The sequence below is a fragment of the Coregonus clupeaformis genome, chromosome 29, assembly GCF_020615455.1.
Source record: "Coregonus clupeaformis isolate EN_2021a chromosome 29, ASM2061545v1, whole genome shotgun sequence".
Classification (NCBI taxonomy): domain Eukaryota; kingdom Metazoa; phylum Chordata; class Actinopteri; order Salmoniformes; family Salmonidae; genus Coregonus; species Coregonus clupeaformis.
In genome coordinates this window covers 29112459-29256637 of record NC_059220.1, presented here as the reverse complement: position 1 = coordinate 29256637, position 144179 = coordinate 29112459, and the positions used below count along the sequence as shown (strand labels likewise).

The 144179-nt window shown below is 44.3% G+C and overlaps 1 protein-coding gene across 6 annotated transcripts; it reads right to left on the bottom strand.

Annotated features, from left to right (window-relative positions):
• Positions 1 to 41223: 41223 nt before the first annotated feature.
• On the bottom strand, positions 41224 to 103686 carry LOC121544911 (steroid hormone receptor ERR2). 6 transcript variants are annotated; one of them, XM_041855155.2, is made up of 8 exons: positions 103226 to 103686; positions 88558 to 88626; positions 77938 to 78347; positions 68828 to 68944; positions 60155 to 60265; positions 59505 to 59666; positions 46037 to 46306; positions 41224 to 42134 (listed from the first exon to the last, which is right to left on the bottom strand). In XM_041855155.2, the coding sequence occupies exons 3-8, from the start codon at positions 78332 to 78334 to the stop codon at positions 41890 to 41892; spliced, it is 1302 nt and encodes a 433-aa protein (XP_041711089.1). In that variant the 5' UTR covers positions 78335 to 78347; positions 88558 to 88626; positions 103226 to 103686; the 3' UTR covers positions 41224 to 41889. The 6 variants fall into 6 exon arrangements, with proteins under 6 accessions (XP_041711089.1, XP_041711090.1, XP_041711087.1 ...); XM_041855156.2 differs by having other exon boundaries at positions 103231 to 103686; XM_041855153.2 differs by lacking the exon at positions 103226 to 103686 and adding an exon at positions 93030 to 93315.
• Positions 103687 to 144179: the final 40493 nt, after the last annotated feature.

Sequence of the window (144179 nt, the reverse complement as noted above, 5' to 3'; positions counted from 1 at the left end):
TTTTCAACTGCTGTGTATCCCAATGTAAGAAGTGATGCTAACATTACTATCCAGCAGAGGGCACTATTGTCTTTCTGAAGCCACTCTCTCTCCCTTTTCTCCATCTCTTCTTTCTTCCCCTTCACCAGTAAATCACTTCCCATTATAGTTCATGGATATAGAAGCAGATCATGAGTGAGCTATCTACGGGCCGATAATTCAAGTGAAGATCCCCACACTGATTGTACTGAAAGGTTATTTATTTCAACAATAATGCAGGACACAAAGGGGGAATCTGGGCAAGATTCCTGGTGGGGGTATAGTGGAGCGTTCATCTCAAATGGAGCAGCGTGCAAATTGGGTTCACTTTCCCCCAGTTTATTTCTACTCTATGCACATGGAAGACTTTTGCTGTCCTCTCGGGGGTGGGTGAGAGAGGTGACTGTGTGTGTGTGTGGGGAGAGGGTGGGTTTAGTCCTTGAAAAATGCCCCATTCGTCCCCGGGTTGATTGTCTGTATAGTGGGGAGCACCCCAGGGCACAGTGGCTGGCTCAGCACAGATACTCCAGCTCTCTCACCATGCAGAAAAATGCATGATTAGGACCCAACTGACATGTCTGAACAGGGCTGGGGAGAGTGGAGGAGATAGCTCCATATGCCTTCCCATGTGGCCACAGCATCCCCCGAGTATGGCACTGTTGACTGGCTATGCATTACTTAAAGTGGACTGTAGACATAAGAGTTTCAAAATACACTACATTACCAAAAGTATGTGGACACCTCGCCGAACATCTCATTCCAAAATCATGGGCATTAATATGGAGTTGGTTTCCCCTTTGCTGCTATAACAGCCTCCACTCTTCTGGGAAGGCTTTCCACTAGATGTTGGAACATTGCTGCAGGGACTTGCTTCCATTCAGCCACAAGAGCATTAGTGAGGTCAGGCGCTGATGTTGGGCGATTAGGCGTTCCAATTCATCCCAAAGGTGTTCGATGGGGTTGAGGTCAGGGCTCTGTGCAGGCCAGTCAAGGGCTGAAAAACAGCCACAGACCATTATTCCCCCTCCACCAAACTTTACTTTACAGTTGGCACTATGCATTCGGGCAGGTAGTGTTCTCCTGGCATCCGCCAAACCCAGATTCGTCCGTTGGACTGCCAGATGGTGAAGCGTGATTCATCACTCCAGAGAACAGGTTTCCATTGCTCCAGAGTCCAATGGCAGCGAGCTTTACACCACTCCAGCGGACGCTTGGCATTTCGCATGGTGGTCTTAGGCTGCTCGTCCATGGAAACCCATTTCGTGAAGCTCCCGAATAACAGTTCTTGTGCTGACGTTGATTCCAGAGGCAGTTTGGAACTCGGTAGTGAGTGTTGCAACCGAGGACAGACGATTTTTACGTGCTACACGCTTCAGCACTCAGCGGTCCCGTTCTGTGAGCTTGTGTGGCCTATCACTTCGCGGCTGAGCCGTTGTTGCTCCTAGACGTTTCCACTTCACAATAACAGCACTTACCGGGGCAGCTCTAGCAGGGCAGAAATTTGATGAACTGACTTGTTGGAAAGGTGGCATCCTATGACGGTGCCACGTTGAAAGTCCCTGAGCTCTTCAGTAAGGCCATTCTACTGCCAATGTTTGTTATTGGCGATTGCATGGCTGTGTGCTCGATTTTATACACCTGTCAGCAACGGGTGTGGCTGAAATAGCCGAATCCACTAATTTGAAGGGGTGTCCACATGCCTTTGAATATATAGTGTATTATTGAACCGGTGAATAAAGGAATGACGGAAAATGGAAAGACATACAGTACCTGAACACGTATGTTACATGAAATGTATACTTGTACATCTAGATGTGTTGTGTAGCATGTTGCAGACTTTCAACAGGCCTGTTAACTTAAGCCTTAAATACAGAAAATAAGTATCAGACATGAATCCGCTGTGAGATATTTCTAATGGGTATTCTACTGTATGAGAGCCCATATGTTGTGTGATAAGCAGTGCGATTGAGAGATATTATGCATGTACAGTGAGGGAAAAAAGTATTTGATCCCCTGCTGATTTTGTAAGTTTGCCCAATGACAAAGAAATTATCAGTCTACCAATAGAATGTTATTTATATGGGGGATACAATCTTCCCAGCTCTGCAGATTTTGCTGTGAAGAGACAGAATCATTAGATCATTTGTTTTGGTTCTGTCCATTTGTAGCTTGTTTTTGGACACAGGTCCAGGAATGGCTAAAGGATTGCAATATTTACCTGGAGCTAACCTTGCAGATAGCATTACTGGGTGATCTGAAAAGTCATAGTCAATCGATCAATAATATAATAATACTTTTAGCAAAAATGTTTATTTTTAATTCACAATCTGTAGAAGCAATGAGAATAGAAAGGTTTAGAACTTTTGTAAAACATCACAGTACGGTTGAAATATATATGGCAAATAGAAATCCTATATGGATGGTGTTAAGAGATAGATGGGAGGTATTGAATAGAGTTGAAGGATGGGACAAATAACAAATAACAACAAATAATAACAAAGATAGCTAATAATGTAAGCATACTGTGTCCATAATAAGTATATAGGTTGTATGTTGGGAGCTTTTGGAAAAGAGCACAGTTAGAAAGATATGGCATATATTATTATTATTATATTATTATTATTATTATTTATTATTATTATTATTATTATTATAGAAGCAAACCGGATGGACATCATGAAAATGATCGGAGAGGTTGAGAGTAGAAGAAGTTCAGGAGCAAAACATTGTTTTATTATAATTAATAATAATTAATAATTTTAATTATTGTAAAATTAACTGTGTCCATAAGGTGTAGATAGTAAGTATAGGCCGGAAGTAGAGGCCTGGGCATTGTTGTTCACTAATTTACTCCAAGTAGGGAAAGGATGGCGGGGTTGAAAAGTTATAAAGGGGAGTATATATATATAAAAAACATGGGGGATTGGAAGTGATGCAGACAATTCCATTGATAGAAGACACAATCTATTTGCAATATTAAGCTGATCCATCCCCCAGAAAAAAGAAAAAGAAAAAAAGAAAAAAAAGAAATTATCAGTCTATAATTTTAATGGTAGGTTTATTTGAACAGTGAGAGACAGAATAACAACAAAAAAATCCAGAAAAACGCATGTCAAAAATGTTATAAATTGATTTGCATTTTAATGAGGGAAATAAGTATTTGACCCCCTCTCAATCAGAAAGATTTCTGGCTCCCAGGTGTCTTTTATACAGGTAACGAGCTGAGATTAGGAGCACACTCTTAAAGGGAGTGCTCCTAATCTCATCTTGTTACCTGTATAAAAGACACCTGTCCACAGAAGCAATCAATCAATCAGATTCCAAACTCTCCACCATGGCCAAGACCAAAGAGCTCTCCAAGGATGTCAGCGACAAGATTGTAGTCATACACAAGGCTGGAATGGGCTACAAGACCATCGGCAAGCAGCTTGGTGAGAAGGTGACAACAGTTGGTGCGATTATTCGCAAATCGATTATATGCGATTATTCGCAAATCTCCCTCGGCCTGGGGCTCCATGCAAGATCTCACCTCGTGGAGTTGCAATGATCATGAGAACGGTGAGGAATCAGCCCAGAACTACACGGGAGGATCTTGTCAATGATCTCAAGGCAGCTGGGACCATAGTCACCAAGAAAACAATTGGTAACACCTACGCCATGAAGGACTGAAATCCTGCAGCGCCCGCAAGGTCCCCCCTGCTCAAGAAGCACATATACAGGCCCGTCTGAAGTTTGCCAATGAACATCTGAATGATTCAGAGGAGAACTGGGTGAAAGTGTTGTGGTCAGATGAGACCAAAATCGAGCTCTTTGGCATCAACTCAACTCGCCGTGTTTGGAGTTGGATTAATGCTGCCTATGACCCCAAGAACACCATCCCCACCGTCAAATATGGAGGTGGAAACATTATGCTTTGGGGGTGTTTTTATGCTAAGGGAACAGTACAACTTCACCGCATCAAAGGGACGATGGACGGGGCCATATACCGTCAAATCTTGGGTGAGAACCTCCTTCCCTCAGCCAGGGCATTGAAAATGGTTAGTGGATGGGTATTCCAGCATGACAATGACCCAAAACACACGACCAAGGCAACAAAGGAGTGGCTCAAGAAGAAGCACATTAAGGTCCTGGAGTGGCCTAGCCAGTCTCCAGACCTTAATCCCATAGAAAATCTGTGGAGGGAGCTGAAGGTTCGAGTCCCAAACGTCAGCCTCGAAACCTTAATGACTTGGAGAAGATCTGCAAAGAGGAGTGGGACAAAATCCCTCCTGAGATGTGTGCAAACCTGGTGGCCAATTACAAGAAACGTCTGACCTCTGTGATTGCCAACAAGGGTTTTGCCACCAAGTACTAAGTAATGTTTTGCAGAGGGGTCAAATATGTATTTCCCTAATTAAAATGCAAATCCATTTATAACATTTTTGACATGCATTCTTTTCTGGATTTTTTTGTTGTTATTCTGTCTCTCACTGTTCAAATAAACCTACCATTAAAATTATAGACTGATCATTTCTTTGTCAGTGGGCAAACATACAGAATCAGCAGGGGATCAAATACTTTTTTCCCTCACTGTATGTATGCTAATGTTTTGCTAAATGACCATACTGATTCTACAGGGGTTGGGAGGTGTATTCCCTGCAGTGGAAACCACCTCCTCACCAAGAAGGACCAGAGTATGAGCCCAGGTACCATGGGAGTTCTCTTTGTGAACATGCTAGGGTAAGGAGGTGTAAGCTTGAGGAGCACAGTGGAACATCCTTCCTGGGGAACTCTGTCCAGGGACTCTTGGGACTCCTCTACAGAGGGGCCACCACCCCCAGATGGGCCTGCTGATCAGCCCCCTTCCCTGGGGTGGGAGAGACCTTTTTTGCCCTCTTCTCCAGATGGGTGGAACACAGGTCAGGCCATCCCAGACGCCTCACAGGGTACATCCTGGTCGCTGGTCCCAGGAGACAAGGGACCCGCCTGTGACTGGCAGCTGCACCCCTCCATCAGCTCCCTGGCCTACACACCCCAGGGTGTACCTGCTGCTTGGCTTGTGCCCCAGTGGCATTTGACAAATGGTGACATGTTTCTGCTCTCCTGCTTGGTTAGCTCAGAGGTCCTGATGGATATTGAAACAGCAGGCGACATTCAGATCCTTGTGTCTCAGATAGAAAGGAAGAGGAAGAGAGAGAGAGAGAGAGAGAGAGAGAGAGAGAGAGAGAGAGAGAGAGAGAGAGAGAGAGAGAGAGAGAGAGAGAGACAGCCAGACAGCCAGACAGACACACAGACAGACAGACAGACAGACAGACAGACAGACAGACAGACAGACAGACAGACAGACAGACATAGAGAGAGAGAGACAGAGAGAGAGCGAGAGAGCGAGAGAGAGAGAGAGAGAGAGAGAGAGAGCAGAGAGAGAGAGAGAGAGAGAGAGAGAGAGAGAGAGAGAGAGAGAGAGAGAGAGCGAGAGAGAGAGAGTGAGAGAGAGCAAGAGAGAGAGAGAGATAGTGAGAGTGAGAGATAGTGAGAGTGCGAGTGAGCGAGAGCGAGGGAGAGGGAGGGGGAGTGGAGAAAAGAGGGGGAAAAGTGCTGCCTAGAAATGTGGTGAAGATTGCTTGTTGTAAACCCAAGTTTGAACTACTTAATATAGACTTTCATAAATTGTGAGATGGCGAAGATGAGCATACACAGTACTTATTTTTGGCAAAGACACATTATTAAAATACAAATTCGACTTTCAAAAATGTTATGCACGCTGCTGTTTTAATATGACGATATGCAGGTTATATCTTTTCACCTCGCAAGAGATACCATATTTCATAGCAGAACGTAGATTCTTAGAATTCTGATAAAAAATTAAACAAGAACGAAAGCCACAAAGAGAAGCCTCTCCTTTGAAGATTCACCAGCCATTATTAAAAGTGTGACGTGATTGATAACATGTCAGTCATGGGAATAATCAGGACCAATCCCGTCCCATACAGCCGTCTCATCCTCCCGCCCTAATCCTTTATACCCCTATCACACTCAACACATCCACTAGCCATTGAAAACCTGTAATTGAATGAGGTTTTGTCATTATTTTGATTAATCATATTAATTTGTACTAATTAAGAGATGGTTTGAAGTGATGACAATTAGATTAATGAAATTAGTTTTAACTTTCTTTACCCCCACCTTAATAACCCCCCCAAAAAGGATTCCGACCAGGACTGTTATGAAACAGTTGGCAATCTGGATTTCGGGACTAATTGAATGTCTGATTTTATTAATGATGAAATTTATAAAAGTCCTTGGGGGGGGGGGGTTAACGCAGATTCAGCTGCTAAGAGTGGAAAATTAATTACAATTCCTGGAGATATTCCTCAAGTTAAAGGCACAGGCCCCTCGTTAACCCTGGGCATGGGAATGGCTGTACTGTACCGCCAGGCATTAGCTGCTGTGTGGAGAAATATGGGGGTTTAAGTGCTGACAAATAAAGGCTGTTGAGGATCCCTAGATTAATGGTGCTATCTCAAAGGGTTGAATAACTGTGATGATTGGCTGACCACTACACCAATCAGCAATTATCCCCCATTCTCTCAACTCATCCCTGGTCAACTGCTGTCCCAGACACTAGGAGGACTGCTGTCCCAGACACTAGGAGGACTGCTGTCCCAGACACTAGGAGGACTGCTGTCCCAGACACTGGGAGGACTGATGTCCCAGACACTAGGAGGACTGCTGTCCCAGACACTAGGAGGACTGATGTCCCAGACACTAGGAGGACTGCTGTCCCAGACACTAGGAGGACTGCTGTCCCAGACACTAGGAGGACTGCTGTCCCAGACACTAGGAGGACTGATGTCCCAGACACTAGGAGGACTGCTGTCCCAGACACTAGGATGACTGCTGTCCCAGACACTAGGAGGACTGCTGTCCCAGACACTAGGAGGACTGCTGTCCCAGACACTAGGAGGACTGCTGTCCCAGACACTAGGAGGACTGCTGTCCCTGACACTAGGAGGACTGCTGTCCCAGACACTAGGAGGACTGCTGTCCCAGACACTAGGAGGCCTGATGTCCCAGACACTAGGAGGACTGATATCCCAGACACTAGGAGGACTGATGTCCCAGACACTAGGAGGACTGATATCCCAGACACTAGGAGGACTGCTGTCCTAGACACTAGGAGGACTGATGTCCCAGACACTAGGAGGACTGATGTCCCAGACACTAGGAGGACTGCTGTCCTAGACACTAGGAGGACTGATATCCCAGACACGAGGAGGACTGCTGTCTGTCTTCACCATATCCATCTAGATCTGTCCTGATGAAAGAAAATCAAAGGTTGCCAGATAAAAATACCATTGTCTGTTTAGATCAGCTTTTTCCAAAAAGATGGACCAAGAGGAAATTAGAAAAGGTAATTTAAATGGTACCAAGAGTGTATTTTTCTGGGTCCAGTCCAAGCTGTCCCTGGTGGCTGGGCCAGGTCCGGTGATTGACACACAGGGCAGCCCCTGCCACTCCGGGTGCAGTGGGGGTCTGACACTTGTGTTCTGTGGGTTCTGCCCACTCCTTCAGCTCTGCATATTCACCAGCCTGTCTCCCTCTCCACAGGCCAATTCATAATTAACAGCTGTTGGCTTGTCAAGAGTGGCCCTGGCTGTGGCACACACACATACATTTAGATTCACTGAGAAGACCCCAGTGCCATGGATGGATTTCAGAGGCCATGAACCCATCCTCTCTCACTGAATGATGGACACTCACCTGAAAACTCAAACACAGACACTCTCAGCCCAGTCAAACTCCCCCTTCCTCCCTCCTCCCCTGTTCCTCCCTCTCTCCCTGGTCAGCTCCTTCTGCCACTGGCCCTGGAACTTTAAGTATAAACTCTACATTCTGTCTGGCCCACAGAGGCAGAAAGAAAATGAAGCCTTGCCGAGACCAGCCTCTGCTACGTGTGTTTGTCATGCCTGTTTAGCTGAAGTTGAAATGTAAATATAGACTGTGGGAGATCAGCGCTGCGATATGCTGCTTGAAATTCTAATAAACAAGAAGCTGTCCACTTGTAATAAATGATACCCATAAAAAGGGATGATTCCTTTAACTGATAAAGATGAAAAGTAATTGTTTGTGCTCACACTAAATTAATCAGATCAAAACAGGAGCAATCATTTTAAACAGACACCGGACCCATAAAAAAAGAAAAGAATATGATAAAGTATTGGCTATCAGGCATGAAGTCTGGAGGTTAGCATTACAATAATATGGAGGCCTGGTATTCAAGAGGCTAGAGATAGTGTTATTGCATATATTCAAAGAGGAGGAAATGTTTATGGTATATATGCAAGAGGAGACCGTCAAAGGCCCCTCAGAGCTACAAGGTCATGAACAATGCAGTCTCACTTTATGGAGACATGATTATCAGGGACGATTCTATGTGTTCAATAGTTAGTTCAATTGAACTTTATTTAACTGTCCATCCCAAAAACGGATCCCAAGTCCTTGCACGAACGTTAAAGCAAGAGATGGCTAAACTAAATGCAGTTTTTAGAGTCTGAATAAAAAAACAGCATCAGTTGAAGAGGGATTCTGTCTTAATTGTTTCTTTTTCTGGACTGTGGTCATTTGTGTTAGTAGCCCACACAGTCATGTTGCCAGGGGTGCTTCCTGCTCTCAGATGCCATAGTGATCAACACTAACAGAGTGTATACCGTCCAGCATCAGGCTCCAAATATGATAGAACACCTGGACAGACTGGATGCACAGCAAACACGTTTATTTTCACAGCTTCAAATGCTAAACCTACACACTCTGAAAGTAGGGCCAATTTCCACTGCTAGCCCAGTACAGGGCCAGGCAAACTAAACAGCTCAGGGTCCCTAACAGTCATACATGGGCCTGCCTGGCCATGGTCCTAACCAGCCTGTTTACCAGAGCATACGACAGACAATCTGATCCGGACAAACAAGGCATGGAGCTCACTGGCCAGTGACACACCTTGGAGGCCATCCATACTCCAGTAATGTTTCACAGTCTTATTTTAGAGAGTTGTGAAATTCTCATGTACAGTGAGGGAAAAAAGTATTTGATCCCCTGCTGATTTTGTACGTTTGCCCACTGACAAAGAAATGATCAGTCTATAATTTTAATGGTAGGTTTATTTGAACAGTGAGAGACAGAATAACAACAAATAAATCCAGAAAAACTTAAGTCAAAAATGTTAGAAATTGATTTGCATTTTAATGAGGGAAATAAGTATTTCACCCCCTCTCAATCAGAAAGATTTCTGGCTCCCAGGTGTCTTTTACACAGGTAATGAGCTGAGATTAGGAGCACACTCTTAAAGGGAGCGCTCCTAATCTCAGTTTGTTACCTGTATAAAAGACACCTGTCCACAGAAGCTCTCCACCATGGCCAAGACCAAAGAGCTCTCCAAGGATGTCAGGGACAAGATTGTAGACCTACACAAGGCTGGAATGGGCTACAAGACCATCGCCAAGCAGCTTGGTGAGAAGGTGACAACAGTTGGTGCGATTATTCGCAAATGGAAGAAACACAAAATAACTGTCAATCTACCTCGGCCTGGGGCTCCATGCAAGATCTCACCTCGTGGAGTTGCAATGATCATGAGAACGGTGAGGAATCAGCCCAGAACTACACGGGAGGATCTTGTCAATAATCTCAAGGCAGCTGGGACCATAGTCACCAAGAAAACAATTGGTAACACACTACGCCGTGAAGGACTGAAATCCTGCAGCGCCCGCAAGGTCCCCCTGCTCAAGAAAGCACATATACAGGCCCGTCTGAAGTTTGCCAATGAACATCTGAATGATTCAGAGGAGAACTGGGTGAAAGTGTTGTGGTCGGATGAGACCAAAATCGAGCTCTTGGGCATCAACTCAACTCGCCATGTTTGGAGGTGGAATACTGCCTATGACCCCAAGAACACCATCCCCACCGTCAAACATGGAGGTGGAAACATTATGCTTTGGGGGTGTTTTTCTGCTAAGGGGACAGGACAACTTCAACACATCAAAGGGACTATGGACGGGGCCATGTACCGTCAAATCTTGGGTGCGAACCTCCTTCCCTCAGCCAGGGCATTGAAAATGGTTAGTGGATGGGTATTCCAGCATGACAATGACCCAAAACACACGGCCAAGGCAACAAAGGAGTGGCCCAGACCTTAATCCCATAGAAAATCTGTGGAGGGAGCTGAAGGTTCGAGTTGCCAAACGTCAGCCTTGAAACCTTAATGACTTGGAGAAGATCTGCAAAGAGGAGTGGGACAAAATCCCTCCTGAGATGTGTGCAAACATGGTGGCCAATTACAAGAAACGTCTGACCTCTGTGATTGCCAACAAGGGTTTTGCCACTAAGTCATGTTTTGCAGAGGGGTCAAATACTTATTTCCCTCATTCAAATGCAAATCAATTTATAACATTTTTGACATGCGTTTTTCTGGATTTTTTTGGTGTTATTCTGTCTCTCACTGTTCAAATAAACCTACCATTAAAATTATAGACTGATCATGTCTTTGTCAGTGGGCAAACGTACAAAATCAGCAGGGGATCAAATACTTTTTTCCCTCACTGTATTTGCAATGTGGTGGAGAGTGGTGCTGAATGGACAGCTCCTTTTCTCCAGCTCCAGCCTAGGAGAACAGAGGCTGATGAGTTGAAGATGGGTAGAAATCTCTCCTGTGGCTATGATATACATGTATTTGTTTTACTTTTCTTTACGGAATGAATCACTCTGAAATATGTCTTGAAAAGACGTTTAGAACAAGCCTAAACTAAAGTCCAATGAACTCTAAAAGTGTCATGTGAAACAATCAACAAGTCAGTTCCATTTAGCATCTGTCCTAATTGACTGGATGATGGGCTGGGCCTTCTCTGGAGAGGACTGTGTGCTTTGGCAAGTGTCTCGTCTGGTTAAAAGGAAAAGATTGCATTCGAAAGGGAGGGAAAGCCACCAGCCAAAGGCACCACTTCTGTGAAACTCTCAAGGCAGACCAAATTCCCTGGTCTCTTTATTCCTGTCTTCCAGGTTGTAATGGAGTTAATTGTACAATAAAAGCTATTCTCTAAATCATTTCCTCTCTGTCCATACAAGATTGATCACGGAACCAATCCTTTCTACTGCTGTAATTTTCATATTTAATGAGCGTGACTCCAAAACTATTACACTAATTAGTCAAATCTCACATATCGTTAATGATGCTCGCAGTAATTAATATTGTATTTAATTAAAAAATGACCCATTTTAGTGGCTTGCAGGCAGGCGTCGCTGGCTGCTTTGCCTGGGGGTAGGAGGGAATGTTTGAGAGGAGGGGTATATGGAGAGAGGATGGGGTTGGGCAGTTGGACAACATGGTTGGGATGGATAGAAAGGGGGAGGATGTGGACAAAGGGGTGGGTAGGGTGTGTGTGTGAGACAGGTGTAGGTGCTGTGAGTGGCCCTTCTCTCACTGTGCCTGTGCAGATTCTGTTTTGCTGCAGCATATGTCTGTGTGGCTAGCATGTGCTCAGAACCCCCTCTCAGGAGGCAGCACATGACCAAGCGGCAGAGCTGGGTGATTTATGGAGGAGCCCTTGTTCCACAGTGCATACATTGGAAAATCTCCAGTTTACACAAGAATTGTCTGAAAAATTAGATTTGTGACTACATTCTTTTCATTAGTGGTTTATGCTAGTGTGGAGGCAGGGATGGAGGCTCTGAGCTCCTAATGATGTGAGCAGAGCGGAACGCAGGCCCACAGCCTCGGCAGGCAGCTGCTCTCCTCTCAGACTCCCTCATTACCACCAATATTCATGTCACAAACACTCATTTAATTTCGACAATAATTAAGGCGGAAAACAAAGTTGGTAAACTTGTCCTGCTTGAGGCAGGTTGGGTTTTGTGTAACACACAGTGGGTATGTAGGCCTGCACACACATACATGTGTATGCCCACAAATAAAATTAATGAAATAAAATCACATTACTAGGTGAATCCTTTCATTTGGTCTACATTTCTCAAATCTAACTCTAATTAATAAAAACAATGATAGATATGTTTTGCATGTGATCTGATTAGCTCCCTCCCGCACACACACACACACACACACACACACACACACACACACACACACACACACACGTTATTCAATCACATACAGAAAATAAAGCAAATTAACTCCAGTCACTACCCCCAGAATCACCCTGCCATCTGTAACAAACAATGACGCTTGAGTCCCGGGTGGGCAGCAGTTCAGTTCTCTTATCTAAATAAGATTTAGACTTAATTTAAACCGGGCCTCCTTCAGTTTGGAGAGATGGCAGAGGAATAGTCAGCAGGATGAGAGACACCTCATTTGATCTGTATTTATGTCTCTCCCTCTCTCTTCCCAGCAGCAGGACTGGGTGTGCACGTGCTGCTGCCGAGACGCAGTCAACAATGTAATTGGGGTGATGAAAAATTATCGTGATTGGGGGCATTGATTTCCCCCCCTACACCCCCAGTCACACTCCTCCCAACCCCCCCCCAGACCTGTAATAACCTATCCAGGCCCATCTGTCACCATCTAATGTGACAAAGTTTTTATCGCATGTATTAGGGTGGCCAGATTAAAAAGTAAATACGGCAATCTCACCAGGCCCCCGCGCTGGCAGGTGATGGCACATTTCACGGTGGCCTGAGCACCTCATCAGGGTTCCGCCGCCTGTGCCACTGGCAGGAAAACAAACAGGCCCCCGGGGAGCAGCGCCTAGGGGGGGGGGTGGAGTGGATGGCAGCGGGGTGGAGAGGGGTAGGGCTACTGGCTGGGGATTGAGGTTAAGCAGTAGTTAAAGGATACCATTAATGTCTTATTCCTTCAGAGGTAGACGGCAGGCAGCAGAACCTGTTTCTCTCCCTCCCTATCACCCCTTTGTTCTCTCCGTTTTCCTCCTATTTTCCTCCCCCTGGTCGGTGAGGGTGGGATAGAGCTGGGAGATTGTAGTGGTAGTGTGAGAGGAGAGCATGAGAGGGGCCAGGTGGTTTACCGGTGTATCTCTGTGGTGGACGTGTTACCACCATATGCTTACGCTACCAAGAATGGAGGTCCAAGTCATCCACAGCCAAGTGAATAAAATAAATACTGTTAGGGTTAGTGTTGAGCGAATCTGTTAAAAGCTTGACCTTACCTGGCCTTTCTCCAGTTGGTGTTGGCTGCTCTCTTTTGTATCATCTCACTGCCTCTCCACAGTCCTCTTCCCTCTCCATTCCATCTACCTATGGTCAGTGGATGAGTCCCTGTAGGGCTGTGCTGTGTTCAGGAGAAACCTAGCAAGTGGCACCTAGAGACAGGGCTGGCAGATGGGGTGGTGAATTGATTGTGCCTCTCAGATTAGCTTCTGTAATGGCTCATTTGGGCTCCTATGAGGAGATATTAGCACGTGTTCCATACGTCTGTGTTCAGGTCTATTACACTACCAGAAGAATCCTTCATATACAGATGTAGGATCTTAATTTGATCACCCAATTGCAGGATAACTTTCCAGCAATGCAGGACATTTTTAAACTTGTAGCGTATTAGAGTTTTAAAAAGGCTTCAGAAATGTGTAATTACCACTTTGAAATTTTGACCTGATTTTCCCTAACGACAAATGTATCAAACCCTACAAAAAAATCCATTAATTATAATCCACATAATAATTCACATTTCCTGTTGCTGCAGGATTATTTTCCTGCTGTAGCAAACTGGCTCAAATTAAGATCCTACATCTGTACTCCACACACACCTTCAGAGTCTTCTTAACCAGGGGAGGAAGTCAGTGGAACGGAGTGAGGTTGTTACCAGAATTTACACTGAGGTACAAGAATACTGAATAGATACACATCATTGATAACAAAGTTGAGACATAAAGCCCATTTGCTTTCAGTTCACAATTATTATTTTTCATTTGTAACGCACAAGGTTCCATGGTTCCTTGAGATGTGTATGAGCTGTGGTCTCCTCCGACCCCGGTCACTCCGTAGCCACACGATAGTCACTTCCGGGTTTGAGTGAAATAGGTAGCGGGTGTGTCAGGAAGTGCAGAAGCCATCTTTACGTTTTGATCAGAAGTGTTTGGTAATTAGGAAACTGTTTTAAAAGCGTAGCTTTCTCACTCCAAACAAGTGAGAACATTCTCAAAGGGATATATTATTGATCACCAACAGAAGTTTCCTTTGTGTGGACTATTGACTTCCAAGAACCAAAGTGTGAAAGGCTATTTCTAAGGCCTATAATACATTTGGAGGTTTTCTCTGTGGACTATTTGGATTAGTATTCAGACTAACAACTGAACTGGTCAAATCAATCCTTAGTTAATTTCTTGTGGCTGGGGGGATTCCTTGCTGGATTTCCTGAATCTATACATTAGTTGATTTTGGGGGAATTCTGGTTTGATTCTTGATTTGACTCTGCCAGCTGATTCAATTGTGAATACACATCATTCTTTACATGAACTTTCATGCCCTTCCTTATTTTCCTATTAGCAGCATTGGGTTTAGTTTGAACAATTAACGTCATGAAGTATATAGCCTATGTTGTTTATCTGTGTCCCATGTCTCTTTGGTGTGTTGATAATGAACTGGCCACAATGAGGCATTAGAATGAAGTGTTAATGAATCCTTGCAGATGGCTTGGCAGAGCAGGAGACAGAGCAAAGCAGGGTGGAGGTAGAGGGAGGGAGGGATTGTCACCGGTGCACCTGGGATAGGGCCCACTTGCTGGGACTGGGCTTTGTTGCTGCCTGACAGGCTGTCTGTTGACAGGTTTGTCACAGTGTCTGGACGGCCCACTATCTGTGGCCTCATCCAGAGGGAAAGGGGAGAACATGTGTAGCTGTCTCTCTGCCTGTCATTAGGGGCTGCTTACCGAGAGGGGCCTGGCCAGCGCAGTCTAATTAACTGTGCAGGATGCTGGGTGTGAGAGACAGTTGAGAGTGCAGGGTGGTGTCGGACCAATGGTGAGGACAGGGGCGGCCGCTGAGCTGCTCCTGACTGCAGCAGATGCCAGTTCAGATGCCCAGGACCCGGGTGGCACTGACCAGCCCTCTCTCTCACCACGCTCCAGAAATTAGAGAATTTTAAAAAGATAGAAAGTAAATGCCATTTAATTCCACAGAGTCAATAATTTTACAAATCACTGTGACAAATTGTCACAGAAATCTACAGTATTTGTACAGACTTTATAAGCATGTATAAGATCTTAAACATGTTACGGTCAAAAACAATGTTTCATGCAGTGAATTTCTGTATCTCCTTGTTGTGTGAAGCCTCTCTATAGTAAGCTACAGTTAATGCACTGTACTGTGTGGATCTCTAGCCCAGCAATGCTGTGTCTGTGTGAGATGTGCTGACAGGCTGTTGATGTCTGCCAGGCAGGCCACACTGCAGATGGAGGACAGCATGGTGCTGAAAAGGCCAGGGCCAAACACTTAGGAGTCAATTCCCCAGAAAGGAGCCCGCAAAGAAAGGTCAAGTGGACACATTACGGCATTCAGGGAGGAAGACATCGGCTTTATAGGGCGGAAGAAATCAATTCATAAACTCCTAACTGAAGGTTTTTGTTTTCGTGTGTACTGGTGTGTGTATGCTGTGTCTCTCTATTGACTGTGTGTGTGTGTTATCTTTTGTAGTGTCTTTCTAGGTGTGTGTGTGTGTGTGTGTGTGTGTGTGTGTTATGATGAAAGTATTACTGAATGACCTATCACGTGTTTATAGAATCTAGTTTACACACACAGGCACACGTTCTCAGTCATTGGGTTCACCTTACCTCTCCAACTCAGTCAGCCCTGACTGCTGAGTACTGTACATGGAATCGAAATGGTATAGATTTACACTCATGCTATGTTCATATAAAATATAACTTTCTGCACACTATTATACAGTAAGCAGAGGATATCAATCCAGTTTTTTAGCACCACCATAGTATTTCTGCTAATTGTCCATCCATTATTGATTAATGTAACCACTGTGACCAGGTATGTAAATGGCCTCTCATTAAGTCAAATGCAGAAGATGAATCAAGACCAAGGGCTTCTTCAGGAGTAGAGTGGGAGAGGTAGAGACATAATGACTGTAGGATGACTTGAGATGAGGAGGAGAGGGATGGAATGGGTTCTCTTCCTGAGGTAGTGGATAATATGAGAGTCTACTGTATGATTTCAACCTTCATGTCAGATGAGGACACAAACCTGTTGACATGGGGAGAAAACAACATCAGTTATTACCCTGGCCTATGTGAGAAAATCTCTTTGAACGAGGACTGACCCATCCAATCATCCACTATTTTCCTCTTCCTGTTCCTTATATTCTGCATCCTGTCTATCCTGCCTGTATTCTCCTGTCATCTCCTGTCTGGACTACTGCTGGCTGGGCTCCCTGCTTGTGCCATCAAACCCCTGCAACTCATCCAGAACGCTGCAGCCCACCTGGTGTTCAACCTTTCCAGGTTCTCCCACTAAATGACACATTTAAAATGTAAATGTAGAACCATTCTGTCTGACTGCTGACTGGTTCATATTTGGTCTCCTTCCTGTATCCTGTATTCCTCTGGTTGTGCGTAGCCCGTCACCTGAGATCCCTCTCATTCAGCGCTGCGTGACTATTGACGAGTGAGACAAGGTCAAGAGCCACTGGCCCTCCCACCTCTCCCGCCTCTCCTGCATGGCAATTAACGCAGAAGCAGTGGGAGGGAGAGAGCTGAGTCCAGTAGCCAGTCAAAGGGCCAATCAGCTGTGATTGGTTTGAGTCCCCCTGGTGTGGATGCTAGGGTGGTGGCTAGGTGAAGGGTAGCTAGTCTGTACACTGTGATGGGGTTAAAGGGAGAGGAGGGCGACTGGGCGGTTCGCATGGTTCTTATGTATACACAACTCCCTGCACTTGTGTTGTTCACATCTTTGTTTAGCAAAATGGTATTCCTGATTTAATTAACACTTCAATTAACCATAATCTGCTAATAAGTGGAGAAAGCCAGTTGTAAGCAGCCAAACATTTGAAGAAATTTTTCTCATTATGGCAATGAGAGCAATCTTGTTACACAAATGATAATTAAGTCGTCATTAGCAGCACACACAAACTGGGTTAATTAGAGAGCAGGCACACAAACACTTTAGGACTGATCAAAGTTCAGGTCTACCATCATTAAGGGTAATCCAACCTAACACAAACACATTGCTGTAATCAGTTCTATCAGCTACTGTACAGTAAATGTTACCAAAACATAATCTATTTATGAATACACAGAGAATCATCCATTATGGAATGCGTTTTTATCATGCTTTCAGGTTTCTTCTTATCATCTCAGATATTTTCCCCACGGCCCTCTTTATAAATGAAATATTCCTGTGGTAATCTGTAGGTGCTCAGAGCATCCCTGGCTGCTCCAGCAAGACGGCAGACTCACACCTGAACTTTGATACTTTTTAGAATAATTGCATATCAGCACACAGAACCACTGCGGCGCGCACCAAACAAGCTCTTATGTATGGCAAAAACCTCACTGTTTGCGTAAGCCCATTTATTATGAGCGATAGCGCTGCCTTCCCTGACATTTCGTAAACTGGAAGCGCCTAATCTTGTTTAGGTTTGATACTTATTAAAATACGAGAATAGTGAGGGAACAGACGCCCAAAGCAGCACTGCCCACGTCCTGTTAGGCGTTGTGTTTTTTGTCTAAAATAAATATATTTGTCTTGTGGCTGGCCGCGTCTCCGTCTGCCGGCCATTGTGTCTGAGATGAGATGGACACAGTGGCTGCATGCCTGCCTCAGTCATATGATTTATGATCCCAGTTGTACTGACGTGGCTGGATATGAAAGAGTTCACGTGGCAGGGCAGGGTGCTATTGCCTGGCTACCCAAACTCCTTGCTCTGGGCAAACGCTACGCCACGCCCACAGACGTCAGTTTCTTCTCCGCAATGAGGCTGGATCTGACTACATCCCCGACGATTTCTAGAATGGAAATTCTAGACCGTCTGATTGGTCCCAGAAACTGATGGGCTGGTCCAAAGCCATAACACATGTGGGTATAACGGTGTTTAGAAAATTCGTCATTGGCTTTGATACTCTAATTGGTCAGAGAAGATCAAATTGCTGATTACATTGTTTAGTGCAACACCTTTCATTTTGACATCACCACAAACGACTTCAATGATGGCAGTCTCAGACTGAAGTATGTAGCGAACAGTCGTCAGGCAGAGAGAAGGCTGTCTCCATACACACAACCACAGCAGTCTGACTGTTCTGGACCTGAGATGCTGTCAATATCACATGTGGGAGGTAGACGATAAAGAGAAGTGGAGGGGGGCTGGAGACAGGTGGGGGTAGTGTTGGCGAAATAATTGAATTTTACAATGGCTGGCAGATATCTGAATGTGACTTTGTGAGCTCCAATCCTTTATCCCTTCCCGGTCCAAGTATTGACAGCTAAAAACAACAGCCATTATCTGTTAATTACATTAACATTTTATCAGCGCTGGGTTGCTGGGGTGCGTGTCCCGCAGCTGGAAGATAGCTGTCAGTCAGCAGCGGTGAGGTAGGGAGAAGGGCGGGAGGAGCAGACCCTGGAGGCCCAGCCCTCCAGGATCAAGGGTCCTCTCAGTGAGCCGCCCTGCCCTGCTGGCCTGGCCCTCCTCCCCTGCCCCTGCCCCCTTAGGGGCTAACAAAGACAGGGGACAGGCCTGACAGGAGGGTGCATGCCACCACTTCAGCTGTCCTGTCCAAAGAGTAAAGGCTAAGATAAGTAATGACACCTGCCAAACTCTAGCACCCTGGGGTCAAGAACCACACTGAATCACAAAGCCACGCCTGGACAACGGACTTGAGACACATGCAGACATACACTGGACTGGCTGTAGGGTCAATGTCGCAGTGCAGCTCTCAGTGAGAACTAAAGGTGGAGCCATTGGATCTGTAGAGCCTGCAGCATTTTGGGTCTGTTTGCCCTGCAGTGGACCCTGAACCTGTCTGTGGCTGTGCCTGCAGCGCTCTGGCTGTGTTGGCCCGGCAGCTCTGTCCTCATTACGGTCCTCATATGTTTTATTTATGCTGTCTGTAGAGTATCCAGCTCTGCCAACAATAGCCTGGGCCTGGGCACGGCTGGCAATGCCAGGGAGAAGACAATAGGAACAGGTGCCAGCATGCTACAGAGAATTGGCCATGGACAGAGCGTGATGGCTCCAGTCAGTGAAGGGGGGCTCTGCCTGCAGGTCTTTGGGGGTGATCCACAGTCCTCAATCGCATTACCCCGGGCCACTGGAGCTGTTGCTGTGGGACCTGGCCTTGCCGCTCCTGGTCCCAGCCCTGTTTATTGATTGGAAGCTGCCTTATAACTTAATATTTCACCTGCTTATTTCCCCTGCCGAGGCTGCTTCCTGTCAGAGGGCCGACGGGGGGATCAATGGGAACCTTGTCTGAGTAGGGGAAGGTCCTGGCAGGGGTCGCCCAGTGACTGACAGGACCCCAGCCGCCAGCTGGCAGCAGGACAGGACAGCCCGCACGGTCAATGAGGGAAGCCATGTTGCTTAATTCTCATGTTGGACAGCTTCACAATTAACAGAATTACTGCTTTTAAAAATGGCATGGGGGAAAAGAGAATTAAACACATAGCAGCTTCCAGACAGAGAAGGGTTAAGAACCAGCCCTGAGCTGAGCACAGAGCTACTGAAACACATTGCCTCAATACACCAAAAATGCTAAGGACCACTGCTGACAAAGAAAGAGTAAGAAAGAAAGAGATATCAAGTGTAGTAATCAAAATGAAAAATGGGTCTCTGGCTACTTTAAACAAGAGCTAATTTATCACCAGAAAGTACGTATAAGTAGCCGAGTTGTTGCCGTTCAGTAAGTACCCATTCTGCACCAAATTATTCCACCCCAGCCTGCATGCAACTATAAATCATACACTTCCACACATCTTTTCCTATTAGCGGCTGTGCTAGGCATGGGAGCGTGCTCAGCTACCAAACACGGACTAATAGGCTACAACTTTTGATTTTGAGAATTGGCCCCTCCCCCAATCCTTAATTTTCTACCCCCAACACAATATTCACATATCACATAGGAGCATTACGCAATTATGTTTATCTCAAACCAGCATCCATTCAGTTCTGTGAAGAAGCGTTATTCCTACCCTGTTCTGCTCTGCTATAGTGTGGCTGGGCTACTGGGAGGCTACACACTACAGAGGGGATCTCACCCTCTGTACTGATAGAGCTGATCTCTTACCTCTGGACACTGAGGGGTCAGTCAGCTATCACAATGCTACCCCAGATGGACTGTCCACAAGTCAATTAAAATCATTGGATACACTTTATGTGACACGTATTCTTACAGCTCTTACTAAGGTAAAAAATTCAATAAAATAACATTATTGTAATAGAAAAATGTTGTGTAATAAAACTATTGATTATTGATGTCATGATCTTCAACTAAACATTTCAAGATAGTTCTACTATTTTTTGTCCCCACAATGAAATCGGGGATCTGTCTCAGTCTGTTAGTACATTAGTCACACGATATCTCAGACAGCACTGGCCCGATTTTGACTAAACTTGGGTGAATGATGCGTCTTCCCATAAAGATCCGGCATTTACAGAATTACACTGATTGGCCCAAGGCGGGAGCTATAGTAATTAACTGAAATTTGTTAGTCACATGAGACATGTCAATTGCCACAAGGGGGACGACGTTTACTGTTGCCTTGTTTGTTTGAGAACTCCTGGGTGAATGAGGAATAGATTGGCCAGAGCTAGTCTGAATATGAGGCAGGCAAAGCAGCCGTGTTCTGCATGATTTGTCTGAATTAGAGGAACTAATATGATCTCAGTACTGGAAGAGGGACTCTGAGTCCAGTCAGATTGATGAGAGCAGCTTAAACCATCACAACTAAATCTATCCAGATGTGTTTTGTTTCAGACCACAGCCAGCTGGACACATACAGTACATTACACCCTGCACTCCTCTCCCCCCCTGCCGTTCTTCAACCTCAATGGAATAACAACAACTGCAAAACAATGGCCACAAAAATAAATCAATCACAGAGGCTCTGGAGCTCTGGCTCTGGGAAATCCCAGGAAAGACAGACAAACAGTGTGGTGAGGAGAGGAGTGGAGAGGCAAGTCCAAGAAGTCAGATGTTGAGGACGTGCAGTGTGATGGATGGAGTCTTTGACTTCCAGTAGAAGTGGCATGATGGCCTGGCATCTCTCTGAAGTGCTCCGCTCGCATTGTGACCAAATCATGTTATGTCCCTGTTACATTGTGGTGACAGCATGAGGAATGCTTGGTTTTGTTCTCCCCACTGTTGCTATCCATCATCAGAGGAGAGCACAGTCGCGCTCTCTTTACTCCCCTCCTCCCTCTCCTCTCCATCCCATTCCTCTCTCTCTCTCTCTCTCTCTCTCTCTCTCTCTCTCTCTCTCTCTCTCTCTCTCTCTCTCTCTCTCTCTCTCTCTCTCTCTCTCTCTCTCTCTCTCTCTCTCTCTCTCTCTCTCTCTCTCTCTCTCTCTCTCTCTCTCTCTCTCTCTCTCTCTCTCTCTCTCTCTCTCTCTCTCTCTCACTCTCTCTCTCAGTCTCTCTCAGTCTCTCTCTAGCTCTCTCTCTCACTCTCTCTCTCAGTCTCTCTCAGTCTCTCTATCTCAGTCTCTCGCTCTCTCAATGTGTCCCCACTGTTGCTATCCATCATCAGAGGAGAGCACAGTCGCGCTCTCTTTAATCCCCTCCTCCCTCTCCTCTCCATCCCATTCCTCTCTCTCTCTCTCTCTCTCTCTCTCTCTCTCTCTCTCTCTCTCTCTCTCTCTCTCTCTCTCTCTCGCTCTTTCTCTCTCTTTCTCTCTCTCTCTCTCTATCTCAGTCTCTCTCTCTCTCTCAGTCTCTCTCTCTCTCTCTCTCTCTCTCTCTCTCTCTCTCTCTCTCTCTCTCTCTCTCTGTCTCTCTCTCTCAGTCTCTCTCTCTCTCTCTTGCTCTCTCAGTCTCTCTCTCTCTCTCTCTCTCTCTCTCTCTCCTCTCTCTCTCTCTCTGTCTCTCTCTCTCTCAGTCTCTCTCTCTCTCTCTCTCCCTCTCTCTCATCGCTCTCTATCTCAGTCTCTCGCTCTCTCTCTCTCTCTCTCTTTCTCTCTCTCTCTCTCTCTCTCTCTCGCTCTTTCTTTCTCTCTCTCTCTCTCTCTCTCTCTCTCTCTCTCTCTCTCTCTCTCTCTCTCTCTCTCTCTCTCTCTCTCTTGCTCTCGCAGTCTCTCTCTCTCTCTGTCTCTCTCTCTGTCTCTCTCTCTCTCAGTCTCTCTCTCTCTCTCGCTCTCTATCTCAGTCTCGCTCTCTCTCTCTCTCTCTCTCTCTCTCTCTCTCTCTCTCTCTCTCTCTCTCTCTCTCTCTCTCTCTCTCTCTCTCTCTCTCTCTCTCTCTCTCTCTCTCTCTCTCTCTCTCTCTCTCTCTCTCTCTCTCTCTCTCTCTCTCTCTCTCTCTCTCTCTCTCTCTCTCTCTCTCTATCTCTCTCTCTCTCAGCACCACTCTGTTTGAGAAATCTTGTGTTTGCCACTGTAGGCCCTCCTACTCGTCTGTAGCATGTGTGCTGTTAAATTAGCTGCACTGTTTTTCACATACTCCACACTCCATTCCAGTGGATCTGTCGTTATGGGGCATATGAGAGGACAGAGGGGAGCAATGTGTGGTGCTTTATTCAGAAACACTTAGGTAATAAAGACAGGCTTTTCTTTCGGATCAATCTTGCACCTAGAAGCGGATGTAATTTGATCCCAGTCAATGTGCTCAACGTTGAAAGCATCCTGTCTGGGTTTTCCTAACCGGGAAGCAAAAAAACGAATATGTCCAGTCATCTCATTAATGTCCAAGTCTCACTTGATCATATTCTGGGCGGTCAATGAGTGGGGGATTAATAGTTTAATTATCACCCCTAAAGTGGTCAAAGCTAATATTTAATTAGAGAATAAACAAAAATGGAGGCCCTCGTATCCAATCATGATCAATGAAGCAGAAAGAGGGGCTGCAGCATTATGAGGGGGGAAACTCCCAGCATATAATATCGCCACGTAAAAGATTTATAATTAGTCAAACGTAATTAGCGGAACATTACAGAATTACTGGGCTGCTCTGGAATGCCTTTCATGCTTCTATAAGGAGAAAGCAATTAATCAGTCTCATACAAGAGACACATTCATTCTATAATGCTTATAGTGTGGTGTTTAAAATGGATACATTCACATTTGCCATGCAAGATTTGTACATATACCATTTATGCAGTTTCAGACAATTAATTTTTTTTATGAATAATAAGAAAATGTATCTTGAAAATGGCATTGGTATAATCTTTTTATTTTATTCATACGTTGTTATTCAATTCCTCCTCCTTAACGGCGGACATAGACTCTGCCACTCTATTGCCTAATAAGCATCCCAGCGCCTTGTGAGCTGGTGCTGGGGTGGTGAGTGTGTGTGTCACTGTGTATGACGTTAGCTCAAGTGTCGAGATCTTATCTCATAAAGAGGCTTATAAATGTACAACTATCTCATGTCACATAAAGGCGCGGGCTGATTTATTCATATTGATCAGCTGCCGGAGGCGTGACAGCCTTGTAACGGAAATCAACACCCAGCCTCTCACAGTCACACAGGAGATGGAGTCTGAATGCATTGAGACTTATGAACAGGTGATGTCTGAGGAACTATACAGATTAAATAGAACATGATGCATGATGTATGATGCTTCGCTTGCAGGCAGCTCAGTGTTGAATGGGACTACTATAGACTGCTATAGGAGTTCAGCACACATGGACCTAACTAAAGGATATCTCTGCCTAAAAATACATAGCATCCCTTACTTTGTTCAGTCTTCATAATAATAATTTGAAAGTTTATTCAATGTTTCTTTTTATGACATCATAGATGTCCAGCTCTGGACAGTCAGTGACCCTCAACCTGTTTCAGTATGGTGCCCCAGAGGTGTCATAAAACCTGGGCAGGGAGCTTTACCTGGGATGACAGAGTGCCAGGCGCTCTCCCACCAGGGCCTAATTTCCCACTGTGAAAATGGATAGCACGTCCATGGCGTAGCTTAGTTTAAAATGCAAAATGTGGACATTATCTGGCACAGAGATTCAGCGGCATCCATCACGCTATGCTAATGCAGCCCAGTGGTTAAGATATTCTAATGTAAGCCACCCTGGAGATGTAGAGGAATTAACACAAACAGAGCAGGGCGGCGGGAACACAGAGGGGTCAGGAGATAGGAGGGGACAGGGGACCCACTCAGGAGACAGGAGCTGCCAAACACACACACACACACACAGGTACACAAACGTACGCATGCACGCACATACTGTACGTACGCACACACATGCGCTCGCACAGACACACACATATGCACGTACGCGTGTACGCACACACTTCCATAGGACTGATAGCACTTAAGTCCCTAAAGAACGTATGCCTTGCATACAATCACTACTCCAGAACTTCACCTACAGTGTATATCATGTATTTCACTAGCCGTACAACACACAGAGAGGACATACAGTATGATCACCCAAAACTCTAAAATACATTACCTCATGCACTCTTGAGTTTTAATTCCTGAATTCAATCATTCAGACTTCCAGCCATCCAACCAGTATTTCACTGATAGGTATTTTCAGAGACTAAAAACTGGCCCCATTTTCAGCTTTAAGGGGGATTGGTTTGGCCTCCTCTAACCCATAGTGAGATCTGGGTGGCATGGGTCACCTCTCCTCTGTTTAGCAGGGCAGCAGACTCAGTGGAAGCCCTGTCCCAGTCCCCAGTCCCCAGTCCCCCTGCTTGCCAGTGCTGCAAGGGAAGGTATTATTATCATTATATTAATGTGACATTAATTGCTTTTACTTTTTCACTCCATTAAGTGGGCTGTATCTCTTTGGGAGCCTGGCCAGATGGTTTATCACTCCCGTGCTGTTGGTAGCACCATTAATGGGCTAAGACACTGGGCTATAAAATAATTGTGCCGCAGTGTTGGAAATGTTCATCGTGCTAATTGAAAAGTAATTGCGGAGGTATAGTGCAACTGTCACGCCATAAAAGGCCTGTCATTGGAGAGGAGGAGGACTCTACTGTTAGACTGTATTGTTTGCAGGCCTACACCGTTGGAATAATCTGGTTAGAGAAAGGGAGAATCCGTCCTACAGCAGAATGTTAACAGAACCAATGAGCCGTTTAAAAGATCATTGTGTTTTTCTACTGTCTCATTCTTTTGTATACTGAATATATTATGGTTCTCCTATATCAAATACTGGACATATTTCCTCAATTATCCTTCGTGCAGCCATATTGGGAATCTTCCAATAAAACCATAGCAACCCCTATTTAGTAACAGCAGAGACAATGCCGTTTCTGTCCCCTAACACTAGAGGAAGCATGTAGCACTGGTGACTGTATGGTACTGTACCAAGAATGTTTGGCCAAGGAGGCAGCAATAGTAGTCTGCATGGTTTCAGCATGCACCGTGGGTCTCTTGTGGCCATATTGAAATACATTGAGATGTGATTGGTTGGTTGTGGGGACAAGGGACTGAGCAGACCAGACAAGCAGCAGAGTGAATCAATGCTGATTTCTGTTTGAACTGTGCCGTCTCTTGTGTACAGTATAGTCTGTGTGTGTGTGTGTGTGTGTGTGTGTGTGTGTGTGTGTGTGTGTGTGTGTGTGTGTGTGTCTGAGTGTGTGTGTGTCTGAGTGTGTGTGTGTGTGTCTGTCTGTCTGTGTGGACGTGTTTAACTATTCTCGTGTGGACCAGAAGAACAACCAAATGGGGACATTTTGTTAGTCCCCATGAGGTCAAATGCTATTTCTAGGGGGTTTAGGGTTAAGGTTAGAATTAGTGTTAGGGTTAGAATTATGTTAAGGGTTAGGGTTAGGAGCTAGGGTTAGTTTTAGGGTTAGGAGCTAGGGTTAGTTTTAGGGTTAGGGTTAGAAGCTAGGGTTAGGTTCAGGTTTAGGGTTAAGGTTAGGTTTTTGGGTTAGGGTTAGGGTTAGGGTTAGGGTTAGGGTTAAGGTTAAGGTTAGAGTTAGGGTTAGGGTTAGGGTTAGGGTTAGGGTTAGGGTTAGGGTTAGGGTTAGGGTTAGGGTTAGGGTAAGGGTTAGGGTTAAGGTTAGGGTTAGGGTTAAGGTTAGGTTTTTGGGTTATGGTTAGGGTTAGGGTTAGGGTTAAGGTTAAGGTTAGGGTTAGGGTTAGGGTTAAAGTTATGGTTAAGGTTAAGGTTAAGGTTAAGGTTAAGGTTAGGGTTAGGGTTAAGGTCAGGGTTAAGGTTAAGGTTAAGGTTAAGGTTAAGGTTAAGGTTAAGGTTAAGGTTAAGGTTAAGGTTAGGGTTAAGGTTAAGGTTAAGGTTAAGGTTAAGGTTAAGGTTAAGGTTAAGGTTAGGGTTAGGGTTAGGAAATATGATTTTGAATGGGACTGAATTGTGTGTCCCCACAAGGTTAGCTGTACAAGACTGTGTGTGTGTGTGTGTGTGTGCGCATGACTGTGTGTCCAAGATAAAGTCAAAGCAGCACTATTTTTTCCAAACTTGTTGTCTTATTGAGGAGTAGATCATAATTACAACAAATGTAATGACTGCTGCACCATCAGCAGTAAGATATTATAATTTCTAATGAACTTTGGATATTGCAGAACCAAGAGTATTAAATTGTGTTAATGTAACATTATAAAATATCATTAACCTAGCAATTAACCAGCACGAAAAAAATAAGATTAACTATTTTACAGCCCCAAATTCTATATATTTCTACCCTCTTAATTCCAGTGAGTGTTGCAGGATAAATCCCTGTAGATTATTCTGTAGTACTACTCCCATTTATGCTCAGCACCATTTTTAACAGAATCCTACAAGTATTCCTTTGAGAGGATGCTTCATGTCCCATAAGTATCATAAACTACAGAATAATAGAAGAACCTGCAAGCCATGCAGTATCTTATCCATCACCTCCATTGTATAGTCTTTAGAGTTGAAAAATTCAGTATTTTCCCAATACAGTGTGAATGCTCTGTGGACATGCAGAATGCCTGATCTAACACAGAGATCAGGGTTTATGTCGAGCAGCCCTTTATTGATGCTCCGTTGTGTTTGAGGTGTTGCTGCAGGTTAAAGGAAGGGGCAGGGGCGTTCGTTTAAGCCGTCATTACTAAAACAAAGCAGCCTCTCGCTTATCAGCACCTCATCGACTCCCCTTCCAGCCCCTGTCGCTGAGCCAATCCACAGTATTGACACCCATTGACTGGGGCCTGAGAGAGAACAGGATGGTGAACTTGTCTAACATGGATCGGGGTCAGGGTGAGGGACAGGGGGGAGGGGTGTATGTGAGAACCCCACATTCTGGGCCATGGATTCGATAGTGCTGTGTGTGGCCATGGCATGCTCCAATCAATGGCCATGGGCAGGAGATGAGGCCTGAAATTGGAGTGATTGATTCCAGCAGTTATGATACCATGTTCGTTGATGCCTTTTGATTTGTGTGACTTGCCTTTCGATTTCTCCTCTGACTTCCTGTGTGTGAGCAACGTGCGTGAGATGTGTGTGTGTGTAAGCTCAGGCTGGCCACATGCAGGCATGTTGTACTGTATGAGTGGGTGGCTTCTCTGTAGGTCAACTAACCTGTGCATATTCTCTACCTAGAGAGGCACCTCTATCCCGGCCCTCACCCAACCCCCTCTCCAATACTCGCCCCTTTCCAAGGTCAATATCCTCAACAATGAGTCTGAGGAGGAGGAAGGGAATTTTAAGCATGGTCGCACCCTTTCCAAATGCCCCCTCAAGGGCTTTGTGGGGCAGCGACGGTGTCAGAGCAAAGTGAAAAGTGTACCCATTCCCTCTTTATGTCTCCATTTGCCACCTTCATTAGGACCATTCAGGAGCACTTACCCTGCACCTACCCACATCAACCTCTTCGAGCCCGCTCTCTCCTTAAAGCACCTTCCCCAATCAAACAACTACCATTAAAAACCATGCAGGAGACAGAGAGTGATGGAGAGCGAGGCAGGGAGAGAGGGGGAGGGCAGAGAGGGAGAGAGGGGGAGGGCAGAGAGGGAGAGAGGGGGAGGGCAGAGAGGGAGAGAGGGGGAGGGCAGAGAGGGAGAGAGGGGGAGGGCAGAGAGGGAGAGAGGTAGTGGAATACATATAGCAGGATTTTACTATTGTACTATAATATTGATCACACCCAGACAGTCACCATGGCACCAGGACAAATAGCTAGGGCCCCTGGCCACTGGTCAGTCCTCTGGCATCCTGTAAGGAGGCTCTCTGCTCTCCACGGGGCCTCTCCGCTCCCTTCCTCCCCCACTGGCCTTTCACTCAACAATCCATACAGCCGTAGACAAAAAATGGTTAGGAATAATCACGACTGCTTCATCTTAAAAAGTGGCCACGTTCTCTTCTCTCTGTGTAGCACTGGGAGAGCACTGCACTGGGAGTCAAAGTCAGAGGACAAAATCTAAATGTATTCATAAACCCCTTCCCAAAGTGGCAGATTCACACTTGTAAATCTCCTGCTCATCCTCTCTCCCCCCTTCTCTCTCTCGCCACTGGCTTGTCTGGCCTCAGAGGAAAAAGAAAGGAAAACTAAAATGGAGAGAGAGGACTAGAGGAAGGAGTGTAAAATTACAGAGCAGTGAAGTGAGTGTTGATCTCATTCTCGGAGCAAGGTCCCCTGTGTGTTACAGTCCAGAGCAGTGCAGTATAATCACAAGGAAAACTCAAGACAAATAAAAACAGGGCTGAAAAAACTGTATCGGTTCAAGATTTGTTTCAGTTCTCACCACCATGCTCCAGCGTTACAGTAGTGTAGACATAAAGCTCCTCTCCTCTGCCTGTCCTGAGCCTACCACGGCCAACACAAAGAGCAAACAGTCACAGTGGAGAGGTGAGGTCATGAATTCCTTATGGCTGAGACAGGCACCAGTTTCTTCAGTCATTTGTAGCCGACCACAGCTGTCCCCTCTTCCCTCTATCTTCCTGTGAGGGCCTTTGCTGCCTCTAATTCGGGGGGTTAAGAGGAAATCGACAAAGTTAAAGCAAAGACTTAGTTTGACAAATGAGGTGGAGATATTTATGTGGGCTGCAATTAACTCCACCAGAGCAATAATATGTTGGAGCAGGAACACACAGTATACTTCCCATAGTTTAATGGCCAGCTCTCTGCTCTGCTCAGCTCACACCAGCCCTACAGCAATGGACTTGGGAAAACACAACAAATAATTATATGTTTGTATGAAGAGCAGCCCTGTTCACAGAATGGGGACTAGGCTATAATGACTAATTTCCTTCCCAAACAAAAGGGATGCCAGAAAACACTTCCACCACCACTTTTGTGGAGATAGGGAGAGAAGTCGGTGATTTGCATAGAAAAGTTCATAAGCTTGGGACATAAGAATATGGTCATAAAAAAGAGCAATAAAATGTTTAACTATGACAGAATATTAAAAGAGGCAGTAAATTTAAGGTAGGCTGCAGGAATGACCCCTGTAGAGTTTTGTGCAGTGCGGTGGACCGCGGTTCAGACTGCTAATCTCACCGTGTGAGGGGGTGCGCTCACTGTACACAGAGTTGAAACATATTCTGCCCACCCCTGACAGATATGGCTGTCTCTCACACAACGACTTTCACGTTGATGCGTTTTCCCTGCCGACATTGAATCCCGCCTTACTGGGGCTGCTACCTGTCAGACACTGGCAGTGAAAGAGTTGAATGTCTCGCACATACTCATTTCCCGATGTCAGGAAGAAATTGTTCGTAACATCGGCTCCTCACACTTGTCTCAATTCATTTACTTCAGCCAAGGTCTACGGATATAAATAAAAGGAAATGTTACTGGAGCATTTTAACTGGAAGCCAGCCTTGAGGCCAGTAATGTAACCACATATCAACAAAAGTGCTGAATCTCCCTTTGTCACCCGGCATGACATGCAATTCCTCCAAATATATTCATGTTTGTTCTGATTCACAGAAATAAACAATCATAACAGCTACTGTCTGACCTCCAACATTGTTCAAGCTGACTATCATTTATACTCAGAGAAACTGGACAGTAGGAATAGTGTACTGTACAAGCATTTAATTTTAGATATTGTTCAATTTAATTCCAAGCTGTAGAAACAGGCCATGATCCAGCTCGAACAGACAAATCCTCCCTTCAAGCTGCCCTCTATTATTCAATGCAGTTCAACAGGTGGTCCATAGATGGAGCTCTTCTCATTAGAATACATTACATTAGGTTAAAAGCCTGTCCTCATGTTACTGTGTCCTTCATCTCACATGGAGCGTCGGTCAGAGCCAGAGAGACGAGAAAGCTACCTTTACCTGTCCTTGAGCAGCACAAACTGGTTAAAAACATATGATACACACCTAACTGGCAGGCCTAAAATTATTTCTTCGTTAAATGGATATTGTGGCCATATTAATAGTTGTATTCCTTTTTCTTACTTAACAGACTGGACCCCTTGTGAGTGTCAAACCACAAACCACTGTGTTCCCTGGAGCAGTATGACTTAATTGAGCTATCCTGGGAAATCTAATTACAGTAATGATTAGACGATTGTGTAATATTTCCTCTGTTTTACCTCAACACCCATCCCCTCCCACACACACACACACACACACACACACACACACACGCACACACACACACACACACACACACACACACACACACACACACACACACACACACACACACACACACACACACACATACACACACAAACACACACACACACACACACACACACACACATACACACACACACACACACACACACACACACACACACACAACACACACACACACACACACATACACACACACACGAAGGAAACAGTAACAACTATAGAGAGTTTTATTGGAGGGTTTAAATCATGGTTTATGTAAAGTTTTAAAAAGCAGTCAGTTAGTCTCCATGTCTGGGGCCAAATGTCAGCATAACCAGCTCCATCATCATAGAGCATGGAGCTAGCTGAAGAAAAAAGAATCATATTACTGTCATTTCTATTTTTTTTAATTATTCATTTTAAATTAGATACACTTCTTATACATAGGGGCAATCCTCATTCACTAGCTCTCCAGTATGATGATACAGTGAGGGAAAAAAGTATTTGATCCCCTGCTGATTTTGTACGTTTGCCCACTGACAAAGAAATGATCAGTCTATAATTTTAAAAGTAGGTTTATTTGAACAGTGAGAGACAGAATAACAACAAAAAAATACAGGAAAACGCATGTCAAAAATGTTATAAATTGATCTGCATTTGAATGAGGGAAATAAGTATTTGAACTCCCTCTCAATCAGAAAGATTTCTGGCTCCCAGGTGTCTTTTATACAGGTAACGAGCTGAGATTAGGAGCACACTCTTAAAAGGAGTGCTCCTAATCTCAGCTTGTTACCTGTATAAAGGACACCTGTCCACAGAAGCAATCAATCAATCAGATTCCAAACTCTCCACCATGGCCAAGACCAAAGAGCTCTCCAAGGATGTCAGGGACAAGATTGTAGACCTACACAAGGCTGGAATGGGCTACAAGACCATCGCCAAGCAGCTTGGTGAGAAGGTGACAACAGTTGGTGTGATTATTTGCAAATGAAAGAAACACAAAATAACTGTCAATCTCCCTCGGCCTGGGGCTCCATGCAAGATCTCACCTCGTAGAGTTGCAATGATCATGAGAACAGTGAGGAATCAGCCCAGAACTACACGGGAGGATCTTGTCAATGATCTCAAGGCAGCTGGGACCATAGTCACCAAGAAAACAATTGGTAACACACTACGCTGTGAAGGACTGAAATCCTGCAGCGCCCGCAAGGTCCCCCTGCTCAAGAAAGCACATATACAGGCCCGTCTGAAGTTTGCCAATGAACGTCTGAATGATTCAGAGGAGAACTGGGTGAAAGTGTTGTGGTCAGATGAAACCAAAATGGAGCTCTTTGGCATCAACTCAACTCGCCGTGTTTGGAGGAGGAGGAATGCTGCCTATGACCCCAAGAACACCATCCCCACCGTCAAACATGGAGGTGGAAACATTATGCTTTTGGGGGTGTTTTTCTGCTAAGGGGACAGGACAACTTCACCGCAACAAAGGGACGATGGACGGGGCCATGTACCGTCAAATCTTGGGTGAGAACCTCCTTCCCTCAGCCAGGGCATTGAAAATGGGTCGTGGATGGGTATTCCAGCATGACAATGACCCAAAACACACGGCCAAGGCAACAAAGGTGTGGCTCAAGAAGAAGCACATTAAGGTCCTGGAGTGGCCTAGTCAGTCTCCAGACCTTAATCCCATAGAAAATCTGTGGAGGGAGCTGAAGGTTCGAGTTGCCAAACGTCAGGCTCGAAACCTTAATGACTTGGAGAAGATCTGCAAAGAGGAGTGGGACAAAATCCCTCCTGAGATGTGTGCAAACCTGGTGGCCAACTACAAGAAACGTCTGACCTCTGTGATTGCCAACAAGGGTTTTGCCACCAAGTGCGGCAGGTGCTTAGTGGTTAGAGTTGTGCCAGAGAAAGGTTCTAATCCCGAGCCTGGTGTTCTGTGCCCTTGAGCAAGGCACTTAACCCTAATTTCTTTGTCGGGAGCGTGCTAAATGACTAAATAATAAAAACTAAGTCATGTTTTGCAGAGGGGTCAAATACTTATTTCCCTCATTAAAATGCTAATCAATTTCTAACATTTTTGACATGCGTTTTTCTGGATTTTTTTGTTGTTATTCTGTCTCTCACTGTTCAAATAAACCTACCATTAAAATTATAGACTGATCATGTCTTTGTCAGTGGGAAAACGTACAAAATCAGCAGGGGATCAAATACTTTTTTCCCTGACTGTACATGTATCATGTAGCGCAACTGTGCAATCATTCTAGCCACATCACCACAGAACAGTTACTGAGTCAATCAGGGCTATCCAAACATGCCCATGCATGTTACATGTCGCAGCTGCAGACAGAGACTAAGGACAGGCTACATACACCTAGTAAATCTCTTATTGGGATTTCCTCAAGAATCTATTCACTGACCATTCTCATTAGCTGTGTAGTGATAGTGTTAATTCCAGTGAAAAGTCTCCCAAAATACCTGCCGATATATGAGCTTTAACTACACAAAGACAATAGTCCAGCCCTGCAGCTTTAGCATGATAGTTTTGATGGATGTCAGGAATTGACATAGGTATCTTTTGTGTATCACATGGTATATTCTAGATTGACAATGTAAAAGACACATTCTACAATGTCTTGTTAAAAATATATATCTCATAGAGCACTGTGACATATTTTTTCCTTTAACACTAAGAAAACATTGAGACAAAGAGAACGTCGTTTTTACTTCATGAACTAATGAATTTAGAACTCATATGCAATTATTTTTTTTGGGGGATCTTTTACATACAAACACAATGCATTGAACCCTTTCTTTAGAGTACTAGTTAAATATTAGTTATAGACAAATACTGTACCCTTTTTGATCAGAAAAGACTCATTATTGTGTGTAGGATTTGTCGACATGTAATTACACCAAGCCTTTAATAAGGTTTGAAAAGGCTTCCTAAATGTCTTTAGTTCCATAACACATCAATGGTAGCATCTGTGCATGTGTGTATGTGTGTGTATGTGTGTGCGGTGTTTGTGTGTGCATCTGTGCGTGCATGTGTGCATGTCTGTGTGTGTTTATTAGGTCTCTGTGCGATTGAGAGCAAGGTCAAAGGGACGTAGGGGAAACAGGGAGAGTGGTGAGCTAAGGCGGGGGGGTTGCTTCCGTACCATACCATGCCCAAGATCATACCCACACAGACGGACACCATATTGAAATTAGCAAATGGACTGCATAGTTTTGCTTGTGCCCCATTTGCCGTCCCCTTCTCTCTTTGTGATATACAGACATGCACTGTGAAGGGGGAGAGGGGGACGTCTAACCTCCCCCTGTTCTAAAATGAAATGAATCGACTCATTTATTTACAGCATGTTTTGCACTCATTCCATAACACTGTAAATTACCTGCATGGTCAAGGCTCCTTTCTCAGGCAAGGAGAGATGGGAGGAAAGGACATCAAACATGTCATCTATATGGTTTTTAATTCAGGAATCACATATGATCTGTCAATTTCCATATATCATGGTTTATGAGTCATATTTTAAATACAAAATCCTGTTTATGAATATAAATGTGTGAATTAGGAGCGGTCATATGTGTTCTAAGATGTACAACATGCCTATAGTCTCCAGACAAAGTACCATTCCAATATCTATACGATTTCTATGTCTCGTAAGAGGATAAGGAACGGGTGATTTCCTCTCTATGTTTTAGGCAGTTGATCATGATCGTCTATTTCACTATATCAAATGCATTCTTATCCTCTCCTTACATGTTTGACACTTAAACCTCCTCAAATACAAATGGTAGGAAATGTATGTAAATATATTCTAAGATACTGTACTTATGATATATATGTTTTGTCTTTGACCTGCAATATTTTCACCCTCCTTTTTGTATACAAAGGAAATCTGAGCAGCAACACACAGTACTTTTATTTGCTAGAAACGCCTTCAAATGTTTTGTTTGATATCAGAAACCAAAAGGCGTTGGGAAGAGGGGAGAGAGACCAGAGAGAATGAGACTGAGAGGCAAAGGGGAAGGTAAAGAGAGGATAGACAGTATGTATGTGGGTTTGCAGAAAGAATTCCACAGCAACCAGGGCTATTCTCCCGGGATTGGACCTGATCTCGACCTGTTCGCAGGAATAAGCAGGGGCCTCCTCCATTATGGCATACAAGTGCCTTTCCTTTAAGGCCAGTCGAGATTGCTAACCTTTGGTTGACATGCAGAAAAGGTCACGTTCATCCCTGGCTTCTCCCCGTGATTTACTCCTAACCATTTTACTCTCTGGCTGGGGAGCCTGAACTCTGCCTGCAAGTCCCCCTGAAACTGAAGAAAGTAAAATCCCCATCCTGCCACTGTCACTACTGCCACTGTCACTATCACTGAGAGAGTCACATGGTCACAACAAACACATGCATGAACTGGTGATATTCTGTATATCTCAAAATAAATATATGAGCACAATGCAAAGATCTTGCTGAGTAAGGATTGGTTCTAATTTACTTAATTGAAATGTGTTTATATATATAGGGTCTATACACAAAGCATGTAATTGACTATGATGTTTCATTTAAACAAACCCTTTGCAGATTTAAATTGAAAAAATATGAATACATGTTTAATTTGGGTTTTGGGTAATGGTGAATATATTTGAATTAATTCACATCTGAAAATACAATGTAAGAGACATCAAAATTGTAGATAAAAATACTGTATTACAAGGAAAACACAAATGACAAAACCAAGCAAAAGTATAGCAATACTATACTACAATCAGCACGTACTATGCTCAAGTGTGCTTGCACATATTTATCAAACTAATGTCTTTATCTAGCTGTAAGTGTACACATTAACAGTAGTGGTCTTTAATGCCAGGGTGATTGTGTTAAATTCCTGTGAAGTGAGCACACACTCTGTGTAACTGAGTTTTTCTCCGTTTGATGGACTCATTCATGTTTATCTGATCTCCTTATCTACCGTCATTATTTCCAAACCAGTGGCTAAATTGGAAAAGCCCATAAGAACGTGTGAATACATGGCAGAGGCAATAAAATAGAACAGAGGGAGAAGAAGTCCCACCACACAGCAGGGCTTTGCTTTGGCAATAGAAGATAGACTCCACAGATAGCAGGGATATTTCTGCTCCCCCACAGCACCATAGAACCACGCAAATAAAGATACAGCCAGCCATATAAATCTCAAAGGAAAGATCAAAACTTCAGGTGGGGTTATCTAGTGTTTGTGTTCGTGCCTCAATTGTTTTTGTCTTAGATATACTTCTAAGCAAAAAAGGTGCATTTTTATGCAGTGATTTTGTGCTGTGCACTTACGTTTTAGTGGGCTAGTAGAGTCCCTGTTATATGGACATACATGGCTGCCTGCTTCTCTCTTCTGAGGACTGATTTTCCCCGCTGTCTGGTCCCTCAGGACCACTGCTCAGGGGATTTTGTGGATCACTTCATTTCTATGGTGTTGATCAGCTCAAACGACAGGGCCATTCAGGCAGCTCTCTCCAATTGGTGTGAATGACCTCAGTGAGCGCTCTGTCCAGAAACCATATCACCTCACAGGATGCACTCGACTGGTGTGTCACTTTTGAAATACAGGCTCCAGAATGGGCTATGTTTTCAATTGAGTGTCGGCTGACTCTTCCCCAGTCCCTGTGTGTGTGTGACTGTGCATGTGTGCATGTGTGTGTTAATGTGTGTGTGCTTGTGTGTGACACCTGAGTGGATATTCAGGAGCACAGTCCTGGATGCTGGTTCAGTGAGGGCCATGAGGTATGCACAACAGCTTGACCCCCCTGCTTCCCATGCATTAAATGGAGAGCAGGGTAGACGTGTAACCTGATAAATGCACTTAAAACAGTGAAGATGGACAGGGAGTGGAGGAAATCTCAGACGGGCTGTAGCCCAGTCTGCCTACTAGGCAGTTAGAGGCTATTGATTAGCCACACAGAGTCCAAAGGAGGGTCAGAGGTGTTGGCTTCATGGATCGTCTTATGCTTGAGTAACAGGTAGGTATAATGTGGCAGCGATTCACCAAAATCTTCACAATTAGAAATGTATCAGTTTGAGCAAACGCTAACTTTTTTGGGTTAGATATTATTTTATGTAGTCCAATGCAGTAGATGAGATGAATCAGGTACAAGGTACACCTGAGGGACTCTGTACAGCATGTGTACAGCACAAAATATTGGGCTATCGATGGGTGATGGTAGAGCCAGTGTTTATTTGGGCACAGTGGATGGAGCCATGCCAGGCTAAAAGGACGGGGGGATCTATTGGTCCAAAGCTACACCTATCACTGGCCCCTGGCCCCTGGCCCCTACTTACATTCGCTAACACAGATCCTGAGTACTGGACACTACAATCTTTACGGTCAGCTTTTCCCCTGAAAAGAGGACCCTATATTTAACACAATACTACAGTATTTGACCCTACTTTTGGAGGTACATTTTGCAGTGACGTAACAGTTCTCTGTACATTGTGCAGTCAGAGACACTAATACCCTTAGGCTGTGAAATATGCCCCGCTCCTGTTATCACAAATGGAGCAATAAATAAACACAAAAAAATCAGTCTGACTGGAAGATCAACCGTATCGTACAGAGCAGCTGAGGACTCAAACGAAGAGAAAAGAGGAAGATTAGACAGGGTGAGGGGAGACTGAGAGAGAGAGAGAGAGAGAGAGAGAGAGAGAGAGAGAGAGAGGGGGAGAGAGAAAGAGAGAGAGCGGGAGGAGGGGCGAGGAAGAGAGTGAGAGAGAGCGAGAGATGGTGGCCCATGCTCTATATCTGTGCCACAAGTTCTCCTGGGTATTTGCGCGCTCCGTTTTCATCCTTAGTGTAATTTGAGCCTTTGGTTGATGGAAAGTGTGTGCAGCAGCTCTGTTCAAACCCTATCACTCACACTGAAGTGTAATCCTTTCCCTCCCCATCATCAGTGCTGCTCAGAGAATAATGAAACACACTTAAGCAATACACAGCTGTCATACAGCTGTGATGGAGATTGCATTCTGATGAGATGCGTGGTAGCCCTAATGAAAGGTGTTTTTACTCGTCAATGGCTGGCTGGATGTACAGCTGCCTGTTATCAGTTGAGAGGGTGCTGTACAGCTTGGGATAACTGGAGAGCCTGGAGGATCCTCATGTTGCATGAAAATACCATTACTCTTAATGTACCCATTACATCTCAGATATGTACACAGTATGTGTAGGAGCTACCAGAGAGAGAATACATCCCCCTTTTCTTTCCTTTCTTCCTTCAGTCAACCTGAATCCACCATCACCCCGGCACTGTCTGGTGTCCTTTAACACTGCAGTTTCAACATAGAGGATTATTACAATTAATTGGTTACCGAGACATTATTTCAAAAAAGGAAATTGCCTCTTATAATTATATAGAGCAGGGAATACTCAAGTCCCAGGAATCTCAGCTTCCTGAAATGATGGATCCATCTCCCCTCCACCACACCAACCCCACCCCTCCCATCCCAGTCCTCCCCCTTCCCCCGGTAGTGTTAGCGTGTCTGCCTGTTTTCTGTGACGGATGCATTTTCTATGGTTCACGTCCACAGCTCCTGGTCTGGCTCAGTGGAGGCTGGGGCTGTTAGCTCATCTGCCCGTCGCCGGTGGCCTGCTGCTCTCTGCTCTCACGCTCCTGAATTCACAGCATTAAGTCAGGCACAATCTGAGTGTCTGTAAACCCTGTGGACGAGCATGCTAGTGTCTCTGCAGATTGGGTAAATACACTGAGGGGAGGATGGAGTTGGGATTAAGGTTACTCTGCAAGCTGAATGAGTAAGTAGCCTAGCCTAGACATGAGAGAGTAAAACATGGATGAAGGCCAAATGTCATACAGGGTGCTACGTAGCTCAATTGGTAGAGCATGGCGCTTGTAACGCCAGGGTAGTGGGTTCGATCCCCGGGACCACCCATACGTAAAAATGTATGCACGCATGACTGTAAGTCGCTTTGGATAAAAGCGTCTGCTAAATGGCATATTATTATTATACAGCACGTGGTTAATACACAGAAATAGATGTATTCTGTCTGATCCACTTTCTGAGTCTAATGATATTAATAATAAAGATGATCCCTCATCTTTACAAATGTGACTTTATAAATGCACTATTTCTCAATACTAGTATGTGATGTGGTCAGGTTTGCTTGGGATCTTTTAACATAATCAACAGTGTAGTTGGATAAGAAATGAATCACAGACTTCTGGGAGTTATTTAATTATTTGTTCCTTTTAGGAAATCAAAACATAAAAGTTACACAGATATAGATGATTTAACAATCAGAGATATCAATGTACACTGTTTCCAAATGATATAATTCACACCATAAATATGTATATGTAGGAGCAGGAAATAATTTAAAGTACCTGTTCCTTACTGCAATTTTATCATCAAGGGACCAATTCTGACACACTGATGTTAATAAAAACATGTACCCGCTTCATAACCAAAATGGGTGTCACGCCCACTGATGGCCAACTCATGAGGTCAACTTTAAGCATGCTGTACCTTTACAAACAGACATATGGAGGGTAAGAGACAACTGGTGACTACAATTACAAATATCTTGGCAGGAGCATTTCTAGACAATAAATCTTTGATAGAAACGTGGACGGCTCAGGTATGTTTCAATACAGTCATGATGTTGAAGAGTAAGTCTTGAAATCAAAAGTATGGACAATAGTGATGAGGTAGTAGTCAGCAGGACGCTGCATACCGTACGTTATTTTTAACTGTTGTAACTCGGCAACCTACTGTACAGGCTACTGTCCAGTAACTATTGACATTGAGATATATACACATTATATAGAACCAGGGTTTGAATGTAAGATGTGAAGCATTGAGGGGAAGTGCCTGGAGTTTACGTTGCATCGTGTTGGGTGTGAATTTTGCATCATTACAAAAAGCTTGTTGTAAAGTATTTCTGCTAAACTGTTTGATGTGTTTAATCTGTACTTGTCCATTAAAACACTTGCATTTTACAGCCGAGCAAAGAAAATATAGTTGTGATATTTATTTTGATTAGAGTTATTTTGAGTAATATTGAAATGTTGATCAAATTGTCCCAAATCTTAGTAAATGCATGCTTTCAGCATGGTTTCAGTCAGAATCAGTCCTTGTATTGCACAACAGTAAAATAACTCAAGTTACATTGTCACCTTCTAAAGTGGAGCCTGTTAAGTGAACAGCGGCTAGTTCAAGTTGGGATGATTAGGTGCCGGGGTGTGTAGTCATCCTCGATTAAGTGGCCAATTGGGCTGCAGTAAAAGAGGGTACTGCCGGATTAACGCTGGCCAATGATATTACAAGCAGAGTGGCGACCATCCCATCTGCAATGTCAGGGATTCATTTGATCACAGTATCATATTGTGACAGTGCCACAATTTATCACTTCACATAAATCACGTCAGTAGTATAAGCATTCCCCTCCCACCACATTCTCTCCCTTTGAGAACAAGAGCAGCATGAGTCTACAGTACTGAACTACAGGTCCCAGCATGCACCATGGAGGTCGACCTGCTTACACACAGGGAGAATGGAGCCCCTCTACTCACTTTCCCACCAGAGATCACACGTTGTATAGACACACCGTAGGACTGGTGCTACCCTTTGAAACATGCTGACACTTTGTAGTCTGCATGGCTTCTCACAAGAGCACCTTGGGGGGTGAATTGCCATCTTTAAGAATGCCTGTCTGTCTCCTGGCCTGTTGGGAGGTGTTACACCACAGCTACTGTGTCAACATGGAGTCAAGCAGCGCTCCACGTGTCTACTGTACTCCTGGAGGGAGGCAGAGCAGCACAGTAGAGAGCAGGCAGACAGCTACGCCAATAACCTCCTTCTGGGTTAAAAATACCCCCAGTCAGCGCAAGGCGCTGGCTACCAACACATCACTGCACTGCACCTGCCATTCACCTCCGTTTGGATGGAGCTCCATAAAGGCAGCCCCAGCTATAAAAAGACCGGCAGCTTCTAAAATGGTGATAGCAGATGCTGGGTACCTTGCGCCCTGTGTGTGGGAGGACTCTGTCACGGTCTTAAAGGACCCAAAATAGAGCGTTTGACATATGGGCCTCTGATTGTTTGAACATGGAATCTCCTGGACTTCTGCCACTCAGAATAAATCCTTTGATACCTCCGCCCCAAACCCACTCATCAACTTTCAGCCTGCCCAAATCAGGTCATTCGCTCAGTTGCCAAGAGGCAATTTCCATCGGCTTGAACAATGACCAAATGTGGGGTTTGAGATAGAGTAACATCAACAACAACATCTACAGAGGAGAAACACTACAGTGCAACAGGCGAGTGGTGTGTCCAATGCCGGGACACATGGGTCTTATAGTGACAGACAGACAGACAGCAGCATTGTGAAGCAGAGGGTAGAGGAGGTTTAACATGGCTTGCCCATGGCACGGCTCCCTTTATTGCTGAGTTACTACAGAATAAGACGACTGACTACCTGCCTACGCTAGTTTGGTTAAACATGTCATGTGACCAGTTTGTCTTCTTCCTGTCTGAGACCGATCCATATCACACAGCTCACTGCTATGAAGAGGTATATTCAAGGGCATTTAGATCAATAGAGCTCACATTTAGGTAACCATTTTTATTCTTTCTTTCTTTCTTTCTTTTTTTTCCCCAAGAAGGAGAACGAGAGAAAATGGCTGTCGTGTTCACCAGACTTAACTGTACACTCAGTTTTCCATTATTAATACATATATACAGTACATGTCCTGGTCAAGTCCAGGAGGTGAAATAACTGTCTAACAAGTGAGTCTGTTCATAGTGGTTGACATGTGTGTTGTCATCAGAACACATTTGGAGATGTCCTGAGGTTCTGACTAGAAATCAAACCATCTTAATTAAGAGCCTGCAATTATTCCTTCTGAAGATATAGAGAGAGGGGAGATCCTTCACATACAGTATGACCACAGACCATAAACAAAACAAAATGATTACTGTACATAGTATTTCTTATATATTTTAAATTAATCTGCATCATTTTATATTTATACTTATAACCAAGTTTTGCATTTGTTCTTCTTTATTTTAAATTTTTTTAATGTCTGGGGGTCCGAGGGGGCGGAGAGCAAGAGAGGTCAGTCTGTCTCCTGTCTCAGTCAGCAGGGTGTCCCTCTCCTGTCCTGAGTCCCTTCTGTCCATGTCGCTCTGTCTGCATTGCCCCATCCACACCACCGTCCCCGTTCCTGTCCCTGTCCCAATCGCCTTCACAGGGGGCACCTGCTCCTCCATCAGACCTTGGCCTCCAGCATCTCCAGGAAGAGTTTGTGCATGGGCACCTTGCCCTGCACCTTGATGCTGTAAAAGTGCTGCACGGCCTTGGTGGCGGTCTGGCGCAGCAGGGGCAGGGTCATGAGCAGCTTGCCTGCCCGCCGGGGGTCCTCCTGATGTTGGCTGCTTTCGTAGTCCTGCAGGGCCTCGTGGAGCGCATCCTGGAGCTTCTGCACCGCCTCCACGTCCTCTATATGCATGGAGTCTGGAGAGGAGAGGGAGGGACAGGGTCAGTGAGAGAGGGCTCTTCAACATGAGTCTTATGTTAATATCTTCAGAGATACAATGACAACACAAACCATTTCTTGATATATTGAAATGTAAAATAGTTCTGTAAACAGTAACACATCCTCTCAATTGTATTTTTGCTAAAGTAAAACATGGCTGGGCCGGGACTACTGATCTATCAGTGCAGTCAGCTATGGGACACGTTATCAGCATAATTAACACTGCGACAAGATAAACAATAGAATGTAAAGAAAAACACAAAGCTTAATGTATTTTTTTTGCCTGGTGCCCTGGGTTTGATTTTCATATGGCCTTTGACCAATGAGACTGAAAATCAATGTAATCCTGCTGATTCCTGGAGCACACAATGGAATGAATAGCAGCCAATCCCCAGTGAATGATCACACATTAAACACCTCACTGTTCCAAAGGACAGCTCCGGAATAGATTGTTTTCTTATAAACACTCCATCTGGGAATCGGATGGTATAAACTAGCTTCAATAAGGAAATGATACTTCCTTCACATTGTCATTCATTTCCTCCCTCTTCTCTCACAGAAACATGTAGCTCAAATAATGGAATGAAAGTAAATACTATTGTACATTTGATTACATTATCATAGGACTGTTAGCGCTTTAGCTAGCTGGAAACCATATTTTGACAGATTGATTATCATATCAAATGAATGATATAAATTCTGATTTAACCAGTGTAACTACATGTATGTAGGCCTGTAACAGTGAAACTACATGTATGTAGGCCTGTAACAGTTAAACTACATCAACAACAACCACCATGTGTCTCATACTGACTCTTTAGCCCACATCCTCCCTGACCTTCTTTCAGTCTCAGAGGGTTTTCTCTCTGACTCATTGCAGTCACTCTCTCTCTCTCTCTGATGTGCCGCGGTGTACTGCATTGTTCACGGCTACTTTTACTGTATGTGCAGAATGTTGCAACACTCACTTTTAATTTATCTCTTTCTCCCTCTCTGCCTCTCTCTCTCTCTGCCTCCTCCCTCTCTCTCTCTCTCTCTCTCTCTCTCTCTCTCTCTCTCTCTCTCTCTAGACTGGGGTTGTGGTTATCTAAGTGGTTAACCAGTGTCTGGCACTCGTGAGATGGCGTGTCATTGGTCGCCTGACTCGTCTCACCTTGGCGGTGCATATTTCACCACGCGGGACAATAAAAGGCTAAACAGATTTCAGACTTCATCCTAAATTCATTGACTGGAACAACTGTATTCTCAAGACCTTGAGACATTTCTCACCCTGACGCTTTCCAATCCACAGCGGTAAAAGGAAGTAGGTCGTTTTGGAAAGTGAATGGGGTGGGTGGGGGGGATGAGCAGAATAGAAGAACAAAAGGGAAAATCACCAGGAAGTCAGAGAGCTAACTGACTACTGTTTCTCCTGTTTGTGTCAAACAGGATCAGTCAGTGATAAACAGGATATTAGGAAATCTAGACAAGTCAATGCACTGACAAATTATTAGCAATTAAATGCATTTTAATTACCGTGATAAATCATAGAACTAATAAATATATCAGAGACATTAGTGTGTGTGTGTGTGTTTGAAATTTTAGCCATTAAACTGATCTGATCCCAAGAGTAAGTGAGCAAGGGGACAAAGGTCTCAAGGTGAAGTGCAGGCAAGAAGGAAAGATAAAGAGAGCTAGAGACCAGATGAGAAGAAAAGAGAGCAATAGAAAGAGAGAGAGCGAGAGAGAGGGAGGGAGAGAGAGAGAGAGAGAGGTGTTGCCACAAGAAAAGGGCAACCAGTGAAGAACAAACACCATTGTAAATACAACCCATATTTATGTTTATTTATTTTCCCATTTGTACTTTAACTATTTGCACATTGTTTCAACACTGTATATATACATAATATGACATTATAATGTCTTTATACTTTTGGAACTTCTGAGTGTAATGTTTCCTGTTAATATGTATTGTTTATTTCACATTTGTTTACTATCTACTTCACTTGCTTTGGCAATGTTAACATACGTTTCCCATGCCAATAAAGCCCTTAAATTGAATTGAATTGAATTGAGAGAGAGAGAGAGAGGGAGGGAGAGAGAGAGAGAGAGAGAGAGAGAGAGAGAGAGAGAGAGAGAGAGAGAGAGAGAGAGAGAGAGAGAGAGAGAGAGAGAGAGAGAGGGGGAGAGTGAGAGAGAGAGAGAGAGAGAGAGAGAGAGAGAGAGAGAGAGAGAGAGAGAGAGAGAGAGAGAGAGGGAGAGAGAGAGGGGGAGAGAGAGGGAGGGAGGGAGAGAGAAAGAGAGGGGTAGAGAGAGAGAGAGAGAGAGAGAGAGAGAGAGAGAGGGGGGGAGGGAGAGAGAGAGAGAGAGAGAAAGAGAGGAGGAGGGAGAGGGAGAGAGAGAGAGAGAGAGAGAGGGAGAGAGAGAGAGAAGAGGGAGGGAGAGAGAGAGGGAGAGAGAGAGGGAGAGAGAGGGAGAGAGAGGGAGAGAGCAGCATGTAGGCTTTGGAGGAGGGGATGGGTTTAAAAAAACAACTTTGAAGAAACAATTTCCTTGCAATCCATCAGAGAGCCCACGTCGATCCCATTGATAAACTGCTAATTACAAAATCAATCGCTATGAATTTTCACAGCTGTCAGACAGAGGGGCTCCCGGGAGAGGAATCTCACAGAGACCTTGCTCAAACGTTCTGGACGCCCCCTCCCCACCCCGACACAAGGCCTCACTCCCTCCCCTGCCTTCCCCACCTCACCCGCCCCACCCCCCAACAAAGATCTGCCGTCTGAAAGCAAAGCAAAGCCCACCATCAGCATTTTCATTTGTCAGGCAGACAAAAAAAAGAAAGCACGCCTGTGGCCCAGCCAGGCATTGATCAGAGAGGGACAGGCCCTGCCTTCTCAAAAGCAGCCTGTCGATACGAGTGCGCCGTCTTCGCATTGGAACAAACGAGAACCATCACTCCCTGATACTCATTCCATTCGACTTAACACATTTTATTGACAGGCTTTGTGGTCCTAATGAAATGCTATATTTATCTCCCATGGCTGGCGTGCCCTGCAGCTTCTGTTATGGAGATAGAGAGGGATGGATGGAGAAATATCACAACATGGAAGGCTTTCAATTAAAAGCTCAGTCCTCCCCTCCTCCCCTCCTTCTCTATATCTCTCACTCCAAACTAAAGGGTAAAGTCAACAACTCTACTTTAAACCCTGACATGACATTTTGGTCATGAGATAGATATATAAATATATATATTTCATGTATATTAATGTAATGGAGATGATTAACAAATACAAATGATTTTTTTTTATTATTATGAGTAAGATAATATTCCAATATAAAATTAGAAGCAGCTTTCTGCATTTGTGCAATGTAAATGTAATTTTTGTTTTTACATTTAAAAGAACCCCATAAGGAACACAAATCATTTTTGATGTGTTGGCTAAATTAATGTGTTTTAAAATTTCAGAACAAATTTAATAGTAATAGCTTGTTCATTTGAAACTAACACTTGCTCTAGCTTTGATGTATGATAGTCTTTGAGATGAATGAAATGTGTCCTAAAATGTATAAACACTAGATTCATTCATAAAATGACTACAAAAAGTTAAAAAGTCCCAATTATAATTACTTCCTACATGTGTATATTGCTTGTGATTGCCCATTTTACAATATAATATTGTCCATAAAATACTGAAAAATCATACTGTGATTTGTTTGTTGCAAAAATACAATATTACCTTAAATTAGAAATGGTATAGTTTTTTTTTACATTAATTGTTCTTGTCATATTGCATCAATTACAAATACTTGTAAAGAATGGAATATCCAGATATTCACCTATCATCCCTGTTTGCCATCTTATTTACGCTCTATACTGAGGTGGTGTATATTGTCCTACCTGAGTTGGCGAGAGCGATGGCCTTGAGGGTGACAAACTCCTCCTTCTCCACCTTGAGCTTCTTGTACTTGCGAACGAGTTGCAGGATGGACACGTAGAGGTCGAGCAGGCCCGTGAGCCGTGAGTGTTCCTCGTCCATGATGTAGTCCTCTGCATACACCAGCTCGTCCTCGTAGGGCAGCGAGCGGAACACGATGCTCAGGATCAGGATCTCCATCCAGGCACTCTGCAGTAGACTCATCTGGTCTGCCAGGGACAGCGTGGAGAAGCCTGGGGAGACAGAAGAGAACACTCTGAGAATCTATCTCACCTGCAGTTACCTGCACTACAATGCACTGGCACTTATATCATTTTGTGTGTGTGTGTGTGTGTTTGTATGTGTGTGTGTGTGTGTGTGTGTGTGTGTGTGTGTGTGTGTGTGTGTGTGTGTGTGTGTGAGTGTGTGAAAGAGTGTGTTTCCAGCTCCTGCTTTGCCCTCAAGATGAAATAGAAAACAGTGAAAATAATTGAATGGGCTCTATATATTCACACGTTGTCGATAGATCAATGCCATTATCTCAAATAAAGGGTGAACTATTAAATGAACATCAGCAGGTTAACAACGGCACTCAGATTATTTTAATCAAAACACTGTGAAGCCGAAGATGTACCGTCCACTTTCAAGGTCTTTTCTCATGGACAGATCTGATCAGTAACCAAAACATGAGTTGTTGGTTCCACCCCAGCTGACTACAGTACATGCCACGGCACATGTTAGCAGGAGAGGTGTTTCATTTTAAATGCACTCTGGAAGGTCCTCTCTGAAATGGGTGTCACAGCACTCCAGTGGGCTTTACTGTAAGTAAAGGCAGTAAATCGGTGCAAAGGTCTGAGAGACACAAAGCCGTCTGGTCAGCCCTTGTTTCCTGTCACACTGCTATTGGTGTGAGTGGGATTAGCACTGAGACAGATCCTCATTGGAGGGGTCGAGGACATGACACACACTCAGGGCCGCGCTGGGTGAAGGGGGAGGTAATGAAAACACACAAACACAAAACACACACATGCACGCTCGCACGCACGCGTGCACACACACACACACAGCGAAGGGTCACCCTGCCCTAAAGGCCTGCTTAAAAAAAATTAAAAAATGATTAGGTTTTATTGTCACATACACTGGATAGGTGCAGAAATCCTGTCCCCATTCCTGACAAACAGCAGCTGGATGAGATGAAATTGTCTGGATCACTGTAATTTCCCCCTTCTAAAATAACCGGTGGAAATAGGGGTGCTGAGGGTGCTGCAGCACCCACTGAAAAATCATATATATCTTTTTTTGAAAAAAATATTTTTTCACAAAAGTAATACACTGGGCCTTTAATAGTCCTGTATTTACGGACTGATATAGCCAAAACATACAGGCTGCTACTGCTACAGTACCTCTACATATGGACATAAAAACAACCATCCACACAGATCCTCTGAAGATGAGGAGAGAGAATTCAGAAGAGAGGAACAGATAGCCATCTCCCCCTTACTACCCTTCAGTGGTCAATAAACTGGGCACATCCCCTCCTTCCCCACGCTCCCTCCTTCCCCACACTCCCTCCTTCCCCACGCCAACTCCTTCCCCACGCTCCCTCCTTCCCCACGCTCCCTCCTGTCCTGGCCTAGTGTGCCCACGGCGCCCCATTCTGACAACATATTAGCCCTCTCCGACGTCGCCTGATTAAAATAATTGCTTTTACAAGTTTACTGTTGCAATACTATCTTCTCCCAGGTGATTAAGAGGCGATAGATGACTTTATTGACCAGGCCACTCACCACACCTCCTCCTGATGTTTACTCTTAAATATAAATTATCTCATTGGGGCAGAGTCACAGGGTGATATTTATCTCCCCAGCCCTGACACTGTGGTGGACACACACACACACACACACACACACACACACACACACACACACACACACACACACACACACACACACACACACACACACACACACACACACACACACACACACACACACACACACACACACAGGTGAGAAAGAGGGAGGGAGGGAGGGAGGATGGGAGGGAGGGAGAGGGGGAGGGAGAGAGAGATAGAGAGAGGGGGAGAGAAAGATAGAGGGAGGGAGGGAGGGAGGGGGAGAGAAACAGAAGGGGGGAGAAACAGATAGAAAAAAGTAAAGAGGGAGAGAGAGAGGAAAGGGGCTACCTGAGAGTTCAATTTCCCTTATCATAGTGATGACCACAGGAGGGGGAGAGCTGGAGGATACATTCATTAACAGATTGCGATCGTAATGTGAGGGCCTTCACAATGTGAAGGGAAATCAATACTCAGTAGAATGGAGGCTGATCAAACAGAGACAGAGACAGGTGCAGGGCCCAGGGCAGGGCAGGGCAACCCGGGTGGCCAGGGGTCTGTGAACCACAGACAGGACCAGCAAAATACAGACACTTTACCAAACCTGCTAGGAGCACATATTAATATAATTGTAGGCGGAAGCCATAAGTCCAGGTTAGTGCAGGTTCCTGTGCAACCACACCTCAAAATGCATTATAAATCCTTTGCTGTGAAATTTCCCTGTCTGCACTGGAGTAGGCTTACCTTGCCATTAGTGAGACAGAATCTGGACTGACCGCAAGGAAATTGTCACGCAAGTGTAGACAAGGTGCAGCCTGATTGCTGCGTAAGGTTGGCATTGCAATCACAGCCCAGGCTTTGTGCACACTTTTAATGCCAAGGAGGACTCAAGCAGAACAAACACCTTGGCCTCAATGTGACAGCACAAAGAAAGCATTTGTTCTAGATTTGTACGAGAGAATGCAGAATTCTTCTGATATACCAGACACCTCTCAGCAATATGCACACACTGAACACAGCAGCCTGCAATTACGTTTGACGTTAAAAGTCCTTGAATTTAATCCGGTGTTGTGAGATGGAGAGGTGGTGTTTTCCCCCTGCTCTGTCTCTCTCTTCAGGGCCTAAATTATGGCTCCAAATGGAATCTCGTGTCGTTGCCTTGCCGTTTTCCGCTCAATTTAATCGAGTAATGAAGTGACTTGCCGACTCCGCAGGTCACATGGCACTCTGGCCGCCGCGTTCCAAAGGCAGCCCGGTTAAGTGCCGTCGGAGTGGGTGATTTCCTCTAATGAAATATCAATATTTACATCTTCATTTCCACACCACTGCCTTGGTGGGGTTTGACCAAACATGACACAATATTGACCAAATCTGAGAGACCTGTCTGTGTGGTTGAAGGCCCTTTTCCACTCGACTGCTGAGTCCATTGGGTGAGTAAGCTAGCAGAGGGCAAGAAATGCATTTCTGAGATCACTTTTTTTTTCCATTTTGAATAAGGAAGCTTTCATATAGGGAATTGTGAAGTTAGGAGAGAATCGTCCTTAAATATTATAACGTTTTTACATTACATGATAGTATTTTTTTTCTCCAGTAAACACAAGAGAACTTCAACATACAGTTGGTTATAGTGAATCATCTATACTGTATCACATTTTCACCACAATGTACCTTCTCCTTACATGTGGACAAGAAGTCCCGAGGAGAAATGTCTCTATCCCTGGGATTACAAAGGGTGACAGACAGACATGTGGTGGCTGTGGAAAGGGAACATGGTCTCTTCTCGCCTCTTGTCCAGACACTGAAGACCATGAACGATTTCAACAGTAGACTAATTCACTTCATGCCCAAGCTGCTTTCTTACAAGGAGCCCTGTCCTTGGCTTGGCACAGTATAAAATCCCACCAGTTTATTGCTTGCGTTTATGGAGCTCAATAAACATGGCCACTTGAAACGGGTTCAACAACATTGACAAGCTTGGCCGGTCTTTCTGGCTGATAAAGGCAAATCTGGAATAGGGTTTCACTGCCTTATTTTGTATAAATCACATATGAGAGTCATAACACAAGAATAAATCTGTTTTCTTTGACAGATCATTTCCCTCAGCTTGTCCTGATCTGCTCCCTCACCGTTGGCCTGACTTATCTATTTTGAATTTGCATGCTCAAACAATATCCCTGTCAAAACAGCCCTGCTACAGTCTCATTCCTCTGTCCTCTAAGCTCTCATCTGAGAATCCTATAAAGACGTACAGATGTAGAAATATGTTTTGGTTTATCTAATGATTCTTAGTTTGTTATTGTGGATACAACTGTAAAAAGCCAATTGGGGGAGCCAAAATCCCCATCCTCCTTATCTCTGACAGACCGCTTCTAATCTGAGTGGGGTGAGAGGGGGGCAGACCAGGCAGGCAACCCCGCGCCGGCTGCCTCTGGGTCCACCCCTCGTCAGATTGATCAGGGTGGCATTTCATCTGCCAGAGCAGAGGATCGCCCAAAATGAAATGCTGGAGATTTCTGTTGAGCGGGAGTTCATATTCTATTAATTTATTATTGTTTCCCTCACCCTGAGGGCCATTAGCACGGGTCATAAAAATAGATGTAATTACCAGGCATGGTGGCCCCCTCCAGCTGCAGCCCCCTCGTATTTCACCCTCAATCAGACTACTGAACAGACAGAGAGAGAGAGAGAGGCATGGAGAGAGAGGGGGATGGAGGGAGAGAGATGGAGAGAGGGAGGTAGGGAGAAGGAGAGAGAGTGAGAGAGAGAGGGGCGGAGGGAAAGGAAGAGAGATGGGGGAGAGAGCAATAGGGAGGAGATAAAGAGGAAGAGAGAGATAGAGGAATAGAGAGAGAGAGTAATTCTCGCTGGACAGGGGCTGATCTATCATGGCTAGCTATCAGAAGGACAAGCCAGCCCTGAAGACTTTTGCCCAACGGCAATCTCACCTCAGCCAAGTCAAGTGCTCTCCAGTCTCCAGTTTGAGCAATACTGGCCCTAAAAAACACAGAGGTCCAGCTAGCTCAAAGCTTTTATTTCAGAAACAGCCTCATTTAAAACATCCCCAAATCTACTACTTTTATTTCAGAGACAGATACATTCTTATTTAAAGAATCTCAAAATGTATAGCTTATTGCAAGAAGCTGTACTGTTTCAAATATGTCCTTCTGATCAGTTATACGTTGGTCTTAAGGTTGATACAACTACATTTATTTGATACCAAACAGACAGGAGCCGTGTGGTCATTTTGGTTCGTGGTGTGTGTATGTGAGTATTTGCATGTGTGTGTGGCCATGTTAGTGGCCAGTGTGTATTGGTGTGCTTGTGTGTGTGTGTAAGCTGCAGATGACGGCAATGATTCTTCCTGAATTTACATGACAGCTTCAGGGGGACCCAATCAATAGCTGCTTGGTAATAAATTGCTGTGCTTGACATAAATAATTTACCCTGAACCTCGGCCACACGTTCAACACACAGCTCAAGTCAGCCCGCTGCAAGCCTTCACTGGATACATATTGCCCCACACATCACACAAACTACCCTGTCATATACAGTGTTACAAATACAATTCAGTACATTTTGAATTTCAGCAGTGGAAATTGGTTTGAAAAGTCACATATAGCTGGATGATAGATAATTAATTAATTCAATTCGGTTTTGCAGGTTAAAACTATGACTAAACGGTTCAGTGCTCTCACTTTTCAGAAGCGCCAGCTATCTCTACTTTTAAGACGATAACCAGACCATTATCTCATTGTAAGTAGCTGGGAATGGGTGATTTGACCAGCGGCCTGTGAACGTTATGAGGTTGGATAACATTAAATACAGTAATCCCCTTGTCTTAATCTGCACCCCCTGACCCTGTGACCCCGGCTCGGGAGTATTTAGCCATCCCAAGGGTCCCACAGCCCTCGTTTGGCGTTATATATCTCTGTTTAGCCCAAAGACCAGGAGGAATCTGACTTTAATCATTCACATAATTACACATCATTTATCTCTGCTGCCAACCAGCAACACAGCTTAATGAGGGATGGACAGCTAGCGCCTAGCTGACAATGTCTAAAGGCACATCATCAGCTCTCTGAAGGACTTCCTCACTGCAAATTACTAATACTATTTATACCCTGCTGACGTTAACAACGCACGTTGAGCCTTTTCTACGTCATCTTACATCAAAATGTAAAATGCATTCACACAGATTTGATGCTCGGCTTGCTGGTAACTACTCATATAAACTGGTGACATTTTGTAGCATGGTAACAAAACAAAGGAATCCCCCTTCGCTGTTCCTGGCAGATGTCCCTTTCCTACCCTTAAATACCCTGCCTGCCTCCCTGCCTCACTCCCTGCCTGCCTCCCTGCCTCTCTTCCTGCCTGCCTCCCTGCCTCTCTCCCTGCCTGCCTCCCTGCCTCACTCCCTGCCTGCCTCCCTGCCTCTCTCCCTGCCTGCCTCCCGGCCTCTCTCCCTGCCTGCCTCCCTGCCTCTCTCCCTGCCTGCCTCCCTGCCTCTCTCCCTGCCTGCCTCCCTGCCTCTCTCCCTGCCTGCCTCCCTGTCTCTCTCCCTGCCTCACTCCCTGCTTCTCTCCCTGCCTCTCTCCCTGCCTGCCTCCCTGCCTCACTCCCTGCTTCTCTCCCTGCCTCACTCCCCGCTTCTCTCCCTGCCTCTCTCCCTGCCTGCCTCCCTGCCTCTCTCCCTGCCTGCCTCCCTGCCTCTCTCCCTGCCTGCCTCCCTGCCTCTCTCCCTGCCTGCCTCCCTGCCTCTCTCCCTGCCTGCCTCCCTGCCTCTCTCCCTGCCTGCCTCCCTGCTTCTCTCCCTGCCTCTCTCCTTGCCTCTCTCCTTCCTCTCTTCCTGTCTCTCTTCCTGTCTCTCTCCCTGTCTCCCTCCCTGTCTCTCTCCCTGCCTGCCTCCTTGCCTCTCTCCTTCCTCTCTCCCTGTCTCTCTCCCTGCCTGCCTCCTTGCCTCTCTCCTTCCTCTCTCCCTGTCTCTCTTCCTGTCTCTCTCCCTGTCTCCCTCCCTGCCTCTCTCCCTGCCTGCCTTCTTGCCTCTCTCCTTCCTCTCTCCCTGTCTCCCTCCCTGTCTCTCTCCCTCCTCTCTCCTTCCTCTCTCCCTGTCTCCCTCCCTGCCTGGACTTCTGATACGCCCCCATCTCAATCTCCCAGCCCCCTCTGCATGGTGCTCCCTCGCCTGCCTGTCTGCCTGGGTTCAGGCCTCAGCATCCACCTGATTGCTCAATCTATCTTTATCTGGTGTGTTGAAGCCTACGTCAGAGGGTAAATTGAATATACTAAGAGCTGTCTGTTGGTGTCTATATTTAATAAAGTACACTGATGCGGTGCTGATGTATTGCCCGGCAGTATTCACACTCTATTACAAGGAGATTACGCAGCTTGAGTAGGATCAGCCTGGCAACACAGTAAGTAGATTTCACAATTTAATGGCAAAGCGAAAACAGAAACCCGGAGGGGGCTGTGGGGAAGGAGGGGTGTGGGGGGAGGAGGGGGTGGGGGTGGGAGTGTGTAGGGAGCTGACACATACCAGAGGCGTGATCTCTCCTAAACATCACTGCCTTGTTCCCCGCTAACAACTAAACATAAGCTACATGACCAATGGAGTCTGTATACTGAGCTAACAGGCTGGAATTAAATCAAGTAGATTTGATTGATAATCCCCAAAGACCATCAATAAATAAGAACGAGAACCAGGCCAATTCATTAGGCTGTTTGGGTGTAACTGCAAAGCTAAAATCTACAAGTCCATTGATAAAAGACAATTGCCATTCTGGGTTTTGTCTTAGACTGAAAATATAATTATTCCATGAAATGTCTTACAAAATGTATAATACTATGATATGGAGTGTGTTCTACATTCCTATTGAAACATGCAATAAGACAATGAACCAAACCAGGTTTAGGTCTGTGAACTAGACACAAACAGCAAGAGGAGACCATCCAGCACTCAGTGAACCCACAGAATCACGCCACCGAATTCCCGTCAGAAAACATTCCAACCCTGGAAACGGAATGGGAGGTCTGGCAGCAGGTGACAAATGCCTGCCTCTAACAATGAAACCCTCTTGCACAAGTGGCATGCATGGCAGATTCCACATGAGGGCACATGACGTTCACACTGTTCCTGGATTAGGGGCTGGGGGTAGTTTTGGAGGGGTTGGGGGTTCAGCAGTGCACCCCCCCACCCCGCAGCCATCACCACTCTAAAGGAGGGAAGCATGTGTTGAGGAGACACAGAGGTCATAGCCATGTGGAGACTAGGCTGTGTTTAGACAGGCAGCCCAATTCTGATCTTTTTGTCACTGATCAGATCAGCTCTGAAAAAAATATGATGTGAAAAGATCTGATGTGATTGGTCAAAAAAATCTGAATTGGGCTGCCTAAATTCCACCTAAACCACTTGGACATACTGAAATGCAGCTTAGGGGTGGGGTGGGGGGGGGCACTTTAGGAGCAAGTCATCGGCCATTGTCCCCCTAACACTGGCCTTAATGACCGTGATCCAGCCCCAGTCCCCATCAGCCCACGGCCATATTAGCCTCCTCCCTCCCTCCACTGTTGCTGGCTCTATCTGGAGCAGAGACGCTGGCATCCAAAGCTTCATAATGATCACTAATTAATCAGCAACAGATTTAAAGTAAAGGCTGTCATTAGAGGACCGGGTCCTCAGAGCTGATAACAGCAAACTGTGCCAGGCATCTGCAACACCAACTTCCTTCCTGATAGGTCAACTCAGTCTACTGACAGTACACTGACTACAGTGTGAGGACTATTGACTAACAATTATTCAGTCTATGTACGCATTGTGTTAGTCAAATCCTGTGGTTGAGATCCTCAGTATGGCTACAGTATAACTGTACAATTACATTGTAGTATGTTAATTGAAGTGTATTTCTAGAACATACATTAGAGAGATAACACACCAAATTGATATGGGATCTTGTGAAAGAATGCTACTGTTTACGGAAGCTAATAGTACCGCTTTGCTGTTCCTCAATCACCCTCCAATTAGACTAGGTTAGCTCTACTCCACGGCCAATTACAGCACTTTTAAAACACTTTTTCAAATGTTAGCCGAGAAAAGGGGTAATGAAAAATCAATTGGGAGAACTTAAGTGCCAATCTTCTTGACGTGTAAATGGTTACCTTTGGACGTTGGTCATTGCCCATCTGTCAATGTCCTAATCAATGTGGCCCACTTCATAATGAACTGTTAATCTTTTTAATTCCATTGCCAAAGGCCAAAAAATCTATCAAAATGCAATCAGCAGTTTTCTCCCTCTCTTTTCCTCCCAGAGAGAGTGGATGGGGAGAGAAATATGGTTCTCTGTGCTCTGTGTCAGTGCTAGACTGCCCTGGGGTGCCATTGGTGCATGCAGTATTAGTGCATGGAGTCTGGGTCAGCCATTGAACCATCTCTGATCAGGTTCAGCCATGTACAACTCAATTATGCAGCCATTTCATGGCTGGTGTAGAGGGTATGACCTAATACAGAGCTCACCATGGGGAGAACAGGGGAGCTTTGGAGTTACAGTTTCATTCTCCCTTTTCATTCTAATTTGATGATTTTATCTCAAATTTTGGGGTAGTCAAACAATCATAAAGGTTGTAAATTACATTATAGTACAGACACTGTGTTTTGTTTAAAAAGTGTTTAAAAAAATGCATTTAGACTCTGTAATTGAAATGTGTAACAATAGGTTCAGTGGCTTGTGAAAGTATTCACCCCCCTTGGCATTTTTCCTATTTTGTTGCCTTACAACCTGGAATTTAAATGGATTTTTGGGGGATTTGTTTCATTTGATTTACACAACATGCCTACCACTTTGAAGAAACAAGAAATAAGACATTGAAAACTTGAGTGTGCATAACTATTCACCCTCCCAAAGTCAATACTTTGTAGAGCCACCTTTTGCAGCAATTACAGCTGCACGTCTATTGGGGTATGTCTCTATAAGCTTGGCACATCTTGCCACTGGGATTTATGCCCATTCTTCAAGGCAAAACTGCTCCAGCTCCTTCAAATTGGATGGGTTCCGCTGGAGTACAGCAATCTTTAAGTCATACCACAGATTCTCAATTGGATTGAGGTCTGGGCTTTGACTAGGCCATTCCAAGACATTTAAACATTTCCCCTTAAACCACTCGAGTGTTGTTTTAGCAGTATGCTTAGGTTCATTGTCCTGCTGGAAGGTGAACCTCCGTCCCAGTCTCAAATCTCTGGAAGACTGAAACAGGTTTCCCTCAAGAATTTCCCTGTATTTAGCGCCATCCATCATTCCTTCAATTCTGATCAGTTTCCCAGTCCCTGCCGATGAAATGGATGGTGTTCTCGGGGTGATGAGAGGTGTTGGGTTTGCGCCAGACATAGCGTTTTCCTTGATGGCCAAAAAGCTCAATTTTAGTCTAATCTGACCAGAGTACCTTCTTCCATATGTTTGGGGAGTCTCCCACATGCTTTTTGGCGAACACCAAACGTGTTTGCTTATTTTTTTCTTTAAGCAATGGCTTTTTTCTGGCCACTCTTCCGTAAAGCCCAGCTCTGTGGAGTGTATGGCTTAAAGTGGTCCTATGGACAGATACTCCAATCTCCGCTGTGGAGCTTTGCAGCTTCTTCAGGGTTATCTTTGGTCTCTTTGTTGCCTCTTTGATTAATGCCCTCCTTGCCTGGTCCGTGGGTTTTGGTGGGCGGCCCTCTCTTGGCAGGTTTGTTGTGGTGCCATATTCTTTCAATTTTTTTATAATGGTTTTAATGGTGCTCTGTGGGATGTTCAAAGTTTCTGATCTTTTTTTATAATCCAACCCTGATCTGTACTTCTCCACAACTTTGTCCCTGACCTGTTTGGAGAGCTCCTTGGTCTTCATGGTGCCGCTTGCTTGGTGGTGTTGCAGACTCTGGGGCCTTTCAGAACAGGTGTATATATACTGAGATCATGTGACAGATCATGTGACACTTAGATTGAACACAGGTGGACTTTATTTAACTAATTATGTGACTTCTGAAGGTAATTGGTTGCACCAGATCTTATTTAGGGGCTTCATAGCAAAGTGGGTGAATACATATGCACGCACCACTTTTCCGTTATTAATTTTTTTGAACTATTTTGCGTATGTCCATTACATGAAATCCAAATAAAAATCAATTTAAATTACAGGTTGTAATGCAACAAAATAGGAAAAACGCCAAGGGGGATGAATACTTTTGCAAGGCACTGTAAGAGATAAAAGTGTGTGTGTGTGTATGTGTGTGCGTGGGTGCGTGTGTACACAGGCAGATCAGAATAATCTACTTAGGTTTAATCATCTCGCTGCAGCTTGTGCAGTACTCCAGTAGTACTAAGCAAAGCCAAGCATTTCCACACATTTAGAAATGTCAGACAGTCTGGCTTCCAGTTGGGTTTTGGGTTAAACGATCATTATGGAGTCATTCAGAATGATGGGCTTGTTGTCAGACCTGGCATGGCAAATCCAATTAAGATTAGTCAACTATCCACTATCCAATGCAGGTTATGATAATCGTATTAACGCAGCATTTAAAAGCTTTGACATACAAAGCACAGTAGTTAGCACGCTATATTTACTGTCAAGTATGTCAACACAGAGAGGCAAGGGCCCTGACAACATTACAGTTCACAATAGAGTGTAGCCTACCGGTAATCAAACTGATTCAACTCATCCTCATGTACTTTATAGTTATTCAATAATTTGAACAGAATTCTATAATATTCTCTGTAAAAATACTACACCCCTGCACATTGCCAGAGGTGAACAGTGGTGTTTTCTCTGTAAATTCTAGCCAGAGGTAGTGTACCTGGCTGGCTTGTTTGGGCCAGGTAGATGGAAGGGACTGTGTTATTGGGTCAGTGTGATCCAGTCCTGGGTAAGCTCCTTGGCTAAACTCTCCCCCTGCTGACAATGCACTGCTGACAATGGGCTGCACCGAACCGTTTGGATGAGAAAGGGCTAATCTCCTTAATAGATCTGTAGCTGACTACTACACCTCTTCTCTTCTGATAAATACTGGAACACCTGTCTGTCCAGGTACAGTACAGTTCTCACACCTACATGTCCTGCACGCAAGGTGAGAACCAGGAGAGGCCCAGCTTAAACTACAGCAGGGCATCTACAGCTGCTGTCAGCTCAGATACATGTCTGTTATGCTGATGAGAAGACGAGAGCACGGAGAGGCTATGCAACAGAGGCTACACTGAGGGACACAGTCATTTAGTGTGTTACCTCTCTATGCCTAGTGTGCTATGATGTTATAGAGTTATGAGGGTCAACCTCAAGATCAGCCAGAATCTGCTCTGGTTGCAAAAAGAGTCACTAAGCAATGTGTTGACTGTCAGAAACAGGAGAAAACTCTAGAAGGGAGCAGAATCTCTGCTGACATAGAATGTGGTATCCTTAATTCAACAGCATCTCATAACCTAACACCTTGTCTATCACAATGTCTATGGAGTAGAGAAACATGATTATGCCTATCAATAATTCAATTGAAGTGTGTGTGTGTGTGTGTGTGTGTGTGAGTGAGCTGTCTTGTTTCAGAGGGAGGGTCCTGTGCTTTGCTAGAATTCTCCCCTGTGATTATGGTATATATTGACACCAGGGCTGCAGTCCCTCCCCATTCAAAGTTGGGATTTTAGCTGCACTCTATTGATTTGATTATTTTAAAGCTGTCTCCATTTTGCCCCTAGGTCCATGCTAGCTTCTGACATTAATTATCTGTATTTGTATGCGTGTGTGTGTGTGTGTGTGTGCGTGCATACGTGTGTGTGTGTGCACCCACCAGGAACAAAGGGGGGGAAATGGATTATAAAGGATAGTGGGTTCCTTAGGGTGACTATGTGTTTTACTACTCTGAATGGAACTAACCAGGACTAATCATGATGTCAGATTGTACCGGTCAAAATGAATGGCTGGTCATGTATCTAAACTGCTATCATGTGTTGTTTTTAAAACTACACAGTATGTTATAGGTGGTCATGAGTGAATGGTGTTATGCACTGAGTGTACAAAATATTAAGGACACCTGCTCTTTCCATGACATAGACTGACCAGGTGAATCCAGGTGAAAGCTATGATCCCTTATTGATGTCATCTGTTAAATCCACTGCAATCAGTGTAGATGAAGGGGAGGAGACAGGTTAAATACAGATTTGTAAGCCTTGAGACAATTGAGACAATTGAGACCTGGATTGTGTATGTGTGCCATTCAGAGGGTGAATGGGCAAGACAAAAGATTGAAGTGCCTTTGAACGGGGTATGGTAGTAGGTGCCAGGCGCACCGGTTTGTGTCAAGAACTGCAATGCTGCTGGGTTTTTCATGCTCAACAGTTTCCTGTGTGTATCAATAATGGTCCACCACCCAAAGGACATCCAGCCAACTTGACACAACTGTGGGAAGCATTGGAGTCAACATGGGCCAGCATCCCTGTGGAATGCTTTCAACACCTTGTAGAGTCCATGTCCCGACGAATTGAGGCTGTTCTGATGGCAAAAGGGGGAGGTGCAACTCAATATTAGGAAGGTGTTCTTAATGTTTTGTACACTCAGTGTATATTGTTCTATGGTGTTCAGCTAGTGCAGTGGCTGTAGATGGGTGGGCGTACCTGGGATATGCTTGGCCCAGCCAATGATGACCACCAGCTCCCGGTCAGCCAGGTCACACAGCGTGGTCAGGGCCTTGATGTCACTCTCAGGCATGGTGGGGTCAGGCATGGCGTAGATCTTCTCTGGCTCGGCCACCAGCAGGTGGGACACTATCTTTGTGACTGAGGAGGAAACAGAGGTGGTCAAAACATTAGTCAAAGGTCACATTACTGTGATGCACAAACAGGTACTCTCAGATACACACATTACTTACATGGAAGAACACACAAGTACAATTGTGATGTATTCTACATTCTCTCTTTCTCCCGCTAACACGTAAACTAATCAATGGATTAATATGGTTGGTAGTGAATATTGATTCTCCTCACATTACTCAACATTATGTGAGAGGTTGTTACTGGGACTGCTATCTCTAAGAACCCAGTCACTGTTTAATATCGGTCATCCACTATGAGACCTGTCATAACTCAGCTGTGTCTAGAACAATGCCTGTCTGGCCTATATTCTCTATTACTGCTCTCCCATGGAAATACACCTATCCAGACAACAGGAGAGTCTGGTCTGAATAAAATTCATGCTTTAACTGAACCTGGACTGGGAGAAGGCTGTGGGGAGGGGGTGGGTAGTGAGGTGACAGGGAACTACTCACGGGGTTTTTTGGCAGGAGGGGGGAGGGTGAGGCCCAGGTACGCTGTGCTTTCTGCATCCATCCTCCTCTTGTACTTCTGTCTTCCCCCTCGCACACGGTCCAGACGCACACCTGACACATGACAAGAAGCAAGGAAACCTTTGAGCAGGAAATACAATTTCACCATTCTGACAAATAAAATGATTCAATCAATTCTACAACATAATGTTTATAATGAAAAAACAACAATTATGAAACCATTTAACACAGAGTAAAGTAGTCCCACAATTAGTAAATTGTTATTAGTAGAGAGTAACACTATAATGACAAACAAATATTCACGTCTAATTCCCTGTCACACACTTAGATACCCTCTTCTCCGATTTTTTTTTACATGATCAGAATCAAAAGTACTCCTCTTGTTATAACGAGGAAGCATGAAAACTAGAAACTTGACCGAGTTGAGTTGTGAGTGTCTGCCCAGAGGAAGGGCTCTGTTCTGTTGTCTGCATGGTGAGAGTACAGTACAGGGAGTGTCAGAGAGACTGCCGGCTGGCGCTGCGTTCCCATATGTGGTCCATGCCTGGCTGGTCTACTGTGACACTGCCGAGCCTGAAGGAGCTCTAAACATAAGAATATTTAACGCAGGGTCAATGATCTCACAGACTGGCCCTCTAATTATTTAGCTTTTTGTGTGAGGCAGACGGAATACTAATGAGCAACCAGGCTGGTACCTGTGCGCTCAGCTGTCAAGGGGCCTCTGCATCTAGCCATGTAGCTACTGTAGGAGGAGTGAATCCAAGGTGTGGAGTCGAGTCACAAATTTGATGACTTGAGACTCGACTTGATAGAAAATAAAATAACTTGACACTTGACTTGGTGCCTCAAGACTCGGGACTCGACTTTGACTTGAGATGGATGACTTAATTATATGGCCAGGTTTTGTAACGTTTTGTCACTCATTTTGTGGCACAGAGTCTTCATGGCCAAAAATGATCCAGACAGTATTGCACTTGGAAACAAAACACTAGTGAAACGCACACTCAGCCCTCTGATTGGACCAGCAAACTGTCAATCAACACAGGTTGGGTGAGCTAGCACAGTGAGGTTTTGGGAGGTTGCGAGTGTGTAACTGAATGGGAAAAATATGATTGTTTATACATATTTGAATAGGCTACATATAGCCTACCATTTGTATTTCATATTTATACCTTTGCTTATTCAATCTGGTCACTAACATAGGCCTACAGTATTGCACCCAATTCTTGTTTCAAAAACATATAATCTGTGTTTAAGAACCCAAAAGTTTCAGTCTTGACTGTTGACCAATGACCAGTCATCAACATTGGCACACAAAGGCAGGCGCACATATCCAGATTAGTGACCAGAAAGCACTTGTTTCAGTTTCTCCGGTTTTGCCTGGCAATATTATATTTTCCAAAACAATAGGCTACCTGGTGATTTCATTGATCATTTCATATTTCAGATAGGCCTAGTTTGGGTGGGTATAATTATATACCTCAGTGGTACTGCACATGTCTAAAGATAGCTGTAACATCGCACGACCTTCAATACTTATGGGATGAAATTGTAACATATTCTGGCGAATTAATCACAATATTTGTGAGGAAGAAAAAGGCTACAGACAGATCATGCTTTCCATCCGATCCTGCAACCTCCGCTGCACACAGGTAGGCCGTATGATCCTGCTTGCTCTGGACTCCAGAGAAGTGACATGATATCCGTAGTTGATATTGATTGCTAACATGAATGACTTTCAGCTCAAAATGCAGGTGTTTAACGCAGTTTATTTCAGTATCTTGCATTTTGAAAATGCATCACCGTTCATGGCTGTAATGACAGGCAACATGTGCACAGCGATTGTGCGCTCATGTTCGCCCTGTGCACGCGTGCATGTGCGTGCGCGCGGGGGGGGGGGTCGCAAGCTTTGAACCACGCCTTTTTGGGGGTCGCGGCGCAAAATGTTTGAAAATCACTGAGCTAGCTAACAGATTGCTGATTTGCTGAACAGCTATAGGATTGGGTGCAGCGCAAACGTCAAATTGTAGGGAGAGAGGATTGCCATAAATGAGTATGCAGCTCCAAAAATTGTTTGGTGTTCAAGAATATGAACCGTTTACTTTGCAAGCTCACCAGCAATGAGGCATCAGCAACAATTACTAGCATAGGTCTCTTGGTATGTCAAAATGGCTTGAAATGGATAATTTACTTATGAAGCTTGCATTTGAAATGTGTTGTTAAAATTACATAATCTAAATGTGTTATAGACAAAATAATGAAAAGGGCTGTCTGGTTCCTCAATAAACAGACAAAGATTTGTAGTTGAACAAGTCATTGCCTTGTGACTGGACTCGACTTGACTTGCTCTTAGAATGCACGACTTGGACTTGACTCTAGAATCGATCCATTCTACTTGGGGCTCGACTTGAGACTTGGACCTTGTGACTTGAGACTTGCTTGTGACTCGAATAATAGTGACTTGGTCCAACCTCTGGAGTGAATCCACAACCCCATACATACACTGTCTGGCTGTGTACAGGAACAGTGCTATACACCATGTGTTATGACACCGATAGATAGATAGAGGGTAGCTTTCCAATAAAACCTCCTTATTTTACCCCTCTTTCATGGGACAGGAGTGAGGCCTTATCCCTCTCTGCCACTCATAGGGGACCAGGTCCTGCACTGATACTGTAAATGTCACCAACCTCATCATAACATAAGTTATTATCTCATTATTTGATAAGAATGTTTCCATTTGGATTGTCCTTTCTATTCTATTATTTTTCAACATACACTACCGGTCAAAAGTTTTAGAACAGCTACTCGTTCAAGGGTTTTTCTTTATTTTTACTATTTTCTACATTGTAGAATAATAGTGAAGACATCAAAATTATGAAATAACACATATGGAATCATAAAATATATTTTGATTTATTTAACACTTTTTTTGTTACTACATGAGTCTATATGTGTTATTTCATAGTATTGATGTCTTCACTATTATTCTACAATGTAGAAAATAGTAAAAATAAAGAAAAACCCTTGAATGAGTAGCTGTTCTAAAACTTTTGACCGGTAGTGTAGTTAAAATATTTAATCTGCAGTGTTCCATTTATTTGATACAGCACAGTGTTTGGTGATTTAATTTAATCGTATGCAAAACATTGATGTATATTGCACATCACCCTATGCAGCCCCACAGGGACACTGTCCTTCACACAGCTGAGTGTGCCTGATGTATCTTAACCCTGTATAGCAAATACCTATCCATTTATCCATTACGTATAACCTAAACCCTCTAAACAAATGGATGCTAAACTAGATTTGAGAGCACCTCTGATCAGAGGTATTATCCAGTATGTCTAGCTGGTGGAGGAGAAGACGGAGGAGAGGGAGGGGGAGGGGTTCATTTGTCAGCGCACCAAGTCCCCTCTGCTAAAATCACTTGCAGGGAGAGCACTTGCTTGATGATTTCATCACTTTATAACTGTAAAGATGGTGTCAGAGCTGGGCATTGTGTGGCCACTGCAAATGAGGCTAACACAATTTCCCCCTCAGCCTGTACTCTCGTGGAGGATGGGTTTGGATGCCCCTATGTTCGGTGATTAGAGGTCGCTGCAGGAACAGACAGTGGGGGTGGATGGGGAGAAAAAAAGGAGATGATGTAGTATGTAAAGAATAGCCTTCATTCCATAGAAAGAGCTGAAACAATGGATTATGAAAACAGTAATTTTCCATTTCACCCCTTCCACTGACAGAGCCATACCCCCTTCTCCCCAAGCTAGACTGTATGCATCGGTGGCTACAGCAAATCGTATTATCTTGTAGGAGTAGAATAAGGAGATTTTATTCTACTTATATAAATTATTTGATTCCCTAGAAACACAAATCTGATTAGGATTGTCTTTCAATTTCCTGACTGACAACCCACTAACCTAATTACCCACAATTCCCAGCAGAGACCCATCATTCGCAGCAAACACTGGGGGATCATCTGATGGCTGCCACATTACAGTCACAATCACCACTTCCTCATTTCACAATTTACTTCCTTCACATGTAGCATGTAAAGAAAGTGTCAAGAAATATTTGACCAGTAAATCTATTCAGGGACGAGGCCTTGAGTATGAACTCATGACAAAATGGACTCCGATATCACCAAGTCAGTGCTTGCTAGGTTTAAGTGCTTAGGAGCGTTCCGATTCAGTTTCTGCTTGTGGTACTGTAGGAGTGGAAAATTCCTACCGCTGATAACTGTGATGTCACCAAATTCTACGGTTTCTTTGGGCTCTCCTGAGGAGCTCAGATACAGCCAGGTGGTATGGATGTACCCCATGAGCTGTCCCGTGGTGTTGGGCTGGGCTGGGATGGGCTGGGCTGGCTGGCTGGGCTGGGCTGGCTGGACTGGTCTGTTAAGTCATGTGGCTGTGTATGTCAGCCAGCATAAAGCCATGGTGACGAGGAGTCCGAGGTACATGGGTGCCTCTTTTAATTAGAACAGTCCCGGCCATAATTAACAGATGCTGACAGGAATCAAAGCTTGGCACTAACCTGTCTCATTTTACAGTCAAACAGGGCCATACACGGAGGAAGGGAGGACGGGTGGAGACAGTGAGACAGAGAGCAAGGGAGTGTGTTGGAGAGAGAGAGAAGTAGAGTAGTTCATTCCATGTGTCTGACTCCTCTTGGAGAAAAAGAGACCGTTGCCAAGCCCACTTCGGTGAGCCATGGACCAAGCTTTGGATTGTTTGTTTGTGGCCAGTGCGTCTGTATTGTATGAGTGTGTGTGTGAATGTGAACGTGTCTGCGTGCTTGTGAACGTGTGTGTAAAAAGGGGTGAGTCCGGCCTCATCACCAGACACCACTGTGTTTTACGGCCGGCACCATCACCCGGTGGGTGGGTAAAGGGAGGGCGGTAGTGGGCGGTGAGCTCGGGTGTCAGCTCTTCAAAGCAGGGTTCAGGGGTAGAGGGCTTCTGGCCAAGGTGGCTGGCATTTGCACACGGATTAGCGGCGGGCTAGGGGCGGGGACTGGGGTCAGCTGACCCAGGGCTCCTCTTTCTCTCCAAAAACAATAATAATCCCCCTCAGAGCACACGCCTACAAAAGGGCCTGTCTTCACTCACTTTGTGTGGCCGGCCGAGGCAGGAGCCCTTATTTTGAGCCCCTCACCTGTTCTGGGTGTCTCTCCCTGGGGAAAGTGTCAGGATGTCTGGGATGGTTGGCAGTGCCAAGGGGGGCTTAGGCGGACCCTATTTTAGCTGGGAAAATCAGAAGGCCACATGGCAAGGCATGGTGAACTGAACTCTGCCTTTCAAGGCAGCCGCCCCGCTAAACCACCGTCAGCACTATTTTAAAGGGCTCCTGTTGCCAGCTTTGCATGCTTGTAACGTGTTGCAGCATTTTTTACCGCGAGTGGTGATGAGCGAGGGCAGCGGAAAAATGGTCACACATTGTCCATCCCTATCTGCTGATTGGCCCCCCAGTCTGCTGACCCCGAGGCCTACGTACGCTCTCACCACATGCTCCATCCACCTGCCCGTAGCGCAGTGGAGCTACCATACCATACTGCAGTAACATCATGCTTGGTTCACTCCCCACTCAAGACGCAGGCTCCATTTGAAGGCCAAGCTACACTATGTGGAAAAACATTAGTCTGTTCATTCTTTTACTAGGTTCTAATGGAACCAAACAATTGATTCCCCATCTCCTGAAGCACACACTCATTGGCAGTCAGTGTGTTACTAATGTGTTGGCTTGAATCGACATGTGACTCTATACTGTATGTCTGGTATTGTTATGTTTATGTATGGCTTGTGTGTATGTACAAAATATTATTGTGAGGATAACAGGAGTGCTATAATGGGATGTGGTTGTTCTACCGTGCATCTGTCTTATAATAAGAGTGATATACAGGGAGGTACATTGTGTATCAGCACCATCCCCCTTCCTTTAAAACATATGTTCATCTCTGTTGTAATGCTCTCACCTGTCAGCCCAGGGAACATAACATGATCGTAGCCTTTTACAGAGAGGTAGCAGATTGCATACTGTAGTGTGTGTAGTGTGTGTGTGTGTGTGTGCGACGTGCGTGTGTGTGTGTGTGATAGGGCAGAGGGCATCTGCCACTGAATTATGTCAATGTAATCTCTCAATAGTATCTGTTCCTCTTTCTCTTCCTCAGCTCTGATCCCCCTCCATTGATCAGAGGAAAAACCTGTAGCCTGTGACATTTGATTCTTCTATTGATCACTTCCTCTTTTATACAGTCGGGGGAAAGTAGAGCGATTCAACTCAAGTCTCTGGCAGATCCCCTTTAAGCGGACTGCTGATCTTTGAAGATCACTTCCCTTACACTTCCCTTAAGACGTCTACAGAGATAAACTGGAGCCTTTTCCAATGGACCAAATACATGCACTAATTCCTTACCATGTACTCGCTTAATCAGTAGCGGAGGTAAAACCTTGAAATGCCTTGCGTTTCAACGGTATCAACTAATAACTTTAACATGGGCACTGAGGGAAAATTCCATTGCACTTCCAAGATCTCCCTGAATGTCTAGAAATTCAGTCATATCATAGAGAGGTTAGGTGTGTTGTGGTGCATTCAAACGTTCTGTAGTTTCGTAGAGCGCCTGACGGTAGGAAACTGCATTGCACCTTTGCTAGAGCTGAGCTGTAAAGTTATAATTAGGTGTTTTTTCCATTGACTGGATGACCTTTCTGCAGTAATGAACTCCAGAGTGGTAGCTTCAGTCACATGAGCGCTGACCATCTCCAGCCTCTGAACATGGCGTTGAGCCGATGTCTTCATAGAGCTTAGACTAGTCTCCTCCTGTCCCCATAACCAGACTCATTGGTTTCACACACACACGCTAAGATGCATTTCACATCTTTCTGTTCATTTGGGAAATGTATTTACTTCTTTTGATTGTGTTTAAAAAAACGTTTCTGGAGGTGGGAGAGAGGAGGGTGATAGGGGGACCGGGTTCCCGCAGGTCTTCATATAGCCAGAAATAATCTCTACCTCCTTTGTAATATGTGGCGAAACCCACTCTGTAAAAACGAGGGTCGTTTTCAATCTGTGGATATGCTGAATATACAGAAGTATGCATTAGAACGCTGGGATAAGTCTCTCTCTGCAAATTTGAGCTATACACTCTCTTTATACAATCTCCTACTTTGACCCGAAACTGGCCATGCATTTATGGCCATCACTACCTATTTTGTAGTCTCTTATTCCTCCAGATGAAATATTGGCATACATTTTTCATCAGATAGTAATGCGACTAGTCTGTCTTTCTGGCCAAGTCTCTTTATCTCACTGCATGCAGTAAGGAGATTCTGTTACGAAGCAGAGATCTATATAGGCTACTCTGTGGCTGGAGTTGGAGACTTGAAATCACTACATCACTACATCCTAATGGGACAGGATCTACAATATATGTTCCAGTCTCTGGTGAATTAAGGGAGACGGGTGGGGTAAAAGCTGGGTATACTGCATGTCATGTTGACGGGTAGGGATTAACAAAACAACATGAACAATTATTAACATTTAATCAACAACATATTTTAAGGTATGATAATTAGGCTCCTGCTATGGAGTATTTCGTGAGAGTATAAAATAACTAATCTTGTTGTGTTTTTCTGCCACCGTAATAGAGAACATCTCCTCCTGAGTATATCCTGTAGTACAGTGGGAGTGGAGGGACAATCATGCTTAGTCAAACATAAGCACCACTTCACCTATTTTCAGCAGCGCTCGCTCAAAAGCAAGACATAAAAAGTACAGTATGTTTCCTTAAAGAGCTCTTCCCAGCGGGCAGCTAAATAAATATGACACCTCCTCTCCATTCCCCAGCTACACTGCTCTCATTATTCATGTGTTGGGGCTGTTTGGAGAGACCAACAAGTGAGGAGGAGAGGGGAATAAAGCAGCAGTAATGCATGGGGTTGGGGCCAGGTAGGTAAGGGGCTAGGGGGCTATGGTCCGCCCCCCCCGGAAGGAGCAGCCCAGCCTGGGGTCTCAGGGGGCCTGGCAGGGGGGAAGAAACCGAGCCAGAGAACTCCATCGGCAGCATGTTTAATTGTCACTGAATTCCCAGTTGGCGTGACTTTAAAAAACCATCCACAGGAAGAGAGCTGAGATGTTCGGAAAACATTTAGCGGATCAATATGCCAGGGAGAGCTGAGACTGGCCGGAGTGTGTGCTCAGGGACCTAGCAGAAGCCTTTCCAGTCGGAATACTGTTACATTTCTATTACTCAGACAGTAGGATCGACCTATTCAGCATATTTCTGTCCCCAGCTCAACTGCACATGATTTACTGCTGTGTTGGTAGGGGGAGGACAGAACAGGCCAGGCCAGGAGGCTCAGATCAGTTGTCTGGCTGTGGCTGCAGGCACAGCAGGCTGCAGCCAACATCCCTCACACTGGTCTGGACTGGCATGGGCCCACTCACTGCTGTTAGATCAGCCGGGAGCTTTGAGGAGACCACTTCCTCTCAGAAGTCCTTGTTTGATGTTTCCAGTCTTTACATCCTTCTTCTATGAATGGTGTCGTTCCATGGAGAATGTTGAGATCATTTAAATAATGCTGACATAATATAAAGAGAGTGATACCAAGACAAATGGACAGACAGACACTTTCACAAGAAAAGGAGATCTCCTTACCTTCCTTGAGCATCCCCACTTTGAGACACTTCATAAAGCGGCAGGCTTGACATGACTTGCGTCTCCGTTTTGTGATCTCGCACTCGTTTGTGGCGGGACAGCTGTATTCTATGTTGCCTGAAGAGAACAAGAGATGTGGTTAGCCTTAACCTGATCACTCTTCATAAGGCAGTGTATCTTCCTATTGAGTCATAGGCAAAGGAAAAGCAAAAGGTTAAAGGTTTTGACCTTTTTTCTCTCCTTTTTACAAAAAAAGGGGGCACACATGAAGAATAAAAGTAAGCATAAAAGTATGGATACAATACACATTTTAGGGCATTGTCATTGTGTCACTGTGTAGATTTAAAACCAATAGTTACTATATATCACACAGTATTCTAGAGTCTATAATCAGTTTGTGCAGACCAGACATTGGGTATCAGCATTTGTTCATCATCTCCTGTGCAACAATCCATTACAGTAGTGTGTCTGAGGTGAGGTGAGCCGGAGGGAGGGAGGGAGAGAAGGAGACCTCCAGTCCTCCTCATGGACCCCTTCACAGACACCACCCTGGCCCCCACGCTAAATTGGCCTCATTAATTCTGAGCGTGTCCCCTCCAGGCCCCTGGAGCAGCCAGCCATCCAGCCTGCATACCCCTTCCCTTCCCTGTGTCCCTCTGCCGCCCGCTGCCTCAATAACAGGAGAGAGAGCCAGACACACGCCCCCCCCCGGCCACTTTACATAATACTCTGGCAGCCACAAACCTGTTGTTACCACTGTTGCCATTGTTGACTACATAGTGTACAGACAAGAGGCCTTATGCATTATTCAAGTCCAGCAATACAGCGTCTGATTCCGGTACAACACAATGAAAAAGGGTTTCATTGCTACATAATAAAATAGATGTTTCTGCCTGTACTGTAGCATTAGCAATAGAAAGGAAGGGCAGGATATACGATGCCATTCTCCTTGTGTCCCTACATTTTACTGAAGTCAAGTTTTCAATAAAGGGTTTCAAAATAATAGCTAGCTGCTCAAGGTCCTGAATTAGACTCATTCATTGTCCATCATTAATGGAAAAACAGAGAAACACATTCTGAGGCACAATGGAGACACAATACTATTTTATAATTCTTAAACTTGGATTATGTTCGTTAATATCTACCACAAAGCCATGTTATCTATTCAACTGTTATCTATTCAACGCTGTGTACACTTCTACATTTAGAAAAATGAACCTAAATGACTTCAATATAGACTAACATCCAGTATTATCCTGTCTAACTGCATACAGACACAGTGGTCCAGCAGCTCTCCTGCCTATAGATGAACAGCCATACCCAGACACATTGGGATTCCATCCCAACACAGCCAGCTTCTCTCTCTACTCTGACTCTCATTCAGTGTGAGAGCTGTATAATATTCCAGTAGCGTTCCCCCTCCAACCCCCTTTAACAACTTATGCAATTATGTTAACATTATTGGACATATCAAGTGGAGGGTCCCGAGATGTATTAAATAATTAGAAATGTCTCCTTTATATCTGTCTTAGAAATCATCATGCCAATTCGTCTCATCTCTTTGGAATTGGGGTAAATAAAGGTGTGAGGGAAAGGGAGTGATGAGGTATGATAGTCTCTGTTCCTGTTGTCTCTGTTGTCATAGCACAACCAGACCATAATAATAAGCCAATATATTTCCCATCTGTTCACAGGAGGCAATCAGAGTAGCCGTCTCTGGTATCTATAGGCTGTTACTCTGCTATGGTTGGTTCTGTATGATACTGTATCAACTGCAATACTTTGGCACCTTTCTACAAACCCCTTATGTCTCAAGAACCTTCCTTTAAAATTCATTTTATCCAATGCATTTTTTGCTTGTCATTCTCCTAGAATCTGGGCTGTAGATTTATCATATTGATTAAACCTCACGATATTGAACATGATATAATTACTTAAAAACCTAGTATGATTGCGTTGTTGGCAGATGTATATGGTATGCTGCCTGCCTGCCAGACAAACACTGCAGAGCTGACCCTGGTCCCTGGCTAACCCACAGGATGCTCATGTTGACGGGGGAGACTTCTCCCTCCACTACACCCCCCTCCACTTCCCTTCCCTCCACACCGGGGGCGGGGTGAGACACATGCACAAGGCACACCTGAAAGCTAACAAACCGAGACCATGCTCTAACAACACACACTCATACTCTCTCATTATACACTCACATTACAGCAGCACAGGCCAACTCATGTGCTGCCTCAAAATATATATATATATATATAACAAATACTGGACTGGTTAACCTGTAGTGACGTTTATACAGTGAGGGAAAAAAGTATTTGATCCCCTGCTGATTTTGTACGTTTGCCCACTGACAAAGAAATGATCAGTCTATCATTTGAATGGTAGGTTTATTTGAACAGTGAGAGACAGAATAACAACAAAATAATCCAGAAAAACGCATGTCAAAACTGTTATACAGTTATTTGCATTTTAATGAGGGAAATAAGTATTTGACCCCCTCTCAATCAGAAAGATTTCTGGCTCCCAGGTGTCTTTTATACAGGTGACGAGCTGAGATTAGAGCACACTCTTAAAGGGAGTGCTCCTAATCTCAGTTTGTTACCTGTATAAAAGACACCTGTCCACAGAAGCAATCAATCAATCAGATTCCAAACTCTCCACCATGGCCAAGACCAAAGAGCTCTCCAAGGATGTCAGGGACAAGATTGTAGACCTACACAAGGCTGGAATGGGCTACAAGACCATCGCCAAGCAGCTTGGTGAGAAGGGGACAAGAGTTGGTGCGATTATTCACAAATGGAAGAAACACAAAAAAACTGTCAATCTCCCTCGGCCTGGGGCTCCATGCAAGATCTCACCTCGTGGAGTTGCAATGATCATGAGAACGGTGAGGAATCAGCCCAGAACTACACGGGAGGATCTTGTCAATGATCTCAAGGCAGCTGGGACCATAGTCACCAAGAAAACAATTGGTAACACACTATGCCGTGAAGGACTGAAATCCTGCAGCGCCCGCAAGGTCCCCCTGCTCAAGAAAGCACATATACAGGCCCATCTGAAGTTTGCCAATGAACATCTGAATGATTCAGAGGAGAACTGGGTGAAAGTGTTGTGGTCAGATGAGACCAAAATGGAGCTCTCTTGGCATCAACTCAACTCGCCATGTTTGGAGGAGGAGGAATGCTGCCTATGACCCCAAGAACACCATCCCCACCGTCAAACATGGAGGTGGAACCATTATGCTTTGTGGGTGTTTTTCTGCTAAGGGGACAGGACAACTTCACCGCATCAAAGGGACGATGGACGGAGCCATGTACCGTCAAATCTTGGGTGAGAACCTCCTTCCCTCAGCCAGGGCATTGAAAATGGGTCGTGGATGGGTATTCCAGCATGACAATGATCCAAAACACACGGCCAAGGCAACAAAGGAGTGGCTCAAGAAGAAGCACATTAAGGTCCTGGAGTAGCCTAGCCAGTCTCCAGACCTTAATCCCATAGAAAATCTGTGGAGGGAGCTGAAGGTTCGAGTTCCAAACGTCAGCCTCGAAACCTTAATGACTTGGAGAAGATCTGCAAAGAGGAGTGGGACAAAATCCCTCCTGAGATGTGTGCAAACCTGGTGGCCAACTACAAGAAACATCTGACCTCTGTGATTGCCAACAAGGGTTTTGCCACCAAGTACTAAGTTATGTTTTGCAGAGGGGTCAAATACTTATTTACCTCATTAAAATGCAAATCAATTTATAACATTTTTGACATGCGTTTTTCTGGATTTTTGTTGTTGTTATTCTGTCTCTCACTGTTCAAATAAACCTACCATTAAAATTATAGACTGATCATGTCTTTGTCAGTGGGCAAACGTACAAAATCAGCAGGGGATCAAATACTTTTTTCCCTCACTGTAGCTCAAGGGTTGATCCTCAGTGACAAATGTCTATTCATGTCTATTCATACAATCAGTCAGTCAAGCATTTGAGGGTTTTATATATACCCCGAACCAGAACGCTGGGTTCATATTTGGTTTCAAAGGTTACAGTATTAAACAAATAACATCAAAAATATTTTCTTCTCTCAATATTTATCTGTCTCAATTTATTTTATGGCTTTTCAGGACCTGTGCCAGGGCAGTGAGGGGAAAGTCAGGTCCTGTAAGTAAATTACAGTAAAATGGCAGGTATTTCTCATCAAAATCGAAACTGACTTTTACAGGCTTACTGTCAAGGTCTATTACTTCATATAAAAAAGAGGGCCACTGAGTTCAGTTGGTTTTCAAGCAATTTTACACTTGGGTTCAAAATGAGAGAAAAAGAAGGTTCAATAACAGATTGATGTTTTTGATTGGCAGGGCACGCGAGGTGCGGGACGGGTCTGTGATTAGGGAGCTATGAGAACAGGAGTATTTCCGGGATGGATGCTGATCTAGGTTGACGTTCATTTGGGCCTGGGCTTGACTAATGGATCTATCTCCATGTAAGAGTTCAGGGGGCTTTTCATTGGATGAATATGTGACAGAAGATGGATTTGCCATTCCCTCCTGTCTAAAAGGTAGGGGCATCAGGTCTCTTTTACAGAAGTAGAACGTAAGGAAGTAGAGGAGAGAAGAGAAATGAAGCGTAGGCAACGCTAAATGAAGCTAGGAACCCCAGGTTAAAAAACAGACATTTCTGGAAAATATTCCGTGCAGACAAAGTCAACTGTGTGGTCACTATTCTCAAATTGTTCTCAGATTAAATGCATTTCATTGTGTGCTAAAGATCTCAAGGGAAAAAAGTCCATTAGCTTTAGTGTTATTGCTTAAAAACAATGTGATGAATGAGTGTAAAATCCACGTCTTCTGTGTTGTTCTCATTAAGGGATGTCGTCTCACACCCTCCACCCTGGATAGACAGCCTCATTATTTCTTTAAAGAATCAGGTCTCATCTACTGCAACCTCTTCTTCATCCAAGGGCTTTATGTCCCACTGTTTACTGCTCCCTCTTCCTCCTCCAGTCATCCTGTGTGGTTTTCATTATTTCAGAGGCTTTCACCCTCTCCTCCTCCCCCTCCCAAAAAGTCGCATGGTCCTCCTCCCTGTCCTGTTCTGCCTGGACTGGGACCCCTGTCTGATTATTATGCCATTAAGCCTCTCCTCCTCTGAAAGAGCGCTCGGGTCCCTCTCCAATCTAAAGAAGTCCTAGGTTTTTTTTCTCCCTCCTTTCCGTGAAATTACCCAGCGTGCGACGCGTGCCTGAGTTTCTAATTGGCCCTGCTCTCCCTGGAGACAGCCCCCTCCCTTCCTCCTAATGAAAAGCCTCGGCCTTAATTACACTTTCCAAACGCTGATTGTTATTGACAAAACTCCTGTGGCTCGGACAAACGACGGCAGATTAGCTCCATTACAGGCAGCCCTCCAAGAGGAGAAAGCGAGGGATTTCAAATCGACAATGCAAAGTGAGGGAGGAAAAAAAAGAGACCTTTCAATTTTTCTTTTCATGTACCTCTCTCTTAATCGTTTGGGCCATTGCTCCACTTAAGACGTCTCTTTCTTCCCAGATTGATATTTTCTGTTCTATTGTGTGTCGCCATCAATGTTTTGTAGCGAGGGGACAAAAGCACATTTATGTTACTTGAGAGAAAATGTTCATCTTATGTCAATAGACAGGATAGCTGATGGCAGCATGGGTAAACAGCAGGATTTGGCCTAATACTTCTGTTTGCCTGCAAAGGTACATAGACTGTTTAAAGCTGATAGGATTTGGGATGTCCAAAATCAACACCTAGGCCTACTAGACAGCCTGCACTCCATAACCTGGGAGCAATAATGGCATTTTAAGGGGGGTCATTTTTCAAGAAGCTAAGGACCTAAATTGAGATGTACAGACCATTATTTCTACAGAACATATTTGAGGCATGTACAATGACAAAAGTTCAAAAAATAGAATAAATACATTTGCCTCCTTTGCAAGATAAATACAGTGCACTCAGTGACAATTGTGTTGTTGTTTTGGCTCTGTACTCCAGCACTTTGGATTTGAAATAATACAATGACTATGAGGTTAAAGTGCACACTGTCAGCTTTCATTTGAGGGCATTTTCATTCATATCGGGTGAGCTGTTTAGAAATTACAGCACTTTTTGTACATAGTCCCCCCATTTTAGGGGACCAAAGGTATCGGGACAAATTCACTTATATATGTATTAAAGTAGTACAAAGTTAAGTATTTGGTTCCATATTCATAGCACGCAATGACTTCATCAAGCTTGAGATTCTACACATTTCTTGGATGCATTTGCTGTGTTGGTTGTGTTTCAGATTATTTGGTGGCCAATAGAAATGAATGGTAAATAATGTATTGGGTCATTTTGGAGTCACCTTTATTGTAAAAAAGAATATAATATGTTTCTAAACACTTCTACATTAATGTGGATGCTACCAAGATTAAGGATAATCCTGAATTAATCGTGAATAATGATGAGTGAGAAAGTTAGAGGGATAAATATCATATCCCCCAAAATGACCCCTTATTTATTCTTATTTTTTGCACTCACTCTCTTGCACAGGCACTGGACTCTAACCACACACTCACAGATACTACACTGACACTCCAACACACACACATACAAAACACACACATACACACAGTACCATTCACATTATTCAGACACTCTCTATTTATTATCTATGCATAGTCACTTTACCCCTACCTACATGTACATATTACCTCAATTACCTCAACTACCCCGTACCCCTGCACATTGACTCAGTACCGGTACCCCTTGTATATAGCCTTGTTATTGTTTTAGTTACTATTTTCCCTTTAGTTTATTTAGCACATTTTTCATACTCACTTTTTTGGCATTGTTGGTTAAGGGCTCGTAAGTAAGCATTTCACGGTAAGGTCTACACCTGTTGTATTAGGCGCATGTGACACAACATTTGATTTGATTGGAAAATGCTAACCTCCCATTATTGTATTGGTGAGAGGTTAGCATGATATTTGTGTGTCTGTAACTTTCTCACTCGTCATTATTCACGATTCATTCAGGACTAGAAGAAGTGGCGCCGGAGAAGATGGCTGCCGTTTTACAGCCCTCTAACCAATTGTACTATTATGTGTGTTTTTTTGCGTTATTTGTAATTTATTCTGCACATAATGTTTCCCCGGAGCGCCAAGTCTAGGTCCAAAAGGCTTCTTAACAGCTTCTACCCCCAAGCCATAAGACTCCTGAACAGCTAATCATGGCTACCCAGACTATTTGCACTGCCCCCCCACCCCCCTCTTTTATGCTGCTGCTACTCTGTTTATTATTTATGCATAGTCACTTTAACTCTACCCACATGTACATATTACCTAAATTAAGTCGACTAGCCGGTGCCCCCGCACATTGACTCTGCACCGGTACCCCCCTGTATATACCCTCCCTACTGTTATTTTATTTTACTGCTTCTCTTTAGTTATTTGCTTTTATTTTTTTTACTTAACACTTGTAAGTAAGCCTTTCACTGTAATGTCTACACCTGTTGTATTCGGCGCATGTGGCAAATACAATTTGATTTGATTTGATTTGACTATCCGTAATCATTGTAGCATCCACATTAATGTAGAAGTGTTTAGAAACATATTTACAATAAAAGTGACTCCAAAATGATACAATACATTATTTACTATTCATTTCTAAATGGGCACAAAATAATACAGCCTCATTGTTTTTATTGTGTTACTATTTCCTTTTTATTTAGCAAATATTTGTCTTCCTTTTTTAGCTCTGCATTGTTCACTCTAGTCTTCACCTGTTGTATTCGGCACTTGTGACCAATGCAATTGTATTTCATTTTAATCTGAAAAACAACCAAAACAAACCATATAGCTTCATGTAATCATTGTGTGCTAGGAATATGGGACCAACTACTACACTTTTGAGTACTTTAACACACATATACAGTAAGTGAATTTGTCCCAATACTTTTGGTCCCCTAAAATGGGGGGACTATGTACAAAAAGTGCTGTAATTTCTAAACGGTTCACCCAATATGGATGAAAATACCCTCAAATTAAAGCTGACAGTCTTTAACCTCATAGTCATTATATCACTTCAAATCCAAAGTGCTGGAGTACAGAGCTAAAAATGTCACTGTCCCAATCCTTTTGGAGCTCACTGTATGTTTCCCTTCCTGCATGACATTACTATAGCTAAATATTTCAATATTTCATTTGCCTCCTGTAGTTTTCATTTTAATTTCTCCAATTCTTAAGCAGACTGTCTGAGCTTAGGCAGGGGCAGCTGTGCATGTTGAGCAGTGATTTTCCCTGGCTCAATAATATCTCCCTCCATACCGTAGGTCCCACTGATTAATGTAGGACAGAGCACACAGAGAGACACACAGTGGGGGGCCTGTCATTGTCTCTCTAATGGGAACCTGTGATACAGCATGCCATGCAGATCTGCACTCGCACCCTATTCCACACACACACACACACACACACACACACACACACACACACACACACACACACACAAACACAAACACACAAACACACACAGGACAGGAATAATCAAGCACCTGCTTTGGACCCCACCCCCACAGTCTTCTAGTCAAACAGCACAACCACTCCCACCAAACCTGCCCCCTGATGATGATGTCACGACCACTGCCCCTACCTACCCAGCAGATGATGTCATCGCGAGCGACGGGCTAGTGGCCTGTCCTGTGTGTGGCTGTCCATTGTGTATGTAGCCCCTGTGGACATCTGTTGTCTCATACTGTGCTGCACTGCATGTGATTCCCCTCACTATTAATGAAGGTCCCCTGGGTGTCATAGCAATGTAGGCCATTGATAGCAGCACAAATGGAGGCACCAGCCTTTCAAACATATACCTTTTCCCAGGGAGATAAAGGGAAATTATGTAAATGAACACAGCTACATTATGAGATAGTAGTTTAGGGCAGTAGGTGATTGTGTTCGGAGCACCACAGGGAGATACAGTACATCTTCTAGTGTGTGTTTTATGCTGGAGGAGGAGAGGTAAAACCCTGTATGGAGTGTATTGTTCTGTCTGCAAGTGGGGCAGATCCCTTGTACTGAGTGTGTTTGTGCGTCTGTGGGGGGCGTGAGGGAAATACCTTGTATTGTCCTTTTAAAGAAGGCTTTGCAGGCCTCACAGGAGGCCACGCCGTAGTGATACCCAGAGGCTATATCTCCACAGACCAGGCACAGCCTCTTGGGGATGGAGTTCAACATGTATTCGCACTTAATGGGCGAGTCCTCCATGATGGTGCTAGAGCAGTCGTCATATCGCTTGCGGCAGGCACCGGGGCCCAGCCCGCCGGGCGTGAACATCGGCGGAGAGTCCAGGCCGTTGGAGTGGCTGTTCATGGCGCTGACATAGCCGCCGCTGGCGTCCGAGTTGCCGCTGGGGCTGTGGTGGCTGACCGTGTCGATGACTGAGGAGGGGCTGGACGGCTCCGTCTTGATGTATGACCCACAGCTGGAGGGCAGGTGCCGATCATCAGCAGCCATTCTATTCAGCAGCCTGGAGAAGGGGAGAGAAGGAAAGGAGAGGAGAGGGTCATTTGCACGGTTTGTCAGACTACAGACATGAACAGTTTCAGATCGACTGGCGCTACCCACAAAACAAAATCTATACATATTGTCTAATGATACAATGACAGCTACAGAGAGAAAACACATCTTTGCACAATTTGACTGTGGGAAACCCCCCCCACCCCCCGTGTTTTCCTAACCATCACCATGAACCAGCCAACCAGGTGGGTGGATCCTAAGCGCCTCATTAACCCCACACTCCACCAGCCGTGAGAGACAGAACACACAGGTGCAATAAACACGCTCAGCACTGACCACACTCATTCTGCTTTAACACAGGAACACAGCCACAGCTAACACAGGATGGCTCCATGACTGGGACCCACATTTAAGACTGGGGTAAAGAAAGCCAGAGGACAGAGAACATACCTGGAGTAGGCTCCTTGAGTCAGCAGTCAAGCAAAAAGAAACATGATGGCAAAAGGATATTGACTTTGTTCACTGTCTGGTTAATAACATAATTTTGGAGTACATCTCATCTGATGTTGTGCCTGCCTTGAGTAAAATAAAGTGCAGCCTCTGGCTGTGTTAATACAATGCAGCTTCAAAACCCCAAAACAGCTCGTTGTCCATACGATTTTATTTATGTCTCCTTCCACCACATTTAAAGTGGACTGGGAGAACAGTTGATAAAAAACAACATTGCTCTCTTCTAGCCTGGTCTTTTCCTGGGCAAACAGAGTGAATTGAGGAGATAGAGTGCTATGAGAGAGGGATAACCTCTACGTTTTCTAAAGGTTGTGTGGACACAGTGACGTCAGTGTCGTGGCAGGGTCACACACACACCTCTGCACTAGGCACCACTCACAAGGTGAAAGGTCGTCTGCACTCGCCCACCTTCATGAAATTGAGCCTTGCGTGACTTATGCAAATGCTAACAGCAGGGTTCCTGGTTGAGTGGCAGCTAGACAGTCCAGGTTCTGCCTTAACACATTAGTTCCATTAATATATTGCCAACTAACGGTAATGTTTACATAGTTTACATGTCAGTTTCCCATCAGCAGCGCAGAGAGAGGGTAGACACTCTCTACCAGTACACCTAAAGTCTCTATCAGGATTTATCCATGGCCGGATGTCTCAGAGTGCTACAGAGCCCAGAGAGGGAGAGACAGAGGCCTTTTCCATATCCCCATCGGCCAGCCGGAGAAGGGCCGGGCCAGCGGGGATAGCTGTCTCTCTCTCTGGCTGATTTAATTGTAAGGGTGGGTGACGGTAGGGTTGAAGCCCAGGGGTCAGCAGGTCAACCTTATTTTCTCACCCTGGCTTCCTGGGCCCGTGGAGATGGGGGTCAGTGTGTCAAATTAAATCTCATTCCCGGGTTTTCCCATGTATATTCATCGGAGCTCCAGGTGCCCACCACCTCTGAAAATTCACAAAAAGGTTAAATGCTAAAATAAATATTAAAAAATGCCCCCTGTTAAAACCGCTGACCTTGTGGAATAAGCCCTTTGGCTGAACACTCCTGGAACTTTTTTCAATATAGAACGTACACAATATAAAACCCATAACCACCCTTTTTACTAGGGATCATGGCACTCAATTTATAGTATTTCTCACAGTAACTTTAAAAACAAGTTGGACAATACCTATAAAAAAAACATTGAAAAGGTCAAAGTAAAGCCAAGGAAGTTTCAAGTTTTTTTTCTCTCTTCGTGTTTTAAGGAATATTTAGTATTTCAAACAGATTACTCTATGTACTCTTAAAAAGTGAGAGCAAAATAAGAAAATAACAAGATAATGAAATACAAAGCTCCATCTCCTTGATGCTTTTTAACATACATGTAATGTCTTCGTTTAAATAACTCATGTGGGTTCCATCCACATAAATGAATGAAAGGAGTCTATTCATCTGCTTTATGTTTCAGACAGCTCTGTGCACCTGTGTGATAGGACACCTGCACTCGGCTTATTAAAGGCTCTATATTAAAACGGCAGCACGCCGTTAGATGGCTCTATTTAGCTTTTATTTCACAAATTCAGAGTAAGCTTAACCCCAGTTCAAAGGTCAACTCCAGGGTGACACTTAGCATAATTGCATAAGTGTCTAAACTGTTTCCCCTCCAGCTCTATGTGGTCATTTATAATAAATGTTCTGGCTACAATTCCCTTAACTCATTCCGCAATGACACATTATGCTAGTGCTCTGCGTATGTTTTTAACAAGGCTGGTTATATTGATTAATGACATTGAAAGAATACTAACCATTTGAACCTAGTGTTCATTCTTAAAATATTTCCTTACATTTCTATAAATATTATTCTTCTCAAATGGGACAGGTTCTTTTAAAATCTATAAATACTATTAATAATATGGCAAATAAAATATGAACATAAATAATTTGACAGCAGGAATTGTGTTAATATAAATACAACATATGGACCAGGTGCTAATTAGGATGTATCCCAGACGGGGCATAAAATGAAGAGGTCCACTGAACTGATCAAGACCCAGGTATGTTGTGAAAATCCATAGTTCTGTCTTCCTCTCAAGTACAATAAGTGTCCTTCTCATTCTGCTGCACACTGGAGGCCTGCATGTCAAATATCTCTCCCTCCCTCCCTCCTTTCTTTCTCTTTGTACCAATCAAAATTCATGCTGAGTGGTGGGTTATGGGCCCACAAAAGCACACTGCGCAGTTTGGTTTTAATCAGATTCCACCTGGTCCTCCTAACAGCATTTCAGATCCCTAATATTGTTCCACTGCTGCTGCCGTGACCAGGATTAGCTGCCCTAATGATCTCCGAGCCCAGCTCCTCTATCGCTCTCTGCTCCTCTTCTTCAGGAGGAGAAGGAACTAAGGAGCACTCGTCCTCATGTCTCAGCCCTTCCCTTCTCTGCCTGTGCCTCCAGCTGCATTCTGAACACGGCCTGAACGTTCTGAACACTGTCACAGGAACACGACAGAGCCTGGAGAAACTAATTGGGCCAATTTGTAGGTATTCCTGCTGTGAGCTCTATGCTGACTTCTGTAGCGTGCTAATGTCTGAACTGTACTGAAGTGTTCAACACATACACGGACAGACACTCAGACATTCTGTCTCTCTTACTCACTTTAGCATTCCCTTTTTATATGAGCACATTACACAACTCGAGTGCTTGTATTAAAAGCTCAACTCAAAATCGGACAAAATGTAAAATGTGTACTCAAACGATTCGTCCTGCGACAGACTTTTACAATGGCATGAGGAGATCATTTTAGAATGTACTTTTCACTCTCTGAGCTGTGGGCTGTGGCATGCCAAAAACCTGGTTTGATAGCGTTGGCTAACCTCATCCCAGCCCCCAACCCCTCACCCTAAGCAGATGGGGGATATGGGGGGGGGTGATGGTGATATCAGATGCCCCAGTAGGGGCAGATCTGCCTGGAGGCCCTTGGGCGATGTCCCTGATAAGCTACTGGCCCCAGAGTCAGTGCAGGAGGAGGAACTCAATTAGCTCCTGACAGACCGTCTCAGCCTCGCTCAGCCTCCCGCCAACACCAGAGCCCACTGGCAGCTGCCATGGTGACCTCTCCTCCAGTGGCCACCGCCACCTCTTACTGCTCAGCTGACCGCACGGCTGCATGGAGGACGACTCATTTAGGGAGATGGGAGGGAGGCCTGACTGACTGAAACCAGAACCACAGGCTGACTGGCTACAATCATTGGAATACAGACGTGTCTCTAAACATCATCTATAGGATGGGACGTTTCTGAAGGGTTTCTGTATTCACATGGGGCCATGTAAATGAAATGGGATAGGGGGGTCAGAGCTTGGGGGGAGGGGGGTGTATGGGGAACCACGTGAAATATGGAGAATGCCTTTCTATATAACTGGGTCCAGGTTAATGACCCTCGGAGGAATGGGGACAAAAGACGCCTGGGACAATTTTGAGTGTGTGTGTGTGTGTGTGTGTGTGTGTGTGTGAAAGTGGGGAGGGGGAGATGCATCTGAGTAACTGTAAAAGGAGGCAGTGGTTAGTATACTGGCTAGAGGCACTCCTTGCACCCCATAGGGACACATTTAATCTGGGAGAAACTCCACATTTGGGATTTTCTCATTCATTAGTCATGCTCTAAACAGATAGAGGAAGGGCAGGGTGGGTGTAGAGGAGGTGGGAGGGGGGAGGCCTCTTTGTTAACGGACACGTCGCCTGACAGAGATGTATGATGTGCTGTTCTATAGAAGAACACTATAGAGGAATAAGAGAGGAGACAGACAAACAGAAAGCGAAAAAGAGGGTGAGGCACAGCTACAGAGAGAGAGCGAGAGAGAGAGAGAGAGAGAGAGAGAGAGAGAGAGAGAGAGAGAGAGAGAGAGAGAGAGAGAGAGAGAGAGAGAGAGAGAGAGAGGGGAAGGGATGTTTATGCGTGCTTATGGAGAGCGGCACGGGCCCCAGATCAATAGTCCGTAGACCAGGGGATGGGGCTACATGGAGCTGGGTGGTGCAGGGTTACCACTGGGGGGACCATACAGCTCCGTTGCCCGGCCAATTAACTTCTTCAGCCTCCAGCAGAGGATTAAATTTAGCTGCTCCACAGCGATGTCACTGTAGTCTTTATAAAGCCATGAGCTCACTCACTACGACAACATGAGCCCCACGCTCCAACAGGCCAGCCACGAGATAGTGCTGGCTGACCAAGAAGACGCAGATCACATCTATTGATCTCTCCCCCACTTTCCTTCCTGTTGGAAAGATGCTGGCAGGAAAAACAGGACGTCTTATGATACAGGCACTGCTGTTTGTCTGACGTAAACTGTCTGAGTGATACTGGAGAGATCCTATTCTGAAAAGGGCTAAGGATCCTCAGAAAACAAATGGCGGTAGGAAAGATCGGATGAAGATGCCAAAACGCTGTTATGGAGTGGGTTACCAGTTGAAACATTCTTCTACGGCAGTAGAAGAGTTAACACACTAATCTGCATACCCAGCAGAGAACCTCCCTGTAGAGTAGAACAGCTCTGGCTTGGCACACATTAGGATCCTATAGCGCATCATTTCATCTCACTGTAGGAACAAAGTCTAATGGTGCTCGTTCAGAAAAAGAATTAGCGACCATCAAATGTGTCATCAAGAGCATTAATCGTTGGCATTGAATGCCTAATGCCTAATCATAAAGAGTTGTGTAAGACATATCCCACACACATTACCATGTCTAACTGAGCCTTAACAGGCTTTCCATTTCCTGGCTTAAACCTGGCTCCAGCTGTCCCACCACACAACACTGTTCTGGAACCAGCACAGACGCACAACCCTGTCTAACAGGCCAAAGGACAACTATAACCAGCAAGGGAACAATATGTGTAATATCAAACTGGTCCACACATACATTTCTAGAAATATGGCTAATGCACAGAGCATGTGTATAGGGTGTAAAACATGTAAATGTAAATACCGGTAGAGTAAAAGGCATTGCATTGACTCTGCAGTATGTGTGTGTATAGAATACAAACAGAGGGAAATATTATTTTAAAGGGTTAAGGCTATTTAAGGCAGACCAATGTAAATCACAGGTTTAGACACAGTGAGAGTACAGGGGGACAGAGGCAAGGAGCCATGCATGAAATTACTTCATTAATCTTCCTCTGATAGACTGTCTTGTTTAGGGGGGAACTCTACCTGCTTCAAACAAAGAGCCCGTCCTGCCACTACCATAAATTATCCTCTTCGTCAGAGGAAGGGCCAAACACACACACAGACAAATATACGAGGTTAAAATAACCGGGGCAAAATGTGCGGTTTTATCAGTTGTCCAGAACAATTAATTGTGTAAATATTTATACAGGCTCACACATAAACAGCACATATGCACATGGCTGAGATCCAAATATGTTGTTAAATATGTAACACTGAAATAATGTGAAATGATGAAAATACATAGTTTGCTGAAAATCGATATTGTTAAAAAATGTGAAAGTACAAAATACATTTAATATTGTTCATTTCACTAAATGGGTTGTTTGTTTGTGGCATCTTTGAGGCAAACACAAGTACATTTTTGTCTCTCATTTAACGATCAACAATCAACAATGTAATGTATGGAGCCACCAGTTGCTGGTCTTTCTTCCAGGGCTACTGTATGTGGTGGTGTGTTAAAGGGTCCTTTAGACCACTCTAGAGTCCCTCAGGGCCCCTCTCTCAGGTCTCTACCTGGTCTCTCCCTGGTCCCCACCTCTTTACAGGCTCATCTCCCAGACCCTCCTCTCATTCCCCATAAATAGTGCTGATAATAAAAAGGCTGGTGTATTGACTGAGTTATACACTGGCGTCCAACACTACGCCATTCAGGAATAATTCAACTTTGAGGATAATTTCTGAATTAATTTGTCTTCTTTAGGGGCCGATCTAAACATACATTTCAGCAGCCAGCCGCCACCATCTAGTGTCAGAGCATTGGAGGGAGGAAACCTAACAGGCAGGTTACACTACTCAGCTCAACTAAGCCAATGTATTTCACTGTATTTTGTGTGCATTTTTGGGCACTGGGCACTGGGCACTGGGCACTGGGCACTGGATACACAGATATAAAAATATAAGAGGGCAAACACACACACATACTGTATACACCAACAGAAACACACACACACATACTGTATACACCAACAGAAACACACACACACATACTGTATACACCAACAGAAACACACACACACATACTGTATACACAAACAGAAACACACACACACATACTGTATACACCAACAGAAACACACACACACATACTGTATACACCAACAGAAACACACACACACACACACACACATACTGTATACACCACCAGAAACACACACACACACATACTGTATACACCAACAGAAACACACACACACATACTGTATACACCAACAGAAACACACACACACATACTGTATACACCAACAGAAACATATACACATACTGTATACACCAACAGAAACACACACACACATACTGTATACACCAACAGAAACACACACACACACATACTGTATACACCAACAGAAACACACACACACATACTGTATACACCAACAGAAACACACACACACATACTGTATACACAAACAGAAACACACACACACATACTGTATACACCAACAGAAACACACACACACATACTGTATACACCAACAGAAACACACACACACACACACACATACTGTATACACCAACAGAAACACACACACACACATACTGTATACACCAACAGAAACACACACACACATACTGTATACACTAACAGAAACACACACACACATACTGTATACACCAACAGAAACACACACACACATACTGTATACACCAACAGAAACACACACACACATACTGTATACACCAACAGAAACACACACACACACATATGCATGGACGCACAACCACTCAAAATACATTTACAATTGAAAAACGGTCAGATACTGTATTATGCCGTAAGCATATAAAAACACAACATGAAGTATGACTAGCTTACACCTTCCATAGCATATGCAGTAGTCCCTGCCAAGCCATCCATCCTCCCTCTACGTACCCTCTACAGCATCATGTACGTCCATACCCCTGCTATGACATTCCAGAAATGAAAGCAGAGAGGCTTCTCTCAGGCAGAGAGCGTGATGAATAAAGATTTACATTATAATTCACTCTGGTTTACTAAGACACTCACGGGTCAGCACAGCACTGAGAGAGGGACAAAATGCCTGTATAATGGACTTTGATTTACGTAGAGAAAATAGCACCTTGACATTGAATTAAAACAAAGAAATGAAATGGGACGTGGTAACCTTCCTAAAAGACAGAATCCAGAAAAAGATCACAGTGTGAAAGTCACAGGTGAAAAACTAGACACGACCCAGAAATCTGTCATTACCCAATGTTTTAGCACTAATAAAACTCAAAATTGTCAATTTACTGAAAACCAAACAACAATATTCCCATCCATTTTGTAAAGCGACTGCAAAACATATTGACATGGACCCTAGGAAATAAACACATCAATAAATATTCCCAGTCACCACAGTGAAACTAGGCCTGCATACTGAGGCATAGAGTGGCCAGCAGTCAGCCTGCATGCTAGGATGTTAATGGTTGGTGATCGGTCAGTCAGAAGTATTGGCCCCAGGGCAGGCAAACCGAACCAGGAGAATGTGTTCGTGTTCTCTCTCTCTGGGAGAACACAGCAGGGGTCTGACCAGTATGTATGTACGCACACTACAATATCACACCCTTTATGTTAACTCATGAACTTGTAACTTTAGTGTCGATCCTCATCCAAGCTCATTTATGCTCTTGTTCAGACAGACCTACAACATGTCACCAGAACCTCCTACAATGCTCCATGCCATCAGTCTGCCTGGGTGGGAAGGACAGAACAGGGCAGAGTAGAGCAGAGTAGGGCAGAACGATGAGGCAAATGGCTTAGTCTAACAGCTGTTATGGCTGCGATGCCTGGGAGGCCTGGGAGTGCTGGGAGTGCTGGGCTGCAGAGGCCGTGTACAGTCAGTCCGTCCGTACTTGGTTAAGCTGTCAGTAAGAATCAGAGCTGCTATTGTGACGGACGGTTTCAATATTGATTTCATAAATAAACAGAGCTAACCATCGATCCTAATGTTATTTTGCATTTCAATTACTGCTCAGAAACATAACCTTCAAAGGACTGGCCGCTCAATACCAATAACATTCACTGATAAACGCCCGCATTGCCACCCACTCCATGTCACGCTTTTAACCAAGTGTAAATTAGCGGACTTAGCATTTTCCCTCCATTACATTTAAGACAGAGCGTATCGAAAAGCTGCAGAATTATTGTTCAGTCTCACGTCCATTGGGCGGCAAAACAGACGCAAATACAGACAGAGAGAGGAATTAATGAAAACAGACAGATGACAAGATAAGTAACACACCAAACCAAAGAAAGATCTTCAATGATTAAACTATAAATGGTTCATCACAATCTCACCACATATTTCATTGTAATAAACCTGTAGTTACAGCTGTTTGCCACATTGTGTTAGAAAGAAAAACAATTGGTATACCGATGCTCTGAAATCATATATAATCATGAGAACTAGTAAAGTGTGTATTATAACACTCATAATAATAATAATGCAGGTATTATGTTTTTACACTTTTTTCACAGCGTCTCTGACAGTGCTCCATCTGAGCCTCCTTGTGTGTGTGTGTGTGTGTGTGTGTGTGTGTGTGTGTGTGTGTAAATCAAGAGGTGCCTTTCAGTGTTGGAGCAACAGGAAGAAGTGCTGACGCACCGTGTCAGTGATAGCACTTCGCTGCCACAAGGGCGTGAGGGTAACCCACGTAGCCAGGTTAGCATCCTACACTAATGGAGCTGGTTATTTTTAAACAGATTCTCACACTGCGGTGAAGGTGTCCAAGGTTACCGTGGCCAAAATTAGGAGGGACTTGTGGTGACGTTCAGTGGTTTCAGTGTGGGTGGATGTCATGAAACGGTCAAAGTGACACGTAGCTCATCACAGAAAAGACTAGAAAGGCCAAACACTACATGAGCTCGTATGAGTCATGGTATCAAAAATAAAGCTGTAATTTTATTGCGCTAACAATGGGTGCTAAATACTGATGGAACAATTATCTAGGTGTTCTGAGAGGAACTATATCAGTACACACACTTCACCCAAACAAATCAAAATTGACAAAGAAACATCACAGAAACAGAAATTGTCCACCTACTTCAGAAAAAAAGAATGCTCTATACCATATGTCTATGAATTTTTATCATCTTCGTTATGTATTTTACAAGCAATAAGTAAGCATCTCCAAAAATGAAGTTGCCAGGATACTGCATATCAGATAAGGTGTAGTAGATGTGCGCAGTTCATTCTGTTTGAGTCTTAATACTCTGCGTCCTAATATTATATCCCGCCTAGTTAGCTGGGGAATAAGGATGCATGAAGGACAAGAACGGGGAAGAGTGACTCTGCATGTTAATGTGTAAGTGAAGGGGTGTGAAGAGCTTCCCTTAAAAAGCAGGTGCAAGTAGCCAACAATTACAAACACACAGAAAAACAGAATGGAGAGACGGGAGGGTAAATACACTCTGCATCCCTAAACGCCCTGGGGGCTGGGGGCAGTACCCCCCACTCTCCCTGAACAGCTAGATCTGAGTGACAGGTTTACAGTGAAAGAAATGATACTCATATGCAGGGCTTACCAGAAATGAGAGGGCTCCAGTGTGGCCAGTGGACTGAGTAATCGCCCTAATGAATTGGACAACGAAGCCCTGTTGGTACAAGGAGATGCATTTAGAATTGTGTGACAAATGTAATTTAAAACATTAGGTTTTTCTTAAAAGACATGTTTCCCCGACACCTCCCCTTAAGTGCAGAGGGAAAGAGGCAGGAGGAGGGTTGGAGTGGGCCGGGGGAACAGCGATGGTCACCGGGGCAGGCTGAGGCTGGCTGGCTGCAGTGGCCACAGCGACCACAGGCTCCTGGCTCTTAGCGGGGTGGCAGTTCTCGGCCAGGAGCCTCTTCTGGTAATGTATTCTGAAACCAAATTACCGTAAGCTGATCCCATCTGGATAGTGTCTGTGCAGGGCTGCTTTGGTTACCCGCCACTGCCTCTACCCCGCGATAGCATCTCCATGAAGACAGCAAAAATCTGATTAACCCAATAACACTGAAACACTTGGTCAAAGACCAAAGAGCTTTTAACTTAAGATACACTAATGTAATTCCCTCGCCTTGTTCTCTGAAACCTAATCAGAATAAAGAGAGAAGGGACAAGAAGGAATGTTAGAGTATTTTACTGAGCCTAATGTAGCAACCTGAAATCTAATTCATCGCTGTGTGTTAACTTTTGCTTTTGTGAAAATGCATCCGAAAGCTCTCATTCCCTAAATGGAAAATGGACATATAGAATATGTCTGGGAGGAGCAGTGAGGGTGTTGATGGAACATTAAGGGATAGAGAGGGGTCCTGTCTCAATCAGCTGCCTGCCGCTCAGAGTGTGTTTGCTAGCGAGCCCAGATGAACTCAAACTGACAATCCTCAGCATTGGCTGATTTCTGAGTGGCGCTGAAACAGCCAGAGCAATAGGAGAGCAACAATAAGCCTGCCTGACTCCCATATGTTACCTCCTGCTGTCTGAGCCAAGAGACACTTCAACTTAAACGAATCAAATGCTGTGAATTACGGCTTACTACCCCCACCAATCTTGCTATACGTAGCTTACTATGCATCCCAATCGAGAAGGGACAATAAATATAGAGTAAGCTTGAAGCTGTGGAGAGAGGTATCTAAAAAGGACATGCCACGTCATATCTACTATTTCTCTTTTTGAGGGAAAATGTATTTGGGTGACAATTTCAAACAAGCAGTAATACTAGGCTATACATACCTCTCCATGTTGTCTGAAATAAAAACCTGTCACTGTTTCAATCCGATTCCTACAGCAGTAGGCAGTCACTCAGGCACCCAGGTCAATCTATAGAGTAGCATAATACTACACTGCTTCCACATCACTGCTCTCGTTCTGCTAATTACATGGTGCACATACGTCCCAGTAATCCCAGCAAGCACCGGAGACACACACCACGCCACACCAGGGGCTGGAAATACTGCTGTCCACAGACCAAGCAGACAGACGACTAGTGAACAGATAACAACACACTGGAAGCTCAATGCAAATATGTTGTATAATGAATAACACTGCATTAGTTAGTATGAAAAGCAAAGTCAAAATGTGTGGCATTAGCAATAATTTTATAGACGTTGACCAAAGTTATTTTCATTAGAAAGTCTTGAATCTTTTGCATGATGCTTTTACTTTACTTTAGGATGAACTGCTATGAAAAGATAATTCCCCAAAAAATATTTGGAGATTTTATTTCAAATCAAATCAATCAAATACAACTTAAGTGGATGATAAATAGTGTTAGATAAATATCTAAATGAATTCAATGTGATTTATGAAAAAGATAACAGCTTACTGATTTATGCATTCAAATCTTAAACTGATTTATGTTTGAGATATTGCCAACCATTGCATGTCAAAACATCTACTGTATGTAATTACCTCTACACATGACTAAAGCTGTAATAAGTGTTTTGTTTCCTAATGTCATTTTTACATGCACATATGTCTGATACCTATATCATAGAAAACAATAATCATGTCAAACCTATAATTAAATATGGCGTTATATATTACATTTACAGAAGAGAAGGGAACACAAGCTGTCTCTACTTCATATGTGATATAAAATAAAACAGTCAGTATTTTGAATGCCAACAACCCTTTGTAGTTATATTTTCTGTGTACATTTCTAATAATAATTGATTGTCTTATAAATGTTACATGAATGGAAGAGTGTTAAAACAACATTGAGAGAAAATAATATTTGTATCTAGGAATCCTATTCCACTTAATGATATGTTATATGTATACTGTGTGTATATGTTATATTACATGCAATAAATACATTATTCTGCATCAACTACTTGTATTATGAAAGCAAACAAAGTAAAGCTTTGCCTAATTTAACCACTAACGCTACTTTACCATTAAACATTGTGCCCACATTTCCAATAAAATCCTAAATCATTATATTGCAAGTTTCTGTTGAAATTACACTCTTGCCACAATTATCTTAAATTCAACTTTCCCTATAGGAAATATAATGTCAGTCAATTGTAAATGAAAACCAGTTTTATAGACTGCATTTAATCATTTCATTTATGCACCTCATATTGGCTACAGTGCTTATAGTGAATCACCAACAAAGTATGTTAGATTGCCAGTTGTTACCATTGTACCAAACAACATGATTTGGAAGAAAATCATAAAAATGAATACATGACAGTTACATTTTGAGGTGGAAGCTGGAATTTTAAAGGACTTTGAGTGTTAAAAATGCAGTCTTCTGACTATGCAAACGTCAGTACAATTCAATTGATCTTAAATATGTCTCAGTAGTTATTATATAGTTATTGTATATTATGATGAGCATGTTTATGTCACTTTGACCCTTTTCCACTGAGGTGGATCTAAAAGGCAGAGTTGTATACAACCTCTGTAAAACAGATTAGGAAAAAACAAAGGAGATTATAACAGTGTGTCTAAGGAGTTAATGAGTTTACTAGGGAAATGTGGCTTTTCTCTCTCTGAGCAGCCAATGGTTAATACTCAAACTAGAGTTCCTGAAAACAAGTGAGTGAATCCTTAGGCTGTCAGAACAATTCAACCATTTTCCTCTTTTGCATTACATCCCATTAGTAATGTCTGTGTTTGTATTGCTTTGAAATTCTATGCATGAAAATCTACACTGCTCAACTACTTGAATGTATTCATCTCTACCATATCAATCTTTCAGCAGACATGCATGGTGCCTTTTTTAAATCATAATCCAGCTACAACAACAGACACATTTGGCTGATTAGATTTGTATGTGGAAAGGGTTGGGTTGAAATAATGACTGTCTTGAATACTACATGAGGGTTTCACAGCAAGTATACATCATTTCATCAACAGCACATGATAATGCTTACAGACCATACAAATTAAAATATTGTCACTGCTGAATTAAATATTGTGCATTAAATGTATATGCGCAAAATAAAATATTACAACTTCAAATAACTATAAATTGATGTTAAAACATACATGTATAGATATCTAGTTGTTGTATTTTTACAACACTTTCTAAAGTAGATAAATAAAAGAGGATTGGATATACTTTCCTACTTTTTTTCAAGTAATCATACCAGTAAGCTCCTCAAATGTACTAAACAGTACATGCTATAAAATAAAACAATCTCCTACAAGATATGAATGTATAAAAGCAGAACTGCATTTAGATATAACAGGTTACTTAGAGTAAACCCACAGCTAGCGAGGGCTCCTCAGACAGGCATCCTGGCATCCTACTGCCTGGGATGGAGCTGCCTGATCACTGGGGTTACAGGGTCCTTTCACGTTTTTACACCGGACGTACAAATATTGCAGCGTGTAATTCATCCTCCCCAATACCATGAATTCACTTTTATCTAATCTCCTTAAATGTATTCTGCCAGGGTAGCTGTCCGGCCAGGACAGGGACAGAGAACAAAGCCATCCCAGAACAAGCTCCTAACCCAACAGGACACGTTCCCTCCATTCTTTAGGAAAAACATACGCACGTTGCAATGAGCCACTCTTAATTGATCGGCCATGCTCTTAATGAAATGTGCACAGAGTGACACACGGCTAACAATATGCTAAAACGGCTAAGTGTCCTCCCTCCCTATTAAACACAACCACAGACACCTGCCCTGTTGCTTTAGGATATCACTGGCAGGAGATAGTCCTGTACGAATTAACAGCCCTTCAAAACATATATATATAGAGAAAGAGTCAGTGCATATTAGTGTGTATGTGTGTGTGTGAGTGTGTGAGTGTGTATGTGTGTGTGTGAGCAAGAGCCAGGAAAAAGCATAGTGCATCTTTACTATAGCAGTAAAAAGTTCAGATCAGCAGGTCCTTTGTAAAGGAAACAAACGCAGGTACTTCTACAAGAAAACACAAAGAGAAAGAAGGAGAAGAGGAAAAATAAAGAAAGAATGCAAGAGGGGAAAAATGCTATTTAACAAAAGAAGGGTATGTTAAAAGGAAGGTTGAAAAAAAGAAAGAAAGAAATGCACCTACTGGTTATGATAGCTGAGAGGGTCTGGCATACAAAGTTCTGAAATGTCCATCAGTCCAGTTTTAGCATTCCAGGAATGAGAAGAGGAAGAGGAAATAGGAAACAATTGAGACCCGCTTCTCCTCCAAAATGACAGCACAGCACCCTCAGAGAGAACGGTGAAAAGCCCCTCAAGCACTACTCCCCCCAGCCTGCACAGGTATGCTCAGTTCTGATTGTGTGTGTGAGTTTGTGTGTAAGAGAGTGTGTGTCTCTGTGTGTATGTGTGTGTGGTTGTGTGTGTCTGTGTGCATATGAGAGAGAGAGGAGTGGGAGAGAGAGAGGGAGAGAGGTAAAGGGGGGTGAGAGAGAGAGCGAGAGAAGCGCAGGCAGCGGCAGATGAGCGCTAAGATGGAGAGAGTGTGAGAGAGCGAGTGAGAGGAATGACTCTTTCCATGGTCAGGATAGGGCTCTTTAAGACTCAAGGGCTTGATGAATATGGAACAGCTGCTGTTGGCTGGCTCCGAGGGGCAGGACTTAAAGCGACAGAGGGACCAGCAGAGCACGGGGGAGGAGGGAACCAAACGCTCAATGCCTCGCTCGCTCAATCATGCACTCCGCTACACAGAAATACTCACACATATACACACACACATACACAAAGCCACTATCATTCAAACAGGCAGATAAATACACTTTACATTACAACATACATATGCAAATAAAAGAGCTCACACTACACACTAAAACAAGTTGAAAAATACACCAAGAAAAATATGACAGCTAAAATCTCACATGCAGCCATCCACACTGTTCACTGTGTGATCATTTAAAATAAATAATAAATAAATGAGTGTCTGGACATGTGTGCCCTACTGATGTTGAAATAAAGCACATATCCATACAAAGTCAAGAATATGATTTCCCCGTTGAGCCCACTGAATCTCAGTTAGTTAGGAAAACAGCAAGATATACTGTATATTGTAAAACAACCGGAATTATTATTGATTTGATTAAATTCAACCTGTACTTTTCATCTTCACTAAAAGCTTTTATAAACATTTGAATTCTAACAATTGTTCTTTTTTTTGCAAAAAGGTGGTATCATTTACATTTTTACATTTTAGTCATTTAGCAGACGCTCTTATCCAGAGCGACTTACAGTTAGTGAGTGCATACATTTTTCATACTGTTATGCATATTCTTTCGAATATGCTGAAATGTCACAGGGACTATTTATGACCGTACAGTATATATATATTTTAAACTCAACATTTTTGCACAACAATGACAAGAGTCCTTTTTTTTTTTTTTTTTACAGACAACCACAATAAAGCAATGCAGCAACACAATGCTGCACAATGCAGCAACACAAATTACTCATTAAACAAGCTTATTAAAAAACAACTAACAGCAGTAGTGGCTTTTCAGTATCCCAGAGACATTTCTGCAGAAGTATCACCAAATCAGATGTGTTATGATTCAGAACAAATCAAAAAGCGCACTAACAGAAAACTGAAACAACAGCACAGACACAACCTTGAAAATGATGTATATCTTCACTTGCAATAGAAAACAACTTTGGAACCATTGCGGAAAGTAAATCCATGCATTGAGTTGTGCGTGGCCATTTGCACTCGGTGTTACATGTGAAGGACTATTGTGGACCTTTCACCACCTGTAAGAGATGATCTCAAGCCATAACTCAAACTATGGGAGCCCATCAGCTTCTAAAGCGGCGGAAAATTCAGCCCTGTCTTCTCTGACCTCCGTTTTAAACCGCCTGTATTTCACTGTTGGTCAAGCCCAAGAAGAATGTGGAGAATGCAGATAGCATTTCACAGTCAAGGAGGGTCTTCATGTTACTGAATCCCCATATTATAAGAGCACAGCTTACCATGGCATCTTAAAGGAGAAAAGACAATGGCTAACACTGCTGGGATAAGTAAACTAGAAACAGTAGACCTCACTCCTATTTAATAAGCTCTTCTTGAATAAAGCAAGTTCAACGATGGTGGCCAGTGGCTTAGTTTTCATAGTTGCTTTAATGATTTGATAATTGAAGAGTCGACAACTTGGGGAACTGAGCACAACGTCTACCAATAGGGTACAGAACGAGAAGAGGTGGGCAACTTATCTCTCCCTACTGTGGTACAGTAACAGTATGTCTCTGATAAAATAGGACTGCCCCATAACTACATGTTGGTATTCCAGCTTGAAAGATAATTCAGTTCTATTCATCGGCTCTTTTCCGTAATCGATGCAAAAACATCACGCAATCGCTATTGATCAACACAGGCCTTGATCAACACTAGCATATTTCACGCATCCAAATTAATGTCCAAATCATCCGAAAGTATCTAGAATTGACTGTGAAGCATAACAAAGTAACTTATCAATGATTTGAACATGATGCACAACAAATGCTAATATCGGTCCCATGACTTGAATGGGATTTGTGCCACAAATGCTAAAATGTTAGCATTTGGAAACAGTACCAGGGAAACTAAACCAAAGCATGGATTGCTGTCACACCTTGTCCAGATACTGCTTACAGGGTAAGGAAACCAATATGTATTTGTGTAATTTAGGTGAACCATCCCTTTAAAGCAGCACACATAAAAACATATAGTCTTTCTTAAAGACATAAAATGACTAAAAGTACCCCAAATAACTCTATTTCCACATCTAAGCCAATGATTTACATGGCTGCTACTATAAGACACAACATACAATCCAAAATTGAACTAGTGTGAATCAATGATAAAACCTTAAACTTTTGTTGAAGTTGCGACAACCCTGACTGAATATGCCAATGGAATAATGACTGAATATCCAGACAAAATCAATGACAAATCAAGACTACATGTTTTCTTCAAAACAAAGTGCAACCCAATTTCCTTGACCCAGATACAACCCTACAGAAGTGTGGTGCAGATTACAGACAATGCTGACAAGGGATTTCATGAATCAGCATATGGAAAAAAAATACTATATATTATCAAACAGCTGTAAACTACTGTAAACTACAACTGTTAGCTGCTAGCTACTACAACAACATGCTTTGGCATGTGCTAAATGCATCAACATTGAGCATTTTACTAAATGAAACAGACTGTAATATAATTGCAAAACATTGGATTAAAGTTAATTTATCCTCACTTTTTATCAGTCTGATTTGGTTATGGGCATGGGAGCAATCCCTTTGGAATGCATATGAAAAAGGCTGGGTCAGTGCTGGAATGCTACAATGAAAAAAATTACACACACACACACACACACACAGGGGTTTTAGTGACTGGGATCATTTACAGCGTAACATATTCATGTTCATAATTGGATATGATGTCTCTTTCAGCAAATATGCCAAGATCATCCTTATTCTTTGCGAGCCTAACACAGTTGATACTACCCAACATTTACAGGCTGCATGCATATCAGAGAATGAGATGACTGTGATGAGTGTGATGGAAGGACTCAGGCGCAGGAGGGTAATCACCGAATACAGAGTTTATTCCTTCGTTACACAAAATACGCTGGAATAGCGACAAACGAAACAGGCACAGGGGAAACTATCTACCCTGGCAATACACTGTAACGGTATCTCCATACAATACATAGGCACAGGGGAAATATCTACCCTGGCAACAAAAATGGTACGAGTAGCTCCACCGAGCTACACTACTCTCACATACAAACAATCACCCACAAGGACAAGGGGGCAGAGGGAACCCTTATACACGGACTAATGAGGGGATTAGAACCAGGTGTGTGTGATTGACAAGACAATATGTGATGATGATAATTGGGGCGGCAGTGGTTAGTAAGCCGGTGACGACGAACGCCGAAGCCTGGCCGAAGCCTGCCCGAACAGGGGAGGCAGCCTCGGCGGAAGTCGTGACAGTACCGGAGGGGCAGATTCCGGGTCGAGAGCCAGACCCGATCCCCCGGTACGAAGACCGGGGCCTCACTGCGGTGACGGTCAGCGTTGGCCTTCTGACGACGTACGGCGCGCTGGAGGTGAACGTGGGCAGCGTCCCACGTCTCCTCTGCGCGCCGAAACCAGTCATCCACCGCAGGAGCCTCGATCTGGCTCTGGTGCCACGGTGCCAGAACCGGTTGGTAACCTAAAACACATTGGAATGGTGTTAGGTTAGTAGAGGAGTGGCAGAGAGAGTTCTGGGCGTATTCTGCCCATGGCAAGAATACCGACCACTCCCCCGGCCGGTCCTGGCAGTAGGACCGCAGGAACCTACCCACATCCTGATTTACCCGTTCCACCTGCCCATTTGATTCGGGGTGGAACCCAGAGGTCAGGCTGACCGAGACCCCCAGACGTTCCATGAATGCCTTCCAAACCTTGGACGTGAACTGGGGACCTTGGTCGGACACTATATCCTCTGGCACCCCGTAGTGCTGGAAGACGTGAGTAAACAGGCCCTCCGCAGTCTGCAGGGCCGTGGGGAGACCGGGCAGAGGAAGGAGGCGGCAGGACTTGGAAAAGCGGTCCACAACGACCAGGATGGTGGTGTTACCTTGGGAGAGGGGAAGATCAGTCAAAAAATCAATACTGAGGTGAGACCATGGTCGTTGTGGAACCGGTAAAGGTTGTAACTTACCCGCTGGGAGGTGCCTAGGTGCCTTACTCTGGGCGCACACCGAGCAGGAGGAGACGTACACCCTCACGTCCTTAGCCAAGGTAGGCCACCAGTACTTTTCGATCAAGCAGCGCACTGTACAACCGATACCTGGGTGACCAGAGGAGGGTGACGTGTGTGCCCAGAAGATCAGACGATCACGGATAAGAGCAGCTGGACACTGAGGTGGAGATGGATCTGTGCGTAATGCCTGCTCTATATCCACGTCCATCGCCCATACTACCGGCGCCACAATGCAGGAGGCCGGGAGTATGGGGGTGTTGTCTCTGGGCCTCTCCTTTGTGTCATACAGCTGGGACAGTGCATCTGCCTTCACGTTCTTCGTACCCGGAATGTATGACAGTGTAAAATCAAACCGGGTGAAGAATAGGGTCCACCTGGCCTGGCGAGGATTCAGCCTCCTTGCTGCCCAGATGTACTCCAGGTTACGGTGGTCCGTCCAGACGAGGAAAGGGTGTTTCGCACCTTCGACCCAATGCCTCCACACGGTCAAAGCTCGGACAATCGCCAACAGCTCCCGATCACCACCGTCGTAGTTCTGCTCCGCCGGGCTGAGCTTCTTAGAGATGAAGGCACAGGGGCGGAGCTTGGGTAGCATGCCCGAGCGTTGGGACAGGACAGCGCCTATCCCTACCTCGGACGCATCCACCTCCACTACGAACGGTAGTGATGGATCGGGGTAGGCCAGTACCGGGGCTGAGGTGAACAGACCCCACAGTCTCCTGAAGGCCAGGTCAGCCTCAGCAGACCAGCGGAGCCGGGACAGCCCACCCTTCAACAGGGATGTAATGGGAGCTGCGACCTTGCCAAAGCCCCGGATAAACCTCTGATAGTAGTTGGCAAAGCCAAGGAAGCGCTGCACCTCCTTAACCGTGGTTGGAGTCGGCCAATTACACACGGCTGAAATGCGATCTCCCTCCATCTCCACATCTGAGGTGGTAATGCGGTATCCGAGGAAGGAGACGGACTGCTGGAAAAACATACACTTCTCTGCCTTGGCATAAAGGTCATTTTCCAACAGTCGGGCCAGCACTTTGCGAACCAGGGACACATGCTCGGCGCGCGTAGCGGAAAACACCAGGATGTCATCGATGTAGACCACCACACCGCGACCAAGCATGTCCCGAAACACCTTGTTCACAAAGGGCTGGAAGACAAGTGGAGCATTCATCAAACCGTAGAGCATCACCAGGTATTTATAATGCCCCGTGGTTGTGCTGAATGCTGTCTTCCACTCATCCCACTCCCGAACACGCACCAGGTTGTATGCACTCCTGAGATCTAGCTTAGTGAAGAAGTGCGCCCCATGCATTGACTCAATCACTGAAGGAATGAGGGGGAGAGGATAACTAAATCTAATCGTCTCCTTGTTCAGTGATCGATAATCAATGCACAGGCGCAGACCGCCGTCTTTCTTCTTCACAAAGAAGAAACTCGAGGAGGCGGGTGTAGTGGAGGGACGTATATACCCCTGGCCCAGGGACTCGGTGACGTATGTTTCCATAGCCTCCGTTTCAGCCTGCGACAGAGGGTATACATGACTCCTGGGAGGTACAGCGTCTACCCGAAAGTTTATCGCACAATCCCCCGCCCGATGAGGTGGTAATATAGTCGCACGCGTCTTGGAAAAGGCGTGCGGCAAATCAAGGTATTCGGGGGGAATGCGCACGGTGGAGGTACCGTCTGGACTTTCCACCGTGGTTGCACCAACGGAAACACCTAGACACCTACCCTGACACTCTTGCGACCACCCCGTGAGAGCCCTCTGCGGCCATGAGAAGGTGGGGTTGTGGAGTGCTAGCCAAGGGATACCTAATACCACAGGGAAAGCAGGAGACTCAATAATCAAAAAAATTACCTGCTCACATTGTGTCTCCTGGGTGATCATGGTGACTGGTATAGTGACTTCCGTAACAAACCCGGACCCTAATGGTCGACTATCAAGTGCTCGGATGGGGAGTGCAATGGATAGGGGAACCAATGAAATGCCTTGACGGCGTTCGAATGCCCTGTCCATAAAGTTCCCAGCTGCGTCTCAATTCGACTAGCACCTTACACTGGGGAACTAACCTATGATCGGGAAAGTGGATAGGTAGGGTACAGTGCGCAGCAGAGGGCTCTGAACAAGTGTGGGTGTTCGATACCTGGGGTGATGCGAGAGGCCCAAAAGAACGTTGACTACGACGTGTGGTGTACTGTCCCTTCGTGCCACCAGAGTGGCTGTGTCGCTGTCTTCCTCCGCTCTCTCGGACAGCGGCTCCACCCAGCTCCATCAGCTCGGGATCCGAGTCGTCCGGGGTGGAAACGGGCAGACCCCTACCAGGACGTCCTCTGGCTGCCAGCAGGTTGTCCAAACGAATTGCCATGTCCACCAGTTTCATAAAGGACAACATGGTGTCCCGGCAGGCTAGCTCCCGTCGGACGTCCTCCCGCAGATGGCACCGGAAATGGTCGATCAGGGCCCACTCGTTCCACCCGGACCCTGCTGCCAGAGTCCGAAACTCCAACCCGAAGTTCTGCGCGGTCCTCGTCCCCTGCCTCAGGTGGACCAGCCGCTCGCCCGCCTCTCGACCCTCGGGCGGGTGATCGAAGACCACCTGAAAAAGGCGAGCAAACTCCTCGTAGTCCTCCAACGCGGCTCCTCCTTCGTTCCACACCGCGTTGGCCCACTCCAGGGCTTTCCCACAGAGGCAGGAAATGAGGACGGACACCTTCTCCCGCTCCGATGGCGCCGGCCTGATGAGGGAGAAGTAAAGCTCCAGTTGGAGGAGGAATCCTTGGCAGAGCGCCGCCGTCCCATCGAACGCCCGTGGTCGGAATATCTGGATCCCTCCGGGTGCTGGGGTGTAGGTGGCTGGATCTGGTTGGCCAGCTGGTCTCGACAGATCGGGTCCTCTCCTCTCCAGGCATTGGACTACCTGAAGAACCCGATCCATCGCTTCCACCAAGCTGGCCAGCATCGTGGAATGCTCCTGGACTCGTGCCACGACTCCAGGCATGCGCTCTTCTCCCGCTGACTCCATAGCGGGTGGGTGATTCTGTGATGAGTGTGATGGAAGGAGTCAGGCGCAGGACGGTAATCACTGAATACAAAGTTTATTCCTTCGTTACACAAAATACGCTGGAATAGCGACAAACGAAACAGGCACAGGGGAAACTATCTACCCTGGCAATACACTGTAACGGTATCTCCATACAAATGAGAACCTGTTCTCAACTGGCTTACCTGGTTAAATAAAGGTGAAATAAAATAAAATAAAAAATAGGCACAGGGGAAATATCTACCCTGGCAACAAAAATGGTACGAGTAGCTCCACCGAGCTACACTACTCTCACATACAAACAATCACCCACAAGGACAAGGGGGCAGAGGGAACCCTTATACACGGACTAATGAGGGGATTAGAACCAGGTGTGTGTGATTGACAAGACATGACAAATGTGATGATGATAATTGGGGCGGTAGTGGTTAGTAAGCCGGTGACGACGAACGCCGAAGCCTGCCCGAACAAGGAGAGGAGGCAGCCTCGGCGGAAGTAGTGACAATGACGTAATATCATTGAGAAATATTACACTTCCCTTCCAGTGCTTACTGGATGACATTGGCCAGACTGTTGTAGTGTAAGCTCAGTTATAAAAGTTATGTTGTTCATAATGCCCTCTTATCAGGTGTGTTATGAAACCTTCCCTTACCACAATAGTGGCAGCTGATTTGACAGGGAAAATCGGATACATAAAGAGAAGAGACCTGCTCGATGCATTGCACACACTTGATCACTCTTAGGAGAGCAAATGTGGAAGCAGAGTTATGACAGAAAATAATAGAGGACGCATAATTCATGTCATACAAGACTTTGGGCTAGTGTTACATTCACAGAGCTCCCTTATATCATAGCAAAGTGGAATTGGTCCTCTGCAAATCTGATATAGAGGCTTCAATTTCAACATTACATACATATTCGATAAGAATTGCAAAATGTTAAAGCAGTGTGTGAGTGTGTGTCACCACACAATTATGAAGTACTAAAATATGCATCATTGTGTCCATTACATCTAACGTGACCTGTTTTTGACCCAACAAGTAGCCTAGGCGAGGCTTTCAAAGTGGCTAGAATTTGAGTTTCTCAACGATTTCACCTGTCTCAAAATGATGGATAAAAAATGCTTGTCATGTACTTACAGGGGCTGTTTTACGAATTAAAGAATAGGTCAAATTGCATAGGCCCAAATGTTTGGAATTTCAAATAGGCAATGAATAGCAATAGTACACTAACCTCGTCCCCAGGCTAACCTCGTACCCAGGCTAACCTTGTCCCCAGGCTAAACATTGGCCGAAGTGTTTGGTGAAATTCTACCATAGTAGCCTAGACAACATTCAGTAAAGTATTATGGTACTATTATTATATCAATATGGGTCTTACACACCTGTGACATTCAAGATGGTAAGAAGAGAGCAGTGCAGTAAACGTGGGAGCAAAGGAGAAAGCCTTGCTTCCCGAGATTCACAGGGGCAAGAATGGCACTCCCACAGAGTTAATTTGGATAATGAATTAAGATTAGGATCACTTTATTGGTCCATTGCACACAAGGTCCAACCGAAATTTGACTTCCACCTTTAACCCAATCACTCTGAAAGACACACATACAGAATTTGGAGAGATGTGGCGGTTGCCACTCTGGGTGCCCGGGGAGCTGTTGTTGTGGTGGTGGTGGGGGTTAAGTGCCTGCTCAAGGGCACAATGGCAGGCAATGGTATCTAGGATTGCCAGCTCACTTCCCACCAGATTTTTCCCGGGACCCGGGATTCGAAATGACAACCCTCCAGCTCGCCTCTCTACCCGCAAGTTGCGGTAGTTACAACTTAACTCACTCAAAACTGGACAGAGTGATGTTGTGAAGGTAAGGTTACCGATGAATACGACATGAGGCAGCAATTGTGTTGACCGTTTGGCTTTAGGGGATGCCCTCCTCTCTCTCTCTCTCTCTCTCACATCATGTTCCTGTTTTTCATTATGCCTATGAGGCGCGTGCGACGCACTTCAAGTTGATTTACATTTCAGCTCCATTGATTAACAGTCCTTCATTAAAAACAGGCAGCCCTCATCATGGCTCTCTGATTCAGAGACACAATCAATACAAAAAGATTATCATTAAGAAACAAAAGAGTGCATGTTGAACTTGTCCATAGTTATGAAACATTGAATATTGCTGGGTTATTATTAAAAAGTTGCATTGGGTTTGAGGCTACTATTTTGCAAGTTGGCAGGCTACATGCATAAGAGTTGCCAACAGGGACAGTCTAATCAATAATAACAGCAGTTCACATCAATAAAATAGTGAAATATGCACTAAAAAGTTGCATGAAATAACACACACACAGAGACTAACTTCCATCAAAATACAAAACTTAATTTGTGACCATCTTTCATTCAAAATATTTTAATCAACCTTTAATTCATAGGCTAATAACAAAGTTTTACAAGCTGCCAACTTGTAAATAGCTACAGAAAATTGGGCCCATGATAATAAATGGAAGAGAAAAGTGGTTGAGAATACTCTACCTTACACAGACAGGTCATTTCAAATCCCTCAGGTGCTACTGCGTAGGAGTGGTGTCTTCAGAGTGTAATAGCGGCTCTTTCCCTATGATTGTGAATGTGCCGTTTTAGTCATGTTGGCAGCTATCAACTCCTCCTCCAGCCTTCGACCTCTCAGTCCATCCCCTGCGGCGACACAAAATAACCGTAGCAGAGACCTAGGTAGGTGCCTGTGCAGCTGTTTGAAGCCATTACTGACCTTTACTGCTACAGTTACGGAGAAAAAGTCGGGGATAATTTGGATAACTGCCACTGAATATTTGCTCCCTCTCCCCCTCCCCCTCGGGGTCTATAACAGCAACGTGTGCCCCTGGGTTAGTGTAAATCTTCACCAATAAAACAGCGGTGACAGTTGACACTCGGTGCAAATCTTGAATACCACAGTAGTTCTGGAAAAGGTCGGTTGGATTCCACTGTTGATGAATAAATAACAAGACAATAGTAGCGTCGCGTCTGCAGCAGAGTGAGATCAGGGCGTCGCAACAGTATCGCATAGCTGCTAACTTGTGACATACCCTCAGGAAGTTTGAGACGGTTCGTGTGTGGGGGCCAGATGTGTATGCAAATTGCAGGAACCCCCTTCTTCACAATGACCTCAGTTCAGTTATTCTATGAAAACTTGTAGCCTAATTAGTTTTGCCTCTTGGAAATATGCATTTGCATCGAGTTGCTGCAATTAGTGCTATGGACTGTAGGCCACTGTTGGTGTCAGTATTGAATTAACAATAGCAGAAAAGTAATGTGCAATGTTTAATTTGCTTGTTATCAAATCCATTGTTTCATAGGTTTCGTGGGCAATTATGTCAAATAGAAAAAAATATATACAAAACATCTAATGAGTTGTCTATCATCAAGTAGAATACCTTTAAAGACAACAGTATGGAATAATCATTCAAAAACTCTTCCATTTAACGCTGACCCTAAACTGAGATGACCCCTCATTCCTGAATACACTTGCTTTTAAGGCTTGTGTAGTTAGTGTAGGGTCTACCAAGCGCGCCAATTCCATCATCTCCGCTAGAGGGAGTGATATTTCACCAGACCACCGAGGACAGGGGATGCATTTTTATTCTACAATAACACATTGCAATTCATGAACTGAACTAACGGCAGGAACCTGCCAGCAACAATATGCACGATGTTTGTATAACTATCCCACTGTACATCAATAAAAACATTATGGAAATTATGAAGTAATCATCATGTTAAATTAATTCAATTCATAGGCTAAATATACAAGTTTAGGGTCCATGTTGATAGGCTATTGATAAAGACATTTGAAAGAGAACATTAAGCTACATTAGAATTATAATATAGTCAGTCACATTAAAAATATCAATATATCTGAATGCAATTAAGTGCATGTGAAAATGTATTCCAATTGAGGTGCACCAGGGGTTTGAGAAGATCACTTGTGTTTCATGGTATAAATATAAATTAAGAGATCAGATTATCCCTTCAAAGGGAAAATCTATAAATGCAATTTGTTAAAGGCACAGAATCCATCAGGTCTGAGGAATTACAACAGTGGCCCAGTTTAGTTCCCAATGAAAAGACTCTTCCTCAGATGGTTAAATTTCAAGGTGATTATTGCCTCACTTAGTAAGCAGGTCAATGAAACCAGTGTGTTTCCATGCATGCATGTAGTTATTATCTGTGCCTTGGTGGGATGAATGTAATTTTTTCTCCTCTTTCTATAGATGTGAGGAGAGAGCTGGATAGAGACTGTAAGGTAAGCTCCGTGGATGGTTGTTTTCCTACTGCTCTACACTGTTCCACTAACCCAATCATGATGATGTTGTAAACCCAGTGAAGTAACTCCCATGTCAAACAGGCAGAGAGATGAGCTAAGAAACATCAACCATCAGACAGAACCACCATTAGTGATGTCCCGGGATCAAACAAACCAGGCATTCATCTCAACTCCCTCTCAAAAATGTTGCATAATTCAAAGAAAGACAAGCATTTTTCTTTCCATGGTTCAAACCAAATCAGAGGGCAGCTTCTCTCCCTCCCCTCTATCCCCCCATCCTCCAAATTTAATTTGGAAGACATCTCTCTCCCTTTTCCCCTTGTCTACCTCACTATCTCTCCCCTCTCTTCCCCTCTCTCTGAATTCAGTGCACCTCACCCCTTAGATTTACTTGCTTAACAAATATGGGCAGGAGACCTAAGTGGTTTTTGAAATCTTTGAACAGACTTTGGAGTGCCTGTGCTGAGCTGTGCTGTGCTGAGCGGTGCTGGGTGGCTGCAGGGCTGTTCTTTCTGCTCCCCTGGACTCCCTGGCTGGGAGATGGCAGTGCTGGGTGGAGAGGCAGTCTGGAAATGAGATAAGGATGTCTGATTCATAGGATCTGACAGGAAATCTATACTCTGCAATGTTTATAATCCAGCCATTACTACACGGCCAAATGAAATAACAATAATCCAATCATTTACTCCATATTTACCTGAGGCAGATTCTCGGCTTTAACGGTGAAGTGCTCAGTGTGGCGGTGGGGGCTGTAAAACAGCTGATGGAGAGTAGACAGACATACTCCAGAGTTGCAGAGAGTAGCAGAGCATGGACCTCCATGCTCCCAAGGATGCAGGGGGAGTGGGCTGGGAGGCAGCATTCTGAGCATCAGGGTTCACGGTGCCTGATGGTCTACCTGTATGGTCCTCAGGGTCAGAGGTCAGGGGTCGGTCATCACTGGTCATTAAGATACCATATATGCAGGTGGAACTGACAGCTGAACTATGGAAAACACCTGAAATACTGTACCAACACTGGCAAGACTGGCAACACTTGGACATAGTGTTAGGAGATATTAATGGGCGGTACTGTCCAATTACTGGTCCTAATTCAGGTTCCTGTTTTTTTCTGGCTACATGAGATGAAATGTCTTCAGCTCCATAGATAACTTGACATAGACTACCATAGAATACTTTGGGGAATGCCTACCTCCATAAGCATACATTGATTTCCAAGTAGAGAGTTACTCATCATAAAGTATTTCATAGACAGTAGGAGCAGTTCCTCTTTGTGTAAGCGGTGGGGGAGGTGTATCTTATTTGGGAAAGTGAAGGGGGCCTTATCTGTCAATAAACAGTAATTAGATGTTGTGGCCGATAGCGTTGATTGGTTTCTAATCTAGCTGTCGTCCTGGACGTGTGTAATTAAAATCTTGATTGATAAAGGAGCAAAAGCCCGCCCACGCCACCACTTACCTGACCCTACCCCCGACCCCGCCGCAGCACATACAGGAGGTAGAGATATGAAGGAAGGCCTGGGGAGAAAACTGCACTTCTTATTGATCAGCCCTATCTACCTTCCTATCAATGCCCTTTTTTCACAATAGAGTGGCCAGTACAATGGTTTCATTCGCACATGTCATACGTGGAACTTCATAGCTTATCTTAAACTAAGAGATTTATCTTACAAAATATAGCTATTCTATAAGATGTAAATCTAATCATAACCCTCTTCATCTTCCATGTCTATTGCGACTTAAATCTAAGACAAAATATGGGCATGTGTAGCCTACAAAACTAACCTACAATAATTGTGTGTGTGTGTGTGTGTGTGTGTGTGTGTGTGTGTGTGTGTGTGTGTGTGTGCGTGCCGGCGTGTGTGGCCTCAGATCAGCCATGTGAAATAAGGAGTTAAAACATGGTTGCCACTAATGAGGGGAAGGTTGCTGTGAATGTAATGCAATCAACGGAAGACACCCCTGAGGCCGTGGAGAGGATGAAAAAAGAGCCATACACCTTCATCTAGTCCACTAACAGGCCTGTGAACCTGTGAAAAGCGCCTGGACACACACACACACACACACACACACACACACACACACACACAGATACACTTATGCACCCACACATTCCCTCTCACACCTACACATGCACATTCTCAAAGGCTGAACGTCTGGTGCATAACACATTAGATAAATAACAGTGTTACCTTAAACTCAGTGGAATCCTACTGAGAATAGCCGACAGAGAGAGGGTTCAAAAACACAGCCTCCAGACTTCACTGTCATCAGACAGTGAAGTCTGGAACATAAAGGATTTGTACCGAATAATTACTGGAGGGCGAGAGAGAAAAGGGGAAAGAGAGAGAGAAAACACATCAAGCTAAAAGGTGTCCAGCATACTGAAGCATACAGAAGCATACAGTACTGAAGCATACTGAAGCATACAGAAGCATACAGTACTGAAGCATACTGACGCATACTGTACTGAAGCATACTGATGCATACTGAAGCCTGTACGTCCAGTTATTGCTTCTCTTGCCTTTAACCTGGCAACATGCTCTGGAGTGCAGTATTTGGATGGTCTAAATTTCAGTATGTCTTGTGAGGATATGAGATGTGCACAACTCTTTTCTATTGAGTCAAACAAAAATATTGTTTTGGTGAGGTCTGTGTCTCTATGGTTTTCTACATCAGTAAACGGGTATAGAGCACATACTGCAGGCCTGTGACCTTTCCTGTCTGACACTGGTCACCTGCTGTCACGTGCTGCAAGGGCTGGCCCACAGGAATGAATGATGGCTGCCCTCTCTCCCTCACCCCCCTCTGTGACACACAATTGTACTCGCGCGCACACGAACACACACACACACACGTGCATAGACATGCACAAATACACATACCATTGTGCAGTGGAACAACCACCTCTCACTCAACAGCATGCCAATCCGCGCTACCTCCACGAGGAAATAATAAATCACAAATTGAAAGCGTGTGTGTGTGCATGCATGCGTACGTGGGTGCGTGCGTGTGTTTGTGGGTGCACATCGTGGTGGAGATGGTGCTGGTGGGGGTGGGGGGAGTAGTTAAAAGCGACTCTCAGAAAGCAGTGGTCCAGCACTTAATTTCATTCTTAATGGAAGGCAAAATTTCCAAAGGAAAACTTCCATTGAGCACAAAATGACTTTCCTTAGTTTTCAATTTAGGAGGCTGTGAGTGGGATTGAGATTGATCAATGCTGGCAGAAGCAGCCCTGCATGCTCTTCCTCATTTAGCTGATCAATGTAATTTCCACACTAAACAATGTGATTTATATGTTATCATCTAAACAAATTAAACATAGATTGTGTAATAAACTATCATGGTCCAAACACACCAAAACAGTCATGAAGAGGGCACGACAAAGCCTATTCCCCCTCAGGAGACTGAAAAGATTTGGCATGGGTCCTCAGATCCTCAAAAGGTTCTACAGCTGCACCATCGAGAGCATCCTGACTGGTTGCATCACTGCCTGGTATGGCAACTACTCGGCCTCCAACCACAAGGCACTACAGAGGGTAGTGCGTACGTCCCAGTACATCACTGGGGCCATGCTTCCTGCCATCCAGAACCTCTATACCAGGCGGTGTCAGAGGAAGGCCATAAAAATTGTCAAAGACCCCAGCCACCTTAGTCATAGACTGTTCTCTCTGCTACTGCACGGCAAGTGGTACCGGAGCGCCAAGTTTAGGTCCAAAAGGCTTCTCAACAGCTTCTACCCCCAAGCCATAAGACTCCTGAACAGCTAATCAAATGACTATTTGCATTGTCCCCCCCCCCACCACCCATTTATGATCTATGCATAGTCACTTTAACTCTACCTACATGTACATATTACCTCAATTACTTCAACTAACCTGTGCCCCCGCACATTGACTCTGTACCGTTACCCCCTGTATATAGCCTCGCTACTGTTATTTTACTGCTGCTCTTTAATTATCAATTTTTTACTTAACACTTATTTTTCTTAAAACTGCATTGTTGGTTAAGGGCTTGTAAGTAAGCATTTCACTGTAAGGTCTACACCTGTTGTATTCGGCACATGTGACAAATAACAGTTGATTTGATTTGATTTGAAATATCACTAGAAAATATTTCACTCATTGACCATGAACCAAATTTCATATCATGACTTGATTACTTTGTAGAAATGCGTTGGAATTTAGTTCCATTTCATCCCCTGTTTAAAGGCAAAGCAGTGATTCTCTCTTACATTGTGGTTGAGAATTTCTCCTCTCCCCATCTTCCTAGCTCCACCAGTGGTGTTACAACAGCAGCTGTGTGACCTGGTGACCAGGGTGCCATGTGGCGCTATGGGAGACCCAGTGGTAGACCCAGGGAGGGGTGATCAGGGCATCTCCCTGCCCGCCTGCTGCCCGCTGTGCCCCCATCACAGCCCCCTGCAGCACCAAGGAGGACCAGGGCTCTGGAGAATATGACTCCAATTAAGAAGGAGGGCCCAGGTCCATGCACCGCTGCCTGAGCCCAGCAGTCTTACTGTACATGTACAGTCGTGGTCTAAAGTTTATAGTAGTATTGGTCTTCACAAAGTTCGCTGCTTCAGTGTTATTTTTGTCAGATGTTACTATGGTATACTGAAGTATAATTACAAGCATTCCATAAGGCGTCAAAGGCTTTTATTGACAATTACATTAAGTTTATGCAAAGAGTCAATATTTGCAGTGTTGACCCTTCTTTTTCAAGACCTCTGCAATCCACCCTGGCATGCTGTCAATTAACTTCTGGACCACATCCTGACTGATGGCAGGACTGACTTCTTGCAAAATCAATGCTTGGAGTTTGTCAGAATTTGTGTGTTTTTGTTTGTCCACCCGCCTCTTGAGGATCGACCACAAATTCTCAATGGGATAAAGGTCTGGGGAGTTTCCTGGCCATGGACCCAAAAAGTCGATGTTTTGTTCCCCAAGCCACTTAGTTATCACTTTTGCCTTATGGCAAGGTGCTCCGTCATGCTGGAAAAGGCATTGGTCGTCACCAAACTGTTCTTGGATGGTTGGGAGAAGTTGCTCTCGGAGGATGTGTTGGTACCATTCTTTATTCATGGCTGTGTTCTTAGGCAAAATTGTGTGTGAGCCCGCTCCCTTGGCTGAGAAGCAACCCCACACATGAATGGTCTCAGGATGCTTTACTGTTGGCATGACACAGGACTGATGGTAGCGCTCACCTTGTCTTCTCCGGACAAGGTGTTTTCCGGATGCCCCAAACAATCTGAAAGGGGATTCATCAGAGAAAATGACTTTACCCCAGTCTTCAGCAGTTCAATCCCTGTACCTTTTGCAGAATATCAGTCTGTCCCTGATGTTTTTCCTGGAGAGAAGTGGCTTCTTTGCTGCCCTTCTTGACACCAGGCCATCCTCCAAAAGTCTTCGCCTCACTGTGCGTGCAGATGCACTCACACCTGCCCTGCTGCCATTCCTGAGCAAGCTCTGCACTGGTGGTGCCCCGATCCCGCAGCTGAATCAACTTTAGGAGACGGTCCTGGTGCTTGCTGGACTTTCTTGGGCGCCCTGACAACTTCTACACAACAATTGAACCTCTCTCCTTGAAGTTCTTGATGATCTGAAAAATGGTTGATTTAGGTGCAATCTTACTAGCAGCAATATCCTTGCCTGTGAAGCCCTTTTTGTGCAAAGCAATGATGACGGCACGTGTTTCCTTGCAGGTAACCATGGTTAACAGAGGAATAACAATGATTTCAAGCACCACCCTCCTTTTAAAGCTTCCAGTCTGTTATTCTAACTCAATCAGCATGACAGAGTGATCTCCAGCCTTGTTCTCGTCAACACTCTCACCTGTGTTAACGAGAGAATCACTGACATGATGGCAGCTGGTCCTTTTGTGGCAGGGCTGAAATGCAGTGGAAATGTTTTTTGGGGATTAAGTTCATTTTCATGGCAAAGAGGGACTTTGCAATTCATTGCAATTCATCTGATCACTCTTCATGACATTCTGGAGTATATGCAAATTGCCATCATAAAAACTGAGGCAGCAGACTTTGTGAAAATTAATATTTGTGTCATTCTAAAAACTTTTGACCACGACTGTAGAGTAGAGTGTGCCCAGGGAGCTGATGGAGCTAGGAGACAGGAGATAGCCATACAGAGAGGGAAGGAGATAATGGCTCAGTAACAGGTCTTCCTCATGGACCTAAATGGAATGTACATTTGGGATAAATTGGTAACCTGGGCTGGCTATGCCTGCAGAAATTAATATTTGAATAGTGTGATATTGTAAGATCAGTACAATAACACTAAAATTCCACTATTTTGTCCTTATCATATTGATATCTTTATAAAAATGTGCACAGAAAGTGTTTATTAGTTTTGACTGTTATGAGAGTTCTGGAGTATTTATGGAGTGGTAAGCACACAGTAATAGATGAGTGTGATGACAGGCCCTCGTTTTCCCCCTGTGATTAAAAATGTATGTTGCTACATGCAGGCTCTGGTGTGGAACTCCCTGGCAAAGGAGCTCGTTAATATTCAGGCCCATGTCTGGCTAATGTCTTAAAGTGATAAATAGGAGGGGGGAGCTGCTGTTTGATTGTTCTTCACAGGCGGTCAGGGAGATGGCTGCGCAGCATGGGGGGATATAAGGTGGAGGAATCCTTTCAAAGCTCCTCATTCATTCCCTCAGAAATGCTGGGCCATTAATTGGCCCTGGCTACATGACTTCAGTGTTCTGAAGGCTCGTGGCAGCCAGCTTCTGCACTGGATGTGGATATTTAAAAGAGTTCTGGCCCGTATAAAAGCCATTCAAATTACATGAAATTACATTCATGTCAAGCCTGGGAGGCACATATACACCGCAACAGAACGTCTTTATTCATGCACTGCCTATCTGCATGACTGTATAATCTTTCACTTGGGAAAAAAATCATGACACAAAAGGGTAAAGATTTACAAACACTGTTTAAAGCTGTTTGTTTCTAGATAAGATGTTTATTTCTAGATAAACATATGGATTGGACAAAAGCGAGTAGCAAAATATATGTTGAGGAAATTCATGATTTACTTCATTGTTTTGAAGAGACAGTAATCTCTCCTAATATAATTCAGTAGTGTAATACACCCAGGAGTAACTTTGACGATTATAGTGGATAATTAATATATCCAAGCAGTCATATTTTGCTCCATGTAGCAGAGGATGTAATAACCCTTAGACAAATGTAGGAATGATCCATAGGGAGTCATATCAGTATTATTACACCAAATAAAGAGTGAATAAACCAGGGGACTGCATGAGTTAGCGCCATACAGTTGGTAACATATAAAAGACCAGTAGCAGAGACATATGCATACCTTCAACATACCAGTTGCTCAAATGCCAGTTAGTGCATTTATTTTGAACAAATACAGCAAGCAATTTCATAGAGAAACACTTAAAGGAATACCGTGTGTTAGCCATTCATTTTGGCATAGTCTTAGGTTTTGACAAACCATTGCTATACTGTATAAGTATAGCTACACAGGACAAGGTGAGTTCAGTCTTCAAAACTTTCTGATTCCTACCGATGTGGAGTTGGAAGGTGAAAGCAGAAGGTGGCCAGATTTGGTTCATGGTGTCAAGCATGTGACACTTTAGTATTTATAACCATTAAGAGGTGGATATATGTCATAAAGTACAGCAGGACTCTTTTTCAGGATTGCCTTTGCCCTACTTCACTTGTCACCTTTCCTTGCCCGACTTTCTTTATAAGCCAGAACTGATGGCCCACTCACCTTCAGGAGAGAAGATAGATTTAACCCTTAGTGGACTTAGAAAGAAGAGGGTCTGAGCGTATTTACACTGTATAGCCAGCCAATTGTTAGTAACTGAGTATAAGGCCTGGAATAAAAGTAATCCGTTCGTGACGTCGAAATGTAAGGGAGTAGGAAAGGCCTTATACACTCCGTAAACATCGCAGTCCGGGTGCCAGTGTTATTGTCAGACTCAGACTGCTCAATCACAGTGCCAGAGTTGTTGACAGTATAAAGCATATCTAACACACTGTGGAGAGCAGGGTTGAGCTGTTAGAGGATGGCTATGACGATCAGTCAGGCCACACAAGCACAAACACGCTCCCCCACAGCTCTGGCGTGCAGAGAGCACAGCCCTGGGCTCTGGCTGGGATTGGCTTCTCTCTGTTTGTTTCCACAGGGGCCTCTCACACAGAGCTTACAATCAGGGCCACCAGGACTGTCTGCTCTCTCTCACTCACTGTCACTCTCTTTTCTTGTCTGCTGTCTTTCTTTATGTTCTCTCCTAACCCCCGCCCCCTTTCTTTATGTTCTCTCCTAACCCCCTCCCCCTTTCTTTATGTTCTCTCCTAACCCCCTCCCCCTTTCTTTATGTTCTCTCCTAACCCCCTCCCCCCTTCTTTATGTTCTCTCCTAACCCCCTCCCCCTTTCTTTATTTCCCTCTTTCTTTTTGTATATCTAATTTCCTCCCCTGCTCTACTCTTTCCTCTCACTCTCTTCATTTCTCTCATTCTCTCCCTCTTTCCCTAATTCTGTATCCCTCCATTTCTCTCTCTCTTTCTCCCTCTCTCTTCTGGTAGTGGCAGTAGTGTTGTGGCTGTGGGTAGGCTACCCGCAGCGGGAGAGATCCTAATTAACAGCCTATTCATTTGTGTGGAGCGGAGGGCTCCTACTTTCTGAGCACTTGTTTTATCGTGGCGCAGGGGAGCCCTGTCCGGGGATTTGGAGAGGGATAATTGCCTTTGCCGCAGGCTGCAGTAATCTGGTCGGCTAATTCATTATTTTAATAAGTTAGCTTCTCCTCGGGGGTGCACTAGCTGCGCCGTGTCTCAAACCTTGGTGGTGCACCTCGTTATTGTGGCACTCTTTTACGCCGCCGCCGCCCGCGCGGGGTTAATAACTGTTATTAGCCTCTCTCCTCAGCCTGTAATTTCTCATTTAACTGGGGCGATTCCAACTAAACCTTTGCGAGCGACTAATAATCAACCTCTCCCGAACCAGGGGTAATCCCTGTGAAGGGGTTTATATAGTGGAGAGGGGTAATGAATGCAATCGCCTTAGTGCCTCTGCCTCTGCTCCATTTCATTATGGGCCCTGATGTTGTTTTTGTTGATGCTGTTGTTTTTATTTAATGTGTCCAAATTCATTTGAGGAGAGAAATATTTGCCTAAAGCAGGGAAATGGATCAGATTTATATACACAAATAGGATGATCATTAGGTTTGCGTAACTAATGACTTCATTTAGAACATAATCTTCCATCTCTCTAATAGGCTGTGCAGACAGTGTGTGAGTGTGTGTGGGTGGTGGGGTGGGGGTTTAATGACTGCAGTTCAGTCAGACATTTTGCGCATTGGCTGATTAAAAAGCATGTCATTTAAACAGGATGGGGATATAGAGAGGGCTCAGCGAATAAAAGTATTGGAAAAATCCAATATTGGAGATTGGTGACAGCTGGGTGTACGATTGGATCTGCAGTTAAAATCCAATTATGAATACAACTCGAAGTGGTTAAATGGTTTTCAAGGCGCCCCTTAGATACATTATTTCACTTTGTGGGAGACAGAGATACTCTAATTCACTTTTGAAGGATATCAAATGGAAATACAATGTAGCAATTGGCTATCCTATAATGTCTGTCTAGATATTCTTGCTTAGCATCTGACAATGACCCTCACAGCCAGTCCCTGTGTCTGTGACTGTGAGATCCTAAATGGAATTGAAATAGAATTAACTTAAGCATTTATCAAACAAACAAAAAGTTCTGGATGGTGTCCACCCACAGCTGTACCCTGTCTGTATGATAATTATATTCCCTGTATCAAGAGCAGTTTCACGTTTTTCCTCCTACATAGATATAACGTGTCTTAGCTTATCACAAGACAGCATACTGTACACAATGAAGCCACACAATGTAGCCAATGCAGCAGGTATAGTAGTTGCCTCTCCATTGAACTCCATCGAGTTGAGAACGTAAGAGCCAGGCGTCCTCAGGCTGAGCAGGCACATGTGTGGGGTCATGCTCTCCCCTGTAGGCTGGCTTGTCTAGCTGTCATCGTGCCGCTCTCTGCCAGCCATTGTGGAGAGAGAGCTGGTGGATATTAAAGGGCTATCTCTCCATCTGAGTTCAGCCCTGACTGACACATCACATGGCTATGGTACCGCACGGCAGGGGGCTGGCCGTGATTAAAGAACTCTATTAAGGATGGCCAGAACCAAGATTACATTCAAAGTCTCAGGTCCAGAGTGTGTACAGTACAGAAAATAACAAGTATCACTAAATTACTGGTGAACTGAGTGAACTCATGTTCAGCACTCAGTCATATGACCAACATAAATGTTTTTATGCTAAAATACTTTTCTACTGAGAATTTCATCAATCATAGCCACAACCATTAAGCACCTACTGCATTGCACAATGTTTGTCCAAGTCTGTTAGAGTCTGTAATGGGTTTTCTTAATGTATTATTGGCAGTGATCATGTGCAGTGTAAAAGTTAAACCTGCGGATGCCGGCCACAGCCCCTTGTGTACACAGGCAGGCTGGTGGATGTGGCCCATAAAGTTACATATGTGATACTAATGACCTGGTTCACTATTAACTACTATTACCCACTTAATGTCCTTCCTGACTGGCCACATGTGGAGAGGAGGCTCAGTGCTGGCCCCTGGGGCTGCCTGGGGCTCGTTCAGGGCGATCGCTTTTCAGACCCCACCATGCCATCTGTTAGTGCAGCCGCTCCCCTTCACAGGACAGCCATTGGTGGGGCCGCGACGGCCTGCCCCACACCAAGGTGTTTTCTTAGGCTTCACGCATATGAAGTGTTCTAGTCCATATGTGTGAGCTGAGTGCACACGTCTCATCAAATGTGCAGACAAGTGGACAGAAAGTTATAGTTATCACTAAAGAGGAACTACTGTAAGTCATGTAATTATAAGGTATAGTCGCTCCATCTATAATCTTGGTGCAAAGATCTCTGATATGTGAGGTCTGATATGTGAGGAGCTTTCTTGATTGATTTGGCCTTTTTAAAGCATCAGATGGCTTCCAAAGAGTGCCACATATAGAGCAGCTTTCATCTCTGAAATGACCAGTGGGATTGAAACAAAGTGGTTGATCTTTCCCTAAGAATGCGGGCCCGGCCCAGTTGAGCCCAGCTCAGTTTAGCCTGACTGGATGCTAATGAGTGGTCCCGCCTCTCATCACATACTCCCCAGTCCCGCGTGCATTCATCAATTCTCATTAGGGAAAATCATTATGTGTAATACAAACTTTTGGCCAAATATTCATCACTGTCAGCCCTGATCCACGCAGGCCCAATGACAGATGCAGGCGTTGTGAGTGCCTGAGCACTGACTTAGCTCTTTTATTCCCTAATCTCTCCTCTTAAAGTGGAACCCAAGCAATGCACTGCACCGCACACACTCCCTGACAGCAATTACTTTATGCAAAAAGAGTGGAGGAGAGTTCAGAGAGTGGCGTGAGTGAGAATAAGCTGGGTGGAAACATTGGCTGTTGGCGCTGCTCTGGTCACAGCATGCCAATAATCACCTCCCATGAGTTACACAGGGCAGAGGGGGATGTTTCCCCAAAACACTGACATCATGCCCGTTGTGTGAGTGCCAACATGCCATTTGCTTATGTGTTCGGCCAATGGTTTGTTGTCTGGTTCATGTAACACAGAGAACTTGGGCCGTTACATATTTGGAGGCTCATCAGGGATCAAAGGCTACTATAAGGGTGCGCAGGTGGACATCATCAGCAACCACTAGAGCCCATGTGGACCTATGTGGACTCGGCATAGTGGGGAGTCCACTTGCACCTATTAAATCCTGGCGGAGGATCCACCATAAATCATGCCCTGTGAATATGATGTAGACACAGCTTGGCAATGTCAATGAAAGGGATTTCACAGAGGATATTCCTCCCCTTTTTATTTAACCATGACTCCTAATGTTGCTGAAGTAAAATAGTCATCAACACACTGGCTCTCTGTCCAGTAATGATATCTTCACCAGAACCAGTCAGCAATGGAGCCACTGGTATCACTGTTACCTAGTGTGCATTAGTTACAATGTGTGATGGATGCTCCATATAGCCTTTATGACATGGGTTTATGTATCCTTTAATAAAGTTGATATATTCTGTAGCTACTCCTCATAGACATGTCCCAACCACTTTTTGAAGAGCTTATCTACGTCACAGCCATAATGCTTTCGCCAGCATTGTGTTCCCCCCTATACAGAAATAGCTTGTGCGTGTCATTCTCATAAAGGCTGTAGGATCAATACCTTCATTCCCATTTCAGCTCATCTGCCCCCTTCTGCCCACCCACGCCCAATAATAGACCAGCTTGCAAAAGGGAGCAGCAATGTCAGCTAATCACAGCCCTATTGCTTCAGTCATTCAGTCCCAGGCCACATGGGCTGCCAACCACGGAGAGATTTACCCAGAGGTCAATGGATGGCTGCACCGCCTCCCTCCTGCCAACCTGATCACAGGCAGGGTACCAGCTCACCTCTCTGCAGAGAAAATGAGATCACAAGAGAACCATGGGAGGGCTGTCTTTGGAGGACCTTCATTCCAGGCTGGAGGATAATAGTGAAAAACCATTTGCATCAAGCAGGGGAACATTAGAATAAATCAGACGCAGTCATAAATTATCTTAATGCTTACCACTAACAGGACGTTAACACCTGACTTTCAACTATTGTTGTTCAACCCTCGCTACAGAGCTGTGTGAGAAAGAGTACTTTTGCCTCTAACTGACTTCAATGATGTAGATGCAGGGAGGTTATCAAGTGGTGTGTTTTCTTTCAAGAGAGACCTATTCAGATAAAATGCATGTGGCTGTTGAAGAGCTAACATAAGGGTCCTGCATTCCAAGTAGATTTGTATTAGTTTTTGGAGGCCGTAAAACAAAACCTTTCCACATATTTGAATTCACTGACTTATCACAATGTGGCCCAACTCCACATTAGTGTTTTACCGTGCTGCTGTATTTTCCCTTTCTATACCTTCACATGCAAGCATGTGCTGTCTTTGTTCTATCATATACTATATCTATAGTCAGTTAAGAAATACAGCAACTGCCATACAATGAACTGTACTGACAATCCATCCAGTCTTATCCCCTCTGGCAGATATCGTTTAACTGTGGCTGTCTTGTGATTGTGAATCATCCGTGGTATACACATATATGTAGTCTCCTGCATCTACTGAGGAGAGGCTGAGTAATGACACATCAGGGCTTAGATATAAAGCCAGGGAGAATGAGGTGTATGATCCCTGAGCAGCACTCTTCCACACAGCAGGGAGCCTCATCACTGTTGTGACACACACATGCACACACACACACACACACACACACACACACACACACACACACACACACACACACACACACCGCACAAGCCCCATTGGATGCAGACTGGAGAGGAAAGGGAGCCTTGGCGTGTAACATATGATGGCCTGAGGCTGTGGCTGTGTGGTAGAGGCTTCACTCAGTCCGCTGAAGGCTGCCACTGAAAAACATAAACAAACTGAATTCCCACTCTGGGAGGATGGGAGTGCAAAGGTGAAAACTACTGCTATAGACTATGTATGCATGGCGTTGGTTAAGCGTGATTTACCTCCTACCGTATGTTAAAAATGCGTATGTCAGTCAGATACATTTTTTAGGTGACGTGGTGAAATTCAAACCAGTTTGATAGGGGAGGCCGACAGGCAGTTTACATTTATAGATCCCTGAAATATTTATGAGTGGCCAGGAATGAGAAATGGGTACAGCATGATCCTGAACTCACATTCCTAAACAGAGTGAGGTAGTGTCGAGCGGTTTCTAGTGATGAGGAACCAAGAACACCCCAGCCTCCCAGTCCTCCTCAACCCTAAACCTTCAGCCCAGGTGGCCTTGCAGGAACTTAGTGAGGCAACCATAAAGCGATGGGGGAATAAATCCCAAAACCCAGGATGGTGGGAGCTCAGCAGGGTCTCTTTCTCTCTCTTATTCACTCTCTCTCCTCTCTCGCTCTCTCTGCGTGGATGTCTGCAGCGGTGGCTGTCATAACATAGCCTGTAAATCAGAGACACGCTCTCACACATAGCACATTTCCTTTGTCTCCCAGTGATATAGAGCACCTGAACTTTTTCTCTGGCTGATTCATGGATCGCAGGAAGTCCCCTCAGGGCCCGGTGATTAAACAGGAAGTAGAGTATGTCAGTCCAGAGCGCCAGTGATACAATGACCCTCCCCCTTCCTCAACCCACTCACTGATCTGCTGGGATAGAGAGCAGATGAGAGAAAGAGAGAGGTGGAGAGGAAAGAAGAGAGGGAGACATAGATTATCAATTGAGTCAATATGGAGTTGAATTCCATCTAACCTCTAACCTAAGCATGGTATCTAAGTCTGATTACTCATATCTCACATTACCCAATGATGCAGCAAGTGCCGCTATTAGAGAGGAGCTTTGTAATTCATCTGTATTCAACAGCTGGATGTTTTGATTTTATCTGTGTCCTTATCAGAAACATGGATTAAATAATGTTATGATTAAAAGTGTTTAAATTCATTAACTGCCTCTAAGGCATATGGATGGTAGAATCATAATTTACAAGCTTGTGAAATCTAGAATAATTGTAATAAAGAATACAATTGCTTTAGAATTACTTAATTAATTACAATATTCTCATACATATAATTATAATTCAATAAATCATTGTCTCTTTGATTTAAAGTTTGAAATCGTAACACTACTAGAACATGTAGCAGAAACGCAAATTTGCTTTTTATCAAAGGACTGTGTTTCTTTCTTTTAGCAAAATGATGATTCAAGTCACTCAGTACTTTTCAATATATACTGCTATCAGATACATACAGTACCATTTCAAAACTGGAACCCCTCTGTCTGTCTCTGAATTGGCACTTTAATTCATCTCAAGCGTTCCACGTTTAATTTTTAGCCTGGCTTGCCCACAGGGACTTTAACTCTTTCTGCTGTCTAATTTTAATCGGATGCTTTTTGTTAAATGTTTAACTTAAATTGGGACCCTCATAAATATTCAAAATCACTCGCTCTGTGTTTGAAGAGGAAATGAGACTCCTACCCGCTGGGGTTCCCCAGGCTACACAGGGAAAGAATCCCTACAACGTAACTCTTAGAGCTAGACCTGTGCGGCTCCCTAACAGCCTACATTAGTGTGCAGCAAATAGTTTTTTGTGCAGCCAGCGATAATGATGATATCTCATTTCTGTAGGGGTAATCATTACTATCGTTTGTTCTGTCATCACCAGCTAACAGCGTCTTTAGTGTTGTAAAGAGATGACAGCTTGCACCAAATATGAACCTAAAATCAAACAATATGATAACATAGCACATACATTACCATTCAAACGTTTGGGGTCACTTAGAAATGTCCTTGTTTTCGAAAGAAAAGCATTTTTTTTGTCCATTAAAATAACATCAACATCACGAGTCTCAACGTCAACAGTGAAGAGGCGACTCCGGGATGCTGACCTTCCAAACAGAGTTGCAAAGAAAAAGCCATATCTCAGACTGCCCATCTTAATCTTTTCTTTTTATTGACCAGTCTGAGATAATGCTTTTTCTTTGCAACTCTGCCTAGAAGGTCGGCATCCCGGAGTCGCCTCTTCACTGTTGACGTTAAGACTGGTGTTTTGCGGGTACTATTTAATGAAGCTTCCAGTTGAGGACCTGTGAGGCGTCTGTTTCTCAAACTAGACACTCTAATGTATTTGTCCTCTTGCTCAGTTGTGCACCGGGGCCTCCCACTCCTCTTTCTATTCTGGTTAGAGCCAGTTTGCGCTGTTCTGTGAAGGGAGTAGTACACAGCGTTTCAACGAGATCTTCAGTTTCTTGGCAATTTCTTGCATGGAATAGCCTTCATTTCTCAGAACAAGAATAGACTGACAAGTTTCAGAAGAAAGTTATTTGTTTCTGGTCATTTTGAGCCTGTAATTGAACCCACAATTGCTGATGCTCCAGATACTCAACAAGTCTCAAGAAGGCCAGATTTATTGCTTCTTTAATCAGCACAACAGTTTTCAGCTGTGCTAACATAATTGCAAAAGGGTTTTCTAATGATCAATTAGCCTTTTAAAATTATAAACTTGGATTAGCAAGCACAACGTGCCATTGGAACACAGGACTGATGGTTGCTGATAATGGGCCTCTGTACGCCTATGTAGATATTCCATAAAAAATCAGCCGTTTCCAGCTACAATAGTCATTTACAACATTAACAATGTCTGCACTGTATTTCTGATCAATTTTATGTTCTTTTAATGGACCAAAAAATTGCTTCTCTTTCGAAAACAAATACATTTCCAAGTGACCCCAAACGTTTGAACGGTAGTGTACATGCATGATAGAAGAGTCATGGGGACGGGTCTAGGGTTTGCATAAAGCCTTCATATCCGAAAATGCTGTTTTTATGACAGAGTTGATATGACCATATGTGGATTACAGCAATTATAATTTCTAAAGTGGAAGTTGGAAGAGTTGTATTTGAGTGTTTCAGTGAATGGTTAGTGAGGGAGGCCTCGCTTCCCCAGATGTTTAGTTAATTTCATTCCGATCTCCTTTGCATTAGTGTAGCCTTTTCTGTAGCCTGTCAACTATGTGTCTGTCTATCCCTGTTCTCTCCTCTCCGCACAGGCCATACAAACGCCTCACACTGGGTGGCTGCTGCCTCTCTAACCTGGTGGTCCCTGCACGCACGACCCACGTGGAGTTCCAGGTCTCCGGCAGCCTCTGGAACTGCCGTTCTGCGGCCAACAAGGCAGAGTTCATCTCAGCCTATGCTACCCTCCAGTCCCTAGACTTCTTGGCGCTGACGGAAACATGGATTACCACAGAAAACACTGCTACTCCTACTGCTCTCTCCTCGTCTGACCATGTGTTCTCGCATACCCCGAGAGCATCTGGTCAGCGGGGCGGTGGCACAGGAATCCTCATCTCTCCCAAGTGGACATTCTCTCTTTCTCCCCTGACCCATCTGTCTATCTCCTCATTTGAATTCCATGCTGTCACAGTCACTAGCCCATTCAAGCTTAACATCCTTATCATTTATCGCCCTCCAGGTTCCGTTGGAGAGTTCATCAATGAGCTTGACGCCTTGATAAGTTCCTTTCCTGAGGATGGCTCACCCCTCACAGTTCTGGGTGACTTTAACCTCCCTACGTCTACCTTTGACTCATTTCTCTCTGCCTCCTTCTTTCCACTCCTCTCCTCTTTTGACCTCACCCTCTCACCGTCTCCCCCTACTCACAAGGCAGGCAATACGCTTGACCTCATCTTTACTAGATGCTGTTCTTCTACTAATCTCACTGCAACCCTCCAAGTCTCCGACCACTATTTTGTATCCTTTTCTCTCTCGCTCTCCTCCAACACTACTCACTCTGCCCCTACTCAGATGGTAATGCGCCGTCGCGACCTTCGCTCTCTCTCTCCCGCTACTCTCTCCTCTTCCATCCTATCATCTCTTCCCTCTGCTCAATCCTTCTCCCTCCAATCTCCTGATTCTGCCTCCTCAACCCTCCTCTCCTCCCTTTCTGCATCTTTTGACTCTCTATGTCCCCTATCCTCCCGGCCGGCTCGGTCCTCCACTCCTGCTCCGTGGCTTGACGACTCATTGCGAGCTCACAGAACAGGGCTCCGGGAAGCCGAGCAGAAATTGAGGAAAACTAGACTCCCTGCAGACCTGTCATCTTTTCACTCCATCCTCTCTACATTTTCTTCCTCTGTTTCTGCTGCTAAAGCCACTTTCTACCACTCAAAATGTCAAGCCTCTGCCTCTAACCCTAGGAAGCTCTTTGCCACCATCTCCTCCCTGCAAAATCCTCCTCCTCCTCCCCCTCCCTCCTCCCTCTCTGTGGACGACTTCGTCAACAATTTTGAAAAGAAGGTTGACGACATCCGATCCTCATTTATTAAGTCAAATGACACTGCTGGTCCTGCTCACACTGCCCTACCCTATGCTTTGACTTCTTTCTCCCCTCTCTCTCTAGATGAAATCTTGCGACTTGTGACGGCCGGCTGCCCAACAATCTGCCCACTTGACCCTATCCTCCTCTCTTCTCCAGACCATTTCCGGAGACCTTCTCCCTTACCTCACCTCGCTCATCAACTCATCCTTGACCACTGGCTATGTCCCTTCCATCTTCAAGAGAGCGAGAGTTGCACCACTTCTCAAAAAACCTATACTCGATCCCTCCAATGTCAACAACTACAGACCAGTATCCCTTCTTTCTTTTCTCTCCAAAACTCTTGAGCGTGCCGTCTTTAGCTTTAACTCTCTTGCTATCTCTCTCAGAATGACCTTCTTGATCCAAACCAGTCAGGTTTAAAGACTGGTCATTCAACTGAGACTGCTCTTCTCTGTGTCACAGAGGCTCTCCGCACTGCTAAAGCTAACTCTCTCTCCTCTGCTCTCATCCTTCTAGACCTATCTGCTGCCTTTGATACTGTGAACCATCAGATCCTCCTCTCCACCCTCTCCGAGTTGGGCATCTCCGGCGCGGTTTACTCTTGGATTGCGTCCTACCTCACAGGTCGCTCCTACCAGGTAGCGTGGCGAGAATCTTTCTCCGCACCACGTGCTCTCACCACTGTTGTCCCCCAGGGCTCAGTTCTAGGCCCTCTTCTATTCTCTCTATACACCAAGTCACTTGGCTCTGTCATATCCTCACATGGTCTCTCCTATCATTGCTACGCAGACGACACACAATTAATCTTCTCCTTTCCCCCTTCTGATAACCAGGTGGCGAATCGCATCTCTGCATGTCTGGCAGACATATCAGTGTGGATGACGGATCACCACCTCAAGCTGAATCTCGGCAAGACGGAGCTGCTCTTCCTCCCGGTGAAGGACTGCCCGCTCCATGATCTCGCCATCACGGTTGACAACTCTGTTGTGTCCTCCTCCCAGAGTGCAAAGAACCTTGGCGTGACCCTGGACAACACCCTGTCGTTCTCCGCTAACATCAAAGCGGTGACCCGATCCTGTAGGTTCATGCTCTACAACATTCGCAGAGTACGACCCTACCTTACACAGGAAGCGGCACAGGTCCTAATCCAGGCACTTGTCATCTCCCGTCTGGATTACTGCAACTCGCTGTTGGCTGGGCTCCCTGCCTGTGCCATTAAACCCCTACAACTCATCCCTTCAGCCCGTCTGGTGTTCAACCTTCCCAAGTTCTTTCACGTCACCCCGCACACTCCACTGGCTTCCAGTTGAAGCCCGCATCTGATACAAGACCATGGTGCTTGCCTACGGAGCTGTGAGGGGAACGGCACCTCCGTACCTTCAGGCTCTGATCAGTCTCTACACCCAAACGAAGGCATTGCGTTCATCCACCTCTGGCCTGCTGGCCCCCCTACCTCTGCAGAAGCACAGTTCCCGCTCAGCCCAGTCAAAACTGTTCGCTGCTCTGGCACCCCAATGGTGGAACAAGCTCCCTCGCGACACCAGGACAGCGGAGTCACTCACCACCTTCCGGAGACACTTGAAACCCCACCTCTTTAAGGAATACCTGGGATGGATAAAAGTAATCCTTCTACCCTCCCCCTACCCTCCCCCTACCCCCCAATTTTTTTTGGGATATATTGTAAAGTGGTTGTCCCACTGGCTATCATAAGGTGAATGCACCAATTTGTAAGTCGCTCTGGATAAGAGCGTCTGCTAAATGACAAAAATGTAAATGTAAAAATGTGGACACAATTATTTTCAGGTTGACCATTCCCAAGGTCCAGTTTCTCTGTGACACCTATGGTGCTGGATACAGTAGACAAGGTGCTGCAGCAGGGCTCCACAAGGTGGATAAACAGGCCTGACCTGTAGGTTAGCCAGGTAGGTCAGGGCCAGCAAGGGCCCGTCGTTTTACAGGGAATGGCCTCTTTATGGGAGAGCTGTTCTCTCCTAGCAGGTCCAGCCCAGTGGTCATTAATCTTCCACACAGGTGCTGAAGACGCTGACCCCTTGCTCCACTTCCTCTATTAGCACCATGACAACTCCACTGTGGAGTTCATCTAGCCAACCCTAGACCCATCCCTTTTCAACAAACTACCAAACCCTAGCCCCATCCCTCTTCAGCTAACTACCCTACCACCATCCCTCTTCAGCTCACTACCAAACCCTAACTATGTCCCTCTTCAGCTCACTACCAAACCCTAGCCCCGTCCCTCTTCAGCTCACTACCAAACCCTAGCCCTGTCCCTCTTCAGCTAACTACCAAACCCTAGCCCCGTCCCTCTTCAGCTCACTACCAAACCCTAGCCCTGTCCCTCTTCAGCTAACTACCAAACCCTAGCCCCATCCCTCTTCAGCTCACTACCAAACCCTAGCCCTGTCCCTCTTCAGCTAACTACCAAACCCTAGCCCTGTCCCTCTTCAGCTAACTACCAAACCCTATCCCTGACCCTCTTCAGCTTACTACCCTACCACCATCCCTCTTCAGCTCACTACCAAACCCTAACTATGTCCCTCTTCAGCTCACTACCAAACCCTAGCCCCGTCCCTCTTCAGCTCACTACCAAACCCTAGCCCCATCCCTCTTCAGCTCACTACCAAACCCTAGCCCTGTCCCTCTTCAGCTAACTACCAAACCCTAGCCCCATCCCTCTTCAGCTAACTACCAAACCCTAGCCCAGTCCCTCTTCAGCTAACTACCAGACCCTACCCCATCCCTCTTCAGCTAACTACCAAACCCTAGCCCCATCCTTCTTCAACTAACTACCAAACCCTAGCCCTGTCCCTCTTCAGCTCACTACCAAACCCTAGCCCCGTCCCTCTTCAGCTCACTAGCAAACCCTAGCCCTGTCCCTCTTCAGCTAACTACCATACCCTAGCCCCGTCCCTCTTCAGCTCACTACCAAACCCTAGCCCTGTCCCTCTTCAGCTAACTACCAAACCCTAGCCCCATCCCTCTTCAGCTCACTACCAAACCCTAGCCCTGTCCCTCTTCAGCTAACTACCAAACCCTATCCCTGACCCTCTTCAGCTAACTACCAAACCCTAGCCCTGTCCCTCTTCAGCTATCTACCAAACCCTAGCCCTGTCCCTCTTCAGCTCACTACCAAACCCTAGCCCCGTCCCTCTTCAGCTAACTACCAAACCCTATCCCTGACCCTCTTCAGCTAACTACCAAACCCTAGCCCTGTCCCTCTTCAGCTCACTACCAAACCCTAGCCCCGTCCCTCTTCAGCTCACTAGCAAACCCTAGCCCTGTCCCTCTTCAGCTAACTACCATATCCTAGCCCCGTCCCTCTTCAGCTCACTACCAAACCCTAGCCCTGTCCCTCTTCAGCTAACTACCAAACCCTATCCCTGACCCTCTTCAGCTAACTACCAAACCCTAGCCCTGTCCCTCTTCAGCTATCTACCAAACCCTAGCCCTGTCCCTCTTCAGCTCACTACCAAACCCTAGCCCCATCCCTCTTCAGCTCACTAGCAAACCCTAGCCCTGTCCCTCTTCAGCTAACTACCAAACCGTAGCGCCATCCCTATTCAGCTACCTACCAAACTGTCAAACTCCAACTTGCCTGGACAATGGAGTGTTCAGTAATTTTGTTCAGTGGGTTGGATGTTGAAGGTGATTTTCACAAACGTGATGATCTACTGATTTTTTTTTAAAGAATCTTGAAGATATCCCATCATTTTAAAATGGCATACCCTTTCTTTCAAAAAACAAAACAAAACTGTCTTTCAGTGATCAGTGTCACAATGATCCCAAATATTACAATAGCTTTTGAGAAATAGACCCATTCTTTTAAAAACGGGGGTAGAAAATAGCAACACTTGTGTTTTCATCCGTCTCTCTCCAGACAGTTACCTTGGATTAGTCATTTTGGAAGTTTTTCTTGATAAGCCATTCTCATCAGTTCTCAGACAGAGTTGTGAATTTGTGCCATGTTCTGGGGTCATGACCTCTCGGCTGCTGCCTCCACCAGAGTATCTCCGTTTCGCACGGGAGGAAGCCTTCACTCAACAGCTGGGCCGTCTCTCTCTCTCCTCTCTTCTCATGTACAGAACACAGACAGACGCTGTTATTGCATTCTGCATCTCTGTATCCTCTCTTCCTCACCAGCCACCATACGCCCGGGCCCATTTCCTGCAGGGCGCAGGGAAATACAAATGTCACTCATGATGGGGAAAGGTTACGGGGAAGCCGAGAGCAAGACACAGTTAATTTGTTCCCCAGGGTTGAAGGAGTGGACTAGTAGAGGGATCTGGCTTTCCCAACTCCAAGTAGTGAGACTGTATACTTCCAAAAGAAAGAGCTGCACACACCTTTGAGAGAGAGAGACTGTACTGTAACTGGCTGATACAGAACAACAATACATACATTACATTTCTTTATTACTATGGATTGATTTCCTTTTTAATGCCCTTTTAAATGTTGAATATTGCAAGGAATACAATTTAATTCATACAAGATTACTGTAGTCTTCAGTTAAAAGTTTATGATGGATAAATTCTATGTTTATTAAATGCTTATGTGCAATGTACACATATATAGATATAAATAGGCGATATCAATTGCATGTTTAAATTCTACAATCTATCAACCATTAGCCATGATCTTCCTAAGGTCCTACCATGTTGAGAACTTCTAGATGTCACCATGATGTTGGTCCTAGACTCTCTCTCTTTCGTTCTGTCCGTCTGTCCTCTCACTGAATCGCTGACTTTCAGTGTGTCTCTCTCCCCCATCTCACCGAGGTCACCCCGTTGGTATCGCAAGCACAGCAGTCACATTGTGCTTCAATGCAGACAGATTGCTTATAATAACCGTTAGGGACCTTTCATTTTTCATTGTCAGCGATTTGCGGGATAATTTTGGCACCCTTTAAGGATCCAACTCCCCTAATAAGAGGATAAAAATAAACAAGCTAGTTGTGAAAGCACTATATCGGGATGGCATAATCCTATTTACAAGTCTGAACGCGCTCTGGGCAATGAGATCAAACCACTGCAACACGGTTATAGGTGGCAATTTTCACTATTTTTAAAACAAGAAACTACCGTGCCTAAGGCCTTAGAGTGCCAGGTTTACTAAGTGGATAAAACGTCACTTTCTAAATTTCATTACCAAAGGCCAACTAAGAAAAATGCTCAGTCAATCTATGGCATATACCCAATATTAGACATACTAGAAGTACATGTATTTTTGGGTCAGGTATCGACCAGTACATTTGATAATTGATTAATCTGTAAATCTATTTTAATTTGCCATTTAAGCATTAATGAACAAGTTTCAAATTGTACAGATCTGGAAAGTATTTATTTTTTAAATAAGATGCAGAATTTCTGCCTCTACTGTATAAGACCTCTATGTACAGTACAGTGTGTCTTTCCTGATGGGATATCTGAGTGAAGAAGGTTCTGGTTTACTCTGAATCAGATACAGGCTCTTGTGACCAATAACTAGTGTCTGAAAACCAGTTTCTGACATCTCTAAGGGGTTTGGTGGATATATTATACTGCAAGGGGTGAGGGTGGTAAGGGAGGGGTGAACTTACAAGAAAGAAGAAGTTACAAGAAAAGGGAAGAGGAGAGGAAGTGTGACATGGAGAAATTGTATGATGGGGTAAAATCAAGGAGCTAGTCAAAAGTTAGGGTAAACAGAAGATAGTTGGGGTAGAGGAAAGCAAGTGGAATATATAAGGAGAAAGTGGGGTGGGAGAAACAAAGAATGCAAAGTACTGTTGTAAAAGGGCGAGGGAGAGGAATTGATCGAGGGAGGCTGAGGGACAGACAGGGGTTGAAGGAGCAAGCTGATTTAACAGCTTCTGTGCTGAGTGAGATAGACATTTAAAAACATAGCATTAGATCGATACAGGAGCCTGTTTCTTATGATAAGATCAAATCCATTACTGTCTTCAAACTTCAACACAATGAATTCTACCTGCTGTGTAAAACTATAGTAAAATAGTTATAGTCATTGCTCTATCAAACATTACATTTTGCTCCATGGGTAAGATTTCTTTAAAAATGAAATGTGTTACCAATGTCAATGAAGCTGCCTCTTGCTACTGGAAACCAGGATTACCATATCCACAAAATGTTCAATATTTCAGGTTTAAACTATTTAAATTGTTTACATAAACCTATCAAATGGTGTATTGAAAATGCTTGGGGTTCACCCCGGGGCAAACTGAATAATAAAACCATGTGACGTTCATTATCAGATTCTATTTACCTCTTTCCTGCACTCTCTTTATGTATCTAATATTTCAAATTTACCACCGTCCAGGAAAAGTTACACAAGAAACCATAAATTCTCTTCTAATTCCAAATAATTCCGATTACATGGACGAGTAGTTTTCAATCAGAAAGATAATCTGGATGATAGATGGTGGGATAATTGGCTGTCTCTGCCACGTAAATATTGTGTCGTTCTATTAATCTTGCCGAATGAGGTGTCAAGCTGTCACTCATTCGTCAAACTGAATTAGGAAATATAACGAATAAATAAATGTGTGTGTGTGTGTGTGTGATGTGATGGCAAGCAAGGAATTTGTGGGTGCTATAGTTACTATCCAAGCAGTATGAAAAAATAAGAATGCAGGGTATAGTTTCCAGGATTTGTTATTTATTATACAGTTATACCTACTTCAGTAGAGGTTGAAATAAAATCATATGCACTATTACACATCTTTAAACATTACATTGTAACCATATCCCATGCTAAATCTTGCCATGGGCTTTTTTATCAGTAAATATACCCTCGGTACAGTACTGTATTTTCTATTTCAGGATCCATTTCTCTCACATGTTAAATCACTCACAGGCAGCTCGTCTAGACAGGGAATATTTTACTCCACCATCAGGTGACTAGGATGTAGCTGGGGAGAGACAGTTTATTGCCACACGAAGAAGGTCCATCCTTTTAGATTTACATTGAACCCTAAACAATATGTTAGACATATTTGTTATGGCAGGCTTTTCCCTCATAAAATATTTAGCATTGTTGTTGTTATTGTACTGGCATTCATTTCATTAATTTCCTTGTAAAGCTTGTGATGTAGGCCTAATGTACATAACTATTCAGACACAAAAGAGACCTTTTCTTTTCCCTACTGTTCCCTAGCTAATATGTCAGCTAGTCTGTTAACCTGTGTGGGAGGAAGATAAAAAAAATCAACCAGTGACGTCTTCCTAATTTAATTTATAAAGATCATAATTAATGACCTGCAGGCTGCAGGAGACCCTATTTCAGAGCGGAGACAAAAAAAGGCCCTAGCCATAAGAATAAAAATGAAGTTTTCATTGAATTCTGAATTAAATCTCAAATATCAGTAATTTAAAAGAAAAGGTCAGCTCTAATGGGGTCCCTCCCTGCTTTTTTATATCTCATAATTCTCTTTAAGGATCTTACCTGGCGTGACATGGCCTGCTAATTGAACTCTATTAATTAATAGAACCATCAGGTGTTTGTAAAGGCAAACAAAGAGAGTGGCACTCTTAAATCACCACAGTGCTGGCCTGGCCTGTGGGCAGGTGAACTGATCTCCCTGCATGACGCGTGACAGATTATATCTGCTCAGAGGATGGGCCGCCGGTTTATCTGCCTGATAAAGTCAGAGCCTCGCTCCATTTTCAATCATCAGAAAGGAAATTAGATTAAAAAGATCTCGAACTTTGTAACATGAAAGACAAAAAACACAGATAGGCCAAAATGTAATAAACCAAATACATGTTTAGATCAATCACTAAACAGAAAGTGTTACAACATTAACAATGCTACACTTCCGGTAAATCCAGTCATTCATTCTATTTTAATTTAGTCTCGGAAATCCCAGACCTTGGAGCAAAGTAAACTAGGCAACAAAAAATTGTTCAGGGGAGGGTCCTCTTCAGACAGACAGCTCTCCCAACAAATCACGGGTTTGGGTAGGCGGCGGCGGGGCTTAAAATACGGTGCTCATGTTTAGCTAGGGCAACAAGCGGATACGGCAGTGACGTCACCGGTGACGCGCGTCCCATTTCCGACTCGTCCTCTCTGTCCCAACTTACCCCGGAACTTCTACAAACGTGTAAGCCGGAACATTGGAACATTGAGTGAGGCAACCCGTCTGTCTAGAGAGACTACTTATAATTCAGTCTATATCAGGTCATTGTTCAATGGATTTAATGGATACTCCAACGCACCTTCTGTTACACATTGTATTGTATGTATTGCATATAAATCATGTGTGTTACCTGCAGGTCAGGATTGCAGAGATGGTCTCCAGAGGAGGCCATGATAAAGGAGTGTGTTTGGGACAGGGGAGGTAACTTGGGGTATTGAGAGAGGCCAGCTGGGGGCTCCACTGCCTGGGGAGAACAGGAGGGCTGTTTAAAAGGCAAGGTCTCTGCATGACGCGTGACAGATTATATCTGCTCAGAGGATGGGCCGCCGATTTATCTGCCTGATAAAGTCAGAGCCTCGCTCCATTTTCAATCATCAGAAAGGAAATTAGATTAACGAGCTCATGGTATCAACAGACAAATAGAAACCCCACATTTTCATTTAGCCACTGTAGATTCCTGAACACAGCTTGAATTATAAAAAGGAAAAATCATATTTGCTAATATCTGATCTAAATATCAATTGCAATTTTTCAGAAAAAGGAAACTTTCAGTTGTGCAAAGAGAAGCCCCTCTATCTATTACCTGCCTCTCCTCTTGTCCCAGTTAAATCACAAAGCACAGTGTGTGTTCATAGGGCAAGGGTATGGGGACGGGACAGGTCTGTCATTTCATTTCTGTGGGCGAACAGGCTCCATACCTCAGTCAGTCATAAATTTACAGTACCCCCTGCTCTCCCCTGGTGGGTCAGCCCCTCCCCTCCCTTTCCGGCCCTGACACGCATAGCAAGCATCCCAGGCCTCGTAAAGCTGACATCTTCACTAAACTATGCTAACAAGACCATGGTGATTTGTATATGCACAGCTCCCTGGCACATGGCAGAGGGGAGTACAGGAAGAGAGAGAGCCCAGGGCGTATGAGGGGATCAGGGGTGGAATCTACAGGCGTGTTGGTGGGCAGCCCCTCAAAGCACCACCGCACCCCTGGGCTCACACACGGTCAGCAGGACAGCAGGGGTGGCAGGGTAGCAGGACGGGGGGCAGGTGACCCCAGGGATGTCATGGCCAGGACATGGAACATTCCTCCTGTGATTCTCCACAGCCGTGGGATTTATAGACCTCTGGGTGAATGGTTGGTGCAGGTGCAGAGCAACTGCCTCTGTCTGCTGATGCAATATATTACAAAGCAACTAACATGGCTTAGGGTGTCACCACAAACAACACAGTTATTATTTAAGTTTTTTTTTTTTAAAGGTGATGAGATTGAACAGCAAGGGCTGGATAAAATCACGTTGGATTTAGGGTTTGGGAGATCATGTGCATGGATATGTGAAATGTGGGGTCAAATTAATGAAATTGCATATGTTTTGGCTCCTCTGGTAGATTAAGGTCAAACTAGAATAAAGTAGTCAGAGTTATATGTTCCATTTGAATGGTCTTTACATGTTATTTTATTTACAACAGGTACCAATGTTATTAACAGTGTTAATTCCAAATATATAGCAAATCACATGGATAAGACAGAAGGACAGCAACCTAAACTATATCTGTGTTGATGTATCTGGTTAGGCATGGTTTCACTAGAACCTTCCTCCTCCTCTCTATTAATATCAGCCACTGGGCTTGGGGACAGTGAGCTGTCCACTGCTCACTACAGGGTGATTGAGGGCCTGCATGCTCTTTTACGACCCGACAGGTGAGGCTTATTTGAGGGCATTGATAAGAACAGCACCCCTGTCATGACCCAGCCACTGCTAATTTGAGAGACTCCCAGTTAAAATTATATTACACTTCATTAAAGACACTCGTTTAATTTTTCTCTCTGCAGAGGAATGACATTCAGAGGATTAGATAAGATCCAGTTCAGCGTAAAAGATCTCGAACTTTGCAACATAAAAGACAAAAAACACAGATAGGCCAAAATGTAATAAACCAAAGAAATGTTTAGATCAATCAATAAACAGAAAGTGTTGCAACATTAACAATGCTACACTTCCGGTAAATCCAGTCATTCATTCTATTTTAATTTAGTCTCGGAAATCCCAGACCTTGGAGCAACGTAAGCTAGGCAACAACGACACAAGGTCTGGGAAGGATGTCAGATTCTCTTGGAAAAAATTGTTCCGTGGAGGGTCCTCTTCAGACAGACAGCTCTCCCAACAAATCAGGTCTGGGTAGGCGGTGGCGGGGCTTACAATGCGGTGCTAATGTTTAGCTAGGGCAACAAGCGGATACGTTACCTGCAGGTCAGTATTGCAGAGATGGTCTCCAGAGGAAGCCATGATAAAGGAGTGTGTTTGGGACAGGGGAGGTAACTTGGGGCATTGAGAGAGGCCAGCTGGGGGCTCCACTGTCTGGGGAAAACAGGAGGGCTGTTTAAAAGGCAAGCACTAAACCCACACACAGATCATCAATGTATACAGAATAAATATGATTGGAATGAATCCAGACAGTTCATCAGGATTAAATTAATAAGAATAGAGAAACCGCAATGGAGACAGCCCAAAGGATAAACCATGGATACAAAAAGAGAATAAATAGTACATTGACATGATTGGCAGAATGGCGCCGGAGAAGATGGCTGCCGTTTTTTTGGCCCTCTAACCAATTGTGCTATTATTTGTGTTTTTATTTGTAATTTATTCTGTACATAATGTTTCTGCCACTGTCTCTTATGACCAAAAAGAGCTTCTGGATATCAGGACAGCGAATACTCACCTCGTATTGGACGAATATTTTTTTATTCAACGAGTCGGACGTGAAGGATATTCTACAGACACCCGACAAGGCCCAAATCCCCGCCATTCGCATGAGAAAGAGACGGAGATATCGTGGACATACTGTAGGTCGGGGTGCCTTGTAAGGATCCGAAAGCGAGTGAGTAATCTGCCTCTTCCATTAATCCTATTAGCCAATGTACAATCATTGGAAAACAAAATGGACGACCTAAGATCAAGAATATCCTACCAACGGGACATTAAAACCTGTAATATCTTATGTTTCACTGAGTCATGGCTGAACGACGACATGGATAGCATACAGCTGGCGGGATATACGCTACCTCGGCAGACGGCTGACTCCGGTAAGACAAGGGGTGGCGGTTTGTGTATATTTGTAAACAACAGCTGGTGCACGAAATCTAATACTAAGGAAGTCTCTAAGTTTTGCTCGCCTGAGGTAGAGTATCTCATGAAAAGCTGTAGACCACACTATTTACCAAGAGAGTTTTCTTCTTTATTTTTCGTAGCTGTCCATTTACCACCAGTGACTCGGTTAATAAGGAAGTGGTCAGATGACGCAGATGCTAAGCTACAGGACTGTTTTGCTAGCACAGACTGGAATATGTTCCGTTATTCTTCCGATGGCATTGAGGAGTACACCACATCAGAGACTGGCTTCATCAATAAGTGCATCGATGACATCGTCCCCACAGTGACCGTATGTACATACCCCAACCAGAAGCCATGGATTACAGGCAACATCCGCACTGAGCTAAAGGGTAGAGCTGCCGCTTTCAAGGAGCGGGACTCTAACCCGGACGCTTATAAGAAATCCCGCTATGCCCTCCAACGAACCATCAAACAGGCAAAGAGTCAATACAGGACTAAGATTGAATCGTACTATACCGGCTCTGACGCTCATCGGATGTGGCAGGGCTTGCAAACTATTATAGACTACAAAGGGAAGCACAGCCTTGAGCTGCCCAGTGACACATGCCTACCAGACGAGCTAAATCACTTCTATGCTCGCTTCGAGGCAAGCAACACTGAAGCATGCATGAGAGCATCAGCTGTTCCGGATGACTATGTGATCACGCTCTCCGTAGCCGATGTGAGTAAGACTTTTAAGCAGGTCAACATTCACAAGGCCGCAGGGCCAGACGGATTATCGTGTACTCCGAGCATGCGCTGACCAACTGGCAAGTGTCTTCACTGACATTTTCAACATGTCCCTGACTGAGTCTGTAATACCAACATCTTTCAAGCAGACTACCATAGTCCCTGTACCCAAGAACACCTGCCTAAATGACTACCGACCCGTAGCACTCACGTCTGTAGCCATGAAGTGCTTTGAAAGGCTGGTAATGGCTCACATCAACACCATTTTCCCAGAAACCCTAGACCCACTCCAATTTGCATACCGCCCCAACAGATCCACAGATGATGCAATCTCTATTGCACTCCACACTGCCCTTTCCCACCTGGACAAGAGGAACACCTACGTGAGAATGCTATTAATTGACTACAGCTCAGCGTTCAACACCATAGTGCCCTCAAAGCTCATCACTAAGCTAAGGACCCTGGGACTAAACACCTCCCTCTGCAACTGGATCCTGGACTTCCTGACTGGCCGCCTCCAGGTGGTAAGGGTAGGTAACAACACATCTGCCACGCTGATCCTCAACACAGGGGGCAATCAGGGGTGCGTGCTCAGTCCCCTCCTGTACTCCCTGTTCACCCATGACTGCATTGCCAGGCACGACTCCAACACCATCATTAAGTTTGCTGACGACACAACAGTGGTAAGCATGATCACCGACGATGAGACAGCCTATAGGGAGGAGGTCAGAGACCTGGCCGTGTGGTGCCAGGATAACAACCTCTCCTTCAACGTGATCAAGACAAAGGAGATGATTATGGACTACAGGAAAAAAAGAGGACTGACAACGCCCCCATTCTCATCGACGGGGCTGTTGTGGAACAGGTTGAGAGCTTAAATTTCCTTGGTGTCCACATCACCAACAAATTATCATGGTCCAAACACACCAACACAGTCATGAAGAGGGCACGACAAAGCCTATTCCCCCTCAGGAGACTGAAAAGATTTGGCATGGGTCCTCAGATCCTCAAAAAGTTATACAGCTGCACCATCGAGAGCATCCTGACTGGTTGCATCACAGCCTGGTATAGCAACTGCTCGGCCTCCGACCGCAAGGCACTACAGAGGGTAGTGCGTACGGCTCAGTACATCCCTGAGGCCAAGCTTCCTGCCATCCAGGACCTCTATACCAGGCAGTGTCAGAGGAAGGCCCTAAAAATGGTCAAAGACTCCAGCCACTCTAGTCATAGACTGTTCTCTCTGCTACTGCACGGCAAGCAGTACCGGAGTGCCAAGTCTAGGTCCAAAAGGCTTCTCAACAGCTTCTACCCCCAAGCCATAAGACTCCTAAACAGCTAATCATGGCTACCCGGACTATTTGCATTGTCCCCCAAAATAAGTAAGCATTTCACTGTAAGGTCTACACCTGTTGTATTCGGCGCATGTGGCAAATCAAATTTGAATTGATTTTGATTCTGTTGGAAGCAGAGGAACAGTGGTTGAGTTACACAGAGGGAGAAGGACAGGGGGCCATGTAGATAGAGCTGTGTAGAGCCCAACACTTCCTCCTGTACAGTATCTCTACCTCCTGCCACACCTGTCCCGGGTTCATCCATCCCATCCATCGTTTGAAGTTCCAACTTATCTCTCCTATCTCTGGGCCCATTTCACATCACTGACTGTTTTCTGCTCTCTGTGCTTCTGCTACATCCTCTCCCTCTCTAACTCTTTATCTCTCTGCTCCCCCCCCTCCCCTCTCTCTCTCTCTTTCTCTCTCTGGTTTGGACACCAGGGCCAACCAGGGGGATGAAGGGGTAGGAGTAAATAAGAGAGTGCCCCCACTGATCTGCTTTCGCAAAGGCTGTCAGCGTGCCCTGGAGTGGGCCGTGTGGACCCGCTGTCGGAGGGTGTCATGTTTCCAGGGCTGACACTGTGGCCCTTCTGTCCTGCCCGTGGCCCAGACTCAATGGGGCCTTTGATGGGACACCCAAGGCCTTTCATCGTGCACCCTGCCCTGGAGCACGGGGCCGGGGGGGGGGGCACCTCACAGCCCAAAACACCTGGCAGGTACCGAGGACCATGTGCCTCGGCCAAAACAAAAGCCACTCTGTCGAGTCATTTATTGCAAATTAATTTCCTCTCCCCATCTTTTTGCATTCATAAAACGCAGGGGGAAGTGAGGGGAGGGAGAGACAATGTGCTTACAGTGAGCCACTCAGCAGGTACAGATGGACTGTCAGCTGCAGGAAGTACGTTTATTTACACAGGCAGATTAAGGAGATCAATATTCAAATGAAATAAAAATTGGGAAATCATCAGGCTCTTTAGTAAACTGGATAACAGCTAATCTCTCTGTTGAATACAATTTGCACATCATACATTTTTCACAAGTACCCATAATCCTGAAAGCATTAAATACTCATTGACATCTTTTTGTTATTATCCATTTGATGGTTTTATTCATTTTTAAGCTGTATGTTGTGTAAGGATATACTTAATCCATAAGTACACTTCCACCTACCCTGGGTCCTATCTCACTTGGCCCTTTAATGCACCCCTTGTGGCACACCTGCCCCCTCCTGTGTCGCCCTCTCACCCCCTTCCCCCAAACACTGGTACATCCATGGGCTCATCCTCTTCCTTCCTTATCTGCAGTTCAAAGCCTAATGACTGAATTATCTCTGGATGGTCAGAGAGAAAGGAAACAACTGTCTGCAGCTCTCAGCGTGGTGGGGAAGCTGTTCTCCCACAACCGCCGGGTTAACTCTGCCTTCCTTCTTAATCCCAATGAAGAGAGATGGAGAGAGGGAGAGAGAGAGAGAGAGAGAGAGAGAGAGAGAGAGAGAGAGAGAGAGAGAAGTGTGGGGGCACATCAAGGCCATTGCTGGTCTGTCTGCAGGGGTGGAAGTAGCAAATTAAAAATACTCTCTTTACTTGAGTAGCTTTTCCAAGGACTTGTACAGTTGAAGTCGGACGTTTACATACACCTTAGTCAAATACATTTTTCACAATTCCTGACATTTAATCCTAGTAAAAAATATCCACATAATTTTCCTTCCTCATGATGCCATCTATTTTGTGAAGTGCACCAGTCCCTCCTGCAGCAAAGCACCCCCACAGCATGATGCTGCCACCCCCGTGCTTCACGGTTGGGATGGTGTTCTTTGGCTTGCAAGCAACCCCCTTTTTCCTCCAAACATAACGATGGTCATTATGGCCAAACAGTTCTATTTTTGTTTCATCAGACCACTTTTCGCACCAAAGTACGTTCATCTCTAGGAGACAGAACGCATCTCCTTCCTGAGCGGTATGACGGCTGCGTGGTCCCATGGTGTTTATACTTGCATACTATTGTTTGTACAGATGAACGTGGTACCTTCAGGCGTTTGGAAATTGCTCCCAAGGATGAACCAGACTTGTGGAGGTGTACCATTTTTTTCTGAGGTCTTGGCTGATTTATTGTTTCTTTTCCCATGATGTCAAGCAAAGATGCACTGAGTTTGAAGGTAGGCCTTGAAATACATCCACAGGAACACCTCCAATTGACTCAAATGATGTCAACTAACCTATCAGAAGCTTCTAAAGCAATGACATCATTTTCTGGAATTTTCCAAGCTGTTTAAAGGCAGTCAACTTAGTGTATGTAAACTTCTGACCCACTGGAATTGTGATACAGTGAATCATAAGTGAAATAATCTGTCTGTAAACAATTGTTGGGAAAATGTCTTGTGTCATGCACAAAGTAGATGTCCTAACTGACTTGCCAAAACTATAGTTTGTTAACAAGACATTTATGGAGTGGTTGAAAAACTAGTTTTAATGACTCCAACCTAAGTGTATGTAAACTTCAGACTTCAACTGTATCTCAGCATTTACATAAGTTATTTTGATCATATTTGGCCAGGCCTACTATTCATAGCAGACTTCGAAAAGGCATTTGATAAGGTACGACTGGGGTTTATATATAAATGCCTGGAGCATTTCAATTTTGGAAAATCTCTTATAAATTGTGTTAAAATCATGTATAGTAACCCTAGGTGTAAAATAGTAAATAATGGCTATTTCTCAGAAAGTTTTAAACTGTCAAGAGGAGTGAAACAAGGTTGTCCACTATCGGCATATCTATTTATTATTGCCATCGAGATGTTAGCTATTAAAATCAGATCCAACAATAATATCAAGTGATTAGAAATCCAGGTCTTAAAAACAAAGGTGTCATTGTACGCTGATGATTCATGTTTTTTTTTTTTATCCACAATTTGAATCCCTCCACAGCCTCATAGAGGATCTAGATACATTTTCTAACCCCTCTGGATTACAACCAAATTATGATAAATGTACTATATTACGTATTGGATCACTAAAAAATACAATTTTTACATTACCATGTAGTTTACCAATAAAATGGTCAGAATACTTATCCCAAATGAAATAAATGATCTCACTCCAAAAAAATTTAATATAAAGTTAGCAAAAATAGATAAGATCTTGCTACCATGGAAAGGTAAATACCTGTCAATTTGTGGAAAAATCACTCTGATTAACTCTTTAGTATTATCCCAGTTTACCTATTTGCTTATGGTCTTGCCTACGCCTAGCGAACAGTTTTTTAAATTATATGAGAAAAAAATATTCAATTTTATTTGGAACGGCAAGCCAGACAAAATTAAATGGGCCTATTTATATAATGAATATGAATTAGGAGGACAGAAATTATTAAATATTAAAGCATTAGACCTATCACTAAAAGCTTCAGTCATACAAAAATTATACTTAAATCCGAACTGGTTCTCTAGCAAACTAGTAAGATTGTCTCACCCAATGTTCAAGAAGGGACTTTTTCCCCTTTATTCAGATTTACAACCCCTCACTTTCAGGTATTTGAAAAGGAAATCATCTCCCAAAATCACTATTTCTAAAACAAGCCATAGAAAGTTGGTTGCAATTTCAATTTAATCCTCCAGAAATTACAGAACAAATATTGCAACAAATATTGTGGTTAAACTCAAATATACTAGTTGATAAAAAAAAACATATTTTTTTTAGATATTTTTTTTGGTATAATCTTCGTAAATGATATTATCAGTAGGAATGGTGGAGTTATGTCGCACATGCAGCTAACAAAAACATATGGAAATGTCTGCTCTACCCAAAATTACAACGAAATAATTGCAGCATTACCGCAAAAATGGAAGAGGAAAGTGGAAGGAGGAAAAAGTAAGGAACTTGTCTGTCGGCCTTGCATTAAAGAATATAATTGGTTAAAGAAAATTGTGATAAATATTTTTTTTTACCAGTTTCATTTAAGGACCAAAAGATTGACAGCCGTCCTATATAGATTGCAAAATAGTTGGGAAGAGATTTTTGACATACCGATTCCATGGCATAGTGTTTATGAACTGATACGCAAAACGACGCCGGATTCAAAACTTATAATTTTTCAATTTAAATTATTATATAAAATTCTTGCTACCAATAGAATGTTATTTGTATGGAGGATACAATCTTCCCAGCTCTGCAGATTTGGCTGTGAAGAGACAGAATCATTAGATCATTTGTTTTTGTACTGTCCATTTGTAGCTTGTTTCTGGACACAGATCCAGGAATGGCTGAAGGATTGCAATATTTGCATGGAGCTGACCCTGCAGATAGCACTACTGGGTGATCTGAAAAGTCATAGTCAATCGATCAATAATATAATAATACTTTTAGCAAAGATGTTTATTTTCAATTCACAAACTGTAGAAACAATGAGAATAGAAAGGTTCAGAACTTTTGTAAAACATCACAGTACAGTTGAAAAATATATGGCAAATAGAAATCCAATATGGATGGTGTTAAGAGATAGATGGGAGGTGTTGAATGGAGCTGAAGGATGGGACTAATAACAAGTACAGTGGGGAAAAAAAGTATTTAGTCAGCCACCAATTGTGCAAGTTCTCCCACTTAAAAAGATGAGAGAGGCCTGTAATTTTCATCATAGGTACACGTCAACTATGACAGACAAAATGAGAAAAAAAAATCTTGAAAATCACATTGTAGGATTTTTTATGAATTTATTTGCAAATTATGGTGGAAAATAAGTATTTGGTCAATAACAAAAGTTTCTCAATACTTTGTTATATACCCTTTGTTGGCAATGACACATGTCAAACCTTTTCTGTAAGTCTTCACAAGGTTTTCACACACTGTTGCTGGTATTTTGGCCCATTCCTCCATGCAGATCTCCTCTAGAGCAGTGATGTTTTGGGGCTGTCGCTGGGCAACACAGACTTTCAACTCCCTCCAAAGATTTTCTATGGGGTTGAGATCTGGAGATTGGCTAGGCCACTCCAGGACCTTGAAATGCTTCTTACGAAGCCACTCCTTCGTTGCCTGGGCGGTGTGTTTGGGATCATTGTCATGCTGAAAGACCCAGCCACGTTTCATCTTCAATGCCCTTGCTGATGGAAGGAGGTTTTCACTCAAAATCTCACGATACATGGCCCCATTCATTCTTTCCTTTACACGGATCAGTCGTCCTGGTCCCTTTGCAGAAAAACAGCCCCAAAGCATGATGTTTCCACCCCCATGCTTCACAGTAGGTATGGTGTTCTTTGGATGCAACTCAGCATTCTTTGTCCTCCAAACATGACGAGTTGAGTTTTTACCAAAAAGTTCTATTTTGGTTTCATCTGACCATATGACATTCTCCCAATCCTCTTCTGGATCATCCAAATGCACTCTAGCAAACTTCAGACGGGCCTGGACATGTACTGGCTTAAGCAGGGGGACACGTCTGGCACTGCAGGATTTGAGTCCCTGGCGGCGTAGTGTGTTACTGATGGTAGGCTTTGTTACTTTGGTCCCAGCTCTCTGCAGGTCATTCACTAGTTCCCCCCGTGTGGTTCTGGGATTTTTGCTCACCGTTCTTGTGATCATTTTGACCCCACGGGGTGAGATCTTGCGTGGAGCCCCAGATCGAGGGAGATTATCAGTGGTCTTGTATGTCTTCCATTTCCTAATAATTGCTCCAACAGTTGATTTCTTCTAACCAAGCTGCTTACCTATTGCAGATTCAGTCTTCCCAGCCTGGTGCAGGTCTACAATTTTGTTTCTGGTGTCATTTGACAGCTCTTTGGTCTTGGCCATAGTGGAGTTTGGAGTGTGACTGTTTGAGGTTGTGTACAGGTGTCTTTTATACTGATAACAAGTTCAAACAGGTGCCATTAATACAGATAATGAGTGGAGGACAGAGGAGCCTCTTAAATAAGAAGTTACAGGTCTGTGAGAGCCAGAAATCTTGCTTGTTTGTAGGTGACCAAATACTTATTTTCCACCATAATTTGCAAATAAATTCATTAAAAATCCTACAATGTGATTTTCTGTATTTCTTTTCTCAATTTGTCTGTCATAGTTGACGTGTACCTATGATGAAAATTGCAGGCCTTTCTCATCTTTTTAAGTGGGAGAACTTGCACAATTGGTGGCTGACTAAATACTTTTTTCCCCACTGTATATATATATATGTATATGTATATATGCGAGAAAAAAAAAACATGGGGGATTGGAAGTGATGCAGACAATTACATTGATGCAATATTAAAGCTGATCTACCCACAAAAAAAAGAAGGAAAAAAAAAAGACATTTGTGGAGTGGTTGAAAAACGAGTTTTAATGACTCCTACCTAAGTGAATGTAAACTTCAGACTTCAACTGTATCTCAGCATTTACAGAAGTTATTTCGATCATATTTGGCACAAATAAGCAATGCCATTGGACCGACAAAAAATATCTAAAGAATATTTACTTCCCAGATGGTCAAGGTCACAGTGACTGGAAATGTATATTCGAGGTAATGACCTAGAGTCATTATATATGGCCTGACCATCACGTTTATTGAAAAGTGACGTGTCACAATAAACATGCATCTGATCTGTTATTGATGGTCCTTATTTATTCATTCATGCAACAGTGGATCAACTCACCAAAAGACCTGTGTACATCAAGTGTGTAAAAAATATATGCTATGTTCAGTACTTGACTTGGGCAGGAGTTCACTGGGGCTGAGTACCGGAACCTCACATTTTCTACTGCTTGAGCTCCTGCACCTCTATAAAATATTACCTCAAAGGTGTTGTGGAGCTCCTGCACATAAATAGTAAAAGTACCGCCCCCCAAAAAGACTACCAGCGCCTATTTCAGTCCAAGTCAAGCACTGGCTATGTGAAATATTTGTTATCACATAACATCAAGTTTTTGTAGACATGGTCCTGTGAACTAGCTAGCTAGTTAGCTAGATAAGCGAACTAGCTAGCTAGCTAGCTACTGTAACGTTAGCTTGCTTGGTCATGCCATACACTATTTAGAGAGACCTAGGATTTTTAGCTATGTACTGTACTTTGTCTGTAAAAATTAGGATAACATTAATCTAAAAGCCAGAGACTCAGTAAGTCTAACTGTGCATATAACTATGTGAGTCTACACAATAGGTACAGCTAGACATGGACTCATCTCAACATTAGACATCTGACAAACTCACTTCAGTATCTGAGAATAACAAGTATGGAAAGTCTGTGTTTGGGCTATTGAAATGGCAGTGATATGATGGACTAAGTTGCCACATAAAGCAGAATTTTCAGAAATATTCAATATGTGTATGTTGTGTATTTGCCACTGTACAGGTTTGGTCTACCTGAAGCATCATCAAAGCAACAGAGGCAGCATTCATCTGATGAAGAGGATTTCTTCTCATCACTAATGCCCAAAAGGTTACAAGGTACATGATGGTACCTTGCTTGTGTGTCAGACAAGATGAACTTGCTTCATTCCTTTCCATACATAGAGAAGCTGTCCCTCAAACTGAACACAGGCCTGCCTGCCTCTGCCGCTTGTGAGCGATAGACTCGATTCACTTTGAAAATCAGTGCCTGCTGAAACTGAACAGAAAGTTCAGAGAGATGTTAAGGCATTAGAACATAACTCTTGTTTTTGCTCAAGGAACACTACATAACCTAATGTACTCTGTACATGTAGTCTATATGTAGTTTATCAACCCCTTCTCTATTTCAGGAGGGTTTGCTCATACATTTTTATTTTATTGTTGTTGCCTCCAAAGCTAATTTGACATCAGATCCTTTAGGTATGTCCAGTGTGCCCTGGCACTCCCCATTTGGCCTTGTATGGGTGTGAGTGAGTGAGTGAGTGAGTGAATGAGAGAAAGAGGGAGTTTGTGAGTGAAAGAAAGAAAGAAAGAAAGAAAGAAAGAAAGAAAGA

What these genes read in the sequence shown, in the direction of transcription:
- LOC121544911 (XM_041855153.2), bottom strand. Translation starts at nt 93,079, where the DNA reads ATGGACATTTCAGAACTTTGTATGCCAGACCCTCTCAGCTATCATAAC. An exon ending in CTGGAGCCCTCTCATTTCTG is followed by an intron (nt 78,348 to 88,557) that starts GTAAGCCCTGCA and finishes CCCCTTCTCCAG; the next exon opens with GCTGCTGAATAGAATGGCTG. An exon ending in CTGGGCCAAGCATATCCCAG is followed by an intron (nt 46,307 to 59,504) that starts GTACGCCCACCC and finishes CTGTCTCCCCAG; the next exon opens with GCTTCTCCACGCTGTCCCTG.